The sequence below is a fragment of the Alligator mississippiensis genome, chromosome 6, assembly GCF_030867095.1.
Source record: "Alligator mississippiensis isolate rAllMis1 chromosome 6, rAllMis1, whole genome shotgun sequence".
NCBI classification, from domain to species: Eukaryota; Metazoa; Chordata; order Crocodylia; family Alligatoridae; genus Alligator; species Alligator mississippiensis.
The window spans coordinates 4,317,171-4,439,066 of NC_081829.1; the positions used below are offsets into that span (position 1 = coordinate 4,317,171).

Genomic DNA, 121,896 nt, shown 5'->3' on the forward strand with positions numbered 1-121,896 from the left:
ACATGAGAGAAGGAAAGCTTGTTTAAGCCAACTTCGAACAAGGGAAGTCATCGACCTGAAATGACTCGGCAGAGGTAAGATCCCCATGGTGTTCTCCATGGGTCCCACGCCCATTCTCGGAAGCACAAGGAAGAGGTGGATTAGCTAAAACCAGCTTTTCTAGAGCCGGATTTTCAGTTGTGCAAACCAGTGTTACGTGGTGGCCTGGACTGTAGCTTGGGTGATTGATACCAGGGCAGGACACTGAACAGACGTGCCTCCAGTCATCAGAGACTGTGTTCGATGTTCTGGGAAAGGGCTCCTTCCATCCCCGAGGTATTTCTGACCCTGTCCCCCTTGCAGCCAGGTGGGTGGTGCGAGGTGTCTCTGTATACATTACCTAAGCGAAGCACTAGGGCAGCCTGTAGACATGCTGGTTTGTGTTCTAATTAGAACACATTGGAGCAGGCTCAATGAATCAAGTCTGCTCCACGTTCTAATTAAAACGCTCCAGCATTGACTCACTGTCATGTGTAATAAGCCTCCCTCTCCCGCATTTTAAAATGGATGTGGGGGTGCTTTAAAGCTTATTCAATAAGCTTTAGTTAAAGTGCTCTAATGGCCATTTTAAAATATGGGGTGCTTAATACATGCGACGGTGAACTGTTTTAATTAGAGTGACTCTTGGGGAACCACTCTAATTTAAATAGCCGCTTTCCACCCCGGTATGTGTATAGGCAACCTAGCTTTCAAAAACTTTGGCCCTAAACCATCATTTTGGGTATGTGATCCCAATTCTCCAACTAATTGTCAAGGAGAAAAGAATTGTTATTGCCTGCATGACTTTCACTTATATTCCTGAAAACAAATGTCACAGTAATGTCCCCTTCCAACTGGCTGGGCTATTTTGCAAGCAAATCTTCTAGCATAACAGAGCAGGAGAAAGGGGAAGACACATCTTCTTCTCCCTGACCAGGTCCACTGTCGCCCCTTTGGCTGGTACAGCTGTGGCCATTGCACACGGGACTGACGATTATAGATTTTTACCCTCTGATGCTGGCCGACACCAGAGCATCATCTCCATCCTGCTGACAAAGAAGGGCTTTTTGGCAGAACTAAGTTGCACTAAGGAAAGTGCCTCTTTGGCAGTACCAGCTGCCTCAGCCCAGGAGGGTGGCCTGGAGAGCTCTCCCGTTGTTGCTGTGCTAGGAAACCTTTCCTTTGCAGCCAGGCCACAGAGTTTGGCTCCAGGAGAGCCACTAGTGGGTGGTGATGAACGAGACCAATGTGATTTCTCACATGGAAATCAATGGAATCCTTTTCCTCCGTTGCAGGTTTTTCCACCAGTGATGCCTCGGCAGGGAGATGCCTGATGGAGCAAGCTCAGGGCAATCCTGGCCCAGGGTTTGGGCGGGCAGACGTGGAGCCTGACATTACTGTATTTCCAGCTAAACCTGGCCCTTGCCCATCTGCTGTGCCTTTTCCATTCCTCCTCTGCTATTAAAGGTACAAAAAACCATTGTGTGATTAATTCTGTTATTGAATGAAGAAAGGAGTTGAAATATTTGTGAACCAGGTTCCCCTAACCCGGTGGAGTCATACTTGGATGACAGCAAATCAGGTGGGGAATGAGTGTTGCCCAGCGTCTAGCCAGAGACTCAGCACCCTTGGCTGTATTCCCAGGTTTTTTCCTGACCTGCTGGGGGACAGTAGGCAAGTCACTTCACTTCCTGGGCCAGACGGCTGAAGCTTTCCAAGCTCACAAGGCCACAGTTACATTGTGCCCTCACAGTGCCTGACACTCCTCCCTTGTTAGTGCCAGCTGTGAACATCTGCATGAAAGAACAAACCTAAGACACCCTGGTTGTGTTCCTGTCCAGGGAGCAAGTCCCCCCTTAGAGTGGCTGTAGAACAACCCCTGGGTAGCTGATGTCCAACATCACAGTCCTGGATGACCTGGCACTGATCCCAAAGGAAGCCCATTGTGTGTGTTCCCAGGAGACAAGAGTAACCACTTACTCCAGCCTGGAGAAAGTCTTGCAGGGGGACACAAAGGGCCTGGATAGGAGCCTTGTCAGGGGGATCATCCATGTGGCCACCAAAGACATGAGGGACACCCAGTTGAGTGAGCTCTGCCCAGTTTCTCCTCACAAGGCCTTAGTCTATGCCTACTTTGTTTGGTCCAATGTAGCTTGAGCCTATGGTGCATCTCTAGTATGGACCCTGGTTAGAGGCTGGAGCTTTGCTTAAGACAGATCTCCTGCACAGACACGATCCAGCCCAGCGTTCAGCTCCTCTGAAACATGGGGCAGCTCCTCTGCTGAGAAAGACCAGAGTGCATAGGTGCTTTACTGGGGACAGCATAGTCCAAGAAGTTTCCTGTCCATGCTGAAGCTGTCCTACAGCCCAGGTGAATTCTGCAGTTGGCCAGCCAACCAGAGCCGAAATATTGTTCATCCAAGTGTTTCAGTTGGCATTTATGAGTAAGGGAACTCATGCAAGGAATTATTAGGGGGACTTAGTGAATTCAGGAACAGCTATTACAGTGTGTGGCTGGTAGGTGGTGGGGGAGACAGTTTGCTAGGAGCCGAGGGTTACCCAAGGATGCAATGGACTTAAGAGAATGGCCAGACACGGGGCCACTGGAGAAGCTGAGGCTAGTGCATCGTTCTCACTCCCTTTCAGAGGAGGCAACTTTATCCCCAGCCTGACCTACTGCTGTATAAACTGTGCGTCGGGCGTCTGCTCCAGTTTTCTTTTTTTATTCTAGCAAGAAATGATGAATTGCAGTTGACTGCAGGAAAAACCCTCGTGGCACTTGCTGGCACCTTTTACAATTGAGTGATGTATGAGCTGCAGAGTCACGTGGGCATCATGGAGCTCCCTCCAATTTTCTTCTTGATTACACAGGGCAACCTAGCCTCAGTCTGTGGTACAACAGTGCCTCCCTTGCTCCCGGGCTCTGATCAGGGATTGCGGAGGGAGGGGATAAATACCACTCTGTCCAATGGGCCGTCACAACTGAGCTGGATTTGGGGCCCAAAGTGTCTGGCTCCTGGCTCTAAGGTGCCAGCACTAATTTCTGTAACAGTTGGAAGGGCCTTCAGGACAGGAAGGAGTGGAGATCAGGTGGACAGGACCCTTCACTCCCTCCTCCTCCCCTGCATTTGGGCATGGGAATGGCAGCAGACAGAGGATTGCCCTACATAGGTGGGGTTTCTTTGACATCTTCAAAGCCCCTTTACGCTGCTCACCCAGCTCATTCCTGAGAGCAAGGAATGAAGGTGGACAGGAATGTCTCTAACTGCACAATGTATCCTCCTCCTGCAGCACTGAGCCCTTCCTCGTGCTGACACTCAGCAAATTGCATTTTGTGCTGAGGCTTGGTGGAGATCAACTAGATGAAGCTGGCGCTGTGTGGAGGTGAATGCCAGCCCCTCCTGCAGGTGCCCCCAGCAGGCACCCAGGGCCTACCACAGAGCCTGGGCCCCACTGGAGTGTCCCACACTGGTAAGCAGGGTCTCCACTGTGCTTCCTGCACCTGATCCAACCTCGAGTGGAGAACCCTCCTTCCCCGGGCTGGCTGGAGGCTCTGAGCAGCGAGCAGGATTGGGCCTTTTATGACCCTTGCAGAGTATTTCCCAGGAGCTGTCACCAAGGCTGGAGCTGCCTCTAGGATCTGGGGCAAATGGAGCAGATTGAATCCTAGTTGTAGCCCCTGGTGCCTGCTCCACCTGCCCCAAATTCTCCATCTGCCCCGAGCAGCACAGGGGCTGCCGGGACATTGTCATGACCACCAGGCCTGCATGTCCTGCTGCAGCAGCCCTCCTCGCTCCAATGTTCCTGTGCAAACGTCTTATCTTTTCTCCCTCTCTGCAGCTGTGGAAGGCTTTGCCTGGGCTGCCAATATGAAATTCCAGATCAGGGACGAGAGCCCGTTCCCCAGCTGTCAGGCAGCCGACTACTGTTCCCGTGTGCTCCCTTTCCTTAACCTCGTGAGCAGCAGCTGGCTGAGCAGCAAGGACCCGGAGGCGAGGGCTGCTGTCTTTCTAACTCTGCAGCACAGCTGTCACATGTCACTGTGTCTGCCTGCCTGTGCAGTCCTGGCAGGGAAGACCCAGTCTCAGGGCCTCATATCGTGTGCCTGAGAATCTGCTCTGCCCACAGGCAATGTGCACTTTTGTGCGCTAATGGGTGCCAGTGAGCACTGAGATAGGGGGCAGCTCCTTCCGGGCATGACTCCTTTGGTGCACAGGGGGATGGTTTGTTCTCTCTGCACATGAATCTGGGCACATCAGCAGAGCGGGGAGATGTGATCCATTAGCCAGCCCCAGGGCCATATCCCATGACCCCTCCCAGCTGCCATAGGTGGGAACCATGCAGACAGTGCTGGTCCAGAGATGGACCAAGGATGCTGCTGACCTGAGGAGAAAAGCTGTGCCTCTTCCTGATCCAGAGCAACCTCCCAGAAAGTCTGTCAGAGGGACTTCCCTCTCTGCAGCTGCAGCAGGCTGCGGTCAAGGCGCTGGGACCCGCGATGGGCCTCCCTCTCCACCATGAGAGGCATCGCGATACTGTTTTTGATAAGCTCCCATCTCCTGCAGCAGTACGAGGGAGGGCTTGACAATCTTCATGTCACCATGGTGAGATACTGCCTGGGAAACCAGCACTGGCCCTTGTATGTATGCGTGGGTGTGCGTACTGGCACACGTGTGTGTGTACAACTTGCCCTAGGAACTCCGTAGCTCTCTTGGGGCTTTCCTTAATGGATTGGCTTCGCCTACCCTTGGGGGCTAAACTCACAGCAGCTGGGTCTGTAGATCACGGCTCTATTGGGAATGCTGCTTCCATTTTCTGGGAAGTCTGATACAAAAGAAATGAACTACCGGACCGCTCCTTCCAACTGAGTGTTGCTCTGCTCCCTCCTGGCTTGGCCTCTCAAAGCTCCACAGGGCAGGGAGGATCAGAGGTTGTCTCTTGTGGAGTGCAGGGACTATAGTCAGGGCCGGCAGTTTAAGACATGGAGACTTGGGGCTCCCTGCTATGGGCTATAGGAGTGGATGGCTACCACCCCACTGCCTGTGGAGCATGTCTCTCCTGGGTGAGACAGGCTGCGCTCTGTCTTTGTTTGCACCTGGGCAGCCCCCCGTGGCAGCACAGGTTTACCCGAGGGGAAAATCCCACTTCAGCTCTGTGCTCCCTTGTCCCGTGTCCCTGGGGCTGTGTGGGCAGATGCTGGCTGGTCCTGACTCTGTGCGGTCACTTTTGGGGCCTACGACACCCATGGGCTGTGGGACCCGCTCTCCTCCTGGCATCCTTTGGAAGGAATATAAATCTTCAGAGAGTGGTAATCCAGGTGGAGTGTATTCAGGGGACTGGGCAGGGGTCCAAACAGCACAGTGTGGTGTGGTCAGAGTTGCAGACGTGGAAACTTCCAGCACCAAAGCAATAAAGCACTAAGCATGAGGCAGTCAGGTATTTTTCTCACTCCCCAATTTTCTGCTCTTGCTCACTCCATGGTTCTCCTCTCTAACCCTCCCTTTGACTTCCACCCTCTGTTGAAGAGTCTAGGCCAGATCTTGGAGGTGGCCTATGATTTTCAGGTCCCTCTCCTCAATGGGAAACTCAAGAGCATCTGCTTTGCCCTGCACACCCAGGTAAGGGGAGGTTGATCCTGTACCGCTCATCCTGAGGCCCAGCAGGTCCAAGTCCCATTAGCCAGACAGACCCAGCTCCTGGCGGTGCAAAGCCCTACTCTGCTGGCAACCTCTCTGCTTGCCCAAGAAGAAAACAGGTGGTGGCCTCCTTGTCTCCCCTCAGTCTAACTCACTGCTGGGGAGGTCCATGTAAATCCCTTTGTCATAGGGAGTCAGGACCAGAAGAATCAACCCTGTGGTGTGAGTCCAGCCAAAAGCAGCCGTGCTGCTACTGGAACTTGGAAATCGGAATCCCCTCTTGCTTATGGCCTGGACCTTTGAGTTCTTGTCTCTTGCTGTGATTGCAGTGATGTGACCTGGGACTCCAAAAGACCCTGGTTTAACTCAGACAGTGGGAGTTCAGGATCCATTCCACACTTTCACCTGCACCCAGATGGGACTGTGGAGAATCCCTGCCCTTCTTCCCACAGGTGTGTGATATCGCACAGCTGCCGAGATCAGAGAACCAGGTCAAGGTGTTCTACTGTCTCCACCTACTTGGTAAGGAGAGGAGACTCCAAGTGACACGGGGCTTTCCTTCGAAACTCCCTGCACTCTGCCAAACCCTGGAAGGGAGAATGAGCACGAGGTTGCGCTCTTCTCCCCTGCAGCCTGTCTCTCCCCAGACCAATTTATTTCCCTTGTGGACTCTCAGCTCAAGACCAACAAGAAGGCAAGCCATGTGGCATCCCTCTCCATCTTTAGTGGCATCATTGCTGCTGACTGGAAGTATGACCAGAGCAAACGTGTTGACTGCTGCCTTGGCTTGGGAAATGACCCTTCAGGAACTCAGTTAGGACTGTCCAGGATAATAACGTGTTCTGCTATAGCTGCGCTCAAGAGCCCTGGCTGTGTAGAGCTAGAGCCAGACCTACGTCCTCTGCTGCTCGGTCACAGAGGGCCAGTAGCACCCTCAGTCCCGCTGGATGACACAGGAGTGCTGGGGCCAAATCCCGCTCGGACACCTTTTCTGGCAGTACTCTGAAGTCAAAAGGTTTAACAAGACCTTTGTAACAGCCCAAGAGACTTTTCCAGGTTGCAAAGTAAAGACAGGAGGTTGTGCAGGTTGCCATGAGCAGATCTTTTGCAATCTGAGTGTATCTTGCTGTGGAGGGTGAGCTCCCAGAACACGGCAATATTGTGCCCTCCTTCTCCTTCCAGTGCAGGAGATGAGCAAGAAAAAATGTGAGCTAGTCAAGGCTATGAGGTGCACGCTTGGTGATCTGAGTACTGAGGTGAGGTGATTTGTGAGTAGTGGCTGTGCTGGGGATGGCACATGGACCTGACACAAAATTCCCACCCAAGATTCTTGGTTCTCTTGTAGAGAAAACCTTTCCCCATGTCAGTGTCTTCAGGGAAGGCAGTGCAGAGTCTGCTCCTCTGCTTCCAGAGCTGGCGAGAGTCAGGATCTAGGGAAGTGTTATCAGATTGCCAGTGGGGAGGGGATCTGCTTTCCCTCATATGCCAATAGGGGACTACTAAGTAGCAAGAACACCTTGTTCTCTTGCCTCTTTATAAACTCTAGAAATAAAATTGGAGGCCTGGGGACCCTTCTCCCTCCCTGTCATCCTTTCCAAGGTTTGAGGGAGGGTTTGTGCCATGGCCGGTCCCCTCCACCATTTGGGCATCAGGGCAGTCCTGACTCCAGTCTGTCCTCTCCTCCCCTCCAGGTGAAGAAGGCCATCCTCCACTTCAGCAGGACACTGCTTAATGTGCAGGGCTTAGATGATGTTGCCTGGGATTTAGTGGCCTATATTTTCAAGCAGTTCAGCTTGTCTAGCAGCCAACTGGTAAGAGAAATTGAGGCTGGAGACTTGGTGCTGCTGCCCTAGCAGGCTGAAGCCTGCCATTGGCTTGCACAGGAGCATGGGATGCCCCAGGGCAGCCAGGCTGAGTCTTTAGAACCAGGGTCAGACCATTTCCACCGGTACGGATCAAAGGGAGCTCTTGTGATGTCAGTGCAGCTCCTCTGGATTTTCCCCAGGGTGTCAGTGAGACCAGACTCTAACCTGGACTATGTACATCTTCTGATGAGGCTCCGATTTGCCCTTTCGGGCACTGAGTGAAAACCTGACCACACAGTCTTTCAGGGACACTTCCTTGAGAAAGCAATGCTCTCTTGTAGAAACAGAGTCCCAAGGATGTGTCTTGGTGCCCAGGACATGGCTTGGCCCATTGACAGAATCACATTGAACTCAGAGGATTGAGCTGGCTGGGCCCCCAAAGCAGATGGAGAAGAGTGGGTGTGTGATGCCTGCACATTTGTGTCCGCTGGGCTGAATCTGAAAGGTTCTCTTGGAAGGACGAGGGAAGTGAATACTTGGCAGTTTTTAAGACATAACCCACTCCCAAGCCCCAGAAACACTTTGTGTCTAGCAAGTCGTTGCAAAGTGTTTGAGGTGTTTCTGAACTGGGAACCTGCCCCACCAGCTTGGTTTTTCTTTTATTATCTCAGCTCCAGTGAGTTGTGCTCTGAGCAAAACATAAAATCAGCGGTAACTGTGCAGTGATCAAGCAGGCAGCAAAGGAGATGGAAACTTGAGTGTCCAGTCAGTGCCTCTTGACTAGCAGTCATGAGCTTTCTCTCTGTCTCCTATACAGAAGTCCAAAAACCATTCCAGTCAGGATGCTGAGGAGGAACAGAGCATCCGAGCCACCTATGTGGAGATCCTGGAAAATCTGGATGTCTCAATCAGTGGCATGAGCCAAGTAGGTGACCAGTTGCTGCTCTTGCATTATCAATGTATGTCTCTTCATCCCCTGTACCTCTCCACTAGGCAATTCTCTGCATTGGCAGGGTAATGAAGATAGATCATGGCCAACGCTGGCCATGAATTATGGAGCAAGCTGCTGCCATGTAAGGAATGACATACAACACCCCAACTGGAAGGAATCCCTGTGCTGACATGGCTTCCTCATTCTCTCTCCTTGCTCTGCTCATTCTTCTCTGAAATTGAGACTTGCTTGGCCTGTGTTAGAGCAGGGTTTCAGAGATCAGCTATTCCTGAGAGAGGAACATGAGGTCACAGGTGAGGGAAGGACCCTCAAGTAGGTGGGTCATTGGTCAAGAAGAGGAGATTGTGGGAACAGGCCTGTCATGGTGTGGAGACTCAGGGAACTGGGCATCCTTCATTGTCCATTCCTTTGCTCATCACACATGGTTTATCTCTTTCTTTGGAGTGCGTGGGGGAGGCATCTGGGACTCATATTGTTCATCCACTGTCTGCTGCTGTTTACCCATGTCCATGGTAGAAAGAATAAGTCACAGCAAGATTAGAAAGTTTTGTAGATAGCTCTGTCCCTGCACAAAAGAACAAACCTTTGTCAGTACAGCATCCAAGTGAGAGCCTCAGCCAGGACTTGGTCTCCTTGTGTGCCTGTTTTAACTTATCCTGGGGTGCAGCTTGACTGTGTTCATTAGGCCTGTGCGAAGTGGCTAGTATTCACTTTGGATCTGGATTCGGCTGATTCAGGGGACAGTGATTCGATTCAGTGATTTGAATCACTGACCCAAATCGATTCGGCTGAATCTGATTTGGAGATTCAGCTGCTGCCGAATCAGCCAAATCTCCAAATCACACGGGCAGCACCTGGTGAGTAGGGGCTTTTTTTTAAACAACTGGGAGCTGGGGCCAGGTGGGGCAGCCATGGGGGGGCCTGGGACAGTGGACAGGGGTTGGTGGGCATTTGGTGGGGGGGCTCGGGGAGCAGGCAGGGGATGGGGCCTGGCAGGGTTCCCCCCATAGTCCCCTCCTAACCTCCTCCAGGCCCTGCTCCCCCGCCCCCACTTACCAGCATGGAGTCCGGACCCAGTTCCCTGCTGCGGCCAGCGGGAACTGCTCAAATTGCTGAAGCTCTCTGAATTTTTTCCAAATCAATTCAGAGAGGTTCGAATCGATTTAGACCTTTTAACTGGTCCCCTGAATTGGGCTGAATCTCCTCCAAATTGAATCAGCATCCAAAGCTTCGCACAGCCCTAGTGTTCGTGTTGGGTTGCTCTCTCCATTGAAGACCGGTGGAATGTTCGAGCATGGGATTCACCTCTTGCACATGCACCAAGTCGTCCTAGGGCAGAAGCTTATGCACAGCACAACTCTTTAATATCACTCTTGAACTCTGGGGTTCAGTGCAGTTTCCCTTCTTTCTATTTGTCTCCAGGTCACTGGAAAATACTTTCCATCCAGCCAGGCCCTTGACTTTGTGGGGAGCATAATGGACGGCATGCTGTGCTTGTTGGTCCTAAGCTGAGCATCCACACAGGCAAAAGGCCAAAACTAGCTTCTTAAAACCACCCCCAGATATTGATATTTGTTGGGGTGTCTGCGTGAGCATGTGGGTTAATGTCAGGCAGAAATAGGTCCTGTGCGACACATGCAATTAGATTGTAGGTGTGTGCACATGGGCAGGGGAATGGCTGAGGGTGTGTGGGATGGTTGGTGTCTGTGCACATGTCGCGGTGTCCACTTTCACCCCAAGTAGGGTCATAGGGATGTGCTCACTTCTCAGGATCAACCGGAGGCAGCAGTGTCGGGACACTGGTCCCTTAAAGCAAGGAATTTCTAAGATGGTAGCAAATTGACAAACTGTGGGAGTGGTTGGTTTGGATTGTGCTGGCTGACTGAGAAAGGGGCCCTTGTTCTTGTTATCTTCCCTCCCAGTGCTGGACATCCTGGGCACCATTTTTATCCAGATGCTGACAATCCAGGAAAGGTCTGTGAGAGGCTTTCTGCTGGAAGGCGTTTTCATTCTTGCTGGCTTCCATCTAGAGGCAGTGACCAGCAGCCTCCTTAGAAAGCCTCTGCCAATGTACAGGTACTTGCCACTCCCTACCTCTTGTGCCTGGTGGCACACACACATCCCACAGCCTGGCACAGCCCACAGAGTTTCAAGTCAGTTGCAGATCCTTTGGGACAACTTGGTAAGAGTCAATGTCCTACTGCGTTTGCGCAGAAATTTCAGGATTGTGCCTAATGGGATTGGCAGATAACATCACTGTGCCCCAACCCTGTCCTAGAACAGAAGAGCCCTGGGCCTTTGCTTCCATGTCCTATTGCTTCATGACATCACAGACGTATCCGCAGCTCATATGTAATTTGTGTTAAATTGCAGTGACACATCTGAGCTCCGCAGGGCCTTGAGTGGAAATGATTTCCTCACCCTCCACATACTACTCTTGCTCATGAGCAAGATTCAACATCCAGCCAGCACAGACAGGAGCTCAGTTGAGGACACAGCAACCCTTGGACCTCGAGCAGTAAGTGACAGCCCAGACCCAGGTCTGTTGGTTCCCCCTTGAGGGCTAGAGTCCTGGTTCTCAAGAGCTTGAGGTAGGATGCCAGGCTGTGGGGCAGGCTTTTCTACCCTGCTCTCCTGTCCCCCAGTCACTCCCGCTCTTCCATCAGCAGCAGAAACACAGCAGCTTCATGCTACGTGGCTGACTGACTCCATGAGACTTTGGAACTAGAAACTCCTGTAACCGAGAGGCTCCTTCTGCTTTGCAGCTCTCTGTTCAAGCTGCTGGTGCCCCTGCACTTCTCAGGCAGAAGTGCAGGGGTGTGACTGAGAAGGGAGTGACTGGGAGTGCAGGGATGTGACTGGGAAGGGAGCCAAGTGCTAAGGGAGCTGCTGCCAGAGCTGTTCTGTGCTCTCCTGGATGTGAGGAAGAAACCTTTAGACTTGGAGTTATGGATTCCCAGGTGTCTTCCCCAGGCTGACTCTGGTCTTCTCTATCTCTTCAGGCAAGATGTACATCTTTGGAGATGCTAACCACCATCCACTCCGGCCCAGTGCTGAGGGAGCTGCTCCCAGAGATCCTCTGTGCTCTTCTGGAGCAAGTTGGCCACACTGTGGGCAGGACATGCCAATGCCCACAGGGAGCGTCCGGAGGAGGCAGATGCAGAAGGGGCAGCTGTGAGCAGTGGGCAACCCTTGCAGGTAAGGAGTAGGCTGAGCCTGCTTTCACAGGTTTGGCCTCACTTCAGGCTAGCTGCCTGCAGGGTGTTCTTGGCCTTGCCAAGGGCTGTGCTGAGCTGTCTTGATCCTGGCAGCTGAAAGAAGCAGGGGGTTGTCTGAGAAGGGCAGAGTCTGAAATGTTAAGGCTGGGAGGGCCTATTTGTTCCTCCAATCTGAGCTCCTCTGAGACAGGCCAGGCAGTTTCAGCCCAGGGAGGGAAAAATAGCTGCCCAATTCTTTCTGTAGTGCATTTGGCTTGGGAGAGTGTCCATGCATCCCTTCTGGCTTCCAGCACTGATTAGTGCAAGGCCCTGCCCTCCCTGTCCCTGTCAGGGGATTGCAAGGCGTCAAAACGAATGGCAGCATCGGTCTGATCTGAGCTGCCTGCCTTGCGCAGCAAGTGTCTGAGTAATGGACCTCCCGAGTGACAGGGAGTTTTGGTTCTGCTCTGGCCGCAGCATCTCGTTGCAGTCTGTAAATCTAGGCCTTCTCTCTCCCTGGCTTTCTATGGAGAACCTGGCCTGTGCCATATCTAAGGGCCTTGGGGAGGGAGTAGCCAGAGCCTTCTGCAAAGGGGGAACTTGGTCACTCCTTGAGGGCTCCCAGACACACCATGAGGGGGTATGCCAGCTGGCTAGGTAAGAGAGGCAGGCTGGATTGCACCTGTGCTCTAGGCAGCAGGATGAGTGGTGGAGGGGGAACTGTCCATGCTGAACCCACACGGTTGTGTGGAGCTGGAGACATGGAGCTTGTGCTCCAAGAGACGATAGCTGCCACCTCAGAGCAACTGAGTGTTGGCAGTGCCCGGCTGGTCCCAGAACTAGTGGTTTTCTCTTGCAGGGCTCTGCTCCTGTTGGGCATTATAACACCCAAATTCATAGGGCAGGTCCTGCAGTGGGTCACTTCCACAACTGAAAACCTGCGTGTTACTGGTACGGCCTTCATCAGCCAGGTAAGGCCCCATAGAGAATGAGCAGTTCAATGAAAAGGCTGCTGTTTGCTGTGCTCTTTCCCTGGGGAGCCCCCTTCCTAGGAGGGAGGATCACTGGAGGCAATTGAGAGGTTTCTCTTCGGTCCTTGCCCCTGCATTGCCACTTCTGCCGTATGAGAAGGAGAGGCAGACAAGGATTTCCTTACTGACCTCCCCCTGCTGAGCCCTGGTCTGAGCCAGCAGCTCCGAGTTTGGTGCTAACTAGTGCATCTTCTATATCCATCCAGCATCCCAGGAAAACACTGCTCTAAAGCAAGCAGTGTCCCAATCTACTCACATTGGCATCATCTCTCTCACTTAGACTAAGCCCCTGTCTTCGTGATTTGCCTGGCTCTAAGCAAACAAGCCTCCCCATGTCCATCAGGACAGCACCGTGTGCTGAGGCTGTTCCTCACGGTGTTCTGTGGGATTCTGCTCTGGCACAGGTTACTTTTCTGCTGCAGGGATGGGCTGTTGGGAATGACTGTGCTGGATCTCACAGACACATTGATTTCTTTTAGCTTATATGTGACCCCACCATCAAAGAGCAGAAGCTCCTGAAGCCAGTGATTCGTTTACTTCAACAGTGAGCCAGGGACTCTAATAACCTGGTTCGGCAGATGGCAGCCAGAGGACTGGGCAATATACTTTATGGTGCCCTGGAGCAGGTGAGGTTGAAATCCCTCTGCAATCTCTAGGATGCACGACCTTACTGAGCCCATCTTGAAACTCCTTGGGCTTGTCTTCCTCCTGGGAAAGAGGCTGCGCTCCCCTGCATGTCCACCTGCTGCTGGAGTTCCTGCCACCCCAGCTTGTCAGGGAAGGCTGGGTCCATGCTCGGCCTGCCCCTGTGCTCAGGGTGCAGAGAGGCTCCTGGTGCCCTTTACACCTCCACTCCAGCCCAGGGAGAGAGGCAGGTTTCTGTGGTTTAGCAGAGAAGTTGGGAGCAGCCTGTGTGTCCTGGCTCACAGCCCTTTACTCAGACCATGAGACCCAACAGTAAATGTGTTGGCTACAACCCACCTGTGATGGCAAACACAGCACAGCGGGGCTAAAGACCTGCCTCCAGGCTGAGTTCTCCTTGTGCCCTGACCATGGGAAGCTGATCTGTTCTCTCTGCTGTGTGTTTAGGCATCATTATGGAGTATGCTACCCCAGGGAGTGCCAAATGGATAGATGTTACCCACCTGCTGAGCTGTAAGTCAGAAATCCAGCCCCTGTACTTCCCTTCTGGAGCCCAGAAGGAGCTGAAAAGAGCAGGGACTGACCCCTCCTCCTGCTTTGGAGCCCAGTGCATCCACTCTGCCCTGAGAATAACCTAAGAGAGCCTTGCCCCACCAAGGCAGCGCACATTCCCCTGGAGTAGCAGGGCACAGCAAGGAGGAGCTGAATCCATGCATCTCCTGCCTGTCCTGCCCAGGTCCCTCCCCAGCCACAGCTGCCCAGGCTCTGGCCTCCCTTGGCTTCCTGGGGTCCCTTAGGTTGGGGAAAATTGTAACCACTGGGTGCCACTGCCAATCCTACCCTGAGCAGCCTGTCTGTCAGATCCTTTCATCAGGTCCAAACCAATATGAACCAGGCCTGTTCCACACCAGGTCTGAATGCCCAGTCACATCCCGTTGGCAATGGCAGCTCTTGGGAAGGTTTCTGCTGAGGAAGGCAGGAGAATCTTGTCAGTGGAAGCTGCTGAGGATCTCAACCTTCCGCCATGGGCAGCAAATCTGCTCAGTGCCCAGCAGAACCAGCATCTCCCCTCAGCTGGCAATGCAGGAAGCTCCCAATGGAGGAGTCACAGCCACATCTGTGTGGGAGAGTTTCTGTAGCTGGGACCCAGAGGGACCACAAGTCTGTGGCTATTCGAGGCACTGGTGATGAGATGAAAGAAGCAACACTGCATCCATTGTGCACTGCCCACCCGCACATCACGCCTGAGCCCCGTTCCCCAGGGATGACCTTGCTCTGGCGCTGCCAGCACGTGTGACCAGTGTTCCCCTGAGGTGGAAGCGTCTATTCATTAACGTCTCCCTCTCTCCTTCCGGCTCTGCAAACTCTGGAAAAGGACACATCTCAGGAGGTCCAAGTCACAGAGGTCCAAGTCACATCTCAGGTCACAGAGGCCATTTCTAAAATCCCTTGGGGCAGGCCATTGCAAAAGGAGGAAAACCGTGGGCGTACCCTGCCCCATATCATTTCATCACTTTGTTTGTGTGCCTGAGGCCCTGCTCCATGTAAAAGCGAGCTCCCGTGTGTGTATGTGTTTGATAATAAATTGTGATCTGCGTTCTTCTGGCTATTGTTGCTTCTCTCCTCCTGAACACAGCAGAGAGAGGAGGGTGAAGCCTTGTAGCTTCGGGAGTGTGTGTCTGCTTGGTTTGGGCTTTATGGTCAGGTTTGGGTATCTTGCCTTTTGGCGGGGTTGTGTGGGCAGTGAGCTGGGCACTGCTGCTGAGGGCACAGGTGCTACCACATGTTAACCAGGAGGTGGGGCTCTGCTGGGCAGACAGGCTAGGGAGAGATGTTCAGGGAAGTTATGGGAGGATAGATTGAGTTAAAATGGTCACCTGATCTAACTTAGTTCACCCAGGTGCGGACCTTACACTTAGACTGACTTAACTAGGGATCTAATTGTGAACTGTACAGAAGTTCAGGAAGTTTAGATTGGTTTAAAAATGGCCAACAAGGTTCAAAGTTAACCCTACTTCTAAAGCGGTTTAACTTAGCTCAGGCCTGACAAGACCGATCTAACTGAACTTCTGTGAAGTTCCCAGCCAGCTCCGGGGCTGCTCTTTTCCTAGCCCCCACCCCCTGACCCCAGGTTATTTTTAGCCCTCTAACTCCTGCCCCCATGCCACCACTCATGGACTATCCAGCCACCCTAGACTGGCAAACCCTAGACAGCGGCAGTGGGGCACAGAGCCCATCCCATAACAGCAACCTGCCTCTGCCCTGCAGACAAATCTGGGGGGCATGTGCCCCCTGGGCCTCTCCCAAGGTGTACACAGTGGTGGGAGCCCCCCTGCACTCCTGGACAAGGCTCCTGGGCTCTGAGCATCCCACAACCTACCCTGGGGCCCCATTCACCCCAGCCCCTGCCCCTGCCAGTGTCCCCAGAGAATAAGCATTGGCATCTGTGTTCTTTCTGAAGGGGGTTTTGAAACACAGGTAGGGCAGGCATGAGCAGGCACAAGCTCAGCTGGGCAGGAAATGGGATTTCTGATTACAAATAATAAACAGAGATCTAAAAATGCTTCCTCTTCTGCATCAGGATGAAACTGTGACCTGAGGAAATGTAGTACAGTAGTCCTGTCACTGCAGGCTGGGAGATCCTGAATCCAGCTCCACCCTAGCCACAGATTCTCTGAAGCTGGTGCCTCTCTAAACAGGCTCCCTGACCCTGTGCCACACTCAGAGAGAGACTCTGGGCTGGGATGCTCTGCAATTACACATTAGATGGTCATCTTTGCTCTGAAAAGCCTTTGTTTTCCAAGGGGCATTTTGCCCATACTGCGGAAGGGAAGTTAGCCTTGTAGACAGAGCACAAGGCCCAGCAGTCAGAACTCCTGGGCGTTCTTGGTTCACAAGTTATTGGGCTCAGTACAGTTAATTACTGCAAACTGAGTGACCTTTTCTGGCTTGTGCTAGGCAGGAGGCCAGAGCTGCTAATCACAATCAAGCCTTCTAGCCTTAAAATCTATCAACAGCAAAATCTGCAGAACACAGGATTTCTTGCCCTTTCCCCCTTTGGTGCCAAGTTCTAAGCGGTGTCCCACATGAAAGCTGTGCTTTAAATGCCACTTGTTCCATTATAAAGATTTCATTTTAAAAAATCAGCTAAAATTCAATATCTTCCATGTATCAGGTATCCAGATTCTAGTCATATTGCTCGAAAGGAAAAAGCAATCAGGACTCATGGTAATAATCTTTCATTACGCCAACCAGACTTTTGCAAAAAAAGTCTTTAATTTCAGGCTTTATCGAGTTGCAAGCTTTATCGAAGATATCAAATTTTAGACGATTTTTAAAAATGAAATCTTCATAATTTTACAAGGAGGAAGCAAGTTTGACCACCTGAAACCTGAGCTCCTGCTTCTGCCTTTCTTGGAGGCAATTTGCATCATCACAGAGCCTGACCACAGAGCTCAGAGACACCTCGCCAGGTAAGAAATGCCTTCCCAGGAGAGCACTCTATCTGCTTACTCCTCTGCGAAACATGAAACACCACAACCAGAAGGACGTATGACTACATCCTGCTTCCCACCACACAACTTCAAGGTAAACAGACTATTCCAACTTTTGCCTGAGTCTAATCTGCATCTAAAACAAACTGTTCCAAACAGGAGATTTTACCACACCTTCAACTCACCTATGAAACATGGACTTTCATTTCTACCCAGGAGAACTTTTACAATCTTTTCTCCGATGCCTGAAGAAGGGTGTTTGTGCGCGGCCCCTGGGAGGGAGAGGGGTTTCACCCTGACTCCCTCTCCGCAGAGGGGCCCAGAAGGCCGTTGCCTGCGGGCTGCGGTTTTTTTTTGCAAAAATCTAGTTGGTCTAATAAAAGGTATCACCTCTACCACGAGTTTTGATTGCTTCTTTCTCTAGACCAATACAGCTACAACCTGGATACCTGAGAGTGTGAATTAGGCACACTTTTAGAGAACCCCACAACTCACATCTCTGCACTGTTAGACACCTAAATACTTTTAAACAGATCTGGCTTTGCCTACCTGAAGAGAAACCTATTGTGAGAGGGCAGGAATGGGGGTAGAAATAAGCAAAGTAGGTGGTATTCTCAAAGCCTTTCAGATGATGACAGAATTACAGAGAACCAGTGCAATCACCTTCATCCATGTACTAATAAGGGTCAGGACCAGTGACAAGCGGCTGTCAACATAGGATGGTAACTGGAATTCTGAGGGGAAGAAAGATGGAAACAATTTTGCAGGCTTCAGCCAGGGGACACCTTAACAAAGGCCCTATCTGATGAGACACGCTGTGCTGATGAATAGATGGGTCTTGTTTAATGAACCTGATGGCACAGTGAGATAAAAGAGATGCAAAAGATTTTCAGTGCAGCAGGGGCACTGCCTGGCCATGGGCCACAGCTTGCATCTTATTCATGGAAACTCATGGTTGTCATGTGAGGCCACAGATGATAAGAACAGGACAGGTGTAGTGCTCATCTTTAAGAAAGGGAAGGAGGAGGACCTGGGGAATTACTGACCAGTCAGTTGGACCTTGACAACAGGAAAGATCATATGGCAGGACCTCAAAGAATCTTTTTCTAAGCACCTGGAGGAGAACAAGGTGATCAGGAACAGCCAGCATGAATTCATCATTGGGAAGCTAAGGAAATACAGACTAGACAGAAGTACTGTAAGGTGAATACACAACTGGTTGGATCATCATGCTGAACTAGAAGTCAACAATGACTTAAGGTCCAGTTGGAAGGAGGTATCAACTGGGATTCCCCAGGGGCCTGTCCTGGGCCCAGTATTGATTAATATTGCCATTAATGGTTTGGAGGATTAGCCTGAGCACACATTTAACAAATTTGCAAATGACATCAAGTTGGGTGGAATTCCAGACACTGGAGGGTAGGGCTCAACTTCAGAATGACCTGGACAGACTGGAGAGAGTGTCCAAACTCGACTAAATAATATTTAATAAGGACAAGGGCAAAGTTCTGCACTTAGGATGGAACAACTGCAAGCACAAATACGGACTGGGGAACAGCAGGCTAAGCTACAGTGCTGCAAAAATAAAAGATCTGAGGGTCACAGTAGTTTATAATCTGAATATGAGCCAACAATGTGCTCTTGTTGCAAAAAAGCCAAGAGCATACTGGGTTGTATGAACAGGAATGTCACTTGCAAGTCAAAGGAAGCGATTCTCCTACTCTGTTCATCACTGCTGAGGCCTCATCTAGAGTTCTATGTCCAGTTTTGGGCCCTGCACTTCAAGAAAGATGTGGACAAATTAGAGAGTCCAGCAAAGATCAACCAAAATTATTAGAAGTCTGAGAAATACAACTTACTAGGAAAAGCTGAAAGAACTAGGATTGTTTAGTCTAGAGAAGAGAAGACTGAGGTGGGATTTGATAATGATCTTCTAATACCTGAAGGATGGTTATAAAGATGATGGATGTAGACTATTCTCTGTGGCTGCAGGAGATAGGACTAGGAGCAATGGTCCCCTTAAAATTCACGTGCAGTGACGGGGGAGCTCCCACACCACAGACTATGCCTGTGAACTTTCCCAGGGTTAGAGTCTTTTAGGTTAGATGAAGACTGTGCTACTCATCAGGCCCACAGCACCAAAAAGTTGAGCACCACTGATGTAAAAAGCAGGGCAGGGAAGCACCTGAAAGACTAACCATTAATATAGAGGTCAAGACACACTGTTGTAGTTCAGATTCCAACCAGGAGGGGGAAGGGCTCAGCATGTACATTAGCTAGAACAACATCAGAGCTTGTGAACTGGGAGCGTGGGTGACTTCTGGTTTAAGGAAGCACCCAAAGGTGCTTCTCAACGAACAAGGAGCATTGTTTGCAATGGTTATACAATTCCACACATGCGCACACACAGGTTTTACCTTTTAAAGTATGAGAGAGCGGAGTCACCAGACCAGAAAAACAAGGTTCAGAAGTGGGAAAGGCTGGCAAGGATTTCTAGGTGGGAAGTTCCTTATCAGGGAGCAGGCTGCTGGCTCTAGTTCAGAAACCTGAGAATCTACTAGCCCGCCAGTTCCTGCACCTTTGCACTGAGGTGTGTGTACCCAGCGGGCGAAAGGCATCGGGAGCTCAACTGCTTCCTCTCACACACATACCTGCACACGCACAGAGAGGCGCACAAACGCAGAGTTGGCATGGTGAGCTAGCTCAAATGTGAATGCAAACAGGCCAGTAGTTTTGCAGCCTGTTACGGGGTAACCAGCATAGACCAAACTCAAAGCAGCAAGGAGTTTTCATCCTTCAGAAGTGCTTCACCTGGGCTGGGGAACCACTGCCCGAGCTTGCGTTCCAGCTTGCAGAGTTATTCATGAAGAAGGCTCTGATCTTTTGGACCATATGTTCCCTGTTAGGTAAGTACTGGCTTTTGCTTCTTTTCAACCAGAGGCTTTACTAACCTTGATTGTTCAGCTGTAGCAGGATTAGCCTAGCAAGGCTGGGTCCCACAGAACAGGTGGCAGTCACTTGACTCGCTTGGAATGAGACACAGATAGTTAGCTCCTCTCCAGACTGCTTTTTATGCTCTTTGCAAACAGGGTTATTTGCTAGCTAGTTATTTCCACAGGGCCCCTGGAGTGTCCCGTGCTGTACGGATTCATAAACAGATGACTTGATCCCTACCTTTTGGAGCTCCCGTGGGCTTGATCCCAAGCCTGTCAAAATCAATGAAAGACAGCAATAACTGACTTCATTAGGTTTTAGATCTGAGCCCAGGAAAGCAGGGAAATGCAGGGAAAGGGGCAAGAGAAAACACTAGGGGCGCATGGGTGTTTCAGACTGGGGAACATTTGGGACTGCACCCTGCCCACGTGGGCTCCTCCAATACCTGTGTTACCGCAGCTTTGTGATACAGCAGTGCCCTAGCCAGGATCGTTGTGCTGACACTCTTGGCATGAGGCTGAATGGCAGCACCAGTCAGGGCAGAATTTGCTTGGTCCGAGGCCCAGCTCCACTTCCTTATCACGCATTGTGAATACGTTTCCTTGTTGCTTTGGCTCCATCTTCTGTTTGCAGGCCACCTCCTTTCCATGGAACCACACCTTTCATGCCCTTGGTGATATGACAGCAATGTGCCCAAACCCATATAACCTGGCAATCAGGATTGAGAGCTGGATCCAGACCTTGTGCCTGGATTCTCTTCACACACGCAGTGGTGTTTACGCTGGCAGAACCCTACTGACACAGAGGCAGCTGGGGGTTAGGCATGAGATAGGAGGCAGGAACTGTTGTGTGTTAGTGCTGGCTCTGCCACAAACTCTCCGTGATGTTTGCCCAGTCAAAAACTTCCCCTGACTCTCAGTTTCCTCATCTGTAAAATGGGTTTGCTGCTAATTGACAACCATACAGGGGTTTATTTAGGCCAAATTGTTCCAAAACACTCACCAATTCTGATGGCCTGACAATTTAAAGGCATAATTTTTTCACACGTGCAGAAAGTCCCCAGTGCAGCTGAACTGGGTGGGAGGAGGCTCTGGGTGATCAACAGTTCTGAAAACTGAGGGCACACTGAGTGTCCAGAACTGAGACACTTGGGCTTACAGGCTGCTTTTGAAAATGTTGCCTTGCAGAGCTAAGACTGGCTTCCAGCTCTATTCTAACTCTAAAAACAAACCCCCAAATGTAGGAATGGTTCAGAATATATTCTGGCTACTTCTGCATAGTTGGATGGGAAAGAAATTAAAATGGTTTGGGAATGCAAAAGAAAAACAGTGATCTGCTTCAGATTTCAAAGAAAACTTCTCCATCCCAAATGCTCTCGTTTTTTTTAGGAGGTGCCTATAACAGACCAATTAAAAAAAACCTACAAGACTAAGTTTTAAAAAATGAGTAGGGATTTTTGGGTGCCTAACTTTCAAGGTTTTAAAGAAGCCTGATTTTCAGCATGTGCTGAATACGTGCCCTCTGAAAATTAGGCCTCTCTAAAATGTCCCAGGTTTTGGGACCTAAAATCACCAACTACTTTTGAAAACACAGGCCACCGCACCTAGAGGACCAGTGGAGGCATACTGTGTAAGTGATGCATCTCTGAGGAAGACAGACAAACGCAAGGGCCAAAATCAGCAAAACTGACTGCATTCCAAAATCTCAGGTGGAACAAATAAGCCGAAGGAAAACTTTGCATTGTATGTTTGCATGAGGGTAACCACAAGACAGGAGCCAAAAGGCATGGAAATATTTGTCTCAAAGCGCTGTTCAAAGCCTAGAGGCTCGTGCCAGTGTTCTTCTCAGTTGATGCGCAGAGGCAGAGCCAACTTTTTTGAGCACGTTCACAAGGGAAAACTGACTTCCATGGCTGCAAAGCCTAGGCTGGAGAAATCTCTGAGCCCAGGGCAGTCACCAGAATACACATGGGCAGAGAATTATCTGCCTTTATGCAGACACTCCCAGGCCAGAGTCCATTTTTCAGGCTGTTCAGTGATTCCTCTGAGTAACACTCGCTATATAATCATCCTGTATTTAGCATTATAGACAATCCATGCTCCTCTCAGCAAGAGAAGTTCATTGGCCTCTACCCTGGCCTAATGCCAACCCAGAGCCAAACCCCTGATGCTCAGCTCACCTCCAGTTAGTGTAAGCAAGAAAATCTAGTTTTCGCTCTTTGACCCACTGATACATACTGCATCCATGCCTGGGACAGCCTTTGAAACCCGTGTCAAAGCTGGAAACCCCTGGGTTGTGACATGGATCCTGCATTTTAGTAATAGCTCCTTTGTTCCCCCAGGCTGTCTGACTGCAGAGAGATCACCACTTCTGCTTCTCAAACATGCAAACTTTTTTTCTACAAACTTCGAGAACATCCTGAAGTGGGAAACTGAAGGCGAGATACCTCCAGGCACAGTGTACAATGTCCAGTATAAACAGTACGTAGGGTTTGTGTCTTCCTTGGTGACTTGTTTGAACAGGTTGTAAGACCAATGCTTCCTGAGAAAAAAGGCCTGAGCTAGAAAAGCGGGCTTGGCTGCTAATTGCTGCTTGCTTTACTGCCACCAAAATGGCTGTTTGGAACAGAACCTAAGCAAAAGAACAGGGTCTTGGAGTTCATCTCAGCTGAAAGGTGACCTTATGTCAGGGGTGGGCAATTATTTTGGGCAGAGGGCCACTTACTCAGTTTTGGCAAGCCATTGAGGGCCGCATGACAGGCAGCCCAGGGCAGATAAATATTAATTTTCTAAATTTTTTAGGGGCCCTGCGGTCCACATCTGGCCCCCCCCGGCAACATTTTGCCTAGCCCTGCCATATGTTAAGAAAAGTCACTAAGCTGCTCTGGAGACAAAAGTATGGCCCAGCTGACAATGGGCAATGGGCTGGAAGCTAGCAGCCTGGGCATGCAGTCCCAGTCCCTGTTCTGCCATTCACCGGTATCCCTTCTCTCTCTCTCTCTCAGTTACCTTGTTGGTAAAATGCAAATAATGCTAGTGACCTGCCTTTAACAAGTGATTTGAGCTACAGAGATGAGGAATGGGCTGTAACAAGTAAAACACTGTTTAAGAGGGGAAACAGTTGGAAAACCTGGGCAAAAGCATGATTTCAGCAATATCCAGAAACTTGGCTTCATGAAATTGTGTACTCCTTTTTCAGCCAATTCTAATGGGCTCATAACTTCTTCCCCTCAAACCCCAGAAGAGTTTAACAGTGCACTCAGGAGGGATGTTTGAGAGCCAGATTTGAAACACGGCAAATAGTTCTACACCAGCCGCACACACAGGGACTTTGCATTATTGTCAGTTTTCCTGCAAGCCTGCTTTCTGCTCCCAGAGAAGAGCTCGTGTTTCTGCCCCCCTTTAACTGGATATGCCGTGCCTTCTCCAGCCCAGCAAGGGAGACTCCCTCGGCCTAACAGAGCAGGCAAAAAATGCCAGGTGAAGTGATTCTTTGACAAGAAGACTCCTTCAAAGGTCAGCTGTTGCTTCCCACAAACCATGAGAGTCCCAAGGATTCACAGGACCCAAGTGGCTTCTCTGCATTTTGCACAAATGGCAACAGAACATTTCAACATGACAATTTGGGGCAAAATTAGAAACAGGGCATACAAGTCCTGGCTCCCAGGCTACCCTCCACTGCAGGCTTGTAACAGCAGGCAACACCTTCTGCAGGCAGGACTCATCCAGATTTTATAATCAGGCATGAGAAGCAAGGGGCAGCTTATTAAATTTTTAGTACCCAGCTGTTCTTTAATTATAACAATCAATGCAAAAGCAGCAGGGAGCTGGAACAGCTGCCCTTGGATCAGGAGGAGGAGGAGGGAAAGGCACGGCTGCCCTTTGTTTGGAGGGAACTGAGAAGTAAGATAAGTCTGCCTTGAACAAATGACAATCTTAGGATCTGGGCCTGGTGGGATTATGGAGAGGCCTCAGGAGGGTGTTGGTTCCTGCTAGCTAGACCCATCCTTTCCTTTTAATTCCATCCAGGAAGAGCACACCTCAACTGCTGAAACTTCCTTAGCCTGATGAAGGGTTTTTGAACCCGAAAACTTGCTTAAAAATTGTTCTCCAACCATTTAGTTGGTCTAATAAAAGATATCAGATTCACCCAAATAACCTTGTCATCCTTTGCTTTAAGCACTCCGAAAGAATCTCCCACCTGCCCGTGTTCTGGGATGAGAACCACACACTGCTCCTTTGCTAACGTCACTGGCCCATATGCAGAAAAACAGCAACCCCTGGGTTCTGAGAACTACAGCTGCTTTACTTTGGGGTACATCTCAGGTCTGCCATCCCAAGCGCAAAGGCAGCTGGAGCGATGAGGGATCTAAAAACTAGGGACAGACATTCAAAAAGCCTGAGTCTGAATTGATTCGTGGAGTACCAGAACCTAGCAAACCAGCTGCCTGTGCTTGTGGGCATATATTTGGGGTCCAGCTGTGTCCTGGGCAGGTTGCAAACATCCAGTGAGACCTGTACAGTGCTTAAGGTTATTGTATGGCTAAGGGAACAATAAGGGTTTTCTGTCTGGTTTTGTTTTGGAAACACAGACAGATCAAAGAAAGACATTTATTTGCAGATCAGTCTGAAACTTTTTTTTCTGGTTTGTCTCACTGAAGTGAAAACCAAGAAAATGTTGTTTTGGTGCAGATGAAAGAATCTTTTTTGGGCATTTTTAGCCCTTTATTTTAACATTAAATTTAGCTAAAATTAATCTGGAAATATGGTTAATGAAATGCCAAATTGTTTCATTTAAAAATGTGGAAGCAACCTGTTTTTAAAAAGCACTTTACTTGCTGCAAAAACTTATTTTCCTTTTTTTTAAACTCTTGGCCCAAGCCAGCACCAATAGCAAAGAGTTTCAGTGAAATGCAACTGCAGTTTTTGGTGAAGGAAGTATTCAGTTTGAAAAATGCTGCCTACTTCAATACCTTTGCCCCAGCAGAGTATGTGAACTACCTATATTTACTACTGCCTCTTGCATTTACAAACCATCAGTAACACAAAGGTACGACTGTCAGTAGAAGATGTAAGAAAAGTGACTGGCTCTCATCAGAATCTGAAAAAAGGACTTTTAAAAGACCCAGAAATTATGCCCCAAGTATGCATACTGATTCATTCATAGATGGTTCGAAACCACTTTGAGTCTGGAATCTATGTCATCTGGGTCCTGGATTGGCTACTGACTTTGGGGTGAGTCATTTCCTTTCTGTGCCTCGGTTTCTCCATCTGTATAATGGCAGAGGTGGAAATGACACTTCACATGCACACTGTGAGGCAGAGTGCACTCATGCTTATAAAATTCAGTTCTTAAATATTTAGGGACTATATAGGATTGATTTCATATGGCAGATTGAAAGCATTCACTTTGTCTTCTCTAAGATACGGGGAGACAGAATGGCTCAACAAAACCGAGTGCCAGAACATCTCACAGCCCTTTTGTAACCTCTCGCATGAGACGGAAAACTACATTGAGCCCTACTACGCCAGAGTGCAGGCCATGGCACCGAACGGCTACTTCTCGGACTGGGTCTGCTCCCAGAGATTTACACCTGAACACGATAGTAAGTGGCTCTGTGGAATCCATTGACACTTGCAGGCTCCGTCCTGCTGCCATTTGCAGTGACCAGTGTTGCAAGCCCAGATTTGTCTACAGGAACAAGGTTGCCAGCTTTTCAACTCTGAAAGGGACTGTGCTGCTGGAGGTGGGGGGGAGGAGGGGGCTGGGAGTATGAGAAGGTGCTAAGGCCTACCCTGAAGTTTGTAGCCAAAGTGATGCTAGAGAAAAGACATCTGTGGCCTGCTTTGAAGGAATAGAGCAGTGGTTCCCAAACTAGAGATCACAGTCCCAAATGGGTCCTGAAATGCTACTGGCAAAATCAGGCTTGTACCACAAGGTGTGGTTGTAAACCTAGGATTGGGGTTGCATACCTAGAAAGTTTGGGAACAGCTGGGAGAGAGGAAATACAAGGGACAACAAAGATGGGCTTGATGGGGAGCCTACAAGCAGCCAGTGACCTGTCCCTGGAGGCTGTGAGATAACAGAGCTCTTGGTGGTTAGGATCAGCAGCCAGGCTTATGCTGCACGCTTCAAGTGCCAAACCCCAGAGCGCATCTCTGTCACTGATGTGCAGTTTAACCTTGGGCAAGTGCCTCAGCGTCTCTGTACTTCAATTCTCCTTTTCGTAACATTGGGAGAATGATGACTATGTCTGGTTCATGGAGGCATTTGAACACAATGCTTGGGAAGAAGACTGAGAGCCTTCCACAAACACACTACAAAAGAGCCACATGATAGCCTTAATTATTAAAATATTCTTTTCACCGAAGCACAACACAGCTGAATTTATACTATATATCAAGGCCATTCACTTGACTTTTTAAGGCTTGTGGTATCAAAGAGCTAATGCAGGCTGCTTTCAAATTATATGGTCATGGGCTGAATTAAACCTTACCCTAACTGCTGGGTGTAACACCTGCAATTCATTAACCATAAGCATAAAATGCAGTCAAGCTCCTTTGTGGGACAGAGCCACAGGCATGACTGGTTGAGGAGTTAGCTATACAGGCCAAAGTGTGAAAGCCATACAGGGGTCTCAAGTCCATCTGGCATATCTAGATGGTACAACATTTTAGCCAAAAATAGTGATATTCACCACATAGATGTGCCAGTAACTCATCACCTTCAATCTCATTAAATTACTTTTCCTGCTTTATCATTTCTAGCTAATATTGGGGCACCAGAGGTGAAGTATATTCCTAATGTTCGATCCATAAAGTTTCTCATTCAGCCTCCCTACATACCACTCAAGGACAAAGATGACCACCGGCGAACTGTTGAGGACATCTATACCGCTGCTAAGTACCATATGACAATTTTCAGCCAAAGCACTCGACAAGAGGTAAATCGTGACCACTAACTTTTGGCTTTGGTAAAACCTGGCATGAATAAGACATCAAAATCAATGCATGGTGAATGGGGTTTCTGATAAACAAAAGAATTTTCAAAGGAGAGATCAGATCTGTCATTATTCCTTTCAAGTGTCAGCAACCCAAACCCAACTTCTGGGCTTCCACATGAGAGCCAAAATGTGAAACTGTGATGTGGTTTCATTGCCTCCAGAAAGTGAAATGCAAAAAGTGAACAGTATAATCATGAAATAAAATACCAGGTGGTTCTAAACTTAGGAGTTATTGGTAAATGAGTCTGGTAAGGATTGCATTTGTAAAGTTATGAGATGCATGTTGAATTTTGCAAGTCGAATCAAAGTAGTTTTATAATTTAGCCTCTCTAAAGTACAGATCTTTCTTTCCTTTCTTTCCTTTCTTTAAGCAGTGGACAAAGACTGAAGACAACAAAGAATTTGAAGTTTTCCACTTGGAACCAGACACTGGATATAATGGGACAATATATATCGATTACTTACAGAAAAGGAGCAAATCCCAAGTGTTTGAGGCTAGAACACTGCCAGGTTAGGCTACTAAATCTGCGCCTCTGAATTACAGGTTCCATTGAGATATCAAGTACATATTATGGGCAAGATTTTCTGCTGGTGTAAACTGGTATAGTTCCACTACAGCCACTGGAACTATATTGACTTTCCCAGCTTAGAATCTAGGTCTGTGAGTCTTTCAGGGCCACATACCTGTGGGTCCGGTACCTTAATACTGATTGCTATTCACCTGGGCAAAGGTTGCACAAGCTGACATGTAAGGAAAAGGCATTGATCGTGATCATGACCCTGATCCTATTGGCCAGTGATTCTACAGCTGCGATCAGAGGAACACTGCAGGCCTGTATAGCACTAGCAATTGGCCCAAAGAGAAGTAAATGGGTCCATGGTGCTGACCTATCTGCTCATTTCCCTTTGGACTGTCAAACTGGCCACGAAAGAAGCTAAAATAAATGAAATATTTCCCTGCTGTTACTCTCGTATGTAAGTCATTACTGGAGTAGACTTGGAGACACTCCAAGGAAAGATCATCCATGTGATCACCCATAAATAGGAGTGAGTGGAGGTGATTGTAATGGGTGGAGAGATGTGGTGTTCACAGGACACCCTCTTATTTAAGTAATGTTTTCATACTAAGTAATAATTGTTAGGGAGCATTAGTTAACGTTCTAATTCTCTGCCAGAGTTGTTTATTAGTTGGTCTGATTTATATACCTGTATGTCTGTTTGCTCCATTACCAAAGGACATTTTTAGCTCCTTGTTTCTCATCAGCATCTCATAAATTTTCTGGACTGTATTTTTAAGATTTTTGACTGGTGAATGAGCTACAAAGAGTTTCACTTCCTTGATTGCAGCTTATCAGGGGCACATGAACATGAGCAACCAAATTATGGCTGTTATTCTCTGAACTGTATTCCAAAGTACCCGCTAGTGAATGATTCATGGTTTTGTTTTTAAAATGTACTTTCACTTGGGGCAATAAGAGGTGGCTGTGGAGTGATGGGCATGTTCAGTCTAGAGGAGACGTTGCAATTGAGTTTTAAAAAAGAGAGCGATCGGTTATTCTCGGCAGTTCATGAGAAACGAACAGGATGTTTTGGTCATAATTAGCAATAATAGGGAGTCTAGTGCTTAATGGCACAATTAAGTCTTAAGAGTTCTAAACTTAAGAATTCTATTGGACTAGATTGCCAATAAATTACTTCCAGTCTCTCTCTCTGGAATTAAATGTTGTGGACTTTTTTCCCCCACTGACCAGATAATACCTGGCTGCTCTACTGTTTTGGATCACTTATATTCGCTGCTGGTTTGCTGTTTGCTGCAACATGTTATATGATATATATGTATGTGAAACAACACACTGCACAGCCAAAGTCTTTGGTAAGTGTCCTCAAGTCATGGCAGTAAATCCCTAAAATGCTTAATAGAATAATGATATCACCAACTGAAGAAGATAACTGTATAGCAGAAGTAACTATATGAGGCATTTGTTAGTCTCCCATGGCAAGGCAGTCTGGTGAGCCTACACAGAAAAGATTTCTCTGTGTCATGGAGAAATGCAGACTGCTAGGGTAGCACAGATGTTAGCAGGTCTGAAGAATCTGAGTTAGGCTAGAAAACTAAGGAAGCAGGGTTTTTTTTCTGAGAAGAAGGCAGGGTTTGAGGTAAGCTGCCAGAAGATGTCAAAAATCAGGGTTTCCGTTTTCATTTGTCTTTATAACCAGAACTTTCAAAAGCCCCTACCTAGTGACTCTGGGTGCCTGACTGGCCAGAATTTAAAGAGACTCGATTTTAGGAAAAATGGGTGCTCACTACTTTCTGAAAATTGGGCACCATTAATGATATAGCAAGTTGTGGAGCTCAAAATGAAGGCACCCCAAATCACTGGCCACTAGTCACTTTTGGAATCTTTTGCCCACTTCTCTAGCCCTAGCCCAAAGCAGTATTGGTAGTCCTGCATGGTAAGGTAGTAGTCCTGCAGGGCAATCCATTTCCATGTTCTGGGGTTGAAGCAAATCACTGCACAGGAAAGGAAAGAATTTTCTCCTTCACATCCAGGATTGTGCAGTTGTTCTGCATTGTGAGGCAGGATGCTTGCCTTCTAGTGAAGCGTCATTGTGAGAGGTAGGATCCCAGAGCTCCTGGGTCCGTGGATCAGATCCAGCAAAGCAGATCACAAGGTCCTATTAACGTTTTTTCAAAGGGATTTTGCTCTAATATAAAGCAACCCCTGAAAATTCACGGGCTCAATGTAACTGATTTAATATTTGTCTTGCTACAGGATTTCAAAGGGATTCCACCTTTCCAGCCTCTCACGCTCACAGTGGAGCATATTTCATGCAAACCTGCTTTGCTCACCTCAGACGTGTCATTACCAAGCATTAGCCTGTGTCTGGAGCAGCCACATTCATTTGGTTCACCAGAAACTGCCTATCAACAGCAAGCCAAAATGTCAGCATCCCAGCCCATTGCTCAGCTGCCTGACTGGGCCGGGGATTTTCCTTCCAAGAGAGTAACCGAGGACAGCTTACCATGTAAAACAAAGAACAGACCTCTGGCCCCGACCTATGGGGTCTGCCTTGAAGACACAAACCAGACAATGAAGGATGTTTCCCCTGAGAGGTTTGTCTGTGGCAAATTTATAACCCAGACTCCAAGCAGGACATCGTCTAAAGAAACCTACAGGGAGCAGAGCCCAGCGCTGGTGGAGAAAACATTATGGGAGAGCAATGATATAAGGGGGCCAGCCTTCTTGTTGGGAAGCACAGGGCAAGCCCAGCAGCTTCAATTCCAGGTGAACAGGGACAAAGCTGAGCTGTATGCACCTCAGCTACCTTTGTCTTTGCTGGAAGGAGGAGGAGGTTACAGACAGCAGACTGTGGAACTGCTGCCTTTACTGTCCTCCATGACACTGGACACAAACTTTGTCCCAGAAACTGGAACTCTGTTGCCTTTATCCTCACCCTGTCACCATTCAGTTGGTACCTGTGATCTCCCTGGAGAAGACAGCGCACTGCGCAAGATGCGATTAGATTCATTGTCACATTCAGAAGACAAACCGCCGCCCCCAGACTTGCAAACAACATATGTGCTAAGAACAGCAAAAGAGTCAGCCTGCACAGACCTGAGCAGCACTGCAACTCAGGCCTCTGGCTCAGCCCAGAACAGTGACATGTCCCTCACTATGTTCTTCAGAGACTTGGATTTAAAGTTACAGTGGGAGCATGCATTCGATGAAAACACACTGGTGTGCTAGCAAAGTGATGAATGATATCTAAGAGCTAGATTCTGCCAACCTGATTTGCAATGGTAGTGTCTTTTTCTGCACATAGTACCACTGAAATAAATATAACTGTGGAGTAAGGCACTGGTCAGCATGTCTACATGGGTTTGAATCTGTCACCAAGTTTCCACAGCATGCTCATTATTATGCTATTATAGGCATAGGTTTCTTTAATGTCATTGCTTCCAGGAACTCTCCATTGTGTTTGCACTTTAATAATACCTCTATATTTTTTAGACATTTCCAGATTCAAATTCAGCCCACTTTAAAACCCGCAACAGGGCTGAAACTCCAACCCCAGACTCAGCAGTCTCAAATATGAGGAGAGTTTGGAGCAGAATCCACTTTACAGAGTTGAGTCCTGTCTTTCAGCACCAAGCCCCAGATCTACATATGCCCAAACCTTGGGGAGATTCAGATGTAAAGGAGTGCAAGGCTCAAAACAAGCCTTGTTCAGATGGGCTCTCACGCTCCATCATTTCTCAGATGCTGATAAGGGACATAATAGTTTTAGATCATGCAGATGGATACTATCCAAGGGGGGCTGACCAGAGCATCTTGTGCAACCTCACATAAGAACAGTGTACACTTGGCTAGGGTCAGTGTAACATCAGTTTAATACCTAGCACATCGTCCTCCCTCCTGAACTTGTAGAAGTGACTTAATTATCTGGTGTGTATTCTCCAAGTTCAATGTTTGTGCCTTAAATGAGGACTGACCAGTGAAGACTAACTAAAGAAAGGCGGCATCACACGGATGGCTGCTACTGCTGTACTGCTGGTTTGTTGCAACTGTTTCTATCAATACTTGTAGGTAAACATTTGCAAGAGGATACTCTAATTAGTCTGTGTACAATCCAACCCCTTATCTCCAGCCAGGATCCTATCTTCTTTCAGCAGATTTTTCTTGTTGTGTTTCCTTGCACTTCTCACTGGCCTGGGAAATGAAGTGAGGAGCTAATAATCAGTAGCATTAAGAACTGGAGCTTCGAATAATACTGCACTGCACTTGTGTCTCTCTTGTACAATATAAACTTTTTTATGTTGTTCCTTTTATCAAGTAAATTAAGATTACTAATTTTCATACTAAGCCACGGTTGTCTTATCTTCATTTTATATGATTTCTGCGTTATCACCTGGTGTGTGCAATAGTTACAGTTCTAAACCACAAATGGGAAGGGTTTCGTGCTATAAGACTCAAACTGGAAACACCTAGGCAGAGTTAACATAAGTGTATGTTAAGCCATAGGCCCATGGAGCCAAGACCCTGGTAACCCCAGTTTAAAAGGGCCACTAGACCCTTCAGCAGGGTGAGCACAGACACTGAAGGGTGCAAAATGAAGAGGGAACCACAGGACAAGCACACAGATGAGTCAAAAGCCACATGCTCAGGCACAATCCCTGTGATATCTGCCACGTGATTAATTAACACAGTGCCCAGGGCTTCCATAATCCTTAAAACAGCCAAGGACAATACAAGCCCTGGCCCACTTCAGGTAAATACATAAAATGCTATGCAGTGAATCCCTGTGTGTGTATTTGCCAGGGGGCACATCTACCTGCTTTGTGTCAAGGATAAAAGATCGTTTGTCACCTCTTCTAAAACTTGAGGGATTTTCTCTGCTTTCTATAGCCAAAAAGGTCCTCGTCACCACCCTAACCCTCTCAAATGATGGGCAGAATATGCTGGCTGTCCAAGTCCCTGCAATGCATAGGCAGCTCCTGGTATGTTGTTGGTGGCAATCCCTTGATTTGAGATGATTGCTGCCACAGCTCATTGATGGGTCCTGAGGTGATTTAAGAGCCCAATCTTTGAGCCACAGATCCATCTACAGAAGTTGCAGGTTTTTCTGCAGGGGAGACGTAAGCTGCAGGCAGGGATTCCTCTTTTTTTCTTTCTTCCATGCTCTCTTCCCTGCTGGGGTCAGTTGGTAGCCAGCTCCTCCCAACTCTTGATGCTGGCATCCTTTTTTCGATGTATACCTTTAATGTGTCCTTGTAGTATTTCCTCTGGCCACCGTGAGATCTCAGGCCATTAGTAAGCTGGGACTGGAGCACTTGTTTTGGGAGCTCAGAATCAGGCATCGTCACTTAATGTCTGGTCTAGCAAAGATGGTACTCGAGGATCACCAACCCAATGCTGGTAACGCTGGTTTCAGCAAGGATGCTGGCATTTGTGCAGTGATCTTCCCATTTGATGTGGAGGTTTTTCCAGAGGCATTGTTGGTGGAACCTCTCCAGGCTCTTGAGATGACAACTGTAGGTCACCCATATTTCAATCTGTGGAGTGGGGATGATGACTACATTGGAGACCTGGATCTTGGTGTCTTTCTGGAGATGAGGATGAATAAAGAATTCCAAAGCAATTTCCTAAAGAAGGCGTTTGCACAGGAACCTGTGCTGGATCTCCTCATCAATGTTCACTCTCTGAGGGAGGTGACTACTGAGGTAGAGAAGTGCTCGACTTACCTCCAGGTTCTTTCTCTCAATGGTAATTTGGGGAGGGAGGGACACAACACATTCAGTGTTGAGAGGGAGACCCAAAACTTGGAAGGCTTCTTTGAAGAGATGCTGATATCTCAGTTCAGGTTTTATACCATCCTTCTTCGTGCTAAGCTCCCACAAGGTCTAAATGTTCTGCCCAAGTGTAAGTAAGGTCTTTGGAATGGGCCTGTTGTTCATTCAGTGTGTTGGGGTCTCTTCATGTACATGGTGCACGTATAAAGGATTATTGATCTGAACTGATTTCTTAGTACTTTACAGTGTCCTAGCACAGCTTCATGTCAGATGTTACCTCTTCTTCCTGAAGAGGTTAAAGGTAAAATTCTCCAAGTGAAACTGTACATTCTGCAACATATTTAAACCTATAGGGAAAATGTGCAAGACAAGTATGAGAGCCTTTTAAGTGAGGTTTTGTTGTGCTGGAATGGAGAACAAGTGAAACTGCTTTTAAGGTAGGGTGTGGCTAGACAGCTATTCCCATGCTACAATGCAGCGTGGACAGATGAGGTGGTATCTTTCACATAAAATGCGAGGGTGTCAATCAACACTTTGGGAAAGGCCTTCATATTAAATACTCTGTTCTCTGATCCTTTCATTAGCTGCTTTAAGTGACAGATTTTCCTTCCACCCTAATCGGTAGGAAATCATTAATTCTGTTAATTGACTGGGAAGCCATTCAGATACAACTGCAACCTTGCATGATTCTAATAATGGCTAGTGGTGAACAAACATCAGGCACAACCATCACATCAAGAAACCTGAAACCAGCAAGGGAAAGGCAGGGCAAAAGCTGGGTAATCCTATAATGGCTCCTCGACCTCTTGCTGAGAGACTCCTTCTCAGGCTTTCCATAAAGGAGTCAATGAAGATATTAATAAGGGGTGGCTTCACATTCAGGAGGTGTAGTCTTTATTTTCTGACCCTGAGATATCCTCTCTACAGTCATATGTGCAAATTGTCACTACTCTTGGTAGGACTAGGAGGCAGGCACAAAGTGCTGCCAGAAAGAATACAGGCATGCAGTGATCTATACATGTAGGGAGCCATCAGATTCATTACATCTCTTTCCAAGCTACTTTTCAGAATTTGAACCTCTTCTTGGAACCTGCTACTTAAGCTAAATCCCTCTTTCTAACAGCTCTGACTTCAGTCCATCAAATACTTGCTGACTGAGAAAGAAGGAGAACGAGAAGCCCCATCATTTGGAAACAGAATGAATAAAGCCCTGCCAAATGTAGTTCTGGGACAGAGTTAATTCAGATTGTTCTTTCTATACAAAGCACGTGGTCCATAGCTTTCCAGGGCTGAATAAAAAAGAGCAATGGGAGAGAAAATGTAAAGGAATGGGAGAAAAAAGAAGTTTTCTTATCTTGGCTGGCGTGTTGAAGGTGTTCTGGACCTATCTCTGATTATTCTGTCAAACTGCAGTGAATCATACTGCAGTATGGCGCATGACTAGCTGAGGTGCTATATTTTTAAAAGAATCAGATATTTACTCACTCTGCCCTTAGAAGACTGATCCTACAGTGATAAGCTGTTCCCAGCAAGCAATTGTTCAGTTTGCTTTTAAGCTGTGGTTCATTCAGACTGTAAGTGAAACTATAGCTTCTGACATGGGCAATACCGGGAAATCACATACCCCCGACTGTGCTTTTAGAGCTGTAAAGCCTTCCATCTTTACCCCTCTTTACCCTGGGTAATAGTTCAGCACAGTGGCTAGCGTAATCCTGAGCAACTGCTCAGCTTTCACATAGTTTTTGCTCATGTCAAATTCTTACCCAAACAGACTTTTGCCTGAGTGAAGACTGAATAAAATCAGTCCTCCCTGCTATCCTCCATGTCAGTGAGGGAAGCTCAGCAGATCCCAACAGCAGGATAGGGAAGAACAGCCGGGAAGGGAACTGGCTGTAATATATGACATCCCTCTTGCCTTCTCTCCCATGAGACAGGATAGGAAGGAGCCATTTCATCACAAGAGTCATGGGGCAGAGCAGTGAATGGGAAACTTGTACCCTTGTACCTGTTCTATAGATAACAATATCAGCTTTCAAGGGCCTCAATCCAGCAGCATTTCTCACTTAAACTGCAGTGAAGGAAGTAAACCTGAGGTATTCAGTACCTAAGGCCTGCAGAAGCCTAGGATTTGCTCCTTGCCAGAAGCAAACTAAATGGGAAATTGCACTTGCCCTGTAGGACACAAAGAAGACCCTTTTTCAAAACAGAGAATAATTATTTTTCAAGTGGGAGACAAGGGAACTTGACTTGTGTTTTAAGAAGTCTGGGGGAAAGTCATTTGAATCCCGATGCTGATCAGTTTAATGAAGAAATGTGATCATTTTTATAGAAATAAGCAAATCCTTTCTTTGGGTCCCAGGGGGCTTGCTCACTGAATTATCACAGTAGATGAAAGGCTCAACCGGGGGGAAAAGGACAGTGTGTGTCATGGGTGCATGTTTCTGTTTTCTCAGCCCAGAGGGAACTGAGATCAAAAGTGAAATTCCACTTAACTCAGTGGGATTTTGCAATTTGATGCTAACCCTGGGGATTACCAGTGTTTATGATGGCAACAAGGACATTTGAAAAAGGGAGGAAGGGGGGCAGTGGGCTCAGATGCAGTGAAATCTGAGATTGAATGGAAGTTGCACTTCTTAGGATGCCCTGAACAGCAGCTCTGGTCAAGATCGAGACCAGATCTCACTTGGGTCATACCCTGAGCTCCTGCCCCCACTCAGGCCCAAGTCTTTTCTAAACTCAAAGGAAGTTTTACTGGAGTAAAATCAGTAGGATTGGACTCAGAAAAAGTCATTCCACTTGAAAGTATAGCATCACCCTAAGAGGGTGTTACTATGTTGCCCATACTGTGTGAGAGTAGCTGTGAGGAGAAAAGTCAAAACCAGATTTAATCCAGAAGAGGGGCTCAGAAGAGAGTGGACAGTGGTCATTCACAGCGGGAGCAGGAAGCAGAATGGGGACAAGCATACACTAGCAAAGCCCTTCTCTACTCCACTCCTCCACCCAAAAGCTCTACTGAACAACAAATAGCAACAGTGACATGCTGAAAACCTGGCGGCACTTGGAGCAAGAATGTCACGAGCAGATGATGGGCTCAGGGGCCAGGCCAATGCCCTTAGCAGCTACTCAATTGAGAGGCGCATCCGTTATCACAGGTCAGTACCTAAGCTAGCTAGATTGTCATCATGACACTATCCCACTATGCAGCAAAGGTGCAAATAAATGATGGACGTGAGCACCAGAGCGATGGCAGGAAGGGAGTGAAGGGAACAATCATGAGCACAGCCTGGCTATCAGCTTGCAGAAGACGTCTCCATTGTGCTGCCTTTGCTAATGCCACTCAATATCCTGGAGCTCACGTAGAATGTTGTTTCCATAACAACACAGCTGGAGCTGGTTGGTGGACCCCACGTCTTGGCAACCCCCGCCTTGCGGCATGTGAATGTGATGTTTCCATGGAAAGGCCAAGATCCAAGAGGCAATGTTCCCCACCAGCAGAGTCTGCATTTCAAACCAGTGATGTTGGCTCCTGTTTTCAGCATTGCCTGAAGGCTGGGTATCATGTGTCAGGAGCTTTCTGACCAGAGATACTCAGGGAACAATCAAATGCCAATGTCGTCATTCTGGCCGGTGTTGTGAAACAAAATGCCAGGCACAGGGTCAGCACAATGGGAGAGGAGGAGGCCTCTGTGAGAGTATTCAGAAGATGCTGTTGAGAAATGCAGCATGTATAGCCTTTTCACATCCCTCTGCTTTCTATCTTGGGTACTTCCATGTCTCCTGCTGCTATAATAGGTGACCACCTCACAGTCTATGATGGACTAAGCCTTGCAAAGCCCTTGGCAGGTAGGGTAGTCCTACTATCCTTGTTTTACAGATGATGAACTGAGGCACAGAGAAACTTTAGGGACAGATTCTTAGGATGGATTTTGCTGCCGAAAGATGCAGAGAGAAGCCTACGAGGGACTGTGATCTCCGCATCATCAGAGACCTACTAAATGCCTTCAAGGATACAGTTCTACGTGACTGGGCCAAGGTTACACAGGAAACCTGGGGGAGGGCAGGGCCGTCAGTTCAAGCTAGCATCCAGCTCCATATCCATCCTTTTTCCCCTCTGTTATCCATCCTGGCAGAATACGGACCAATTAAATGGTAATGATTAGGAGTCTGAGCTACAGTCCATTGAGGTCAACAGAAAGGATCTTTGCATCAGATCGTACAAAGAGGGCTGTTTTACACCAGGCCCCTGCTCTGCTTACAGCTTACTCGGTACATTATGACAAAGAACATCTTTTAGGCTCTGACACGCTAAGTAGGCGCCAACATGCTTGTCTGCTGACTCACCTTATTAATTTAAGGGAAGTGTTCTTCTGAAATGCTACACTTTAGGAGGGGCTGGAAGGGCTCTTTGACCTATTTAGTCTTCCTAAAGTTGTATTGTAAAATCCACTTCTCACTCCCTGTCTCCATTTACAAAATGGCTTTCCCATATTTCTTCTTTTTTCTCTTCTAGATAGATTAATAGCTTTGGTTGTTACAAAATCTGCCATGGAAAAATATCTGAGTAAAGCTCCAGTTACCTAGGTCTGTTCACTCCCTTCTCTGCAATGACAGCCCCAGACAGAGTAGTTTCAACATAGTTTCAAAGGTCTTTTAATATAAGCAAGCTCTAGCTAACAAACTGGAGATTGTTTCACATTTACCTTGGCCTTTACAGATAAGAGAGTTTTGAACTAGACAATAAAATAACTGTAGCTTCCTTGGAAAAAAGACTTCACTTATTCTTAGCTGGATGTCCTGCTGGTGACATATGAATATTGCAGTCCCCCTTGTCTTGGTGATATCACAGTGGCAGGTGTTCAGAGTAACTCTATCGGAAAGTATTACATTCTTTGTTTGCTCAGCTAAATGTAGGAAGCTGTCACATAGCCAGCCACTCCCAGTGCCAGCCATCCTGGATATAGCTTACAGTGGACTGTCAGTGAAGCAGACTGAAATGCATGTATGATGGGGATTGAGTTTCTCTTGTATGGTCACTCTTTGATTTATCACTTAGAGATGTTACATTTGAAAACATGGTTGGGGTGTTATAGCCAGGGTGGTCCAAGGAATATGCAAAAAGCAGGTTGGTTTGGTACTGTCTTTTATTGAACCAGCTATAGATGTTAGCCCTTCCTCAGATCTGGGCAAGAAACAGATATAGCCCAAACTAAATACCAGGAAAATCAACTCCTTCTGTTTAGCTTCTCACACGTTCCTTGGACCATCGTGGCTATAGTATCTTATCTATTCCCTGAACCATCACAGCTACAACACATAACAGTTAAACAAGTAATTGTTTTACCTGGTATTTAGTTTAGGCTGTATCTGCTTCCATCCCAGACCTAAGGAAGGGCACCTTGTACCCAACTGCTTGTCTCACATCTTTCCCAACTATATGGTTGGTCCAGTGAAAGAAACAAGCCTTGTCTCTCGTATTTGAAAAGAATTTATATGGAGAAATGTTCCACTCAGGTTTATTTAAGTAGCAACTTGGGGAAGCTTCTTTAAAACCACGGATGGAAAGCTATACATTTTGAAAGGAAGGAGCACCGAGAGAAATGTTATGCCTTGGCACCTCTATAAGCCTGGGAACTCTGATGAAATAGTCTGTATCTTAATTCTGCTTTGTGTGCACCAAAGGTCATTACTTTCAGTGGTTACTCAGGAGGAACCAGAAGAAAAAAAAGAGTTGCTTCAGGGCAGCTCAGATGAGAAGAGTGGAAGAACTCTATTCAGAAAGCTTGCGTAGTATCTGCAGCCTGATGCTGAGAGGTGATTCCAGTCTTTCTGGGACCTGAACATTTGAACTGGGCATGTTCATTTGTATATTGGCAAAATGAGAGAGTGATTTCCAAGAGAGACAAGAATAGTTTGTGCAGATCTCTGTTTTCTCAAGAGCGCCAACATTCATTCTGGCAGCTTGGAGCAGTGCACACTACATACATCCCCTCAATATCATGACAACTGGATTCAGCAGAAGAACACCTGGGCAGGGATTCTCTTTCTTGGACATGTAAGCTTGCATGCATGGACAATTACCTATGTGTGTACCTAAGTGCAATTCCTGGAAGCAAAATAGGGGAGAGGGACACTCCAGTATTTTAGCCCAACAGTCGAGTGGTTAGGGCACTTACCTGGGAAGCCGGAGACCCAAATTCTAGTCCCCCCATGCCCAAATGGAGTGTGTGTCTGTGTCTCTGATTTCCCAGAACTTCTGTACCCACCACACTGAAGTCAGGCATTACTTACTTATATCTCCAGCTTTCCAGGCAAGCACCCTACATGCTCAGCTATTAGTACTACAATATAGGAGGTCTCTCCTCCTCTTCAGTCTAATAGTTAGTCATGGTTCTCGGCCATCTACATTTTCAGCTCTTAGACACAAGTACATGTCTATTTGTGCATACATAGCCATGTATGTACACAGTCAATGGTTACCTCCTACACATGCTCAGTTTATGCATGCCCATACATGTCTTTGTACTGCTAGGGAAATAAAAATCCCACCTGTACAGAAGTGCTAAAGAGGTCACCTAGACAACTAAGAACTGCCACCTAGATTACCAAAGGGGTACAGAATGCCACCTTAGTTAAGTTGCCCTTATACTATCCACTCCCAGATATGCACCCCCTTTTCTGTCCCAGGGTCAGAGACAGCAGAATGCATCAGGAACCGCTCACAATGCTGGCAAGAACTTACCCAGACTGCTGGCACTGACAACAGTATTTTAAGTAAAAGGAAAATCAACTTTCTGTTAGACAGCCTGCTATATACATCGCTCTTATACTGGACAGGCAAGCAAACAGATCGACTGGTCGAGTCGGTCAGACTTCAGTTTTCCTATAATGGTAAAAGTAACACTTTATCTCAGAATCAGACTAATGAACTATGTAATGTATCCCACAGGTGGAGACAGCTTTAAGCCAATCAAAGCACAGAGCTGCTGTCAGCTCCTGATCTAATTATCCACTGACACCAACAGGCTGGAGTCTGGCATTCACTAAAGAGATGTCAAAGTGAGTTTCACTCTTGTAATTTAGCAACTGCAAATAACACGAGGGAAATCCCAAGGGGAGATTAAAACATTTACATTTCATTTCTGGAGGCTTTGTGAAATACTGCCCTAAAGGAGCACTAGATAACACTAGAGCCTGATGACCAAGATCTGGAAGCACCTGTCCCTTTCAGATTGTTTTGGCCACAGTATTAATTTGTGGACCTAAAAAAGATTCTCTGATTAGCTGCCACAGCAATAAACGGCTTGAATATTGTAACCCATGCATGGTTTTCCCCATTGTCATTGCAGTGACATGGTACAGTGCTATATTTAAGGCTCCGGGGTGGGCACTTAACCATGGGGCACATTCTTCTGGGGACAGTCATTTTTAATGTCATCAACAGAGAAAAGGAAACGTGCCTTTGTCCTTTATCTTTCTTGAGGACAGGCACCCTCACTGAAGACTTCTCTGAGCTGGTCTAGCTTGTCAGTAAGTAGACTGTCTTATATACAAGATTTTCTAAGGCTTTTAGAGTAGCATCAGCACAAGCAGCTATTGTTTTACTTGAATTGTATCTCACAGATAACTCATACTTCTTTTCTGTATCTTGAAAGAACTGATAATACTTTCAGCTTTTTCTTTGTGAAATCTTTCCCCCTGCATTCGTTTAATTGATCTATTTAGCAATATCTACATTTGGACTGGAAAGAAATAGCAGTAATAATAACTGATATTGTCTTAATGGACCAGAGCTCTGTTTCTCTAAAACAGTTTTAGATTACAGAGCATTGAAAGCTAGTTCAAAGCTATCACATGAAAAACAAACTGTAGAAAAAGGAAGGTGGATATTTAGGTGTAGAATTTGGAAACACAAATCTGATGCCTGATAGTCATCTTCACCTGAAAACAAATATAGTTTAGAATCACTCACAAAACTACTAAATAGTTTAAAAGATATTGTACAGGAAACAGTATTTTATAAGGGCATGGGGGTATTATTTTTAAATCTGATTTGTTTGATTTTCTTCTGCTTGTGCTGTAAAGCTGGGCTCTATCAATGGGTTATTGCTATGATCATTCTAAAGCTCACTCTGCATGTTGGGATATTTTTGCATTTACTACAATAAGTTTTCAACTGAGCTATTTTAAGCTTACTACATATAGTAATGTTTAAAGACTAGATTAAACAATATAATTATAGTAGTAACATCATTCTTTCAACAAAATACATTTTAGGATTAGAAATGGAATAAAATTAAAACACAATCTAAAGTTAGGGAAAAAATCTTCAATTGAAATGAGACAATGACAAGTTCAAAGGCATGAATAGTTTTCAAAAAGGTAAAATTTTCCAAAGAGCTTAAATCTTATTTTCAAAAATGTACCAAGGCACTTAGAAGCCAGAAAATCAGTAATATTTCGGGTTTATGAGCTGGGTCTCTGGAAAGGCTGTCGGGTGGAATGAGATAAGGATAGATACACTTTTTAAATTGTATTTGTTTAATCCCCCAAGTATCTAGTCAGTGCCTAAAATCAGCTCACTGCTCATCCTTGGAGGAGGAGCTGTAGCAATAGCTTTTTTGGCAGCAAAGGGGAGGAAATGGATGGGAGCTAGTAGCCACATTGTTTACTATTTCCACTTCTGGAAAGAGAATAAGAAAGGGATGCTTCTTTGGCCACAGAGTGAAAATTCAACAGTTTATTGAATAAAAGCTTAAATCTCTAACCAAGTCCAGATTCTCTGAAAGCTTCTCAAGCCACCTTTTGAGCACTGCGGAGAACTACCTTGGCGATCAGGCTGTATCCAATAGGCTAAATAATTACCTTTATAGTTATGGTGACATGCTGGGAACTGTAACTTTAAAAAGTGGCTTAATTCTAGAGACCAGAAATCTGCAGAGAGGCAGCAGAAGCCTGGAGTATGGTATGCAGAGGCCATTGGAAATGCTCACTGAATAGAGGATTTATTTTCAGTGCCATGGGCCCAAGGTGATTCCTGAACATGGACAATACAAACTTGTCAGTTCACTATAGCTAGTATGTTCATGAGTGCTACATTAACTGGTCTCACAGTACATTTCAGCCTACAGGCAGGGAGAAATTAGCCCAGAAAACAGTGATGCTGATTCAGGACAGATTTAGGGATGGAGAAATGGACAAGCTTTGCTTTCTTCTCTTCTCTTTCTTTACTCTTCTGTCATTCCCACTTACCCACACCTGCTGGTCACATTTTCAAATGCCTCATGATACAGCAGGTATGATCAATCACCCTCCCTTGCCATCTCTTCCTGCTGATCTGGTCACAGCGGCAGCATCAACCCTTCTCCGCCCAAGCATAATGACCGATGGTTATTAGCCAAGCAGATGGCCTCCTTAGATCCTCAACAGTCTGTTCATCTGAGATTACCACTGAGTATTCCTTATAATCCAACAGATTGCAATTCTAGGGAAATAATTAAAACTACTACATGGGAAAGTTAGGATTATTTTTAATGAAATACTGCATATCAATCTGTTTTAAATAGTAAATTCCACATGCAGAACTCTGTTTATAGTCTAATGCTGTCCCCAGTGTTTCAGGTTATCTATCCAGCCCATTGTACCTTATCTTTGCCCTCTGCTATACCATTTCTGCCTTAACTAGCCTTCATACTAATTAAGCCCATGGTGTTCTTCAAGCTACTTTGGGGTCTGATCCAGTATTCACTGAAATCAGTGGAAAGACTCCTGCAGCTTTATTTAGTATTAGATCAGGATCTTAGAAACCAGCTGCCTGTTATTCTTCTACAGTTTCAACACAAGGTTTGCAAGTAACCCACCCAGAAGGACCCTCTTCTCTTTTGTTTTCATTTTTCACCAAGATCTGATTATAGGAAACTACATTATTTCATAGACTTTGAAGCCTGAAGGGACCATTATGAGCATCTAGTCTGACCTGCATAATACTGCATCAAACCATATGATGTCAGTTTGAGATAGTAACAAAAACATTCCCAAAGATATTCTTTATTTTTACTGCTTTGTTTTTAGTTTTTCTTTTCAGACAGACTCTGGATCCAGCTTGTGCACCTGGCTCCCGCACATGCACATTACAGTCATGGAAATGATGTGCCAAGAGGCTGATATGATGACTACTGAAGTCAAGAGATGCTCATTGGATGGTCAGATGAAAGATTTTGCTGGACCATTTGAGATGGTTCATTTGAAAATCAGTGTCACTGTGTGTTTGAATCTATTCTGGTAGGTAACTTCTACTGTGAACGTTCAACATGGAAACTCGAACTTCCTTTCATCAGAGAGAGGAGGAGCAAAAGGAAGAGAGACAGCGAAGCTTGGAAATGACGTCCAGAACAAGAAAGACTAAGTTCAAGTCCAGGTAAATCAAGGGATTAATAGCACTGGAGTGATATTGTAGCTGTGATGGTCTAGGAATTATGCAAGAGGCAAGGATTTTTGTGGGTGAAATCTTTGATTGGTCTAACTGCATGGTTGGGATAAAGTTAGACAAGCTTTTGAATGAAAGGCATTCTTCAAGGGACTGATTAGCTGTAAGGTGAGAGGTAAGTGACCCAATTCCAGATGGCTCAGTTAGGTCCAAATAATATTATGAGTTCTCAATAAGTAAACCAGATCCAGATTACTCAGGTAAGTTCAGACCAATTAGTTAGTTCTAAATAAGTGACTAGGTTCACCTTATGCAACATGAGGCATGTCAGTGAGTTTTGCACAAGTCAATTAGCTTACTCTGCTCATGCCTCAGGCAAGCCAATGGGTTCTGAATAATTACAGCAGTTCCAGGTAACTCAGTCAGGTCCAGACAAATAAATCATTCTCAGGAAGTGGTGAATATATCAGGTCCAGGTGATTCAAGAGATTAGCGGTCAGTCAAAATGTCCGCAAAAAGTGAAATTTGGGATGAAAATTATTCTGTATTATGCAGTTTGATAATCTCTTGGTTAGATGAGAAAACAAAGTTTCCAAAACTACCTAATTTCAGTGTCTTTGGTTCTAAATGCCATTGACTTTTAATGAAACTTGGATTTCCAAAATTGTCTAAGGGCATGTCTACATCATTTCTACCAATACTAGAAAGCATCACCTTGGAAACACACTCCACCTACCCCCTTCTGCCCCACATGTACCAAATGTTGGGAAAATATGATGTAGCTAGCAATTGCTAGAGTAGAGCTGGGTAGTGAGTACACACTGGTAAGAACACCTTGACAGCAGCACTGGATGGCCATCGAACATGATCTGTTGTGTTACAAGTCTCTGGCAGCTGGTGGATGTGGAATGGGAGTGACTGGGCAGGGCATGTTTCCTAATGGTGCCCCCTAGTAAAAATGGAGGCAATGAAGAGATGCCCAAAGTCACTTTTAAAAATGGGACTTAAGCTGCTCAGTTACAAAAAGGCTTTTCATAACTTACATACTAAGCATGTTGTGGAGTGCTTTGCTTATAAAAATGTTCAACTTTGTCTGAATTCTTCTGTGTGTGCACCGTGTGGAAGTGAGGAAGAAGAGACCTTCACCCTTTCAGAGTTATCCATAGCAGCTGCCCTCGCCTTAACCTCAGAAATATCACAGTAAGTCAAGAATTTGATGTCACTACAGTTACTATATCAACTATGTTACATGTATACTACATTTACCTAAAAGAAGCACTGGTTCACAGTCATTCTTTTGTGACCCTTCTGCGAGCTGGTGTTGGTAGTAAAAAAGGCCAGATTGATTAGAAAAGCTTAAATTGTATCATCCTGAGCTCCCACCCAGAAACCCATGAAACTAAAAATTGCCTGGATGCCCTTTATAAGCAATATTTCCCTGCTTGTGAGCAACAAATCAAAAACTGAAAGGAAATGGAATTTTGTATGGCAGGGAGAAGAAAGGGAACTTTGGGAAAGCCAGGTTAATAAAGCAACAATATGATTGTTTGCCTCTTAATACTGGGCACATCAGTGTTTCTCTACATGCTCCATTCACTTGCCATCTGGGCAAGCAGAAATAAATTAAGAAAGGGTTGCCTTCTCCAAAGCAGTAGCTGGAAAGGAAGCACCGTAGGCCAAATCCTGGCAATGCATCAGAAAGCCAGAGGATGTTGCAGGATGGAGTAGCTGTGTGTACTTCTCTTGGGACTGAGAAACAGAAATGGCTGGTGTCTAGTTCCTGCTTGTTTGCTTTTTGTAGCACACAGTCCCTCTGTGTGTCAGTTTTCCCAGCTGTAGAAATAATACTAACCTTTCACAGGTGATAAGACTGACTGTTAACTAGGAAAAATATATTGAACATTATTATATACACCACCAAATCTATCCAATGAAAGAGTATTACTGTCACCACTGGGAAGTCCACCTTCAGCTTTGAAAAGCAGAACAAACATCTACCAGGAAATTCTGAGCTTTTGACATTTCATTTTTTGCCATATTGGGATGAAAAGTAAAAATCTCTGAATTGTTTTACTGTTCCAAAATATTTCCTTCCATAGAGTTGAAAAAAATCATTTTGATCATATCATAGTCTATATTATATTAATTAAAAATGAGGTTGAAACAAAAGCTTTTGCTTTGACCTCAATGAAATAAAACATTTCAATAATTTCCTGTGAATATTTTTCTTAAAACCAACACATTCCTACATCATGTGCTGATTTCATCTAAACAGCATTTTCTGATGGAAAAGTCTTCTTAAACCAGGGCAACATCATGGTGTTGTGTATTGTTGCCATCTACATACAAGTGAAACTGCTTTGCTGTAGGTCATACTTACTGGATCAGGAATCTCAACTGAGCCCTTTTTTGCTAAACCCAAACCGGGCATATCTACATGGGACACTTAATGTGCAGTAGCCTAATAATACTGCACAGTAGTGTGCCAGGCAAAACCTATGCTAATGGTAATAACCATGCACAGCAGTATTAGGTTTCTGCACAGAAAGCATCACTAAAAGAATCGTGTGCTGGTGCTACTGCACAGTAGCTCTGGTTACTATGCATTTAGTTAGTACTTCATTAAGCAAGTACTAAATTAAATGTCAGTAACTACTGTGCATTAATGAACGTGTAGACATGCCCATGGTGGTGCATTTAGCAGTCAATTCTGCAATTGTCAAGGCCTAGCCAGGCCTTAGGAAGAGAGCAGGAGACAGAATTAGACCAGGAGCTAGAGAGTCAGGGAGAACTGCAGTGTCCTCTCTGTATCTGGAGACCCTCATGAAGAACTCTCAAGGGACATTACACATACCTTTGTGCCATGATGCACAGCCCTTCACAACATCACTGCCTGCCTTCAATTTTATCCCATCTGCGCCCACTGTTGAGCATAAGCTAATGGTTCCCTCCTTATACTCTTGCGCAATGTTTAGTCCTATGCTTATGCAACGAAAACCCCACAAGGGCTTGGGCAATTGTGAGCTTTTTTAATATGTATATTTGACATCTCAGGGATCCCAAGGTGAGGAGAGAAACTGCCATCCTGGAACTGGAGAAAAGGGGACAGAAGAGAGTTCGATTTGGAAATGAAATGGAAAAGCTGGAAAAGACTGTCATTAGGAACTGCAGACTCCTGCGTGTGAGAGCTGACCGCAAGGCCCTTCGCAGGAAGGTCAGATACTTAGAGAGGGACAGGGCTTTTCTATGGCGAACAGGAATACCTGTGAAGTTATAATTGTTTACTAGCATACATCTGGGGAGAAATCTTCAGCCCAATTAAATTCAAGAGGCCCAACCAATCTCTAACCATTGCAGACCAGAATGAGACCTTGTGTAGGGGTAAATCATGCCATGTCTGCTATTGTGGGGTTCTCACACCTTCTCCTGAACACCTGGTACATCTGGAAGCATGAGAAACAGGACACTAGATGAGATGGACCTTGAGTCTGATCCAGCATTCATATGATACTAAAAGGGGGAAATTCTAGCCATTTTCTTACTGTTTATGAAATTGTAAGATCTATGCCCAGCAATAAAAACTCTGTGAAAGTTACCCATATCTGAACTCAACAACATAGATACAGCCATAGTATCCAGGTCTGAAACTCCAGCTAAGTAATCACTATATATGGGCAAACTGAGTGAGAAATGTAGCTTGTACTTTGTCGCTGGAGTCCACAGAACACCACATATTCCTACATAAAGGACTGAGTAGCTGTCCATAAACCAGCTTTGGGTTATCTCTTCACAACTGTATTAACTGGCAGAGTTTTAGAGCAAGATCCTCAGCTGATACATGAAAAGTGAAGCTCCATTTACGTTGAATGGAGCTACTGGGGGTAACACCTCTTTATTTTTTGAAGTCACTAAATCCAGAAAGCAGAAAAGTTTTCAAAATCTGGGGGCCTCGTTAAAGAAGTGTCTCTTCTGGGACACTTTTTCTTCAGCTTGTAAGGCAATGCCTTGGCTGTCTACTTTGTGAACGAAACAAGTCTTCTCCATAAATGTTCAAAGATGATTTCAGCTTTGTTTAGCCACCACAATAATTAACTTCCTAGACCAGCCCACTGCTGGACCAGAGCGGTGTGCGGTCTTGTAACAGGCAGTGGAAGGCTGTCAGCATCCTACATGCCACTTCTACAGAAAACCTCATGGAGCTAGAACATAACCACTCTTTCCCTGGTGTGTTTGCTCCTTACTGTAGGCTCTAGAGAAAGCTCGCCTAGAGAAAGAATACATTGAGCTGAGATCAGCCCGGCCACCCATGTTCTGGATCCCGCTTCGAGTTCATGGAGTCTGGGAAAGAATGGAAGTGAAGCTCACTTGCACAGTCCTGGCTTCCCCCCCACCACAGGTTACCTGGTACGTGAGCTGAGGACAATGACTGGTGAGGACCAGGCACATCATTCTGAGAGGCAGATAGGGGGAGCAGCACCTGTGTCTAGTTAGAAAGACTTAAAAATTGGAAGGGAGTTTAAGAATACTCAAGACATCATTTTAATTTCTAAGTCCATGCTTCCAATCCACCCCTGTGTGTTGGAATCAGTGTACAGGAGTTGTTGCCAGCCAGTCAGTCTCTGTGATATGTATTCCTGAGCCTCATGCCAGTTTCCAATGAACAGGGGTCCATTTCTGAAAACATCTCCACACCATCGCACACTTCAGGCAAAATCCCCAGCCTTGGCTGCAGCCAGCACCCAGAGCATATAGAAGGCAACCCCCCCCCTTGATACCAGTAGGAAACAGGAGTGGGGGGAATTCCTTCCTGAGCCCACGTATGACCAGCAAAGCCCAGAAGCACAGGATGGAAGTGACTCCAGAGTTGTCATACCTTGACTCCTCTGGTCCTTTACAGGCTCCATGGAGAGGTAGAAACAGGATCTAAATTTAGTCTTATAGCCTATTAATTATAAAGTTTTTTCAATGTCTAACCTAGTGATTCTCATCCGGGGTGCCTTGAGATATTTTCAAGGGTGCCATGGGGTGCCACTCAATGCTAGTATCATTAAATATGCAAACATGATTCACAAGATAAAACCAGAGGGCACTTGTACACATTATGCGTTGTTTAGATACACGTCATGAAACAGCGCCAAAAATCACCGTTTCGCTAGGTTAGTCACATCTGAAAATACATGCTGACGTCTTTTTATCATGGTAGATTTTGATTTATCATGGTAAATAAGACCACCTCCAACATGTTTTATTTTTAGCATGGCCAATTGTTTCAGCAGGATTATTTTTATCGTGATAGTTTTGTGACGTACTCTCACAGAAATCCATAGTGTCAAAAACATTGTGGCCTGTTGTGGTCTTTCTGAGTTCTTTGCAACAGAAGAATGATTTATTACCTTTCACTACTCAAAAAGTAAGAGAAAACAAAGAGCTGGCATTTTCCAAGGGGTGTCTGGAGTCTACTGTGAGGTGCCTCAAGTCTAAAAATGTTGAGAACCACTGGTCTAGCCTCTCTGATTCACTCCATCAGCTGTCAGTTCAGTGTAGCCTCTGTCCTGATAAAAAACTTTGCCTTGGAGCGTGGCCACTACACTAACTTCCTATATCTAGCTTACGCTCTTGCATCTTGGTCATTGGCCAACAAGTTAAACCAGCCTACATGTCTTTTATGAACCAGACAGGTGCAGGAACATTGTGGGCACACCATTGGTGCTTGGCTACCAACCAGGATACCATATGTGCTTATCTATTCAGCTGCTACAGCCTTTACAGTTTGAGAAATACAAGGCAACTCTTCTATTTACCAGCTTTGCTTAGTTACAAATCCACAGGATGGAAAATACCAGGGAGATCTCTGGGGATGGTCTGCAAAACTTACTGCTAACAATGGAAGAACAGAAACATCAAAAAAGATCAGTAATAGCACATTACAAATTGAACATTTAGTTCCTCAGTCAGATAGATAAAGGGATTAAATTGACCGTCCTTTTATACAAATGGGTGTAGTATTCACACGTGAGTTTCAGGTAGTTTTGCTAGGGGCTTTGGCGGAAGATTTGCTTTCCCAGTTTGGATCCTTTCTACTATTCATGTAGTACAAAGAGAGGAGAAACCACTTGCAAGTCCCCAAGGAACACACAGAGATTGAAAAAAAAAAACCTAGCTGCAATAACTCCTTCCCCACAACCTCGAGTTGAGGGTATAAGCGGGGTAGAAGGCAGCAGGCAGAGAAGATGGCTGGACTGTGGTGTCTGCTAGCAATCCTCAGGTAGCTTCTGGACCCTGGGGCACCACGTAGTGCAAGTTAGAGGAGCCCCCAGGCTGCTTCAGATTGTACTAGGCTGGGGCACAGAATCAAAAAGTTAAGAATGAGCTCCCTGGTGGCAGTCTACTCTCCTGTTCAACTGTGCCCTGTGGAAGAAACTGCCCTTTTAAACCAGGTGTTGCTCCTTTCTTTTAAAACTAAGTTTTAAATTTACCAGCTTATTCTTCTCTAGAATGGCAAATCCCTCTTGAATGACATGTCATCTTTGTGTTTAATTAGGTATAAAAATGGAATTCCTATTAACTTCCGACTGGCTCCAGCAGGAAAATACAGGATGCAGAACAAGTTTGGCACACTCACGCTCTATATCAGCAGGTAAAGTATAGACCGTTTGCTCAGCTCCCCCTTCGTTAGCATCAAGGCCTGTTCTGACAAGAGTCAGCTATACAGAACAAAATCATTTTGTCTGGGGAGGGAAAGTTGATGCAGCCAAAGTGTGATGTACTGCCCTGCTACAGGGCCCTAGTTTTTTACCTGAGCTAACCCCTTACCTGCTGTGATGCGGCCCAATACTTCAAATAGCTCAGTCAGGGGTTAAAATTATTTTATTTTGTTTGCATCTGGGTCACTGGAGGCTTGTATAAAATCTTCATGATCTATCTCAGATTCTCATTATGCCCCTTAGTTCTCTATACTTCACTAGGGATACCTTAAAGTTTGGGCATTCATGGCAAACTTTAAGCGGGCTTAGAGTTCTGGGTGAGTTCAGAATCCTTATAGAACAAAAAGCCGGTGTGATACGTAAGTAATATATGTATAAGCTCAGGTCCTCGGTGGAGCTTCAGTGATTCAGAGGTCCTGCACTGTTTCTGCATGGGGCAAATTTCATCCAGTGTTCATAATTCTTTGCGCATCAAGAGAAAACTGTGTTAGAAGTCTAATTCTCAATAACTGCTTATTGCCAAAAATAAACTGGTGAAAAACTCATTTTCCTTTCTAACTTGTGAGATTAAAGAACAGCCTATATTAATATACACTGATCAAAATTCACCCTCTGTGCTGAAAACCAAAGACTGAAGCTCAAAAGGAAAACACAAATTCATTTCTTTCAGATGTTCTATGGAAGATTCTGCTGAATACAGTGTTGAAGTTAAAAACCCTTATGGTGAGGCCTATTCATTTGCTTCGGTGCTTGTCAGACGTAAGTAGAAAATTTACTTTCCTTTCGATTAAAAAAAAAATCTTTGTGGATATTTCAACACAATTTAATTAAAGTAAGTCTCTAGAACTGCACAAAATGAATACTATAATATTTGAGTAGCATCAACTGATATATTTTTCCATCTTAAGGATTAGCCACAGTCTTATTTTAGTTGTCATTACAAAAGCAAATATTCAGACCACCAGAAAGTGTTTAGCTGGTCTAAATCATTATGTGTACAAAGAGGAATGATGCCAGTATATTTCCACACCCACACCTTTTCTACATACAGATTAATTTTATTTATTCACATTAATTATTTCCGCTTTTTTTCAAAGCAGGTATTAAGATCACTTTGATAAGGGGATGAAATTTTGTTTCATGTATTTTCATGTAAACCAGCAGGTTCAGTTTGGTGGTCCAACAACAAAAGACCTCCACAGAAAGAGATATTTCTCCTGATGCTTAATACTGTCAGGAGTTTGAGTTAAATACAGTGTAATTGCAGGGCTGAACCATTATTTTAACTGAACTGAAATCAGAAGGGACTGGCCCAAACTATGACAAAATCCACCTGTTTATAACCCAGAGATTTGTTTTAACTGGAAAGTACAGCAGTTTAGAAAGGATCTAGTGTCATTTTGAAGGTTGGACTGAAAAAAAGTGTATTACCAGAGGATCTCTCCTGATGTACACACAGCTCTCTCCAAAGAGTAACCCTTCATGAGCAAGTTCAAAGTTCTGCTCTCTGCATCTGTTGTGATAATTTGAATAGACTTCTTTATTAAGTCCAAGCAGGACAATTATGTAGCAAGATTCTGCCCAAGCTAAAGAAAGACATGTGGAGAAGCGGCAGGAAACTGTGCTTACAAAGGAAAATGATTTGGAGCTTTAGGCCAGGGAAAAGGCAATGTCGTCTCCTGCGATTGTTGGTTAGCCCTTGACATTTGTAATCTATATCTAAAACACCCCTGTTAAAAAAGCCTGGTCTGGAATCTACCTACATAACTATAGACAACTGACAGTGACACTGGCACGAGCAAAAGAATAACTGAAATGGTAGCAGATGCCATTATGGCTGCTTCAAAGGTCTGATTGGTAGAGAAGAGATAGGCTCCTCTGGCATCATGACATGCAAATCCAGCCTAACGATGCAGACAGATCAGTTCTGCATCATTCATTTGGTGTTCATGCTTAAACGGCTTCTCAGGCCACGTTGTCACTGTTCTTTTTCTTCGCTGTATATTGATCAAATCTGAACAATCTGAAGAAGACTCTTACCAGGGAATTCTAATGGACATGTATTGTTCATAATATCTTTAAAATCCTTTGGTCAGACATTGCCTTGGGTGAGTCAGAATTCAGCATTTAACCAAGCACATGCACACACGCGCACACATGCACGTACACACACTACAAGAGACACACTTATAAAAACAATGGCAGCTCCTTGTTTGCAAGGCTTCCCAGACCAGCCAGCCTGGATTATCCTTACCGTAACAGAAAAAGAACATAAAAAGGCAGTGTTGTATAACTGGTCCATTCTATGTGGGTTCTTATACCACACTTACTGTTGTAGTACAGTACCTTTTGAAACTGTATTTAGCAACATGGCTAACATCCGTCACATGCTTGTTTTTATCCTCTCCCGCAGCAAGCAAATCAGGCTGAGATGGAAATCAAAAGCATGCCTAACAGTAAGATTCATTTCCAAAAAGTCTTGCTCATTTTGCCACCCAAATAAAGCAAAGATAAACTCCAGAACAATCAGCAGTGGGAACACCAAGGGCTAAATACTGTTTCACTTTATGCAACTAATTGGCACATACACAGCTGCATAACTACAATTTTTGGCACTTAACATACAGTTCGCAATTCAGCAATGCATGCACAAGTCCATGCAGCTCTAGCTGGCAGTGAAGAGAGGCAGTTATTACCAGTTATATAGGGCCAGGATGCACAGAACAAGCCAATGGCTGCATGACTCACTGAGGTAGCTGCTACCCTGGAAGAGAGGGGGCCCTGGGTTCCAGCCAGACCTCTTCTCCCATTGTGGCCAGCACTGTACCTAGATTTCTGGTGTCCCTGGGCAAACTTTTAGTATCGGGCTCCCCCTTCACCAAGATAATGATAATAATAATTAAAAATTACCATTTTCAGGCCCCCTTTCTGTCCAAGCCCTGGGCAGCCTCCCAGTTTGCCCATGCCTGTGTCCAGCCCAGATTGTGGTCCTGGGCATGTCTAGTCTTCCTAGGAAGCAAGAGATACAGGTTCAGAATCTCTCTGGTTGAAAGGTGAGCAACTGTGTCACTCCCCCAGGTATTGGGCTAAAAGGCAGAAAGATCTGCTGCTGCTGCCCTGTTTGCATGCAGGGCACACTGGAATTACCAAAAATTGCAGTTACACAATTACTTACATGCCATTTAGGTGCATAAAGTGAAATAGGATATAGCCCCTGGAGTCAAATGGGCAAAATGTCTTTGTTGTTTGTATTTAGGGGCAACTGAGAAAGCAGTGAAGCATCAACTGGGCAGCCAGGAAAGTAAACTTTCAGAAAAGGAATCCCCAAGGGCAGGATGAGGACCTACTGTATTGGCTTGATTTTCAGAAGGTCTGAGCCACTGCAGATCCTATGTTCAGTGTCTCTATACCTTTGAGAGCCAGGCTTTTTATCGCTAACAATCAGGAGCTTAAAACTATAAGACAATCCTGGGAAAAGACCACAGATATTAAAGTCCTCAGTAAGTGGTTGGCATATTACGGCTGGCTACATTTAGTGCCCCAAACTAGCTATAAATCCCATCAGGAGAATGATGCTGACTTGTTACTGAGAGGTGGTATGTTGGAAACAAATAGCACTGGAAAATCTGCTTCCTACTGCTTCCAAAGGCAAAAGTTTTGTGTAAATAACGTGAGACGGTCACCGGCCTTCCCCAGCAGAATCCTTCTCTTCAAAAAATCTCCTTGTGGAACCAGAAATGGTATGAGACCAGAGTAAGGCATGTTAATAGAAAATCTTAGATGAGAATGCTGCCCTAACGCCTCGTAGTACCTGATTAAACTGTCCTTCAGGGAGTCTTTGCTGGCTGGACTGTATATCAGCACATCAAATAGCACTGTAACACTGCTGCTTATGTTGGCTGTTCATAGGCCCATGCTACTCTTTCTCCCTTGACCCTTCCTGATGCCATTCCAGTAATATGACCCTGCCTTGTGCTATTCATGTTTAATATTCCAAAAATAGAGACTGTGCCAAAGCCTTAAATCCTGCACACGCTGGAAACATTCCCTGTCCCACTGAACAGGCCAATGGCATCCATTCTCCTGGCCCCACGTTGTCTGGAATGCCCTTGCTGTCCTGGAAGGTCCCCAGGCCAACTGGTTCTGTTTAGCAGGAGATTCATTCTGTCTATAAACACTATTTGGGGGTCCCCTTTATCCTGGATCAGGCTGGCATTTCCCTTTTAAGTTCTCTATCACGCTGTGCTTCAACCATCTTTCCCCCACCCTTCCACTTTCATGTGGCTCTGTTTCTATAAGGTCTTCCTTTTTACCTGGTCATTGACCTATCAAGTGGGTCCCCAAAGTAATGCTTTGCAAAGCATCGAGCAGGCTGTATTAAGAGTCCATTTGCTCATCTGTGACTAGGGACAGATAGAAGGCCACTTCTAAATGGTGGATTTCTCCATAGCAGTGCAAAGCCCAGACTGCTTTCCCAGCACAATCCTTTCACTTGCAGCCACAGAAAATTGCCTCTGAAGACACGAGAATGAACTCACTGGAGATTGTTAATTTGCTCCCATTTATACTGCCCCATGCTAGCTACTGAAGAAGGAAGGAAAAACAAGGCTGAGAAAGGAGAGTGCTAACATTTACATTTTGTGTCAAGTGTATTTATTCTTAGATTCCAGCTCAAAGACACTTGATCTTGCGCTGTAATCCCAGCAGTACTCCCAAGCTAAGCAAAGTTTGGCTGGATCATTGCTTGTGTACAAGATCCCTGAGGAACATGTATAGGGTTGCAGTAAGTGCTGCCAGTGATACCTTAGGTGATGCTCTTCTCTCTGAGTCAACAGTGGGTCCATGTCTGAAAATGGTCTGTGCTACTAGATATGATGCCCTTCAGATGAGTCACTAACCTGAGATCCAAGCCACTGATAGTCACTCAGGTCCTTTATCACTTTCTACAATAGCAGAGTTTTAACCTTACTGTCCTGGCCATATTCCACCTTCACTAATATATACGTTCTGCTCTCTGCTGTATAGTATTTCTGTGTGGTGTTGAGGAACCACCATGCTCTGTCCCAGAGGGGCAGCATTTCAGTCATGGGTGAAGTGATATGTATCTTTTATTTTTTAATTTGTAAAATATTCTGGGAAAGGACTTAGAGCAGCGATTCCCAATCTGTGGTATGGGTACCACCGGTGGTACTCAGACAACCTGTCAGCGGTATGCATTAACAGATTTATTATAATTATTTTATATGACAAAAGTTATATTATACTTGAAGTTGAATTGAAAAACTTGCTGGTGGTACTTACAGTTGTATCATTTTAAATTGGTGGTGCGCTATCTGTCAGAGTTTGGGAGCTGCTGACTTAGAGTTTTTCTACATAAGGAAATGTAAGGGTATTACTATAATGATATAACTAAAGAAGGGACTTTTGTTAAATTACTTTTTGTCACTACAAGCTAAACTGAAAAGAGAGCGCAGTCATTATGAATAACAGTGTCCATGTGAGGAGTTATAGCAGTAAAATTAATCAGCTTCTTACAGACAAACTCTTAGTACTTGGGAGAGTCATGAGCAGGTGAGTGGGTCAGTGTTTTACCCCATAGATATTTTCAAGGTTAACATTTCACATTTTTCCTGTTTTGAAGAAATGAAACACCATTTTGAATCCAATTGTATATTATTAAGAGGACAATAAGCAATGAAACCAAATCTGTTAAGTGTGTGTATTCTTCTTTTACAGAATATTATGGGAAGAAGTCAGGATTTGATTCAGAAATATATAAAAGTGAGTAAATGATTCCTCACTGTTTTATTTCTTGCTAGGGCCTGCTGGTACCTTCAGACAAGGTGTGCCTCCTTCCACTTGCCTGATTCTGTACAAAAAGCACCACCCATACTCAGTGCTGTAGCTAGTGGGTAACAATGCTCAACTGCTGGTCTGTATTATGACTCCATGTTTTCACTCTTGGTTCAAAGGATCACTCATTGGGAAAGAGGCAGATTTTGCCTTTGCACTGAAACCCTTGTTCTCAAGAGAGAAGGAACCTTTCACCCTCTCCTGCTACTTTTCTTCTGATTTACTTGAGCATCAACGGGACATCAGCTGGTTCAGAGATGGTGTGTATTCCTACATATCAGCAATTCTTGTTTTTATACCTCCTTGAGCCTGTACGCTGCAGTTTAATGCTTGCAAAGGTGAACTGGCAATCAGGATTCTTAGATTTTCTTCCCAGTTCTGCCCCTTGTCATTTAGCTTTTACCTCTGTTTCTCTATCCATTACACAAGGATCGTCATACTGAACTGTCTCATGGAGGAATGTGGAACCTAATTCATTTCCTTGTATAAGACATTATTAAGGTTTTTGGTTCTCTATGGTAAAAACATAGTGTGTTGCTACTATATTGCTGTAAAAGCAAAGATGATGCTGAGGAATGAAGTAAAGTCTTCCATCCTGTATGAGTGTAGGACAGAGGCCGCATAGCTGCATAACTATAGTTGCAAAGTCAAGGCTGTTGATCTTTGCTAGGATCAAAGCTATGGGAGCCAGCACCTGCCTGAGGAGTTAAACAATGAGAATGCTTTTGCCTTTTAGTAGTTCCACTAGACTCAGTTGTGGAAGCAGCAAGCCACACTAGAGGTAGGCCTGTGCCACAGAACCGGATCTATAGCTGAACTCTCCCATCTTTTGTGAATGTGTTCTTATATGTTGAAGATGCCCTGGCTTAGTGCATATGTCACCTCTCCCTCAGAGGCTGCTAATTAATCAGCTGCTAATTAATCAGCACTAATTGAATTAATTCTTTAGCTCAAGTGTCAGAGGGTACTGAAGACCTTGTGCACTGAATGCAAGTAAGTCCTCCAGCACAGCTGCTCATAAACATGTCAGTAGACCAGGTTCCCTCTGGAAAATGCTGCTCTGTCAAAATCAGAATGTTTCATGGCAACATATCAATTTTAATTAAATTTTAGTGGAAGAATTTCTAAGTTGAAGTGAACTCTCAAGAAGTCAGCCCCTACCTCCAACCAGCCCATGACACCAGCCTCCATCACCCACTTGTTAGGTTTTCAAGTTAGCACCTTCATGCCTTCTCTGCTGCTCTCCTTCACGTGTGGGAGGAGCTCCTCTAAAACATGCATAAAGCCACCAGAGTTTTTCTCTTTCCAATTGTTCCTTAAAACTCTCCTTTGTTCATATCTACAAACACTTGACAATGGGTAGACAGGAGGCAGAGCACGTGAGCAGTCTACCATGCTGCCTAATATTGTCTGTTTCGATTTGCTCCTGTATATCTCTGCATCCACCGGTTATCTCCAGTTTAATGCTTAGTTTGCAAGCTCTTAGGACAGAAACTATCTTGTTGTTTTGTGTTTGTGAAGCACCTAGCCCAATGGGTCCCTAGTCCATGGTTACAGCTTCTAGCTGCTATAATAATGATGATAGTAGTAGTAGTAGGAGTAGTAGGAGTAATATAAGTGTGCCTCCTGGGCAGGACACAATTCAGTTAAGTTTTCTTTAACTTCCTTTTCATTTGACTCTAGGCAAGTTGATGAAGGATTCCAAACATCAGCAAATAAAATGCTGGGATCGTGAGGCTTCTCTGACTGTGCCGTGTGCTTACAAAGAAGATGAGGGATTCTACACTATCCGTGTCCCTACACTGGATGGATACAATGAACAGAGTGCTTATGTATTTGTCAGAGGTAGGTACGGGCTTTTATCCTACTTAGAACAAAAGCCTTTTTTCAATGAAGTGAAAAATTCACAATGAAGTGACTCTCCAAACAGAATGTCCCAAAAATACCTGAGTCCCCCTGTTCAGTAGTAACTAGGCACCTGGTAGGCTCAGGCTCATCACAAGCCAGTGAGACTCTGTCTAGGGGACAGATAGTCAAAGATACGTAGGTGCTTGAAGATTCACAGAATTTGTGTGTTTCTTGTCCTGCAGGCTGCAGCACACCAAACTTAAAATGCTAAACTCACCAAACTGCCTCTGTGAAAAAAAAGAGTTGCGAGACTGAAGGGCTCATTGCACAGGGGAGGCAGAAGAACTTAAGCAACACTGTTCTGTATTTCTTCAGATGCTGTGGCAGCAATGGCTGGCGCCCCTGGATCCCCACTCAATGTGAAGTGCCATGATGTGAATAAAGACTGCCTGATCCTTTCCTGGGTGGCACCCAGTAACAGCGGAAGAAGTCCAGTCTTTGGATACTATATTGAAAGGTCTGTATGGCAAGCATGTTAGAAAGATTGCAACATCTTGGAGAAACACCAGGGATGAAATGCATGGTTTCTGTTTCATTTCAGGTGTGAGGCAGGCACAGATGACTGGGTGCCATGCAATGACAAGCCTGTGAAAGCCTGCAGATGTCCTATTGGGGGCCTGGTTGAAGGAGCGACATACCAGTTCCGAGTTAAGGCTGTCAATCACACAGGCATCAGTCATCCTTCAAAGGCCAGTGACCCAGTTACAATGAGAGACCCCAATGAGGACAAAAGAGTGATGAGTATGTATCAGAAACAGGACAATATTCTCATATTTATTCTCAGGACAATATTCTCATATTTCTCATGGGTGTAACTCACCATAATTTACCCAAGGTCCCCTGCTGCTGCTTTTCACTGCACCTGGCTCCTACGGCACTATACTATGCCACATATATATTTAAGCGCTAGCAGAATCACTAGATGAATCCATTGGTCTACACGAAAACAGCCAAAGGCAGACTGACTTATACTGTGTTTGCTATTTTATAAGCACTGAACAGAACAAGACTGCATGGCAGAGTACCATAGATCCTCAACTACTGCAAAGTATCATAGATCCACTGAAGTCAAGAAACTGGCAGTTGCTCTAGCTGAGGCTTTCTCTTGTTGTTTCACATGTCATTCCCTTACCCCAAAACACGTGATCTCTGCCTACCTGGCTGCACTTGCAGTGCTTGGATCGGGAAGACAAAAGCAAGAGTGGTCAAAAATTAACCTTAGACCAAAACCTGAATCTAGCCCCAAATGATGGCTTTGTTTAAGTTTCAAGGAGGTTTATGTATTTTTAATTACTTTTCAGCTTGCTCCACTTGTTTGACATAGTCTGATTTGGAAAGGGAGAAGGTCAAAATACTGCAACTATGGTATTTGAAAGCACATAAGGAAATTACATCAGTTTTGTCTTTGCCTTTCTTCTAAACCCATGGCTTATCCTTGGTGAATAATATTGACTTTTTTAATCACTAGCCATCCTTTATGATGATGGAAAGAAAATAGACATTTCCAAAGATGAACTGGAAGGTAATTTTAAATTTATATTTAATCTGATTTTCATAAAGAAGCACTTTTCAGAATACAGCAATGCCAAAGAGGTTAGGGGGAAAATATGTACAAGAAAATATTTTCTTACACTGCATAAAAACAGAAACATTCCAGAATACTAGGCTGGTTTATAATGAAGCCATTTGATACGGTTAAACTTATGACTATCAAGCCCACAGTTAGAGGCTAGGAAGCAGTATAAAGTTTGTTTAAAAACAAAAGAAAGATATGGGGTACATTTTCATATGTGTCAAACTCACTTTCATAAATTCCCCCTCATTTGGTGGGAATGACATAAGGTCACTCAAAAGTTAGCAAATAAACAAATAGTTTGGGTAGTTTACCATTATGTTCCCAAAAGGTCAAGGACTTCTTCATGCTGAAGAATCTTACTTAATACTGGAAAGGCATAAATGTACCTGTTTAAAAAAGACAGTTTTCCTGCTATGTTATAATTGAGTCAGTATGAAATTCTGACTTCCCATAGGAAAGATTAAAATCCCCCTGCCACCCACCAATGTCCACGCAAGTGAGATCAGAGAAGATTACGTGGCCCTCGCTTGGGATGAACCAGATCCTAGGGGCAGGGAGCCACTGACTTACTATGTGGAAAAGGTAAGGAAATAACCAATGAAAGGGCAAGAATTGTTGCTTCGGAGACTGGCCATGGGCTATAGAACATGAACATGTCACCACTAAGAGACCTGTCAGACAGGTCAACAGTAACAGAGAACAGCTGATGACACTTTAGAGGTGGTCTGTGTAAAATGACTTGGTAAGTCTCAGTTCCTTAAGGAGAGGGTCCTCCTTATCAAAAAGCCACCAGCACAGTTGGTTCCTTTGATAATAATCTTGGCAGAAGGTGAATTATTTTTGTCTCCCTAAATGGTGTCAGTGCAGATCTAGAATGGGACACCGTGAGAGGGCAGTGTGTGGGGAAGCTTCCGCAGCTGTTGCCAGTACATCCACAGTGTGTTGATAGCCAGAGGACAGCAGTTTCCAAGCTGCCCTGGCTAACCTTTCCCTAGATCCACAGTTACAAGTACTCAAATCCAGATCTGGTGCCTGGCCGACAAAGTTGGGTCGGATAATGAATGCAAACAGGGGAGATGAGATGGAGTCTTTCTTCTTCATGCCACAGCATGGCTGCAGAGTTATATTAAGGAGTTTGTAACAGCGTTGTGGATGGTGTAACCCTTCCCAGGCCCATCAAGCATGAAGAGGGTGAGAGGAACTACACAGTGACAAAACTTCAGAATCCACCTCTGCCCCAGTATTCCCTTGCCCTAAAGTGTAACGGTGTTACTGCTTGAGAAGTTTCTGATTTCTCTGGATTTTAAATCACAACTTTTCCCTTCCAGTCAATTGCAGGGAGCAACTGCTGGCAAATGGTTAATCTGGATATCCCCGTGGCATCCCCAAGATTTGCAGTCTTTGATCTTGTTAAAGGAAAATCCTACTGTTTCCGTGTGAGGTCTGTTAACAAATATGGCGTGAGTGAGCCGTCCCTGCCCAGTGAGCCCGTATCTCCTGGAACAAAATTAGGTAATCATCAAAATCATGAGTTATACAAACAATATGGAAAAGGCGGTATCTTGTAACTTTAACACACTTCCTTTCCTGTTCCTTGACCCTTTATGTTAGGCCATTGTACAGAGCTCACTTTGACTTCAGGAAGTCTCTCAAAGCCTTAAATCCATGTTTCATTACTTTGTAGCTGGCCACCACACAATGTAAATCTAACCAAGCAATAAGGCTGGAATTAAAAATGGTAAAAAAATGAAACAGTTGAAATCCCAATATTCTCCTCCAAGCACACTTCTGGGTCTCATTCAAGGGCTTCATATATTGTGCATTCTATAAGACAGATGATGTATATAATGGTGCCCAAAGGAATGAAACAGCTTTCTTCTACCAGGGTGGGTGAAGCAGTCTGTTATTAGGGCTCTAAAAGGAACAGCAAGAGGAAATGGGGTGTTTTGTTGGGGAAATACATTTTCAGTCTTTGTGGGCATGAGTGTTTTATTTTCCTTGTTGGCTTGAGACATCTAGAATATAAGGATACATGGACTCAAACCCTTGTTTCTCATAGGTTGGGGAAAAGTTCAGCCATGGAGCCTTTGCATTTGTCTTTTTCCTCCTTTCATTTCAGAGCTGTCCAGATGTTGTCCATGCTGTTGCATGCTGCTGCCATTTTGCAGAATGATATGTATGCTTTTTTTGCCCCCAAATTGCACATGCTTCTTTTCTGGTTTTGACAGCTGTAAAGCAAGCATAACTCTGTTGCAACCAGTGGACTGACTGGTAGAAATGATAGTGCTGTGGTGATGTTGGAAATGGTAGTATTGGACACTGGTGGAAATAGAAAGAGAATGAGATCTGATGAATCCAAACACGGTCATCTTGCAGTGATGTGTTCACGACACTTTGATATGGGAAACGATGCCCTTGGTTACGCTCTGATATGGGAAATGGTGTTCTGGCCAAGAGGAGATCAAACATCTCAATTTACCTATGGAAGTGAGTTAGCATTCATAAATAAAATAAACTCCTTTTTGTTCCACTTTTTCCTTTTTAGCTCCCCTTCCACCTCCCTCTCAGGTCCTTGCCTTCAGAGACACCAAGACGTCTGTTGTTGTGCATTGGGATAAGGTGAAGGAGGAGGAGGCCATTGGCTATTACATATATTGTCGGGAGACTGGAACAGAAGAATGGCAAACTGTCAACAATAAACCAGTGACATGTGACAAGTGAGTACAGTTGTCCTCCACTGTGAAACTGTGGTGCATCAGCTGTGATTTCTGTGCTTATGGGACACTTGAAGTTTAGAGCACAAAAATCTGTCAGGCTGACTCTCATGCACCTGCTTCTCATGTACTCTAAGCCACCTGCACACTAATCTGCATAAAATTTGTATAAAATGTAATTTATGGCCCCTTTCCACTGGCAGAGCAATATAAAGGGATACTGATGTGAATAATAATCTGAGCAGTCAGATTAAACTCCCTGCCACTAAACACCCTTTCTTTCTAAGGTTGCTGTGCTGTAGAAAGACCCACTAAAATATCTTTTCTAGGTATTGACTTTCGAGAAGTGCTGAATGCCTGAAACCCCCAGTGATTTCACTGGGAATTGTCAAGGCTTAGGAGAAGTTCAGCACCTCTCAAAATCTAACCTGTATTTGCCAATTGATTGATATGTCACCATTTATATGAAGGCAGGGTAGATTTGCACCTTATAGACCAACTAAATAAAATATATCAAGAGTACAAGCTTTTGTGAACTCAAGTTCATTTCATCAGATGCTGAAAGGGCAGCATAACGTAGTGTATAAAGTGGAGAAAGTGATTTATGTAATTTGTATGATTCCGTGGAGTTTCAACTCTAATGGTAAATAACAGCATTTTAAATTATAAGGTGTTAGTTTAAGAAAAGGATAAACTATTTGTTCAAGGATACATTTTGCCTGTGCTTTGAATAGATGAAAGCAAACCAATTAATCATCTCTTATAGGTTCACTGTTCCTGGACTCCAGACAGGGAAGGAGTATGAGTTTTGTGTGAAAACTGTCAGTGAAGCAGGACTGAGTGAAAGCTCACCAAAATCTGATCCCATTATTGTCAGGCCAGCTATTGGTAAGTAGTGTACTGTACACACATGCCCCCACATAGAAATAGAGCTCCTTCATAAATGTCTTTTACACACAGGTAGGTCAAACCATTTACAAATAGCTACATCCAGCATCTCACTGAAGTAGAGTGGGCCTGATTCTCCACCAACTTGCATTCTTTGTATGTGCATGAAGTAATTGTAGAGTTACACCTCTGTTGTAGTGTTACACCTTCACTGCAGTCATTTTGCACTAGCGTAAATGACTGTGCATGGTGAAAGAAGCAGAGAATCTGGGTCAGTTTCTTGCACTACTCTAGTCCAGGCCACATGTATAATTACACACCCAGCTTATCTGGAACCCTCGCTCCAGTCACATAACTCCCCTTCATCATTCTCCAATCTATCACATCACTGTCTTCACTCCTGTCTCCTTTGTGTCTGCCCATCAACAGCTAAAATTACAGAACAAGGCACAAAAGGATTGAAAATCTCCAAAATCCTCCTCTCAAACAATTTGGATGGAAATTAGGCCTTTAATATCCCTTTACACTGCTCAAGTGATGTAAAGGGGCTGTAGTATAAATTACAATCAAGCTTGATAAGAACGTGCCTGGTGCTGAGAAGTCATTCCAAGTAACTCAACTTCCACAGCTATTTTCTTGGTCTCCAACTGGATTGCAAGCTTCTATTACATTTTATATTTTCTTTTCTTTCTCTCTCTCACCATTATCATATAGCTTGTCCATCAGCACCACGTGACTTTGCCCTGTTGAGCTGTGGGAAGAATGATATGGTCATTGGATGGAAACCCCCAAAGCACAAAGGGGGAGGAAAGATTCTGGGCTACTTCCTGGATCAGCATGATGACTCTGAGGAAGACTGGCATGAAATCAATATTAAGCCTATTCCCCAACGAACCTATAAGGTATCAGTTTCATATTCCATGCTGTGTTTCTGAGAAAGGTATTGGGAAGCTGTGTCTGTAAATGTAGGCACTGATACTTCTGTAGCCAAGACCTTTCCCTTTCCCTCCTCCAAAAATACTTCCTCATCCCACAGCTTTGAGGGCCCCAGAAAGTCTGATGGTCTCTGTGTCAGATCTTGCAATGAAGCTCTGTTCAGGTCTGTCCCACAGCACATTCTGGGGCTATTTGAAGAGTTCTGAATAACACAATATTCTTGTTAATTCTAATTCATCATAACTCAGCATCACATGTATCCTTTCTGAATTATTTTACAGGATGACTGTGAGATCTATTTTGGAATTAACAGAAAGTTAATTAAGTTCAATAAAACCTCTTTAGGCAGTAAAGAGCTGGGAGCTATGAAGCTACTGCCCAAAGCACTAGGCCACAAGACAGGTGAAAGATAAGTTGTGTGGAGTTAGCAGTTCCCTGTCTGCATACATAGAAACTGGGATTCTAGTTGCAGGCTGTGTGTTTTGGAGCAGAAAGCCAGGAGCAGGAGCTTTGAGTGTGACCTTTAATAAAAGCAGGAAGACATGACTTCTTGGGCACAGCACTTGCTAGAGTGGCTGACTTGAAGGATTCCTGAGCAAGGAAACTTCCTGCTTCTCTTTTCTCAAGGATACAACCCCATTTGCTTTTTTCATAAGAAGACAAGATTCCATCAAGAAAATGCCTGATTCATATCACAGAGCAGAAACAACCCTGTGAGATCTCAACTTTTAGCTAAGTGCTCAGGCCCAAGGGGCAACACTACCATTTGACAATATCTCTCTTTTCTTTCCTAATATGATGCTTAAGCAGGATGATTCTAATTGATGCACTGAGTTATCTACAAAATCTCTTTGCTAATGGGTGGGAGGGTGACTTGGGGATTGTTCATAAGATCCTTGTGTACCATCATAAAAATATGGCCTTAAGGTTCAAATTACAAACACTTTTCGCTATACAAGGTTCTACTAATATTATCCCTCGGCTTCTGATCCCAAGGTGACCAACCTCGAAAAAGGGCACTCCTATGAGTTCCGTGCTTGTGCAGTGAATATGGCTGGAGTTGGGAAAATGTCTCAACCTAGTGACTTATTCAAATGTGAGGAATGGACCATGCCACAGCCAGGTAAGATTAACACATGTAAGCAACCAGGAAAATGTTCCAGAGCCCCTCCCCAAAAACATGCTACCAAGTGAGAAATGTTGGGAGTCTTCATGCTTAGAAATCCCATCTTCACAGCATGGAGAGAAGCTATTTGGGGGCAGAGACCATGATTTTGTCCTGTTCACACAGCATGCAGTGCAGTGGGGTTCTGGTTCCTGACTGCAACTGCTAGGCACTACTTCAGTAAAAGTAATTCATATAAGATCCCTGCCATCCTTCCTGTAACCGGCTAGAAGCCCAGTGCTCTCAGATCCTATTTTCAAAGCATGGGGAATCTTGACAGATTGTGCTAGGCTCTCTGTATAATATATCAGTGCAGGGGTTATGAAATAAGTAAATGTGGTTGTTGTTATAGAATACCTGCTAAGCAGTTTCTGCTAACAGGACCTCTCCTGGGCCCTGTATTCATACGTTGCCATCAGCCTACCCACCTTGTGCTCTGAGGCACATTACTGTGCCATTTATTTTTTAATGCTATTGTTTGACAATCTTACCTTCCTTGAAACAGGACCCCCCTATGATGCGAGGTGCACTGAAGTGCGAGACACATCCCTGATGCTACGCTGGGAAGCACCATTGTATACTGGAGCAGGTCCAATCACTGGCTATCACATAGAAGTGTGTGAAGAAGGGTCAGAAGAATGGAAGCAAATAAATAAGCAGCCAGTATCCAGCACCCACATGAGGGTTTGTATAGACACGAAGTCTCCAAGCCTTCCTTATCATTTAATGCTCTCCTTATTTATTACCCTTGTTTTCACAGGTTTCTGACTTGGAGACAGGGAAATGCTACATTTTTCAAGTACGAGCACTGAACAAAGCAGGGGCTGGTCCTCCTTCAGTTCCCTCAGATCCTGTGGTGGTTAAAACCAAACCAGGTATGCAACTAAGGGTGACTATATTATATGTCTGTCAAGTTCTGTTCAATAAAAAAAACACTAGGTAGATTGCCCAGGCAGTAGCTTGAAGGGAAATGTTGACTGTTTATCTAAGACGCTTACAGGGTTCTTATTACCATCTCCGAGTGCCTCATATTCATCGGAACATTAATCCTCACAGCACCCCAGTGAGGTAGGGAAGGGCTGCTTCACCTCTTGGGGAGATGGGGAACTGAGCCATGGAGAGGCTAGGGACTTTAACATAGCTCTTTAGCCAGTTTCTCACCCACTGCATCATCCTTCCTTTCTGAGTTCATTTTATGCCATTCACAAAAGTCTGTAATGTATTTGAGAGTGGCAGCTTCATCCACACTGCAGATGGAAGCGAGTTACAAACAGGCTTGCAGTTAGTACATGTTATCAAGGGGAGTTCCCTTCTTGAAAGCACAGAGGCAGAAAGGGATCTTGGAGACATTATTGACTCCAAGATGAACATGAGCCGCCAATGCCAGACCGCAGCCAGCAAGGCCAGCCAGACCTTGTCATGCAGCCAAAGGTGCATCTCAAGCCGGTCCAGAGAGGTGATCCTCCCCCTCTCTGTGACTTTGGTCAGGCCGCAGGTGGAGTACTGCGTCCAGTTCTGGGTGCCGCGCTTCAAGAGGGATGTGGCCAGCCTGGAGAGGGTTCGGAGGAGGGCCACCCGCTTGGTGAGAGGGCAGCAGGACAGGCCCTACGAGGAGAGACTGAGGGACCTGAACCTGTTCAGCCTCAGCAAGTGGAGGCTGAGGGGGGACCTGGTGGCTGCCTACAAGCTCATCAGGGGAAATCAACAGCAAATAGGTAGAGCCCTTTTCTCCCCAGCACCACCTGGGGTGATGAGGAACAACAGTAATAAGCTGATGGAGAAAAGGTTTAGGTTAGAGAGCAGAAGGCAATATTTTACAGTTAGGGTGGCCAAAATCTGGAACCAACTTCCCAGGGAAGTGGTCCTCGCCCCTACCTTGGGCAAATTCAAGAGGAGGTTGGACAATCACCTGTCTGGGGTCTTGTGAACCCAGCATTCATTCCTGCCTGTGGCAGGGGGCCAGGCTAGATGATCTGTTCAGGTCCCTCCTGACCCTAGCTACTATGATACTATGATACTATGATCATTCATCATAAATGTACTATTTGCAGAAGAAATAAGGTGCTTTTGTTGTACAGTCTTTATAGACATCTAATTTAGCAAGGCAAAATGGGACTGTAATTTAGCGCTAGCATAAACCAGTCTGATTTTATTTCACTAGAGTTACAGCAAAGATGAATTTGTCTAATTTTCTTTGGGGAAAAATATTTATCATAACAGCCCAATTATACACAAAAGAGAGGTTTCGTTTATACCTCAGGGATACCCACTTTGATTTTTAAAGGGATATTCCAAAGACAGGTTTCTTAGAAATATTATTAAGAATTTGCTTATTGCATGTTTAATTCCAAGTTCTTAACAAAATACACTGACAAATACAGCCACAAGATTAAAAGGTACAGAGCCAAATCCAGTTGCCACAATTCAGAAATTGACTTGTCTGGAAAATATACATATGTCTGCATAAAGATCCAGTCTCTGTTGCTTTGTCCCCAAGACAAAGAGAAAAGTTAAATTGTCAGCATAGAAGTTGTGTCCTGCTTTGCTTGGGTGAAAGACAGATTTTTCTCTTCTGCAGGCATAAATGAGATTGAACTTGGAGTGGATGAAGACGGATTCATTTACATGGCCTTTGAAACTCCTGAGATGTGTGATTCCTCTGAGTTTATTTGGTCAAAGGATTATGAGGGACCTCCAGATCCTGACCGAGTTAGGACTGAAGATCAAGATAACAAGTGAGTGGGCAATGCAATGCACTTTGGGAAAACAAGTTTTAAAATGTGGACCAGGAGACACACAACCCACTAATCTGGGGAAAAAAGCTTCAGAGCAAAAGGCTTCCCAGAGAGACTTTGGAAAACAATGTTTTCACCCTGCAATACAGATGTTCAATCCTTCCAGCAGAGGTGGAGGAAAGAACCAGCTTAAAAAATGTAAAACCCTTTTTCTCCCTTCAGACTTTGGATAAAATACAGATATACATTTTGAACAGTTGTGCAGTTAATCTGAAATAAACCCAAACTCCCAGTCTTATGAAAATTTCCGGTCCCTGTTCTCCATCAAACAACACTGTGGAAATTACACCAGAAATCAATTTGGCCATTGCTCCTATTTCTTAAGCAAGTCTGGACCACTGTCTTGACTTCCAACTGTAGCGTGGTTTATGGAGTTCAAGCAAGCCATCAGCATCAATGCATCAATGCCAGTCTGTTGCTAATGCTTTCAAACAATTTGGCTCTGCTATCCCAGCATTACATGTAAAGTGTTCCACTTGCCTTCTAGTTTTACAAACTATATCCTTCTAGCTTCAGCCTAGAACTAAGCATAATGTGTTTTTCTTTTCCTTCCCTCAGATCTAAGCTCATACTGAAGGATCCATCAGAAAAGGATCTGGGGACATATTCAGTGGAAGTAACAGATGTGGATGATGATATCTCTGCCAGCCATACTTTAACACAAGAAGGTAAAAAATAACAATTTCAGAAATTTTCCAGTATGCCAAAATCATCTAATTCTGAATGGTCAGACAAAAAGCTCCTTCTAAAAGAAGAGGGAGAAATTGTAGAATGGAATATCATTAGAAAGATCATTTCCTATTCTTTGAATGACCAGATGCAACTGTCTTTATAGTATTAGAAAAAAAAATGAAGATTGCACTAAAGTGGAATGGAAAGAAAATTTTCTCACACTTTCTGACAGTATATGAATGTGATGCCATGGTAATTTAGGATTTTTTAAAACCTTTCCATGAATCGGTGCTGCAATATAGATAGCAACTTCTTATTTCTATCAAACTAGGATTTATTTTCCCAGCTTCAATTAATCCCTTAAACTATGATATGTTTCATATTTATTGGGTTCTACTTGATCTGGATGCTCAGATGTAGTGCCTAGGGGGGTAAGATGCCTTGCTACAACTGCAAAGGTGTATGTTGAAGCCTTGTTTCAGACTCGTACTGAAAGCCATTATGCAAACTGAGAAGACACTTGTGGTCAGACATGATGCTAGTCCTTATGTGCCTTTGGCTAGAGAAACTGGAATTCCTTCACCACACTAGCCCAGTGGACTTTTAGGTTTAAACTGACTTTTGACTTGACCAGAATGGGCAAGGATCTAATATAAACATAAACTGAAAAGGAGGTTTGTGGTCAATTTTGCTGGATTAATCTAAATCATGTGCTGCTTTTTGCATTTCAGAACTGGACAACCTGCTGAAACTTAGCCATGAAATCAAAAACCCGTGTAAGTAGAAGTAATAGTGTTTAATGTTTTTGACCACTCTGTAATCTACAATAATGTGGAAATCCTGACCTAACTGAGGTCAGTGGCAGAAATCCCACTGATTTCAATTGAATCAGAATTTCATCCTAAATCCCCTTGACCCACCACACTCCCTTTGTTTCCTAGTGATTAAGCTGATTTCTGGGTGGAACATTGATGTTCTTGAGAAAGGGGAAGTGCGGTTGTGGTTGGAGGTTGAAAAGCTGTCACCAGATGCAGAGCTACATTTAATCTTCAATGAGAAGGAGCTTACAAGCACTCCGGTATGTGTTTTAAAATTCTGACATTACCCTTCTTGGCACTAGGACATAACAGCACTATATTTGAACCCAGGGTTGGAGGAGATTGTTCACCAAACCTAGCTCTGTCCATATACTTTACCTGATACATGAGGTAGCTGAGGCACCTCTGACAATCTGCTCCAGCAGAGACTTCCTCTGCAAGAGGGATTGTCTAGGAACAATCCTAAGCCCTCGATGTTCACTTGACATTACAAGTGACCCTGGTGGACTAGCAAATTCAGTCCTGTATGTACAAGTTAGCTCTGGCTAAATATATGTTAAGAAATACCATCTTTGCCAATTTGATAGACTTGTATATTTTTCCTTCTGTAAACCCAGCAAAGCTGTCAGGTTTCCAGTTTCCACACTACCTCTTTGAATTGGATAGATACAAATCTTCAAGCTTTTGAGAGTAGATGCATGTGATCTATTTCTAAATCTGTGATACTGAAAATAACATTGTATCATGTGTTGCAAAGTACTCCTACATTCCTGTATATTTAAAAAAAGATATTAACTCCTTCTTGGCCTTCCCATCTCAGAACCTAATACCATATGGTTTTTTAAAGTGTATAAGACTGGACTGCAAGATGGGGGGGAAGGAGGGAGAAGGAATTAGGTAATTCCAAATTAAATAGAAACAAAACTATCTGCCTCTGGTTTAAGTGTTAACTAACAATATCAAAATAGCAAGAGAATGGAGATACTGTGATAAGTTAGATCCAAAGCATTTAAAAGGCTTTATTACAATGTTTTTTCTAGAGACAGAAGGTATATAGGAAAATTATACAAGACTTTATCTACTACAGTAATGCTTTTTCTCACGTGATTATGTTGTAATGCATGTTTAAGCAGTGAACATAATGATAATGGTAATATTTCCTCACAGTAAACAGGTTGGCAAAGATTAATGACACGTAATATTTTTTAATTTCTGATGGATTTAAGGGTGTACATTTATGTGTATTATGTGCATTTATGTTCAGTCTTCTTTACTGTCCAAGTCCTCAGAGTCTGGAATAGACTTTCCCCAGAAGTGGTGCAAGCACCCACTCTGGACGCCTTTAAAACCCACTTGGATGCTTATCTTCCTGGGATTACTTGATCCCAGCAGACTTCCTGCCCTTGGGCAGGGGGCTGGACCCGATGATCTTGAGAGGTCCCTTCCAGCCCTAATGTCTATGAAATCTATGAATCTATGAAATCTAACACACTAGTGACTGGACAGACTCCAAGGACAGAAATGTCACCTGCACTGCCACCCAGATGTATGGTTAATTGCAGTATATGGTTTCTACTTACATAAAAATCCATGCAGACACACAGAGACTTGGTGAACTGAAAGGTCTCTGTTATGCAGTCAGGAAGACTCCATCATTACATGCAAGACGCAATGGAAAGTTTCTCTTAATTGAGCTGTTTTCCAGGGAATTACTTTGAGCAGGTTTTATATATAACCTGCAAACCATTAAATAAGTTTATATAGATTTATATTTTATGTTGAAAAAAAAACTATTTAACAACATTTATTATGGGGCCAAACTGTGGACCATGAATACACCAGGTTAAGTAAACAATATGGAAAGAGAGGGAGTCTGTTATAGCTCTGGCTCTGTTATAGCTACCTGACAGTGGTGATATACAGTGGAGTCACAGTTCTAGGATTTGGCCCTTAGACTGTTTCCCTACTGAAAATGTCTACTTTACCATGAGTACTTTGTCTTGCATAGACACATAAGATAAACTTTGACAGAGCAAATGGCCTCATAGAATTGATAATCCAGAACTTCTGTGAAGATGACAAAGGGACATACACAGCCCAACTACAAGATGGAAAAGCGAAGAACCAGTTCACCCTAGCTCTTGTTGATGACAGTAAGTAGAGATTCAAGACCTCTAATAAAGACCCTTAAACTTGGTGGGAATTTCCCTATTGACTTCCACAAGCAGGAACAGGCCTCTAGAGAGTATAACCTAATCTCTATAAAGTGTTTCCCATAGTTATATTAGGGGAAGTGATTGAAGTTATCAAGTGTTTATTTTAATACACTTAATCAGTATCTGTGAACCTTCCTTTACGTAGAATCTATCCAAATGGCTCTTTAGCACTTCTCTCTCCAGGCCTTTGGTTTTATATATGGAGATCTAGATAATAAAATCTGGCCTTCCTATAGCATCAGAGCCTTACATCTGTATTCAGACATTTTCTTCTTTATTTGCTGTGTACATATTATTCTGATAAAGCGGGACTGTTCAACTGGTGGCCTGCAGACCACATGTGGCCCATGAGGCATTAAATTGCAGCCGGTGGGGCTTGTCAGGCTAGCTCTAGAGCCACTGCACTGGTAGAGCTCTGGAACCCAGGGAGTAAATACTACCACCACTTTCCCCCCTCCCTGCTCCTTGCCAGCAACTGAATTTGGGGTCTTCAGTCACTATTGGTGATGCAAGTTGGCAGCAGTAGCATTTACCTCTTGGGTTTGGAAGCTGTGCTAACACAGTGGCTCCATCAGCCACCCTGACAAGCTGTTGCCCCACCACTGGCAGTGACCTATCTGGCCAATAAGCAGCCATGCAGTCTGGATCCAGCCCACAAAGCCCAATAAGCGGGATAGCCCTGTGGCATAATGTACTCTGATCCTACTATGTATTACTACATACAGGAAGATGATGTGTATTGTGATTTATAATTATTTTATCTTTACCCTAACATTGGCCTGAAAATCTACAGTTGTGACCAGCTTGTTGCTTAAATTAAACTGAACTTAAGCAATAAAGAAACTAGAGTCAACTGTTATCCCAGTAAAAGCCCATGCAAAAAACACCCCCAAACTCTCTATGCTCTGTGTGCTGGTCAAGGAAACATTGTTAGCTCTTTGGAAATAGAAATTTTGCTACTTGCTAATTTAAATTCTTCCCCACAAAAATGTGCAGCCTTTATCAGTTCTTTATACCTTAGTATTTCTAACACACATCCTTTGAAATATTTCAAGTTTGTTGACTCAGCCCTGCATTCCTTGCCCATCCAAAATACCTATTTAATCATTAGAAACGCTAACTGCATAAAGATTGAGGCTTCAAAGCCTCTTTACTGTAGTTTGAAATTTTGAAAATAAATATTACATGGGGAACACCTAGTACAATGAAAGGGTTGTAAAACTGGCATTGTCAACGTTTCTATACTGAATAACAACACTTAACTGAGATAACAGACATTTTTTAATCACATATACGCTGTATGGCAATCTCAGACTAGCAGCCCTCCTGATCAGGAATGTATGCTATGCTACATGGAGAGGAGACTTAAAAGTAGTTCAATGCACTTTGGTTGATTCTGTTCCATTACTGTTTTTGCAGCTTTTGATAAAGTAGCAGAAGAGGCTGCTGCTAAGCGGAGAGAATGGAAGAAAAAGCAAGGTAAGATAGTCCCAGGGCCTCTGACTTTGGCAGGCCTGGTAATAGCTTTATAGCAAAAGGTGAAACAAGCATATTTTACTGAGTCCCCAAAATTTAAATGAAAGGTCAATTGTTCTCTTCTGTATAGTCTTATATAAATTGGTTTCAGTCTCAAGATAGGGCGTCTTATTTAGGTTACTGCTTGCAGGCTATTTAAAATCAAACCAAACTAAAGTTTAAATTATTTCAATAGTTCAGGGCCATGTTGTCAGTTTTGCCTAGTAGAGGCTTCCTGAACTAGAACCCTACCTTTGAACACCCTTGAATCTTTTCAAAAGTTCAATCAAAATGCATATTTTAGGGCTCAGACCCAACTACATTTCCATGTGGTGACCAGCATATCCGGGAAAGTTTATTGAAGGAAAAAGCACCTTCTCCTCTCTCTCTCTCCCACACTTTGACTGATGAATAAGGAAGTTTGTAAAAAAAACCCACACCTTTCAGGGAAAAGAGTAAAATGATTAAATTGGAAAGATCAATTTGCCTTCTGACATGAGTCAGTAATGATGCAGTTAGTGCGTATCAGGGGAGCGGATTGGAAGGTGTGTAGGTTAACTATTTTTTGCAATCCATCGGCAGAGTATTTATAACCTCTCAATATTGACTTGCCATGCAACAGTTACTAAATCAAAGAAGCTGCTGGAAAGAGTGACTTACCAGAATTTTAAGAAAACAAATGTCAGTCTCAGGAAATAAAAAAACTATAGAATATGTAGCAGTGCCTTCTGCAGTTTGATGGGTGCCTGTCATTTTTAGAAGCCACTCATTGTAGCTTACCATGAGGTGGCGCCATGATCATGTCTTACACGAAAATCCAAGTTACAAGAATGAATAGCAAGACTTTGTTCTCTTGTAGGACCTCATTTTATAGAGAATTTGCAATGGAAGGTTACTGAGGACTGTGAAGTGCTACTTACTTGCAAGGTACGTAGTGACATATAGGTGATGCTGCATACAGGTGCATCCATCTATAAATACTCCCACTGTATACCTGAAGAGGCCTAAGTAACATCCAATCCAACAAATGGATAGATGCTTATAGATGAAAGGCAAATGACAGAACATCCTGGCCAGGAATCTTAACAGTTCTAAAAACAAGGAAAGAAGCTTCACCAAGTAGAGGGGCAACCTCTTAGGAAAGCTGATATAAAAAAAAGATATCCTGGCATTCAGATAAATCAATATTCTGATTTATTTCAAACAGGCAGCAAACTTGAGAAAGGACACCAGCTTTGAATGGTTCTTCAATAAAAAATCACGATCAGGTGGTCAGTTTGACCCAGAGACTGGGACTGGAGTTCTTCGGATTAAAAAGGTAAAGAAAACAGTGCAACTCAGGATCTTTTAAGGGATATCACTTAAATATGCTATTTGTTTTGGGCAGCACACACAATGTGCAAAGCAGTGTACAAATATAGAAGATAGAATGGAACAAGAACTAATGTCTCAAAGTTAAAGCCAAAAATTGAAACTACAAAATGTGCTGTCTTCTCCAAGTCTTCGTATCAAGATTGTATCCCTTTCTGGAAGATCTGATATAGTCAAACACAAGTTATTGGGTTTAGTACCAAAGTAACTGAAAGAAATATGATGATCTGTGTACACACGATGTCAGACCAATGATCTAGTAATCACTTTTGGCCTGAAAATCTACAGATCCTTGCCCCAAGAAGCATTAGCAGATGAATAAAGAGGACTAAGCAGTGAAGTGACTTAAGGAACTAGACTTTCCTTTCTGCAGTGCTAGGTTTGTTCTCAGTTTTTCATGTTAATTTTAAACAAACTTCACATATCAAAACCACGAGACAGACCATGTGAGTGGAATCTCTGCTAAGGTGAGATCCACAACAGGAACAGCAAGGATATCTCAGGTTGGGATAGATGTGTATGGACAAAGTTATATAGGAAAAGCTTACAGAGGACTAGTTTCATTGGCACTTAATTCTAACTTTTTCAATTTTTTAAATATTTTGCTAGATTACCAAAGCGGATGAGGGAATATACAGAGCAGTTGTTTCTGATGACCGAGGAGAAGATGCTACCGACCTTAATCTCACTAAAGAAAGTAGGATAATTTTACACTAGTAGGCAATACTTTACACACTTTTATTTGTGACCAGGCTTTGGTGTGGATTTTAAAATATACTTTTTTTTTTTATTGCATGTGCTGTTTTAGTAGCTTTTTTGTGTTTCTCAAGGAGACAGAGTCTGCATAAAAAGATCACTAGCAAAGTCTGGATTTTCTTCTTTTTCCCTTACCTGGAAAATAGAAGCACTGTTAAAATATATTGCTGTGTGCTGTAAATTTCAAGGATAAGAAGCATTTAAGATGGCATTAGGGTCCAAAAATGGACTGAGTACAAACAACCTCTTTCTTTTTACCATGAACCTGTTAAAAGTCCAGTGACATCAATAGGAGTCTTCACCCGGCTTTAGATCAGAACACGTTTACATCCTATATGCATCTATGTCATATTTCATTTATTAACTGACAAACTCAAGTTTCTACTCCCGCTAGCATTGCCAATCCTTCAAAACAACAGACAAGCAAATTGGCTCTGCTTTCCATTTTACATCCCCGAGAAATATATCAGCTGAATTCTGAGTGCAGAATCTTTATTAATGGTGACACTGGATTTGTAAATTCCTACTTTCATTTGTAGTATTACAGATTTGTTCTAGAATTCAGATAACGAGTAAGTACAGGATCCCTGCTCTCGTAATATCATGTTCATAGTTATTATTCAGACTATGACCGTGTTATAAAGCTTCTCATACAGCAAGGAACAGGAGTGAAACTCAAAGGTGTTCCCAGTTCTCTCTCAGCAGGAAACAGTTGGCTCTGTTGCCCAGTTTTACATTCAGCCAGGTTACCTAGCATATGGCATTTAAACCTGATACATAAATAGGTATCCCATGAGATGAATTGTTGCATACACTGAATGTTAAGGAAGCAGGTTTTAAAGCTGTAAAAATTCTGTTTGTGAATCAGATGCACTTTGCTAGTGAATTTATGGCTACTTCAAGCATCTTGCTGTGTATTTTTAGGGTTTGAAGATCTTCTCAAAGAGGTTTGCAGAATCAGTGGTAAGTCTAGTTCTTCTCATCTTTTATTGTAATAATAGTACTTAGTAGAAGCAGGGCACTTTTCTACTAACAGACCAGGGCGCTGCTCTACTAATGGGGAAACTGAAGTAGAGAATGAGATTACATGCGAGAGAAACACTTGGTTCAGACAGGGATTCAAGAGTTCTCCTATGTTCAGATTGACAGGACAGTCCTTTCTCTCTAATAAACTTCCTCTGTGCTGTAAAGGTTCTCAATGTGGAAGTAAAGTGAAAGGAAGCAGAAGGCGTTTAAAGACTGTTGGAGCTAGAGGAACATGGGGATTGAAGAAGGGAGGGTCAATAGTAAACAGCTAAGAAGTAAGAGGAAGAGGGAAAGAACTGGGAGGGTGGCAGGGTTCCTGCAATTTGTAAAAGAGAGGAAATGAAATAGGAGTTATATATACTCTGCTCTTGTCCTTCACCTTAGAAACCAGACTGGAAAGGATATATGATCCATTTAACTCATGCCATAAGCTGTTCTTTCTATTCAGATACACATGCAGCTGTTACATTCCAACATCAAAGTGAACAGAAACTAAAGTTTCTATGGCCTTGCCTACTGCAGGGAACCGCTGCTGACTACAAATGTGCATCTGACCTGGTGCTGCGTAGACTACAGCAAGCCCTATTCAGACACCATGGTTAAATCCTGCTCAGGTCTAGTGGTAAAGCTGTTATGCTACTCCCATCATTGCTAGCAGCAGGGTTAGAGTAGGGATGGGAAGGTTTGAGAGACAGCCTTGGAACCAGTACTTGGGAACCAGACCTCTAGAGTAGATACTGATGTTTCCACAAGCTGCTGAGGAAAAGCCCTAAGATCTTCAGGTGTTAGAATGCCAGAGTGCTCACAGCTGGCATTGTTCTCCAATATGGGCAAAACATTAATGATTCTTTAAAAAAACAAAAAATTAGGAGCATGTATATAGACTTTTTAGTCACCTTGCTCAATCTCTGTCTTTTAATTCCCTAATTAGCCCTCTCTGCTACACCTCTGAAAATCCAGCCAACTGCAGAAGGTATCAGACTCTACACTGAAGTGAAGCACTACACTGACTACATGAAAACAACCTGGTATCACAAGTGAGTCCTTCAGACTTATTTACAAGATTCATAATGTACTGCTAGCTCTATTATCTGTCACTAGATCCCCTAGTGACTTCAAGCACTGCAGGCTCAGACAATGAGAAATTTGACTAAATGAGGGCTTCAGGGTGCTGAAGTGCAATTGTCTCTCTATACTGAATTGTGTGGGAACTCTGCAATTAGCAGTCATGTTCTATTTATTTAAGATGCATAAATGCTGATGGGTGACCTTTGCTGATGCAATAACAATGCATTTAAATGAAAGCTCAATTATGGCCATAGAAGGAAGAGTTTTTATTTTGTCTGTAGCCTATTACCCCTCATTGGAGAAGTGTCACAGTCACTTGGCATCTAACCAACCTTTTATCTGATCATAACAAAGCTCTTTCCAAATGTTGGTTAATTTAGCCTCATAACATCTCTGTGAAGTATGCAAGCCCTGTGTAATTAGACCCTTTTTACTGATAGGTGTGATTTGGAAGTTAAGGTCCAGATTTCTTAAGGTGTGAGGGGCCTGGTGAGATTTTCAAAGACTCCAAGGTGCCTGACTCCTATTGGAATCCCAAGATTCCTGGCTCCCAGTCTTTTTTTCCCCTAACAAACAGATCTTACAGAATCAGTTCAGTGTTGAAGCTTGCGCAATTTTACTCTAATATCTCTGAAATGTTGTATGTTTACGTAGGGATAAGCCACTAGAAAGTGGTGAGAGGCTAAAAGCTGGGAGTACAATGGATCAGATCTGGCTTCATATACTGAATCCCACAGATGCAGACAAGGGGAAATATACCCTGGAATTATTTGATGGGAAAGACTCTCACAAACTATCAACCGATTTGTCTGGACAAGGTGAGCTGAGGCTAAACACTTCTGTTGTAAGGGACAGTTAAACACCTCTTACCTTCAGAGATTTCCACCCAAATTTGGTCATAGATTCTCCTTAAAGACATGGTATGGGGGAGGGAAGTTAGAAGGGAGAATGGAGAAGCATACACAGAAAGTTGTCAGATGGAGAGAGGGGTAACTAATGGCAGGAACATTACTGCCATGGAAGAGAGCTCCCAGATAGAAGGGTGAAAGGAGCCAGCTGTCCAACAGGATGGCCATCAATTGCTCTGTTTCTTCCACAGAGCTTGCGGTTTGCACATAATATTTGTGTTCCCCTCTGAGAGAATGTGGCTTTGGCTCCATAACAGAATTATCTTTTCCCTGCCTCAAAGCGTCTCTGTGGGAAGACATCAGGACCTTGATCTTTTAGCAACATATAAATAGAGCTTGTATTTCCTTGAGGCAGATAGAGATACTGTCCATAGAATACAACAATAGATACAGACCAATGCCTGTGTAAACAGATAATCCCTGTTTAAAATGTTATATTAAATCTATTAAGGTCAATGAAATAAGAAATACCTTCCCCTAAAACTCTTCTGTTCTTTGCAGCTTTTGCTGACGCAATGGCTGAACATCTAAGGCTAAAGTAAGTTTCTGCTCAAATACTTTATTTTAAAGGGAAACAAATGCATTTTTGGGGTTGTGCTATTTGTTTTTGGTTCCTTTTTTTTCTCTCCTTAACAAATGCATTTTGGCGTAGCTTCTCTGCTTCATACTTTGGAACAGCAATCAGGTCACGGGAGATTTCTCTTAATGAGGAGCACTAGTGATGTGGAAATTACCAATTGCAGGAAATTATTCAAAGCTCATATCTGCAAGAGGCAAATTAACCTCGGCAATCACTGAGCAGTGCTGTAAGCAAGCCACAGCTGTACAAGACACAGCAAATTAACAAATGGGAAATGGCTACCAAGGTCTAGAAGCGCTGCACACTTTTAGATATAACCTTCCTTACTTCAACAAAAATAATTCAGTGTGTGACATGCCAGCCTTAGGAAAAGATATCCTTCCTCTGTTACAGCTGATGGCAATGGAGTGTTGCTAGCCTCTGACAATTGTTCAGTGGTTATAACATGTTATGAATAAGAGGGTACAGCTTGTTTTCTGGCAAATGGAAGCTCCTGTCACCAAAAGCAAACCAAACTGTCAGATTCACTAGAGGAACCAGGCCTCCTGTGTATGGAATTTTCCTCTCACATGCAGAAATGGGCCTCTCGAGACCAGTGCTGGGGCTGTGTGAGGAAGCCTATATTCTCCCTCCCCCTCCCTCCACAATTATACTTTTTCTGCACATATAAAACAGACTTCAGCTTTCAGGATTGTCACTCTGAGTGCTTCAGAATTAAAGAAAAACTTTTTCTAGATGGGAACCTGAAACTCCCACATGGGACTCTTTAGTTATGGATCAGTGAAAGAAAGCGCTTAAGCCCTTTGTGGGCTGACTGGGTTTTAAACATATATTTGAGAAGCTCCATTATCCACTGGCTCCTCTGAAGTTCATCAAGAATAAGAAAAAAAAAAAAATTCTTTTTTACAGATCTCTTATTCCAGAACTGGCTCAGAGAAAAACAAACTAAAACTCTTTACTCACCCCAATGAAAGACAGAATACTAGAATTTTCCACATATTTACCCTATTCTGATACTTTGCTTTAGCACCCCTCTTTGCTTTCCCTTTGGAAATGCAGTTCCATAATAAAATAAAAACATTACAGACCTCTTTCTCTCTCTCTCACTTTCAGGGAAGCAGAAATAGCAGAAAAGTGTAAGTAAATAAGTGTGGCACATTTCCCTCGTTCTGTTACACAAATCCGAGTGTTATGCCGGTATGTAAAGCTAACTGTTTGCTTTTGGTCCTTTCCAGATCGTGCCAGAGTTGTCCAAGGTCTGCCAGATGTTGCTACTATCATGGAGGATAAGGTAATATTGAGTAACTGTCATGCATTATTAGGTGAGGTTGCCCTTAGTTCATGTATAGATGTTGCAAGGATTACTGGGGGTGCAGAGCACAAGGTGCCTTTCTCTTTAGTGTTTTCAGCAGCTATGGCTCTGTGCTTTCCTGAGCCAGCACAGCTGTAAAAGATATGATGTGACAGAATCCTTATGGCTAACATCATCCAACCAAATCATAGAGCATAGGGAGGGAAGGGACCTTGAAAGGTCATCTAATCCATTCCCTGGTTTCAAGGCGTTCCTAAACTATGATTGCAGATGATTCTTACACACACACATACCCCCGCCTACCCTGTAGCATTAAGCAGTTTTGAGAAACACAAACCTAGTTATGTCTCAAGGATTGATTTCTTGCCTTTGTAAAGTGCAAAGACTGTTTTAATACTCACTGTAAGAAGATTTACATGAAAGTCCCTACTTATTCAGCTCCCCCCCTTAGATACCACATGCTAGATTGCAAGTGCTGACAATTGCTTGTGGAAGCTGTTTAAGTGTCTGACCATGCCTATCCCGCCCCTACTTTTAAACTAGTGGTTTTCAACCTTTTCTCATTTGAGGACCCCTAAACATTTTTTAAAGGAGGTGCAGACCCCTTTGAATTGTAAGTGTGGGTATTCACATACTTTTGATCAGCCACCTTTTGCAGACCCCTTAGACATACTCTGTGGAACCCCAGGAATCCAGAGCACAGGTTGAAAACCACTATTTTAGACTAATAATTATAACCATTGGGCTTGATTATTCCATCACTGACACTAATCTTATGCTCTGGGCTAGATTCTTCTTTACTCTTAGGGGTTTTGGAAATGTAAAGGGGACTCAAAATTACTATTATTGTAAAGTATATCCACTTGAAGATCGTTTTATACTAACAGAGTGGTGTGTAGGGGCCATAGTACAAAGGGAAGCAAGCCCATTGACTTCAGGGAAGTTATTCTATAGCTCATTAAGGTATAAGCAATACTGAAAAGAGGACTTATTTTGAAAATCACAGCTGCTGGCCGTAGAAAGGAATTACATTTAATTGCAATGGTGTGATTTCAAAACAAAAATGCCTCACTGCAGGGGCATCTATGGGCTGCAGGAACATGCAAGAAAAATAAAAGTGTGGAGAAGTCCTATCCATTCACATTTTTCTGGTTTCTGTTTAAACTTTGTTCAGACTTCTAAATCTATCCAGAATGTGCACAGCTTAATAGCATGAACTGCCATGAAATTCTCTATTTTAGTATGAAGCATTTAGCTTTTGTTTTGGTAAGCTTGCTCCTGAATCATAGAACAGTCAGGCTTCCCCAAAGCACCTTAGTTCTCCTAGCTCTGCCATCTGATATCAACACAATCCTATTACTTATGAATTCTTATATCATAGTGAATAAGTCCCAATGAACTCATGATAGGAACTAGAACAGCCCTGAAGTCTGAGGTCATTATTGAGCTTTAATATTTTGAAAGTAGTAAATATGCTTATATTGCTAATAATCACAGACATGTTTCTATGTAACCAAAGATTTGCATACTACAAACTGTACCTTTCCACTTCCTGAAAGCAAAATAGTACTGCGTTTGTAAGATCATGCCATCTTGTTAGACATTAAATAAGAGAAGTACAGCATATTATTTGTGTCAAAAATTGGGGAGTGGGATCAGAAGGTAACATTTGATATAATTTGTATGGTGGTTTCTTTCAAAACACTGAAAAATTAATCCACAAATCTTTTGGGCTAAAAGTCCCATTGTAAAATAAAAAAGTAAATATTGTCCCCATTTTACAGATGAGAAACTAAGACAGAAATGGCTTGGCTTAGCCAAGATTATACAGTGAATCAGTGTTAGGGCTGATTAGGACTCAGGAGTTCCTGAACTAGTTACTCTATGGATTTTTAAGAAGGAACTTGATTTGCTCCGTTATACCTTCAGCTACTAGATGTGAACTGTCATTGTAATACCTACGTTTGCTATGTTTTAATACAGACCCTGTGCTTGACTTGTTGCATCTCTGGCGACCCTTACCCAGAAATCACATGGTTCAAAAATGAGAAGGTAATTGTCTTTAAGGATCGTTACAAAATAGAAGTGAAGGGAACAGTTGTCACAATTACCATTGAGAGAGTCTGCAGTGATGACACAGGAAAATACAGCATATTTGTTAAGAATAAATATGGCTCTGAAACAGGGCAGGTTACAATCAGTGTATATAAGCATGGAGAGGAACCAGAAGCACTACAGGGAAAATAACTTCCATCATACACCAAAACACTGAGTTTTGAAGGGGATTAAACACTGAATGCAAGGCATCTAACTCCCTAGGGTTCCTTTGAACATCTCAGTACTAAAATTGAGACCACTATTTCTCTTTCCTGGCATTATCCAAGTATAAAATAAACACATTCAGAGTGCTGTTTGCTGGAAAATGTAGCAAACTAAAGTGATTTCCGGTAAGAGAAATGAAACAAGCCCTTCAGTAAAGCATCTGCAAAAATCTAGAGAAATCCTTCAAAACTTCACTTAAGTATTCTAGCCTAAACCTACAAAATGACATAAGCTCCTCATAAAGGGCATCTCTTTTCAGCTTACTGCACTGTGTGGGATAGAGGAGTGGTATACAGGAACTTTATTTTTAATATCTTTTCATATTAAATCTCTCTGTTATTGAATATCCTGTAGCAGGTAATTTTTGCGTGTGTTGTTATTAAACTTATCCCTGCTGAGCCACAATTCAGCAGTCCTCCAGGATATGCCTAGTTTGATGTTAGTAGACCTACTCATGTGCTTAAAGTTAGGTATATTCCTAACTTCACTGAATCAAGATCCTAATGCATTCATGTTTACAGTGCTAAGTCATGTAGAAGTAAAGTAAACTAGCGTTTTTAAGTCTCCATTGGCTATACTGAGGAATGTGTGGGCTAATGCTGTGTCTGCCACTGTACTGTGGGATCATAAATACATATGCCCCACAGCTGATATTTCACTATGGCATACTGTAGACAGTTATGTTGTGGAACACCTGTGCACAGCTAGGTGAACAAGGGTGGCATTCTGTTCCTTCCTAAGTGTCCATTTTTGGCACCTGTGCATCCAGGGGAATTCTATTCCTAGGTCTATATGGAAAACTACACAATCATGCAGAGTGGTACAGGACAGCAGAAACCATCTTTTTCACCAAGGAGTGGCTGGAGCTCTCACTTGGAAGTAAGAGGTCCTGTATTCTGCCCCACCCCCCTTACCCAATGCGAGTTTAAACCCAGGGGTCTCCAACTTCCTAGCACAGCACTCGTACCACCACACGATAGATCAGTCATTATCCACAGTTCTTTTTCTGGCACATCTTATAAAGCTGGCCCTCTGGGCAGCCATGACAGGGTGATATGTGGGGCCAGGAGAGTCGAGCATTGAAGGTACGTGGCTCAGTGAGGTGAACACATGCACCCCATTTTGTTTCTGAGGCTAAGCCTGGTAGTTACAGCTTTGGGCCAATTCCATTTTCAGGCATGTAAGTGTGCCTCCATAAGGGGCAGTCATATGTCTTATGGCTGCTACTGCACATACTGAGTCTGCATTCCCACATGTCGTTCAGTCGTCTATGTGTGCAGGGCTGTGTGTTCAGGATTTCCCCTGGGCATGTAAATGCCAAAAATGCTCTGAAGATAGCCAAAAACCAGCCACTTATGACCAGGAAAGAATAGAATGTCTCCCCAAATGTCTTGATCTGTTTCTGTGCCAGATTCAGCTCAGAACAGAGTAGCATAAGCCCAGACATTCCTGACTGAGAAGTTGAAAGTTTGAAAAACATTAAAAATATTTTTACACGTTTCACCTAAATAAACTGTGCTATCTACTTGTGTCCTTGAGCATGTATTTGTAAGATATAAGCAAAGCCTTCTGTCCTACATGGTGTAACTGCCTCCCCATTTACATCAAAAACTGGTGATTTGACTTTGCATAAATAACAATTTGTCTGTTGGGTTAGACCAAGTGACAAGCTTATGCAGCGATAAACTATTCTGAGAACTGTGACACATGCCAACCTTCAAACAAAAGCTTGGTTTCTATGCTGATGAAATCCTGATGAGCTAAAAGCTCATTATTTTCTTCATTTTTTTTAAATTTATGAGAATGAAGTGAAAGAAGTTGTGTCACATCCACAATAGGTTTTTTTAAATACAACAGTTGGAAGCATCAGAAACATAATCAACTTTTTCTGAGAACATGTGATTTTTATATGTCAACCATGATATTTGTAATGTATCTGTTTTGAAAGCAGTTTATTCCTTGAACAATGTAAAAAGGAAGGACAAAACATGACAATAGAAATCTAAAGGAATGTAATAATCCTGGTTGCATGACATTTACCATGTTTGACAGCTAGTATTTCTAACTTACCCACACTTTCAGAAGAGGTTTCCATAGCCACTGTTTTATTTGTTAGCATTGATCAAGGATGGTGCTTGCCTTTTGTACTATAGCTGATACTTCACTTTATGTAGTGTATGCTAAATAAAAAATGTAAACTTGACAACAATATGTGAGTCATATCTAAATACATCTTTGGAAGACTGTTTAAAAACATGTAGGGATGTGTGTGTGGCTGGGTGTGCCGCTGGGTGAGAAAGAAGAAAAAAACTGTTCTTATTTGAAGACAACTTCCCTATTACTAATTAAATTAAACAGACTGTTTCAAATGTATGATCTCCATATCAGAGTTATAATACCTATTATTGTTCTTGATGCTTGGAAGCAGATTTTATCTTGATAGGATTATACACAGGTACTGACACCAGAATTTGGGCTGCAGTTGGTATTGGTTCAGGTACTAGCTTCAAATAAAGAATCAACAAATAAGATAAAGGAAAAACAGGACTGAAGCAGAGCAAAGGCTTAGTGAAAATGGGCAGAAGACTCCACCCCTCCAGAACTTGGAATAGAACCCAGAATTTCTGAATCTTGCGTCTTCTGTAAGCAAATATTTGTTAAACCTACTGGCAAAGTGACCCGTTCTCTTTGTATGTTGGCTCATTTAGAGACTGGAAATCTATTGTTGTCATTTACCCCATTAGCTCATATGGCAGAGGTCTGTTCAGTGGATTTACAGGTTCCAGCTCTGCTGATAACCCTCACGCATGTCAGAAATTCCATCAAGTCATCCTGCTGTTTCGAGGAATGTACACACAATAAGTACATTGCAGAAACATTATTAAGATTGCATGATTACCTACTATTTTTTCCAATTGAAAGCTGCTTCATATCACATATGCACAAAGGTGCTGACTGAAGGTTCACTGGTAATTGTAATTCTGGCATTTTCCAGTTAAGTCCTAGGCTTTGGAACCTTTTTGTTGTTTTAATACTGCGTACATGTGTGTGGCTGTAGACAGGTCTTTATATTTAAGCTAGTTTGCTATTATGCCTGCAGTGAAATTTGTATAGACAGACTTCCCAAACCTGTCGAGATTTGTTGGCGGGACTGGGGCATTAAGGAGTCATTTTAAATAAAGCTGGTTTTGATGTTTATTAGCTTCTGTTAAATTATTCTGTATATATAAAAGATGATGTGTCCCACTGACCCCACTTAGCTCATGTCTATGACTAAGCGTCTGCCAGCCAAGCTGTGTTAATCAGGAATATGAAAAGGTGTTATACTTGATCCAATAGCTGTGCTGGCAAAAGCTCCGGGTGCCATTCTTTTTCTTTCCTGAATGTCTAAGTGTCCAGATTTAGTCTTCTGCATGGCATTCCAACCTGCACAAAAGCAGCATGTAGATGACCAAAATCTGGACAGTTAAATGACCAGGAAAGAAAAGACTATCAGCCATAGAGTACGCACATGACAGCAGCAAAATCACACCATGACTGGAATAACTAGCTTTGCTTGGAGGGGTGGGTATAATCACAGTTTTACTAGGGTAAGTTGAGTCCCCATTAGGTACATTTTTCTGGTATGATGTTCTTAAACCGGCAAACTTCTCCTAGTATAGAACCTCACCCTGAAATTACAGGTAAAGTAGAATACACTTTTGTAAGTGAAAGCAACGTAATTGAGCACTTCACTGAAAAAAACGCATTACAATAATTATATGATGTAAATGACCTACAAGGGAGGAGGCATGACCACAGCTTTCCATCCAGCTGTTGGAAAGGATAGTACCTGCAGAGGTGCAGCAAAGCAACTCCAGAGCCATGTCATGGATTGGATCATGAAAATAGGAATTCATTTCCTACCCCACACACACACTAGAAAGACTTCTTTGTGAAACCATACTGCAAATTCAACAGACACTTACTACTGTTCTGCACTTTGGCTTACTGTGAAGTACCTAATGTCAACTCTAGTCTTCAGAGGACAGTGAGAAGAGGTCATCGGTACAGACTAAAAAAGCCTTTGACAGTACTTTTCTGCAGTAATTCTGGTGTATGCATGTGAGAAGTCCTCATAGAAATGGAAAGTTTCAGTTCCAAACAGATGAACAGCCTGTATCCTCAAGATGGACTTTTCCACCCTTATAAGCAATTGGCAAAGTGCAATTTGTTTACTCCCCTGTCCTGTGAAACATCAGATACTGGCCATTACTTTGGACAAAATACCAGGTTTCTTGGATCAAAAGTTTACCTGAAGAAAATTCTTTGCAAATGGTCTAAAAGTTCTTATTAATAAACATTCATTAACCCCTTAACACCTAATGTTAATTTACAGAAGGTGTATGGCATATTTTAGGGTAGTGCAATTTTGAAACCAAATTGAGGCTTATTAACCAGAATTAGAATCCAGGTCTCTCATGTCCTAGTACCAGGCCCTATGCACTGATTAAAACTGTGCTGAATTAGGAAATTAGAGGTGGACCTGAATTTTCCCAAAGCTTGAGGGGTGTTTGGTTCTTTCATCTCAGTTTGAGATTTTTCTCAGAAAACTTCAGACTGGAAAACAATGTAATTGTAAATTTGTTCAGAATCTTATTCCCACTCAGTGAAAAAAATGCTGCTTAGTATTTAGTAATACAAATGTTATCTCAGAAAGGTCAGGCACCGCTAGGGTATAGACATTGTCTAAATTAAGCAATTTCATGGCAAAGCACACATAATTTGTCCAGTGTCCTCTAATGCTAAGTCCAACCTGCACAGAGAATGTAAATGTTGAAAATGTTATCGGATTATGGGCAAAGTGAGAATTAAAATAAAGCACTCATTTATTTCCCCCACTTTAGTCCCTAGGCAACAGCTTCATGTTTCATTTCCCATTTAAATTTGTATGTACACAAGTATGATTAAACCTATTTAAATATTGTAATGTACTGGCTAATAGCTGTGCTTAACATTGACGTCTACTGGATGGAATTATAACTGTTCAGCTGTGTGTCATAAGCCGTAGGCTACTTGCTGTTTGAATATAAATGCACTCCAAACAATGAAGGTACTTATGGCCAAAGCATCTAAAAAAAGGCCAAAGTGCTTCAAAAATGACCCTTGAAAAAAGAGGAGCATTTTTGAAGCACTTCCTGAAATACTGGCATGCTTCAGTGGTCCTTTAGCTTCCCACAGTGCTCTGCCCCACCCCTCCACGGACAGCTGGGAGAAGTGGTGCAGACAGGCAATAAGGGCTCTCTTGTGTGCTCAGCTGTTTGGAGAACCTACAGAGAGCAGAGGTCAAGACCCATACAGTAAATCCTGCTCTCTAGCCCCCTGACTGGAGACTACTGCCACTGCATGCTGACCCTGCCATTTTAAACCACTTGGAGGAAGGGGAGGGTTGAGGGCCTGGCCAAAGTGACTGAGGAACCCAAAACACATTTTCAAAGATGACTTAGATGTATACTAGTTAGATAGGAGGTTTTTAACTATAGTTATACCAGTAGACAAAGGTAATCATCCTGATAGTTTAAGGCCTAGTTTAAAACTAGCCAGGAAACCTTAAAAGAGTCAGTCAAGGTAAACCTTTCTTCAGAAACAATGAACTAGAGGTTATTTCCATTAAGAACAAATAGATGATTAATAATTGATACTTTATTGTTAATGATTACCAAATCATTGCATGAAATGAGCTAGATTTTTCCCTTAGTATAAATAGCATCACTTTGATAGAAGAGTCCTCCATTCTCTTCCTGGCATCGCTGCCCATACTACACCATATCATCCATAATGGCATTCAGTGGAACTTGGCAGGTCTATGCTCAAGAGAACTATGAAGAGTTCTTGAAAGCTATTGGTAAGTGTCTAGTTACTTTTGTCACAGCTTGTTGGGTATGTGAAATATAACAATATTTTTCATTTACAGCAGTTTTCATCAGGGAATTTCAACTTATATTTTGGACCAGCCACCTCCCATGACATAGTTCAGTACTACTCTAAGCATTTTAGAGATTAAATGAAGTGAAGAGATTTGCCCAAAGCAACACAGGTAGAACACCAGGTTTTAAACTCAAATTTCCTAAGTGTTTACTACAAGAGTGAGCTTCTCCTGAAATAAGAGGTATCTTAATAGAAGCATGAAAATTGAACTGTATACGCGTTTATAAATCTAATAGGTTTGCTAGCAGGGACTTGTTAATGGGATATAGAGCCTTTCAAATCTACATTGCTAGGTGATCGCCATTTGGTCACCTGTATGAAATGAAGAGGATGGTCTTTAAATAGTAGGGACAAAATCACATTTCACTTTATGTACATAAATAGCAGTTACCACCTATGTAACTACAGTTTTCAACACATACACATAGGTTGATACAGTTCTGGGCATGTAAATATGCACATACCCAGGGAGCACGTTCAGCAGGGCTGTACTCTGGCTTGCAGGTAGGTAGTACCATATCCTCACCCAGGTAGGCATGTAAGGCAACATATGCCCTGAAATTGTAGCCAAACAAAAACCAATGACTAGCACCTGTTAGATGCTGGTGGAACTCCCTTCCATGGTTTAGCATGACAGCTTATGGGTTAGGGCATCTGTCCACAGGGCAGGAGACCTTCTGGTAAAATAGAATCCTCAACTGTGCAAAAGAGCAAAAAACAGCAGTTAAAAGGCTAGGCAACTGCCATTTAGGCATGTAAAGTAAAATAGGATTTCTGCCCTAGGTCTCTAATAAAAAGCATCACCACAGTTTCCTTTTCAGCCTTGATGGCAATTTTAGTAAAATGACCAAGGATTAGATGGGTTTTCAAAAAGCCTTACTTTGAAATTCAGTGGAGTTGGGTGCCCCTGGCCACAATTAAGATTCCTCTGAAAACCCCAGGCCTAAAGAGAATGTTGTCTGAATTACCCCCTCACTGCCAAAGGTCACTTTTTCAAGTCATGCATGAGGCAATTTTTCTGCTGCTACTCTGTGACCTGTACCTTAGTCTCCAGCCTGCTCTGGGGAGAGGAAGAGAGAAAATAATGTATATGTCATATTAGTCGTGTCATGGGAGTCACTATACCTCCCTTATCCCCAGATATTGAAGAGATGATGGAGGTGTAACAGTCTGTATAGATTAGAAAAGAACTTAGAAAAGTGTCCAAGTTTCACAAATGTGAAAGCTATACATACAATTTAAAAATGTATTTACAGAACTATTGTAATAGGAGGCAAAAACACCTTAAATTGCTTTTTAAAAATTATTAGATTCATGGCAGGTCCTCAAAGTAAGGGACTGGCATTGAATCTCCAAGATTATAAGAAAATTAACCAAACAAAAAATGCCCATGAATTAAATGTTATGGCCAGACAGCACTGGGGAATCTCAGGATAAACTCCGTGCTTTAACACTGATGTCCTGTTCTTTTGCTAATTCATGTCAACTTTGTAACATCATTGAAACAAAGTATTTGGTATTTCCATTATTAATTTCAACAGGAACTCCCTCTGTGCATACCAGAGAAATTAAAAATCTGTTTTTTTGTTTTTCTGCAGGATTGCCAGATGAAATTATCAAAGTTGCCCCAAACATTAAGCCTGTTATTGAAATACAACAAAATGGAAGCAACTTTGTTGTGACGTCAAAAACACCCAAGCAGTCTGTAACAAATTCATTTACTCTTGGGAAAGAGGCTGATATCACCACTATGGATGGCAAAAAAATGAAGGTAACCTACCAGTATTTCAGGAATAGTAGTTCACACAATAGCACAATGCATCACTCCTTAACCAGCTCTTCAAACTGACATGTAAAGTGATGCCAACAGGCTTCAGGAGCTGCTTCTGAAGCTAGAGACATGGTACTGCAAAGCAGGGTCTGGAGAAACCCCCAGGAACCTCTTGGAAAAATAAAGTATTTGTACTAACTAGATATTTTTCAACAGATTATTAAATACTCAGTTATAAGCAAACAGGTAAAGGTAATCAAGTTTCCTGCGTCAGTGGAGGAGCAAATCAAAACAGGAGTTAGAGAGGAATTTTATTCCCTATGTCCTGTACTGCATAAATGACTAAATGCATCATGCAATTTTTCACTTTACCCTGAATAGTACTGTCCAAACAGCAGGCTGTGGAACACTAACTGTGGTCTTTGGACAGCTGACTTCCAATGGTGGTGATTCTCTATCTCTCTCTCAGCTGATAAAGATGCCAAAATACTTTAAGTGCTTTCTTACTACATTTTCCCATGCAGGCAGGAGTGTTATTTATGGCAAGGAAAGTGGTTCATGTATTTACAAGTATATGTGAGGGTAGTCTAGGAGACAATCTTTCTGTTACACATGGTCCACATTATATATGTATTTTACATACAATAACTGTAAATCCTTTTAACAGCCTCTATTTCCTGAAAATCATCTACGCATCAAACAGTAGCATTTATATTCTTTGAACAGTTGGAAGAAAGCAAATTTTCTCCTAAGTTAATTAGGATATTACTTAATCATGCCAACTGTGGTTAGGGAAATAAGAATGAGTGACTGCACTTCCATCTCATCATATCTGTGTACCCAACTACTTCTTATAACTGAATTTCCACATGTTTACCTTTTGGCCTCAATTGCTGCCAGACACTGGACTTCATAAATTAATATAAGTAATTCTTTAAAAAAAAAATCTGTGTTCACAGTGCATCGTTCACTTGCAAGATGGAAAGCTTGTGTGTAAATCAGACAAATTCTTCCATGAACAAGAAGTTATAGGAAATGAAATGTTGGAGGTAAGATTTAGGCAAATATAAGTGCATTATGAAAAATAACAGAAAAAAATGCCCTACACATGGCAGCTTATAAAATCAATACCATTTCTTAAAGCACAAAAATTATTACAAAAGCCATGCCTTAAATCTATATCTATGAAGAATATATGATTTTAACTCTTAAAAATTATCATAGCCCAAGAGAAACAATGTTAATCATACTTTGGTACAGATGCATCATATAGTGCCACAAATGCCTTACCTGAATCTCCTTTAAACACAGACACAATGTGCAGTTATGCCCTTACAGTTACATTCAAGACTTTCCTGTCTTTGAATGTTAGCTGTCATTTCCCAGGTGAGACTGGGCCGAATTCATCCGTTATTTTCCATTTTATACACTCAAGCATGAACATTTTTAGTTTATAAGCATTATGCAGGAAAGCCTTTTGCAGGATTCTACATAAGGCTGTGAACTGTTTGCACCAATGGCCTCACTGAAAAACTTTGACCCAGGCAAAGGGTGCAAAATGAATCAAGGAATGCAAGTTTACATTTTCACTTCTTTAACTTACAAATCCTTGGAATGTCTAATTTGTTCTGAACCCTTCTCTACCAGTATAGAGCCCTTCCCCTTGGGAGTTAAACCTCAACTTTTCAGTTTTTAAGATGTGTCCCACTTGAAGAGATTATTGTCACAGGTTTTACAGCAAAGGTTGTCAAAGCAGCTCTCAAAGTTATGGAAACTCAGCTTCCTTAAATGGCTTTGAAAATGTCAGCCTACTTTTTCTTACAATAATAAATATCCGAAGTGCTATTTTAAAAGTACTTATTTCCAGCAGCAGGTTTCTGATTTGGAGAACATTCACTTCTCTTGGAAAACTTCTGATATTACTCCTTAATAAAGGATAACAACAATGTCCTTGAAAATAACAGTTGACATTTGGGGATTCTCAGTCCTCAGAACTGGTTCCCTAACAGAAACGTCATTGTTTTAGTATGAATGCACTGTGTATGTCTATAGACAGGTATTGTGAATGAGAGAATTACAGCAGTTTCTTTTCTGGTAGCTATGTGCAGCTCTCCTTACAGTCTAAATAAGAAACAAGTAACTTATTTATCTTTTCCAGACTATGACTGTTGGTTCAGCAACACTCATCAGAAAAAGCAAGAGGGTTAAATAATGAGATGACAGACTCATTTTGTCTTGGACATTTTTACGTTCCAAAAGCACATTTTCCATCAGTTGTGATTGTTCTTATTCTGAAAGAGCGCTACAGAAAAATAAAGAACCAAGATCTCTGCTTTCCTTGCATCTCATACTTTGGCTAATATAAGAATGCATTTTCCTTGTTTATACTATGAGGCCCATCTTTCTAAGTAGCAGAGGCCTGTTTCCAAGACAGGCAGATCTCCCAATAATTACAAGGGGAGATTTTCCTGTGAAAGAAGTAGAGGACCTGTGGCCTCTGGTAAAATAGTGGCTCACCAGAACAGCAACAGGGAGGTGACAGAAGCTGATATGAATATTTCCTGACCTCTTATGCCAAATAAGGAAGAATATAAATTTAATAAATCCCACCTCCTTTTCTCTTTTTTGTCCAGTTAGTCTAAGTGACCTACCAAAAATCTGCCATCTACTTCTTATCCAGCAAGGAGGAATCAGACATTTATGGTTGTTATGCACAGCTGTATCTGTAAGAGTAATATAAGCAGAAGCATGTTAAGAGCTGGAAAGCATATTGCACCTACTCAGCAATTAAACAATATAAATGACTTGTTAACCAACATAAAAAAGGAATTGCAAACACAGTTAAGTGTTCAAGACCAAAAGAAATTAAACCAAAAATTAGGCAATTCATGATATTTTCCAGATCTAAAAATAATGAAGCATCCTTGTAATAGTCCTGATTAGCATGACTGGAAAATCCTGTTTTCAGATTAGATCACTGTTTACTGTCTAGGTTGAGGCATAAAATGCATGGAATTGAAGATGGGAAGTAGGTTTCCTAACACCTGTTACTCTCAACTGATCATCTTTGCAAAGTTCAGCTTCTTTTAAAAAAAGCATTATCATTCATCCTACTTTATTATTGACATTGAATTGACCTATATGGCATGTACTGTGACACCACCAGACCTTTTGTTTTCTCACTAAAATGTTCGTTGGTAGTCATGCCATTTTTCAGGTTTCCAGGTAAATGGATTCTATTATATATACTAGCAGCCCTACTCTACATTGAGGTTAGTGGAAGTTTTTCAAGCGACTTGACTGGGAACAGAATCTGATCTCCTCTATGCAGGGAAAACTACCAACATAGCTTACTGCTAGACCTCATCATGTGGACACCCTTAGCTTAGAACTAGAGTGCTTTTTCTGGCTTACCTCGTATACTCTGAATGCAAAATAATCTAGATAAGGAAAAAGCATCCTTATTCTGAAATCAGAGCGTCTGCAAGAGGAGTTGTACTGGCACAGCAATGCCAGTAACTGAGGCATGCTGTATTTGTATGAATAAGCTCTAAAGCTTTTGAGTTCAGGAGGAGTTACACATGTATACAAGATCCCCAGAATAGATTCAGGCCATTTGCCAGAACTTGGGAAGAAAGTTATTTTAAAGCTGTGTGCTGCATGAAACTATTCAAGAGCTCAAAAAGGTAATGTTTGTAAGTTGCTCAGTAACTGCTGCTAGCTAGACGAGGAAATATAACAAAAGGATATTAATGTTCTAACAGTACATTCCCAGAAAACCACAATGCTTTAACAAACAAAGCTACAGCTGAAAAATGAATTATACAAGAGATTTGACACTTTCTAAACTAATCGAACTAAAAATATTTTTGTCATTAAATAGAATTGTAATCACTGTAATTTGTAACGCCTGTGACAAAAATGTATAATATGTTGGTTTAGACTCACAATGACATAAAATGTATTTTTTTTTTTATTCAATTAAAGCACCCACCTAAGAAAGCACTGATGATTTTTAGTACATAAAAATACATTGTTTTAATATCTACATAAGTGTTCCCAAGTTACTACAAATTAATCTTCTTCCACAACACAACTCACAATCTATTCAATTTACTATCTCAAAGTAAAGGTCAGCAAATACAGGTTCCGCTACACAAAAGGAAACAAAATTATAGGGAATGTAGTATACCCTCAAAACAGTGATAACTGAAATTGTTTCTAACATGTTGCACCTAAGCTTCTATAAAACAATCTAAAAGCAAATGTACAGGCAGTCCTCGACTTACAATGTTTCGAGTTACAACATTTTGCACTTACGTTTATAAATTGACACCCTGTTTCAACTTTATGACATCAGTTTCGATTTTACACTTGATCTGATGCCAAGTCACACCAGTGAACAAGTTTGCTGCATCACCCATCTCCCTGGAGAACAGCTGTCCAAACTTCCTTGGACACTTTCTTGAAGAAGGCAGACAAGATTCCAGAAAAAACTGCAGCTGAGACTCTAGCCAAGAACGCTTCAAAAACTCCAACCAAGAGTCCTTCAAACTGCCTAGCAAAGTCTCCTCAAAGAAGTCCTTCCAAATCAATATGATTGCTATTTACAATATAAATACATTGATGTATTACTCATCTATAATTGATTGTGTTCAAATTCTGGGTTATTTTTGGTGAAAATAAGAGTATCGGGCCTTGGTTCAGGAACCAATCCCCCATTTATAACATTGTTTCCTATGGGAAAATCGGTTCCAAGTTACAACATTTCAGCTTAAGACGTGGTTTTCAGGAACCAATTGTCTCGTAAGTCTGAGGACTGCCTGTACTGCAATGTCCAAATTATTTAACATTGCCAGCTATACAGCTGAACTAATCATGGCACATTCCACTGCTGCTGAGATATGAGGTTCCATACAAGTCCTTTGTTCAGTGTTTTACTTCAAGATTTTAGGAACCGGAGGCCCTTGTTTATGCTAAGAATCGTGTCTTCCTCTCTGGGATATTAGTTATCATTTATCTATTGAAAATACTTGTTTTGAAAGGATGGTGGATCCACCCTCCCTCAAAGTCAAGTGAAATTACAGAGAACACTTCATGACAATGTTTACATTTCTGCCTTGGTAATTTGCTGTTAGTCTGAAGTCAGGTAGATGGTAGGGCAGGGTAGCACCTCAGAGACTAACTGGCTCAAAGAGGCATAAGTCTTCATAGTTCGCCAGAGGCTGTTGCCTATGAAAGCTCATGCTTCTGAATCAGTTAGTGATGCCACCCTGTCCTACCTTCTGCATTACCACACCTTGTAATTATGAGCACTAAAGAGACAAGATCTATCTTGCTCTGAACTGTTTCTATTAGCTCCCAATTCCACAGGGTTTTGGGAAAAGAATGTAATTACCCCAAGAACATGTATATATGCTAAAGATCAAATTTTATGTGGCAACTTCAGTGTTTCATACAATTTTCTAAGAGTAAACTTTGATGTACCAACTAGAACAGCGTTTCTCAACCTGTGGGTTGTGACCCCAAAGTGAGTCGCAAGAATATATGAAAGGGTCATGAATGAACTTTGAAAATGGATTCTCCTTTACAGGAGAAAAACATGGGAAACCGTGGCCTTTCCCTTGCAGGCTGGCAGTTTGCTGCTTGGGCCCCCCCCGTCCCCCCCCCCCCACACACACAATGGGGGGCTCAGGGCAGCAGGTCACAAGTAAGGAGCACTGGGTTGGGACTAGTCGTTGATGTTTACAAATGGATCCTGGTACAAAAAAGGTTGAGAACCACTGAACTAGAAAACAGTTTGGTATTACACAGCTGTTACAGTGTATTCAGAGTGTAAATTTAATCTTGCCTGCTTTTGCACCGCCTATTTCAGGTTCTTCTAAAGAAACTCGTGTGCATATGTGTGTGAATAGGATTTTAATATATATTTGTTCCAAATCATACTCAGCACAAATGTCCACTTCTAGATAGGATAGCCCCTGAAAGGGAAACAGCTGTGGTGTAACTTACAAGTTACATTTCAAAGGCTACTAATGTGATTCAGTGCTTTGCTCGGACACAATAACCATCATGATTCTTTACTTCTGTTTAGGAAGATGAAGTATACAGCCTCCTTTTCCAGGTCAGCTACGGCACTGATACGATTTCCAACATTTCATTGCATTTGAAGTAACGTGGGAATAAGAGAGTGGGAGCGCATGTTTGTAGCTGCTCTGGTTTCACTTGTATTCTAGCACTTAAAATGATCCAACAGAAAAGTCAGGAAATGAAACGGGAGCATCTGTTGCTGGAAGAATGGTATTTCAGGACTATGAAAACCTGAAGTAATAACTTCTGCATTTGTTTGTTAAGTGAATTATACATTACCATGTCAATCACGACCTGAACGACCAGATGCTTCTGTAACGAGTGCTTCATTAAGTCAGCTACTATAGACAGGCCAACTTAATAATAAGCATCTTATAATTTATTAATTTCTTTAAAGCACTATAAGCAAGCAATACGCCACGTGCTGTAAAAGTCATTGTAGGATTAATGGTACAATTTATTATCGCTGTTTTCCACGTGGGAAGTAAGACATACGGCCATTAACAGGCTTGTCGGAGTCCCACGGTGAGCCAGCAACGGAGAGCGCAGGGTTATGACCCTCACGTACTTGTTCTTACCAGAAGGCCAGCATTGGCGTCGTGAAATCACCCTGGGGACCCGAAACGTCAGCTTTACCCTGCGTCACAATGCGATTGCCACGGTCAGGCGGCCCGCCGGAGTTCCTGACCGCTCTCCCGCGGGGAAGTTCAGCCCCTGCTGAGACACCCGGCACCAGCGTTTCCAACCCCGAAGCCATCCGATGCAGATACATGCTCGTTTTACGCTGCAAAGTATTCACGCCCCAATAGCGCAAGGGTCTTTGGCACAAAGCACCGACGTTTCAAAGATGAGCACGCGGCAGGTGGGTACCTCAGCCCCGCACAACGGTGCCCCGCTACCCCTGCACTGGCGCATGATCTAGCTACATGTGGAGCATGACCAGGTGTTTATACTGTAACACCTATAAACTGGATAGTAAGGCTCTAGGGAGGGCGGGGGGGTGTCTTTCTGCCTCTCAGGGTAGCAGTGAAAGCTCCTCCACCCCGAGACGAGCGACTCAGCAGCTTTTGGGCGGGAAAACGACAAGACGCCCGCACATTCTAACGGACTTCGCAGCACAGCGCATGCGCGGAACCAAACGACAAACCGAGCTTGCGCGCGCTGAAGGGACCACCCCGAGGAGACTGGGAAGCTGGCGCTTGCGCAGCACCGACGTCAAAAAAGAGCGCATGCGCAGGCGGGGAGCGCTCCTAGGAGGAGTGGAATCAGCGCATGCGCCGAGGGGGCACGCGAGGAAGGCTTTGGCGCCGGTTCTTTTTTCCCCTCCCCTGTCGCCCCTCGTTCTGGCCCAGTTCTCGCCGGAAGCGCCCCGGCAGTCTCGCGAGAGGCGGGGAGACGGTTGGCTGTGGCGCCGCGCGTCTCGCTCCGCTCCGCTCCGCACCGGGCCCCGCTGCTCGCCTCGCCCCCCGGCCCCCGCCGCCGCCATGTCCCGCTACCTGCGCCCCCCCAACACCTCGCTCTTCGTGCGGAACGTGGCCGACGACACCAGGTGGGTGGCGGCGGCGCCAGGCCCGCGCAGGCTGTGGCGGGCGCGCTAGGCCGCGCGGGCGGGCACCACGAGGGAGAGGTAGCGGCTTCCTGAAGGGGGGGGGAGGCCGCGCCGCGCCGCGCCGGCTCCTTTGTGCTCCCCTTAGAGCTTCCACCCCGCGCTTTTTATAGGGGGTCGTGCCTTGCCCCCTCCCCCACCCGCCGCCGCGCACCAAACCGCGGGGCAGCTTTCCCGCCCATCCGTGGCTCGCAGGGCGGGAAATCAGAGTGGGATGGGGATGAATTCACCGTCCCTGAATGGCCACTGGGGGTGTTGCCAGCCCCCCTCGCCGTGTCAAACCATGTTAAAATAAGCACCAGGCAGTCCTTTTCCACCCCGGTGCAGCAGTACAGCCGGGGACCCTCGGGGGCGGTGGAGGCTGCGGGTGCAGCTAGGTCCACCGAGGGGGCGAAAGGGGTGTCCGTCGCTGTTGAGCAGGGCAGCAAGGGGCAGGGCCCCTGCATCGGACCTGCTCCAGCGTTTAAGATCTCAGCCTGCAAGTGAGAGAGGAGCAGGACCCCCTGGTCAGACCCAGTTCGCATCTGCCCTCTGCGGGGTGGACCCGTGTTCAGGTCTTAGTTCTGTCAGGTCCTCGAACCTCACCTCGGGGTTTGTGTTTACCTAGGCAGAATATTTCTGCACCGTTCTTCTCCGTGGGTTTTTTGGTGAGGCTTAGGCGGTAGGTGGGAAGGTTTTCAATTTGCAGCGTTTATGGTCAAACGCTCCAGGGTTTAAAAATGCAAGGGGCTTCATGCTGTTGTATGTTTCATCATGTGATAATGGTGCTTCCAAACTGCCTGGCAGTCTCTCCCCCTCCCCCCATTTACGCCCTGGATATTTTCAGCAGATTTTATTTTTGTCTGTTTTGTTTTGCGGTGTTCTCTCTCTCTCTCTCTCTCAATCTGTTTAAAAAAAACTTCTTAAAAGAGTGTTTTGATTTATAAAGCGGACTTGAGGGTAGCGTTCTTACAGAAAGCATATATAAGATAATGAGTATGTGATGTAGTAGTGATTCTTGTTGTGGTACTGATTCACGATAGAAACATAGTAGAAAGAAAATGACCCTAAAAGAGGCATGCATTACATTACATAGAAAGAAAAATCATTAAGTGAATTATGGGTTGCATATGGAGGATACATGATACCGGTAGTTTTGAATTGGAAACATAAAGGTGGTTTTTGATTGGCCCCTTTTCTTTCTTTTTTTCTCCATTGATTTTTGTGACTTGCTTTAGAGGGGAAATTACTTCTGCAGCCAGAGTAGCTGGGAAAGACCACTTAAAATTATGAAGAAAATGAGTGTCTTGTTAACTTTCTTGCAATCACCGTGAAAACTGTTCTTTTGTACAGGTACCATTATGTTGTGAAATGTCATCATTGAATTTCCTTTTTTAATCCTCTCTGATGTGCAGTCTTTCCTTTCTTTGAGGAAAAAGAGATGTACAGTGGTAACTTTGAATCTTGTTTGAAGTGTTCATTTCTGAATCATGGCAACTTTATATGTATAAAACAGTATAAGTAGTGAAACACCCTGTTTGAGAGCTGCTATTATTAGGTAACTAGTTGTGGAATGGGAATTTCAGGTGTCCCCAAATCTGTTGTACAGAATTGTCCTTCCATATGTTTGGTCAGCTCAGTGAAACAGTTTAACTAGCTGTTTAAGACGAGTTGAGTTGTGTTTGATGAGGTTATAAATACTGGTTGAGTAGAAAGTGGCTTGGGACTGATTGGAAAATCAAGCTAGAATGACAATACTAACTGAATGCTGTAACTTTGTTTTTGCAAGATGCAGAAAGTAAGTTAGAAATATTTGATGATTTTTAAAGTGTTTTTTAAATGTTAGATATATACTGTTTATCTTTTCTTCAATTTTCCTTTAGCCTGCTTTTAGTGGTACAGTGGGTCCTTCTTTAGTTAGCAAACAAACCATCCGGATGACTTTTTCACTTGATACTTAAAATGTAATTTCCAGATTCCAGAACTACAGCAAATAACTGTCCCTATTCCAAGACCCTAATTAACCTACCCTTTTGGAAAAGCTCTTTTGTGCAATTTAACTCTGATCTAATTACTTACACAGTAGATCTTGACCTTTTAGCCACAGAGAAATTAACCAAAAATATTTTCCCTTTATATTTTGGCTAGCTCTAAAATACAGTATTAACCACAGTACTTGGTTTAGTCGGGGGGGGGGGGGAGTTGTTTGTGGGGAGAAGGGTTTTCTCCAGACCAATTACTTTCTTTAGTTACATACAGAAAAGTAGAACTCTTGGTTCTGAAATAATACATTTTATTAGACCAACTGGAAAATAGCAGGAAATTTCTTTCGATTTCCAAGTTGGTCTAATAAAAGGTATCGTTTTGGAACCAAGAGTTCTATTTTTTTGTGTGTCGTCTTGTCTCAGACCAACACGGCTACCAAGTATGCCCCTTTCTTTAGTTACAAAATTTGTAACTTACTTGTTTACACATTTTTCTCATTATTTACATTTATTAATGGCATTTCAGGTCTGAAGACTTACGTCGTGAGTTTGGTCGTTATGGGCCAATAGTTGATGTGTATGTTCCACTGGATTTCTACACCCGTCGTCCAAGAGGATTCGCATATGTTCAATATCCTTTCTGCAGCTGGCTGATTAGTGAGGGTGTTGAAGTTTGAAATTCAAGTTTGTGTAAGAGGTAACAAATCTAAATGAAAAAGCAATTTACTTTTGTGTTGTACCTAATAAGTGTCTTTCTTATATTGTGGTGTTTCTTTTTTTCAAAGATTAACACCTTGCAAATTGCTCTTTATCTTTTTTTGAAAAAAATTAAACAAAATCTAGTTTAAAAAAAAGATTTTTGTTTCTATCTGTCACTCAGATTGATAGTATATGGTAATTAAGTGGCAGTTATCACTGACTCAAAGTTCTACCATGTTCTTAACACGACTGGTATTGAAATTAATATTTGTTCTTTGAGCAAATTGTGGCTGGTATACGTTGTTAATTTTAAAACGTGGGATCTGGAATCATTTTATCAAAAGCAGATTGTATAAAAATGAGGTAAACTTATTTTTTTTTAATATTGTCCCCTAATTTACTGTCCTCTGTTGTTGCCTCAGAATGTAAAGCTGTACAGTAATGGCGACCCCAAAGAGAAAGCATGAAAGAACCTTTAGAGTAGAGTTCAACAATTAAGGCAAGTAGACAAGCCAAAGACCTCTTAAGGATCAGGCTTGAAGAGAAGGGAGAGTTTGGGAAAAGAAAAAATAAAGAAAAGCTGGAAGAAGGACAAGCCATAATGGGAGACAAAGCTTCGCTTTATCTACAAAAGGGGGAAAAGGTTGTTTTTCAAAGTAAAAGATAAAGCCATCTGTCATTTTTGGCCAAGCATCTCATGACAAGTCCTTCTGACAAGCACTTAAAGAGTTAAAGGTCAAGATGAAGTTGAATGGTGGCCAAGATTAAAGGAGTCATACCTGATGTATCCTACAGAATAACAGTTCTCTTCTGTTTCTCATGTAAGCGGTAACTTGATAAATGATTCTGGTTTAGTCTATTGACAAAAACCTGTAATATTTCTCTTGTGAGTGGTGTTGAAATTGTAACTGCGGTCTCGAATTAAAATGCATTCATTCTTGGTTTATTTTTCAAGATAAACTGTACCACATTGTAGGTATACTTATTTTCTGCTCAGGCGAAGGACCGAGTTGTTATGCAGACAAAAGAGACCATTCATTCTTTCAAGTCAGCTAGTTGGAGAAATGTGGGTGAATTACAGTAGTGGTCACTAATGGACTGAGCGTACTGGTAACGACTGTATTATTGAGCTTCTGATTCATAGTGTAAAGTTTCAGTGTGCTTTTATTCCAAAGAATATGGTGGTCTGTACTTGAGTAAGCAGTAGGTGGGGAAAAAAACCAGAAACCATTCTCCCTATTTAAAATTTCCATTAACACAGTAGAGTAGCTAGTCACAAGAGGAGAATTTTCACTTTTTACCATTGACATTAAAGCATTTTTAGAGTTATCATTTCCTACTTTGTGTAAGGCAGACCTAGAGAATAGTGTTATTGTTAATGACTAAAATCATATCTTTCCTGAAAAGGCTACTTTTTATACATACGCATAAATGGAAGAAGGGAAGCTAGCAAGTTAGTTAAGTCACAGCATAAAGGATAAATATTCTTGGTTTTACTTATACTACAGGGTTTATATGTTCTCAGAAGAAATCCTCCCACAGTCTGATGGTTAGTGGGAAACTGTTTTTAACATGCCCTGTTTAACAGAAATTTGTAAAAGACTCTGAAATTGGTATTAGAACATTCTGCTACTTTCTAAAGTTGTAAACTACTCAAATTCCCAAGTACCTTAACACTTAGCACATTTGAAGATGTCCGTGATGCTGAAGACGCCCTCCATAATTTGGATCGAAAGTGGATTTGTGGCCGTCAGATAGAAATTCAGTTTGCACAGGGAGATCGGAAGAGTAAGTGTCCTTGTGTGTAGTTTATTAGAATTCAATGTAAGTCTGAATGTTAGGATAGTCAGTGCTAGAAAACATTATGCAGCCACTGTTCAACATCATTAAAACATCATTTGCTACTTTATACGCTAATGTAATTTGGATGTCTTTTAATGTACTTAAAATAGTTTTTAAATCTCTTGTTAACAAAAATTGTTACATTTATTTATTACGGATTATTTGCAATGGGAGGATGAATAGTACTGGTTGAAAAAAGTCTTCTATGGGGAAAATGTAATCTTGCAAAGAAAAAAAAAATCAAAATGTTTAATGGGAATATGTTGACCAGCTTTCTTGTGAATGTTTTTTCTCAAAACAAAGTATTATTATATAACATGTTCTAGCATTAGCAAAATGAATTGTGATTAGTTTAGAATGAAAACAAATTCTGAGGTATCAGAATTTACCATGGAACAGAGGTTGTTTTTGGATTGTCTCTGAGACAAAGAGTCTGTTTCATGCTTAGTGTGATGTAAAAAGTTTTGCATGCTAACCAAACAAAAAACTGCAAGTAAGTTATCATAATCGGTGTTTGCCATTCAAAAACAGGGATAATGTCATTGTATTAAATATTGTGCTTTTAAAAATGTCTGAGCAGAAGCTTGTACATTCATCTTCAGACAAGCTGTCAGCTCCAAGGATTTTGCTGCATATAAAGTATCTGAGAAGCAGCTTAGTTTTGAAGTTTTCTCACAGAAATCTTTGAAGTCAGTAGAAATTGTAGGCATATACAAAAACTTGAGTTTGAAACCTTTCTGGATAAGGTAACATCACCTTAAGCTTATTGAGGGACAAGAGTTACATATTTAATTTGTATACACAAGGTTGTTCAGAACTGGGCACTAGTGGTCTTCAGTGTAATATAGAAAAAATTTTAAATACACATTGATTTATAACCAGGTGAAGGTTTAATGCCCTCTTTTCTTCAGATTTGAATGAGGGATGGGTATAATTGAAGGGCAGGCTACAGGATAGTGGGTGAAGTATTGTTTTTCCTCTTTGAGAAATCACAATACAGAACAGAGCCTTTTTCCTGCTAAGTTATGCCCAAACTATATATAGAATGAATGCATGTTGTATATGTACTTTTTTTTAGAGAAGGCTGAAATTATAGCTTGTATATTGGTCTGTTTCTATTTAACCTTGTATGTAATCAGTTTCATTGTTTCCTCTGTATGCTCTGTTACATTCCACTTCTGACACTGATGAAAGGGGAGGCAATATTCTTTTAAAGAGAGATGCACCTAAGGTCACTGAAAATGAGAACACAACTTTGTGGGGGGTGTAATATGTGAAAGTACTTCAATGTCTTTTTAAAAATGGATTCAATTCCAGTTGACTGTGTCATCTTAACACAGAAGGCAGAAATGTCAAGACATATTAGTCCATGAAGCTGGCTGCTGAGGCCATCCGAGTACAACCCTCTTTGGGCTGAAATCAGGACAATCAGCTGTTACTGTATGTGGTGTATTGTTTGGGAGACTGTCAGAAGCACCACTATACTTGGGTAATCTTATTTTGTCCAAATCACCCTTCAGGGCAACTGGGCAAAACTTGGAATAGTCTTGAGACTGCTTTAACCCCAGAGGACAAATGGCAATAAAACATAAAGATGGCGTGCATTTCTTCTTACATACCTATCACGTGCCTCTTCCTGTCCTTGTCAGAATGCCCCAACATGCCTCATGAATTGAGTTCAGAGAATTGTTTTTTTGAAAATGTATGTGCAAGCAGCCATTACTCGTATTGTTGGAGGAAGGCGTGAAGAGGATTGATCTAGAAAGTGGGAAGGTAAATTTATTTTTAACAGAAGAATGCTAAATATTTTTCTACAGCTCCAAATCAGATGAAAGCCAAGGAAGGGAGAAACCTGTATAGTTCTTCTCGTTATGACGACTATGACAGATATAGGCGGTCTAGAAGTCGGAGTTACGAAAGGAGGAGGTCTAGAAGTCGTTCTTTTGATTACAACTATAGAAGATCTTATAGTCCTAGAAAGTAAGTGTAGTGTGTTTGGCTTCAACTACACAGCAGTCTGTTTGAGGGGAAAAAGCATTAACTATTCACCTTGTTAACATTTTGAATACTTTCTTTTTGTATGCTCACTTTGTAATCTAACGTGTGGGAGTTGTGTGTTGCATGCCTCATCAAAGCAGATATTGAATGAAATATGATTCTGTGCTTCATTAAAAATTAAAGCAAATGCACATCTCAGAAAACTAAACTTATTATTATAAACATGCAATAGGTATTTGTCACTGTTTACTTTTTCTGATGTGCCTTTTTAGCAGTAGACCTACTGGAAGACCGCGGCGTAGCAGAAGCCATTCGGACAATGATAGGTAAAATAATTTTTACACCATATAAATTCAGAACTAGATAACTATATACCTTAACTTGAGGTTAAATTTTCTCCTGCAAAAATGATAAATAATTGTGAATGTATTAGATGTCTAAGGATAGCATTATATATATTCAAATCTCTCTCCCCTTTATTCTGATAGGTTCAAACACCGCAATCGATCTTTTTCAAGATCTAAATCCAATTCAAGATCACGATCCAAGTCACAGCCCAAGAAAGAAATGAAGGCTAAATCACGATCTAGGTCTGCATCTCACACCAAATCTAGAGGCACCGCTAAAACAGATTCTAAAACACATTATAAGTCCAGCTCAAGATATGAAAAGGAATCAAGAAAAAAAGAACCAGCTAGATCCAAATCTCAGTCAAGATCACATTCTAGATCTAGGTCAAAATCCAGGTCACGGTCATGGACTAGTCCCAAGTCCAGTGGCCACTAACAGTGTATCTATGTTGTTTTTAGGCATGTAACATTCATTTACACACAGTTCAGTTGACTTAAATTATCAGGAATATGATGTTGCAACAGTGCTAAAAACTTTTCTTTCTGTCTGTTTTCCCTGTAGCAGGCAATGGTTATAATTAAAATAACAGTGTTGGAAGCCACTGAGAGAGAGTCCACTTTGTTAAATGTCATGGGCAGCTATTGATTTGATTGTGGTGTCTATATTTTTGTAAAGATTTGCATTTTTTTTTATGGTTAAAATTGGTAATAAAACTCACTTGAGCAGAATTTGCAACATTTTCCTAGTAAAAGTACCGCACAGAGAAGTTGTGCAGGTTTGCATGGAACAGTTGAACTCGTGGTTTAACTTGTTCTTTAACTTGACAATACAAGCGGAAGACTGGACAGCTGTAGTGCAACGCTGGCTGCTGTGAAATTCAGCCTGGCAATTTTGTTTCCATTGTTCAAAGACAGGGACTCTGTTCTTCATGCCTACCTAAATGAGTAGGTTGGTAAATGGAGCTTTCTCAAACAGATGGTGTTGAAGTTTCTCATTAACCCTGCCATCTGGAGAGATGGTAGTAACGTTGCATAAAGTATGTGGAGATAGTCACAGTCTTCAAGACTCATTCAGAGGTCGTGCAGTGTTGTGAACGTTGTCAGGATGGAGGCTTCGCTGCTTTTACCTGGCTGCTAATATTAGATACTTAAGTACACTTCAAATGGAAAATTAAGTTCAAATTTAAAAAGACAGAGCAGCTAAAATACTAGGTTGTGTGTATGTTTTATGCAGTTTTTGTATCTCTTCTGAATTTTAGTGAGCAGTTAACCATAAATTGCTTAGTTTTTTTGCTGTTAGATGCAAGTAGATTGTTTCAAGTTGTGTGTGTACAGTATGTAAGAACTAAACTTTTATGCCAATGACTCTTGTGGTTAGTTGGTGTATTGATAGATATCAAATTTAGCCATCTCTTCTTGAGTAACTAAAGGCTTGCTTTTACACTTCAAAATTTATGTAGTTAAACAAGTCTGAATTTATACCCTTTAGTCCAAGACTGTTCAGTGTTTTGGTTACAATATTTTGTTTCAAATTACTTAAGAGCAAATGTTCCAGGTTGGACATGAACAAGAGCTGCATCTCTGGCTATTTTGTTTATCACAGTATCTTTGGTAAATTGAGTGTGGAAAAAATAATTACAAAACTAATATGTAATTTCACAAATATTTCTCTGGAAGGCAAGATATTTTGTTATGAAAATGGCTTCTGGCAATGTTTTTTATATTCAAATTTGAGAGCCAGCATCAAACACCTAGTGTTCCTTGCTGTCTGTATAGTAGCACATAACGATGTTGGTGAAAAGTAGTATCCTTTTTAGAGAAAAACGTATAGGTTTTGGGTTTTAGTAACTTCAGCAGGGCCTTTGAGGAAACACAGATGGCTTTTAAATATTGGCTGTGGAACGTGCTTAGGGGGTTGATTCTAGAACCTTTGTATATTTAATAGTATTTCTAACTTTTTCTTTACTGTTTGCAGTTAACGTTCATGTTCTGCTATGCAATCATTTATATGCACGTTCCTTTAATTTTGTAGACTTTCCTGGATGTATAGTTTAAAAACAACAAAGTCTATTTAAAACTGTAGCAGTAGCGTGCAGCTCTAGCAGAGGAAAGTTGTGGGATTAAACTTTGTATTTCCTTTCTTATAGAGGCTTCTAAAAAGGTATTTTTATATGTTCTTTTTAACAAATATTGTGTACTACCTTTAAAACATCAATGTTTTGATCAAAGTAACTAAAGACCCAGCTTATTTTCTGCTTGCTGTAAATTTAGCAAACATGCTGTAATAAAAAGAAATGAAGGAAATATCGATCCATTGGAATTATTCTAGCTTTAACATTTGACTCCAGAGCAAGGTTAGGAACAGTGGTGCCCCCTTTGGTTTAATAATAAAGGCATTTCAGTTCTTTATCACATGATATCCAGCTGAATCACTGTCCTCTTCTTAAGGGTTAACAGGGTGAAATGAAGAAAAATGCCAGGTTGGGCTCTTTTAGGCTAATTTATGTTGTCATTAATCCTGTTAAGTTCCATCATCAAGAATATTCCATAACCACGCAGCTTCCCCATCTTGTCATATTTGAGGTGGTTCAATAGCCACATCCTGAGTGGGAGGTAACTCGTATTTAAAGACGCATACAAAAACAACAATTTTAAAAAATGGCTAACAATTGTTTTATTTCTGCCATGTCATGTAATGTACCAGCAGTGCACAGTTACAGTTGAAATAGCCATCTCATCAAGCGGTTCAGGAAGAAAATTACTAAATTGTTGGGGTTTTTTAAGTGGCATCATCAGAGGTTGTTTGATGCAATTAGGCAAAATCTAATTTTATTTTTGTGTATAAGAGTAAGCTGGAGAAGCTGAAAATTATTCTTGTAACTGTAAATTTAAGATGCTACCTTAGTCCTTGGACCTGTGGTAAAAATAAGAGACACTTCTCTGGAGTTTTTCAGTTGGGGACAGAAAGGCATTAAAAATTCCCGTTTGGTTATATATGAAACTAAGTCAAGTTGCAGCCTCTATAAATAACATCTCCCTGATGCATACATTTTATTCCTGCACTAAAAACAGTTTCCACAAAAGGCACTAATCTGGAAGTTGCATACAAGTGGGACGTGCTTAAATGCAGACTGCAAAAGAAGAGATGTCTACATCTTTCCTTTGTAACAAAAAATGGTAGGAGGTATGATTTTCTGTGGTTAACTAATCTTACCATGCATGCAAATTATGTATAATTAAAATGTGTAAATTCTAAATTTGAAAGGTTACAGTTGAGAACCATTACGCTACAAAAGGCTGTATTGGAACCTCTGCATCCTGGCGGTAGAGGTAAATCCAAAAGTCCGTGCACCTAACTAAATTTGATGAGGGGAAAGTCCTGAACCAAGGGAATAACGTCACTTGGCTCTCAGATTAGTGTTATGTGCTCTTGTCTAGATCTAGATGTTACAGTATCATATTTCTCTTCAAGCTGTATTTAATAAAGCCATGATAACGTACTTTTTTTTTTTTTGAGACCTTCAGTTTAAATGCTGCTTTGGCTGTTATGCTCTTGAAACTTTTTCAGTGGACCTGTGTGGTATAACAACTTGAAATAACTTTTTTCCTAATGTCCTGATTTAAGGAGTTTCTCTTTCACTAAGACTAGTTTTTACAATATAAACGCAAAATGTAGCATACTCTACAGCCTTAAAGGAGTTCTTTTGCAATCACGTGTAGAGACAATCCTCCTTTATAAAGAAAAACCATGGGGAGGACTGTATACTCTATAGTGTATTTGGTCAAGATGATGCTATTTTATTTGATTCACCATTTTGTATTAAATTTTCTGTGTTCTACCTGTGCCAATCCTCTAAATTGGGAATAAAAATTTATGGGCTTTTGGCAATGTGAGGACACTTTACGAGAGCTGTACTTTTGTGTTGTTGCAAAGTAGTCACCCAGTGTGAGAGCACTAAAGGGTATAAGTTTCCTTTGGGCCCACACTACTTGAGGAGCCACTAGAGAATTAAAGGCTAAGGAAAGAAACATTGCTCAGTTGACACTTCAGAACTCAGTGCTCAAAAAAATTCAACAGAACACAGCTAGCCAGAACATTGTGTTCTGGTTTGCATTTGGAAAAATGTATTTTGCACAATTTTTGCAGTTTCGTTAAGGGCAGGTCATGTCAGACCAACCTGATTGCCTTTTACGATCAGGTCACAAAAGCATTGGATGCAGGTGTCACCGTGGATGTAGTCTTTCTGGACTTCAGCAAGGCCTTTGACACTGTCTCCCACCCCATCCTCATTAAAAACTAGGCGACTGTGGCATCAATGCCTACAAGGTCAGATGGATTGCTAATTGGCTGAAGGGTTGTACTCAGAGGGTGGTGGTGGACAGGTCATATTCGACCTGGGGGGAAGTGGGCAGCGGAGTCCCCCAGGCCTCGGTCCTTGGGCCCACACTGTTCAATTTCTTTTTCGGTGATTTGGATGATGGGGTGAAAAGCAACCTGTTCAAATTTGCTGATACCAAAATTTGGGGTGAGGTGGGCACGCTAATAGGGAGGGAAAGACTGCAGCAAGACCTGGATAGGTTGCAGGGGTGGGCTAACAAAAACAAGATGTGTTTCAATACGAACAAGCGCAGGGTGCTGCACTTGGGCAGTAGTAACCAGCAGCACACTTATAAAATGGGAAACTCCCTTCTTGAGTGCACGGAGGCAGAAAGGGATCTTGGAGTCAGATGAACATGGGCCGACAATGCGAGGTCACGGTCGGCAGGGCTAACCGGACCCTATCGTGCATCCACAGGTGCATCTCAAGTAGGGCCAAGGAGGTGATCCTCCCCCTCTACGTGATACTGGTCAGGCCACAGCTGGAGTACTGTGTCCAGTTCTGGGCACCCCACTTCAAGAGGGGTGTGGACAACATTGAGAGGGTCCAGAGGAGGGCCACCTGCATGATCCGGGGACAGCAGGGCAGACCCTACAATGAGAGGCTACGGGACCTGAACCTGTTCAGCCTTCACAAGAGAAGGCTGAGGGGGAACCTTGTGACCGTCTATAAACTCACTAGGGGGGACCAGAAGGGTTTGGGGGAGACCTTGTTTCCCCTAGCGCCCCCCGGGATAACAAGGAATAATGGCCACAAGTTGTTGGAGAGTAGGTTCAGATTAGACATCCTTAGGAACTACTTCACAGTCAGGGTGGCTAGGATCTGGAACCAACTTCCAAGGAAAGTGGTGCTGGCTCCTACCCTGGGGGTCTTTAAGAAGCGGCTCGATGCCTACCTGGCTGGGGTCACTCGAGCCCAGTTTCACTCCTGCCCAGGCAGGGGGTCGGACTTGAAGATCTACAAGGTCCCTTCCGACCCGACTTCTATGATTCCATGATATGATTGCTAAGAATGGCAGGCTGACCTTGCATCTCATGCACTATCTTTTAAAAGTACTTGTTTAAGATCTAGAAATAAGCCCTGGACTATTTCCTGTTATTTCACGCACCTTGTGTAGCCAGAAATAGTGTGAAGAAATCAGGATGTTTTTTATTTCAAGCATCCATTCTCAAAACCTAGGAGTCTAATGACTTATGCCCAAGTTTTCTAGCTTTTAAAAATAAAAACCAGTGTTTTGCATGAGGAAATTCAAGTTTTGAAGCTGGCAATTTTTTTTCCCAGAGTTTATGCAGCAAGACTAATTACAGAAGCATAAACTAAAAAAGTGGGGCAAATCCAAGTAAAAAAACCTGAGCAGCCTATGATAAAGGATTATCTTTCATGTAAATTATTCTCTTAGCCCTGTAAAGGAGCTATAAATTGTTTTCCTTAAAGTACAGGAAGTAGTGTCACTGGTCATACATAACATGGTGCCTTTCAAATACGTACTCTACCAGAGTCTATGGCAGGTAGTGGAGAGTTAACACAGTAAAAGTATACCAGGACGCACATTTTCAGGATAATTCTTGCTAACAGAGCTACTTTCTTAGTCTCTCTCAAATCCTAATTCATTCCTTTTGCTTTTCAAATGTATCATTCTGATTTAATTCCCATCTCCCTGCCCTAAAAAGCAAGCATTTCTTCAAGAAACTGCCTTACTCTCAGTCATTAAAATTCTTAAATAGCTGGTCAGCTCTTGTTGAAGAACATGAAGTGTTTTGGAGTGGTGATCAGTCGCCCTTAAGTTTCGACTCGGACAGTAAGTACCTTGTTCTCACCAGACCGTACAGAATCCCATCCTCTTGGCTATCTTATTGCAGGTTTATTTTAAGTAAAATATATAAGCCTAGAACCAGAACTGATTTAAAAAAAGAAAAACCAGACACATTTGGGGGAGAAAAGGTTAGGTAGTTTATTTTGCTTTTATGATTTCCAATCCATAAAAGTACACACAGTACTTTATAATCTTTAATTTTAGAATACAACACATTTAGATTTGGGCTATAACTTTTAATTCGGTGAAAGTTTGGGAAATAAGGATGATGATAAATTTAAGAAATTGCCAATTTTTTTTTTGGATTAGTGCATTTTAAACATTTCAATAACTGCCAACATTTTGAATGTATAAACAATGTATTGTACTTAAGTGCATCTTGAGTACCTGAACTTATTTGCTGAAATAAGTCATTTTGTAACTTCATTTTAACTGCTTACAATCTATTAGACCTGCATTTTAAACAGATGCTTCATGTATACCTTAGTATGCTACAATTCAAGTTTTCATGTATTTACTACAGAAGCACTTTTTTCTAGATGATAGTTTAAGGCATCACTCAATAAAACCGAGCTCTGGGTTTTATTAAAAGCACTGGCCTTTATTTAAATACCCACATGCTGGCTGCAAACACTGGAAACCAAGTTCTTAAGGGTTTTATACTTGCTCAATTTTTATATTCAATGTTATTGAGACATGGTGACAACCAAGTTATAGTTCATGAAAACCAGGGGCCAAGTGGCTTAATCTTCATATTAATTCCTTTGAGATATGATGTTCAACAGTTAAATAAAAGGGGGAGACTGATAAAACCAGCTAGAATTGCATTAAATCCTAGACCACCAGATCTCAAGTATGTATGCATCTAAATAACTATGGTTAAAGACTTGAATCAAAATTTCAGTGCATTTAGGTGCGTTACAATAAATCACAGATACTATCATTTATGCATTCAAAACATGAGCACATATAAATTTAAAGTTTTTTTTTTTAAAAAAACCATTAAAAAAAAATCAATATGCTGTTTTTTGCACTAAATTTACTTTAAAAATAAGACAGCTTCAAATCAAACACGTGCACATTCACTGGTACATAAGTGCAAGGGCACAGCCACATGTGCTTTTACAGTTTTTTTTTTCCCTAACAAAATATTTTTTTTTCCTTTTAAATCAGGCCATGTACTCAGCATGGTCTTCTTACATTCAGCAGTTTTGTACTAAAAATATTTTCTGCAGGAAAGCCCAGCATAAATTTACATATGCTACAAAGTTTTACATTTATTTACATGGCTCTTTCTTCCCTATATATTTAAACAAGTTTTACACTCACCACAAGCTTCACTAATTTAAACATCCATATTACCAGGTATCCAAATTTAACACTAACCTGAACAACTCTAATTTCTGTTCTTTCAGATATATAAAACCAATACAAAAATGCATTTTAAAAGCTGCTCAGTGCAATCCAAATAAGGAAAGGTTGTAAAAGTTTTTAGCAGTCACCTGGCACTGCAAAGTGCTGCATTAGTTGGCACACTTCAACTTGGTCAGGTTCTAGATAAATGCATTGCTATATTTTGATAAAGCTCAAGATGTTATTTCCTTTGACTTTCTTTACCACCCCCCTCCCCTAAAATTTGGAGTAAGTCAAAGTCTTGGTCACAGGCTCAGATGTTAGTCTGCCCTGTCAACTGATGACTGACAAATGCCAAGTAAAAATTCACTGATACAACTGGAGCCAGATAGAGGCTTGCTTAGAAAAAAACCTTGCTAATTAGCCTTAAAAAGACTTCATGTGACTGATGGACCTTTAAGTGTAAAAGATAGTAGTTCTGTTTTCTAAAGATTTCATAGTGTTCTGTAAGTTGCATACTCTTTCTATTGCTGCATTACATTGTAGAAAAGTTGGTTTTATAACAGCAGCTCTTACCCACTGAGATACCCAGCTTTTTTAAGTAGCATTACTTCAAATTTGAGAACAGTTCAATTTAAGACCAATACAGTAAATGCAGGCATTAATAGCCACTGAAAAAACTGATTAGGTTGCATAATGGTAAGTAAATACGTTTTTCACAGTAAAATGCACCAAACCTGAATGAGGTGGAAGTTTGAGATCCTCAAGAAAAGTCCTCGTGTCTCGTCATGACACAACTTTTATATGCAACAAAGCAATCTCATGAGAAACAGTGCATTTTGGAACTATGTATTTTGACTCATTCTCAAATTTGAAACCCTGTAATTTTAAATGTGTTTCAAGTTCTCTCAAGCCTGGACTTTTAGTAATGTTTTAAGTTGAAAGGTCATTACTTCTTTATCAGAAGGGTTAAAAGAAACAGGTACCCAGTGGCTTGGAGGTTTAGGAAGAACACTTGGTGAAGGTGGCTCACTAAATTTTGCTCCAGCATAGTTCTGATTGGTTCGAGATGTAAAAAGTGTGTTGGGACTTGATAAAGCAGGATTCCAATTCTGATTATTTTGGAAGTGCACAGCATTCTTTCCTCCTTTTTGCATGGCCTGCCATGCAACAGATGATGAGTTGCATCCATGCCCCCTTTCTTTCTTCTTATAGGTAATCTTCATCTGAGAATTCTGATCTTTGCTTTTTTGCCTGTTTTTAAGTTGTTGGTGATTCTTGTTAATATTTCTAGGCTGGGGAACTGGAATGTTGAATCTTTCTCCACCACCCATCTTCAACTTCAATGTCACCTGTTTGAGAGGGAATGGTAACACTTACTGAAGTTCCACGAGAGCCTTTCATTTAGTTGTTTTGTTTTTTAAACTAACTCAAGCTTAATTCAATGAATGCATTCCAATGTTAAAACAAAATGTTTGGAGTTCGGTGACCTCTAGTACTACCTGCCCTTCACAACAGAAGACTGTTATTGTCACTGAGACAGCCCAGCGCTTCACAGAACAAACACTGTCAAGTCCTGTTTTGGAAACACTTCAATCAAGAACGTGCATCCGGACTGCGATTGCTTAAATCAGTCCACAGCCCAGGAGTGTTTCTTCACACTAAGTCCTCACGCAGTATCCATGAATGATACAGTCTGCAGTTGCTGGCTAGGTAGAAAGGCTGTAAACAGCTCAGCCCCTTCATGGCTGAACTAGAACATCCACAATCGGTGATAAGTGAACTTTGCCTAAACCTCTACACAGGGACCGCAGCTGACCATTCCAGAACAGCTGTTTTATCAGAATGCTACCTTTTATTTTTCCAGAAAACAGTGGAGTGACCTGGGTCACTTCAGCGTTAATTCTACAAAAAACCTCTTCAGAACAATCAAAACCGCAGTCACAAACCCCCAAGCTAACAGCCCTGTGCCACTTGCCTTCACGAATAAAGAGAGGCTGCTATGACTTTTTAAAATTAGAATAAATAATAGTAATAATCATCATCAAAACATGCTATTTTCTCCCTGGGGAGGTGGGGGGAAAAAGAAAAAAAAAAAACACAGCAAAATTATTGGAGGGTGCTCATATAACGATGCGAGACTATGAAAAGAGTGAGAAGCATTTGAATTCTTCAGCGCAATTTCAAAGAGCTACTTCCCAAAGCACTTTTGGCCGAGACATAACGGCCAAACGCCGGCTCGTGCTCCGCTCTCCCCGTTACCTTTCAGTCTTCTTCTCGGACTCTACCGCCGCCACCTCCCGTCCCCTCTTCTGCTGCCAAGCCTGGAAAAGGAGGTGCTGTCTTTTGCCGGACCTCTTCCTTTGGCTGGGGATAGACGTTTTCATGGGCCGATCTGCCGTGTCCAGCCACGAAGCCGAGCCCCACATCGGATTCTCAGCAAACAGGCTCCAGGTGAGAAGTCCCAGCTGCAAAGAGAAGCGAAAACTGACCCTGGGCGGGGAAAAAGAAAACAAACAGCTGATCGCTGAAAAATGTCTTGGGTTTGAAACTGTGCCCGGCAGGGCAGGGCACGCTCCCTCGCCCCAGACAAAGGGGCGAAGACAGTTCGCGAACAAAAGACGGACGACGTCCAAGACCATTTATCCTCCGTAGGGCCATTGCACAGCCGCTCTCGTTTCCGTGAGGCTGCGTTTTTACTGTTTCTTCACACACAAAATAATCATCATCATTTTAATTAAACAAACAAGGGAGGGCCTGGCGCAGCGCACGGAAACGCGTCTCTCCTCGGGCTCCGATGCGAGCATTTGATCCACTTGTTGACGCCGCGGCCGTGCGGGAAACGCTCGTGGGTCCGCGAGGGGGCGGAGCCTCCAGCGCCACTCGCAGGCGCGGCGCCCGCGGCGGGGCCCAGCCCCGGGGGCTCGGGGCAGCGCCGGGACGGACCCCTCCCCCAACAATAGAGCGGCACAACATGGCGGCCGCGCTCGGCTCCTTCCCCCGCCCACCCCGCCCGCCTCTCCCGCCTGCACCGAGCCTCGGGCAGCCGGTCCCGCCGCTTCTCCGCTATGCGCGGAGCCACCCCCGCCGCTCGCTCACTCCCCGCTCCACGGACTCCTACCGCGGCCGCCCCCTCGCTCGCTCGCTCCCACACGAAATGGCGGCCGCCTCCCCGTACTCTATACGGCCGCGGCTCCCCCCGCCCCTCCCTCTTGCGGCGCGAGCCAATAGGAGCGCGGCGCATCACGGGCCCGGCCAATAGGAGCCGGGTCCGCCTGTTGCTGGGGCGTGAGGGGAGGAAGGGGCGGGGCTTGGCGGTGGCGGTTTGAATTGCTCCTGGGAGCGGAGCCTGTCGGGAAGGGGGAGGGGAGGGAGCGCTGAGGGGTAGGGAGGGGGGCGTCGTCCCTTCCTGAGGAGACCCCCCCCCCCCCTGCCCTGGGCACTGGGGAGGGGGGGAAGATGGGTCACCCCTCCCACAAAGAGCAGGGGGAACTGGTTTAAAACAAAACAAAAACTCTTTTTTTCTCTTTGTCTTCAAGCACCTGAGTTGTTAGGAAGCGGCGGCCCACGTTCTGGAAAGCCAGGAGGGCGAGAAACTACTTGTCCCCTTCAGAAGAAGAGATTTGTTTTGGTTCCCAGACCGTCTCCTGACACCGGCAGCTAGGACGCGAAGCCGAACGCCTCCCGCGTCCGTGAAAGCGGCGGAGCTGAGAGCGGCGTCGAAGAGCGCAAAAACGACGCGCTCGGGGGTCCGGGAGAGACGGTTCATAACCCGTCTGACCCGAACCGGTTCGGTCCGATACCACGTTCAACCAGGTTTATCTTAAACCGGTTTCAGCCATTCTGAAACGGGTTTACCTGCACCGAACTTCTGTTGTATTGCAGGTTTAAACCAGGTTCTGACAACTTAAACCGGTTTAGGTGTAACTTCTGCCCCTAGTCCATCCCCCTCCCGTGTGGAGTTGGTGCCTTGCCACCCAGCTATACAGCACTCCGGTTTTCGTTACGTGCGTGGCTGTTGACAGCCCTGTTACTCACAGCGATACGCATAATAAACTTACAACACAGTATTTCTCAACAAGTATGACTCAACGTGTCGGAGAACCATTGTGTTATTTGATTGATCGTCGGGTTCTGGATGTTTTCTGAAACAAGCATACGTTCAGGGAGAGCAATAGAGAGGTGTAACAAGTTTTGCAAAAATAAGTGTTACCACGTTCTCGGAAGAGGAAAGAGATCTCTGAGTATGCGTGTTCGGCAGATAACCATCTCCCAACTCTCTCTTGTAAATGCTCTTATTCCTAAAGCATATTATGGTAGTGTAGGCAGAGCTGTACGCTCAATACACAATCTGATTTTGAGCAGATGAAAGTTAAAATGTTTTTGTAAACTCTGCGTGTTGCCAGCTAAAAGGAAAGGCATATTAAGTGTATGTGACCCCAGCTCTCCGCATGTCTAAACTCATCTAGTACTCCACACAAGCCAAAGAGAGGATGTTATGTAGCACATAGCCTCCGGGGCCTAGCTATTTCCAACCATAATCCCAATCTGGTATATGTTTGTACTTGCTATTTACATTACAGAACACTTCAACATCTGTTAAATGATTTTGTTCTGTTGAAATCATTTTGAACTTGCCTTCAAGTATCAATGCTGAACTCGCACAGAATAATTAATAAGCAATATATTTAAGGGCTTTTATTTTAGCACCCGTTAATAGTACCAAATTTACCAGAGTGAGCACTAACATCTACAAACAAAGCAGCCCTACCCCCTGTGTTTCCCCCCGCCACCACCACAACTGGGCATAAGTAGCCTTGCTTTGAAGTGTGTCATCCTAAACTAAAGGAATTACTCTTTGGTCAAGAAAGTATCCAAGATTATATCCTGATTTAAAGCCAAATTCTGCCCAAACTGCAATAAATCTAGAGTAAGTGCCATGACACCATCTGAGTTCTCTAAATTGGCACGAGTCTGAGTATAATTTAATCTTCAAGTACATGAGTAAAGACTCCCAATAAAGTTGCCAGCTGCTCTAGAGACAAATAATATAGTAGGTTCTGTGTCTGAGATCTGTCCTCAAAACAAACATGCATGAGAAATACAGCGTTTGATGCAAGCTCTGGATATTGAGACCATACACTGATCACATGTGTATCAACTTCATGTTGATTAAATACCATTTGATTAATTCATCTGTGATATAAAAGAAGCCTTCAGTTCTCTATAACTATTGTAGGCTCGGTCTGTCTAAGGTTCTGTTCTTTTAAGGGACTCACTTTGATTCTGGCAATACCTAAGGACAGATAACTCGTTTGAACTGGACCAGAACTGAATTGTAGCGGTATCAATTGTAATGTTATCAATATATTCATTTTTATTTATGACTCAGCATTACAATGATCCTTTTTGAACAGAATGCAGTGTCTTTCTATATTCAGGGTCACCACCTGTATGTAAATAGTTCTCATTAGGGAGGCATTTATGGTAATAGAATAAGAAGAGTCTGGTTTTCTAATAGGGTGTCAGAGTGGATAGGAAAAAAAAAGGCAAATCCAAACTGCACAATTTCTGTTCATAAGCAAACTTGGGAAGCATTACAGCAATATTAAAAGCCGACACTCTCTATGTTCAGCCTGCTACACACTTGTATATAGGAGCTGGTCTGGAAGTGAGCAAACTGCCACGAAGGATCAAATCACCGAACATGCTGCCTTGAGTAGTGGCAAAAAACAGCTGCTTTAGAGAAAAAGTGCAACACCCCCATAATGCACAATTATAAAATACTCCACCCCTAAAAGGTGTTTATTTCTAATCTAGGCAATGTGCTGAAGCGTGAGGGTTCACATTTTTTTCCTATCTGATATAAATATAAGTTGTTAAATCAACAAAAGTTTAGCTAAATATTTTGTTTCATCCTTCAGCTGTTTTCACGTGACCTAACAGGTCATCCTCTTTAAAAACATTTAAAAATAGGGTTACAAATAGTGTCCTATCACGTGAACATTTTACTTCTGGTATTTGTAATTGTTTTTTCTACTCAGCACAAACAGTGTCTTCACTCTAACATGTATCCAGCAAGGACTGTCCCCGTGGGATTCATTCAAACTGTATATATTGCTGCCTATCTTACTAGTTAAACAACTATTTCCTAATCATTTCCTGGTCTAGCATGCCTCAGGTCTTTCCCATACTCGTATCATTGAACATACTGTATTTTCTTTTTAACTGCTTTTCAAGCTCCCTCTTGAAATATGTGCTCTCAAAGTTATAATGAAACACCCACACGTCTCTTCTGAATCGGACCCTTTTAAAATTCATGTTTTTTTCTGATTAAGCTCCAGACTGAATCCCATAGCTCCTTCCTTCCATTTTGAACAGTAAATTTTTCATACTAGATAAGTGCTTCGTGCTGAAAGACAAAAATAGTCATGTAAACAGCTAAAAGAATTTACTTGTTCAGCATATTTGAAACAACTTTGGCATCCAACGTTTCCCCAGCTGGATCTGAACTAAGTAGTGAGCTGTTCAGCCAAACTGCATATTTCATTATCTGGGCAAACCAGAACTTGTACCATTGATATCAGAGTTTCCCATACTAGCTCAAGAGAAAAATATTCTCTACATTTTAATAGGATTATTCACTCCCTGCTCTCACATATCCCACAACCTGTTTATAGTGGAATGGCTTTAAAATAATTAATTAGAGCACAAAAGTTCAAGTTAATTACTCTGAATGGCTTTGCAGTTCAGATGTTTTCAGTTTCCATGCTATGGAACATCCCTTAGTAAGTTATTTGACAACTTAATAAAACTGATTTGCTTCCTTCCTCTATTTCCTTGTGCAGTTGTATCATGTACTTTTAGAAACTTGTCTGAAGGGCCTGTATCAACTAGCTTTTATTTCTCAAAATTAGATTTTTTTTTTTAAATGCTAAAATCTAACACAGCATGAGTGGAATGGATTTCATAATTTAATTTACATATAAAAAAACACAGCTGTGCTGTGTCATTGTGTTCTACAAAAAAAACATTAATAAAATCGCATAACTTGGTATTTCTGCTTAGGTTTTCACAGGCTTGTCTTTTGCCTCAAGGGCCCATTCATGTTGAAATAAAAGATTTGTCCTCGCGGTATTTTTAGCATCCAGGAACTGAACTGCTCCTAGATGTTATAAATGAGGGGCTTTCAAAAATGATAAAATCATGAAACCCAAGAAACCTCCACCCACTCCTAATCTGTCCTTCCTTTACTTCAGTGTAATGACCGCTGGGGCCAGTCTCCAGTTGTACCCTAGCTCTCCATTGTGCCCTGTCTTATGCAAACTCCTAATAAGAACTGGAAAATTAAACAGATTAGAAGCAAAAGGGAAAGTGAATGTTACAGTTTAACTGATCAAAAAAGAATAAAATGTGAAAAGTACAGTAAATAGTAGGCTGAGATTCACAAGCTCTGCATTCATTGTCTCACTCTTCCACAGACTTCTTTTGATGCCTTGGTTAGGTCATGCAATTTGTCTGTACCTCAGTTCCTTAGCTTTAAAAAGGTGGATAATACTGCTTCCATTCTCCCACCTTTTATCTTTTTATCCCATAAACTGTTTAGAATAGGGAAAGTACTATGTATAGGTATAGCACCTGATACAAGGGGATTTTAATGGAACAGAGATATTAAATAATTCAACAGTAAAGAATAGATTGGCACTTTAAAATATTCTGTGTTTCAATACTCTGGTGCCTTATTAGGAACAGTGATAAGGAGTTATAGTCTAAAATGCAACTTATTTTGACATGGTTCCTTGAAACAAACAGCTGGAGGCTTGTTTCTTCATGCTGGGTGCGCTTTCTGTTCATACTCATTTTCTGTGGTGAGTTCCTGTTTTGGACCGTGCGTATTTCCCCGCTCTCCCGCCACGTACTGTGCTTTTTCACTTCCGTTTTCTATTTGATTGTTTTCTAATAAACTTGAATTTAAATAGCATACAGCAAGAATAGTACTTGCTATATTGTACCTAGTCTTGGGCCTGGAAACCCCAGATATCTCAAACAAATGTTCTAATGCGTACCAGATATGTGTTATATAAAATAAAGATACATCTGCCAAAATATCACTTTGTCCTGTGACTGATGGATAATTTTTATCTCGCCTATACTGAGAACAGGTCACTGCTTACCTGTTTTAGAAATAGGTTTTTACATGCTGCAACTGTGCTTTCAGTTCTGTGGTAGAGAATTACCATGCATTTTTAACTTGCATCAAGGAGGACTCAAGGACTGGTTGTTTTTTCCTTGCTATCTCTTTATAGTTATTTAAAAAGACATCTTGTCTTGTTCTATATAGGTTTTGGGGTCAGGCTGATATCATTCAGCCAGAGGCGCACAGGGGTAGAAAAAGACAGTGGTAATCCAACCATGCACTTGTAGAAATTTAACAAAGACACTGCTTACTAGAAAAGGTTGTGTGCTAGCAATATTCAGTGGGCCCAAACAAGATCTCAGCAAAGCAAAAAGGGTAGACAGTCTCACTTCCAAACCCCATAGTGCTCCATGTAAAGTGAAAATGAGAAAAATACAGACACTTCATACTGAAATGAGGGAACATCCAGAAACAAAGCCTGACTCCAGCAGCAACTGGGGCCAGGGCAATTCTTCCAGCATAGGCAGTCGTGTAAGCAGTCCTGCTCCGATTCCTGCCAGCCAACCACAAGTCATAGATTGTGGAGTCAGAAGGGACCACAATGGATCATCTTGTCCGACCCCCTGCCGCTGGCAGGAAAGAGGACCAAGATCAGATGACCCCAGCCAGGTGACTATCTAGCCTCCTCTTGAAGACCTTCAAGTTAAGTGATAGCACCACCTCTCTTAGGAGCCCATTCCAGATTCTGGCCACCCTTACTGTGAAAAAGTTTCTTCCTAATGTCTAACCCAGGGGTGGGCAAAATGTGGCCTGAGGGCAGATGCAGCCTGCCAGGTCAGTCTCTCTGGCGTGCGGGGCCCCTAAAAAATTTAGGAAATTAAAATTTATCTACTCTGGGCTGCCTGTCATGCGGCCCTCGATGGCTTGCCAAAACTCAGTAAGCGGCCCTCTGCCCAAAATAATTGCCCGCCCCTGGACTCTAACCTAAATCTACTCTCCACTCGTTTGCACCCATTATTCCTAGTTACTCCCTGGGGTGCTCTGGTAAATAGCGCATCACCAATTCCCTGTTGTCCTCCCTTGATAAACTTATAGGCGGCTACAAGGTCTCCCCTCAGATGTCTCTTGTGAAGGCTGAAGAGATCCAGATCTCTCAACCTCCCCTTGTAGCGTTTTTCACGGAGGCCACTGATCATGTGAGTGGCCCTCCTCTGAACCCTCTCCAGATTCTCCATGTCCTTCTTGAAGTGCAGCACCCAAAACTGGACACAGTACTCCAACTGCAGCCTGACCAGTGCCACGTACAGGGGGAGTGTCACCTCCCTTGATCTGTTGGCCATGCATCTGCTAACACATGACAAGGTGCGATTGGCCTTGTTGATGGCCTCATTACACTG

General features: G+C 42.9%; 5 protein-coding genes and 2 long non-coding RNA genes across 11 annotated transcripts; 5 read left to right on the forward strand and 2 right to left on the reverse strand.

The window, feature by feature from the left end:
- Positions 1–11,308: 11,308 nt before the first annotated feature.
- LOC109286024 (uncharacterized) lies at positions 11,309–14,880 on the forward strand. 2 transcript variants are annotated; one of them, XR_002093952.2, is made up of 4 exons: positions 11,309–11,609; positions 12,468–12,579; positions 13,119–13,265; positions 13,729–14,880. It is a non-coding gene; the product is annotated as an uncharacterized LOC109286024 (long non-coding RNA). The 2 variants fall into 2 exon arrangements; XR_009462921.1 differs by having other exon boundaries at positions 13,119–14,880.
- A 4,199-nt stretch (positions 14,881–19,079) lies between these two features.
- IL22RA1 (interleukin 22 receptor subunit alpha 1) lies at positions 19,080–31,577 on the forward strand. 2 transcript variants are annotated; one of them, XM_014605706.3, is made up of 7 exons: positions 19,080–19,681; positions 22,051–22,189; positions 25,133–25,314; positions 26,477–26,652; positions 27,084–27,222; positions 28,464–28,585; positions 29,487–31,577. In XM_014605706.3, exons 1-7 carry the CDS (start codon positions 19,639–19,641, stop codon positions 30,459–30,461), a joined length of 1,776 nt encoding a protein of 591 aa, XP_014461192.1. In that variant the 5' UTR covers positions 19,080–19,638; the 3' UTR covers positions 30,462–31,577. The 2 variants fall into 2 exon arrangements, with proteins under 2 accessions (XP_014461192.1, XP_014461186.1); XM_014605700.3 differs by having other exon boundaries at positions 27,087–27,222.
- Positions 31,578–43,297: 11,720 nt separating this feature from the next.
- On the forward strand, positions 43,298–85,731 carry MYOM3 (myomesin 3). The gene is made up of 36 exons (XM_006267979.4): positions 43,298–43,418; positions 44,553–44,627; positions 46,482–46,641; positions 47,674–47,831; positions 49,969–50,064; positions 50,802–50,890; positions 55,868–55,912; positions 56,104–56,244; positions 57,668–57,829; positions 58,208–58,349; positions 58,434–58,633; positions 59,361–59,414; positions 59,923–60,050; positions 60,797–60,980; positions 62,014–62,185; positions 62,949–63,070; positions 63,785–63,972; positions 65,003–65,129; positions 65,677–65,855; positions 65,932–66,046; positions 67,750–67,906; positions 68,525–68,634; positions 69,370–69,414; positions 69,580–69,716; positions 71,465–71,609; positions 73,092–73,151; positions 74,047–74,114; positions 74,395–74,505; positions 75,168–75,255; positions 76,239–76,277; positions 77,272–77,377; positions 78,063–78,226; positions 78,818–78,854; positions 80,010–80,032; positions 80,132–80,187; positions 82,192–85,731. The coding sequence occupies exons 1-36, from the start codon at positions 43,312–43,314 to the stop codon at positions 82,453–82,455; spliced, it is 4,254 nt and encodes a 1,417-aa protein (XP_006268041.1). The 5' UTR covers positions 43,298–43,311; the 3' UTR covers positions 82,456–85,731.
- A 2,463-nt stretch (positions 85,732–88,194) lies between these two features.
- LOC132251116 (uncharacterized) lies at positions 88,195–97,550 on the reverse strand. Its single transcript, XR_009462922.1, has 2 exons — positions 92,920–97,550; positions 88,195–89,195 (listed from the first exon to the last, which is right to left on the reverse strand). It is a non-coding gene; the product is annotated as an uncharacterized LOC132251116 (long non-coding RNA).
- Positions 88,331–92,600, forward strand: LOC102568165 (fatty acid-binding protein, liver-like). The gene is made up of 4 exons (XM_006267978.4): positions 88,331–88,414; positions 90,096–90,268; positions 91,228–91,317; positions 92,427–92,600. Exons 1-4 carry the CDS (start codon positions 88,348–88,350, stop codon positions 92,478–92,480), a joined length of 384 nt encoding a protein of 127 aa, XP_006268040.1. The 5' UTR covers positions 88,331–88,347; the 3' UTR covers positions 92,481–92,600.
- A 189-nt stretch (positions 97,551–97,739) lies between the features above and the next one.
- SRSF10 (serine and arginine rich splicing factor 10) lies at positions 97,740–107,121 on the forward strand. 2 transcript variants are annotated; one of them, XM_006267976.4, is made up of 6 exons: positions 97,740–97,907; positions 100,455–100,559; positions 102,312–102,415; positions 104,287–104,449; positions 104,740–104,793; positions 104,956–107,121. In XM_006267976.4, the coding sequence occupies exons 1-6, from the start codon at positions 97,843–97,845 to the stop codon at positions 105,251–105,253; spliced, it is 789 nt and encodes a 262-aa protein (XP_006268038.1). In that variant the 5' UTR covers positions 97,740–97,842; the 3' UTR covers positions 105,254–107,121. The 2 variants fall into 2 exon arrangements, with proteins under 2 accessions (XP_006268038.1, XP_006268039.1); XM_006267977.4 differs by having other exon boundaries at positions 104,743–104,793.
- A 4,001-nt stretch (positions 107,122–111,122) lies between these two features.
- Positions 111,123–115,576, reverse strand: PNRC2 (proline rich nuclear receptor coactivator 2). 2 transcript variants are annotated; one of them, XM_006267975.3, is made up of 3 exons: positions 115,484–115,576; positions 114,625–114,830; positions 111,123–113,714 (listed from the first exon to the last, which is right to left on the reverse strand). In XM_006267975.3, exon 3 carries the CDS (start codon positions 113,694–113,696, stop codon positions 113,271–113,273), a length of 426 nt encoding a protein of 141 aa, XP_006268037.1. In that variant the 5' UTR covers positions 113,697–113,714; positions 114,625–114,830; positions 115,484–115,576; the 3' UTR covers positions 111,123–113,270. The 2 variants fall into 2 exon arrangements, with proteins under 2 accessions (XP_006268037.1, XP_019354445.1); XM_019498900.2 differs by lacking the exon at positions 115,484–115,576 and having other exon boundaries at positions 114,625–115,308.
- Between the last annotated feature and the right edge of the window lie 6,320 nt (positions 115,577–121,896).

Bases quoted from the DNA above. Each gene is read 5' to 3' on its own strand.
- PNRC2 (XM_006267975.3), bottom strand. From the start codon at position 113,696: ATGGGTGGTGGAGAAAGATTCAACATTCCAGTTCCCCAGCCTAGAAAT.
- IL22RA1 (XM_014605706.3), top strand. From the start codon at position 19,639: ATGAAGAAGGCTCTGATCTTTTGGACCATATGTTCCCTGTTAG. The intron at 22,190-25,132 runs GTACGTAGGGTT...GTCTTCTCTAAG, and splicing joins TACAATGTCCAGTATAAACA to ATACGGGGAGACAGAATGGC. The intron at 28,586-29,486 runs GTAAGTGTCCTC...GTCTTGCTACAG, and splicing joins CTGCACAGCCAAAGTCTTTG to GATTTCAAAGGGATTCCACC.
- MYOM3 (XM_006267979.4), top strand. From the start codon at position 43,312: ATGGAAACTCGAACTTCCTTTCATCAGAGAGAGGAGGAGCAAAAGGAA. The intron at 55,913-56,103 runs GTGAGTAAATGA...CTTGGTTCAAAG, and splicing joins TGATTCAGAAATATATAAAA to GATCACTCATTGGGAAAGAG. The intron at 73,152-74,046 runs GTAAGATAGTCC...GTTCTCTTGTAG, and splicing joins AGAATGGAAGAAAAAGCAAG to GACCTCATTTTATAGAGAAT.
- LOC102568165 (XM_006267978.4), top strand. From the start codon at position 88,348: ATGGCATTCAGTGGAACTTGGCAGGTCTATGCTCAAGAGAACTATGAA. The intron at 88,415-90,095 runs GTAAGTGTCTAG...GTTTTTCTGCAG, and splicing joins AGAGTTCTTGAAAGCTATTG to GATTGCCAGATGAAATTATC. The intron at 91,318-92,426 runs GTAAGATTTAGG...TATCTTTTCCAG, and splicing joins TAGGAAATGAAATGTTGGAG to ACTATGACTGTTGGTTCAGC.
- SRSF10 (XM_006267976.4), top strand. From the start codon at position 97,843: ATGTCCCGCTACCTGCGCCCCCCCAACACCTCGCTCTTCGTGCGGAAC. The intron at 102,416-104,286 runs GTAAGTGTCCTT...ATTTTTCTACAG, and splicing joins TGCACAGGGAGATCGGAAGA to CTCCAAATCAGATGAAAGCC. The intron at 104,450-104,739 runs GTAAGTGTAGTG...GTGCCTTTTTAG, and splicing joins AGATCTTATAGTCCTAGAAA to CAGTAGACCTACTGGAAGAC.